The 143581-nt window shown below is 43.6% G+C and overlaps 2 protein-coding genes and 1 long non-coding RNA gene across 4 annotated transcripts; 1 reads left to right on the top strand and 2 right to left on the bottom strand.

Moving 5' to 3' along the window:
* The first annotated feature begins 59062 nt into the window (after positions 1-59062).
* med9 (mediator complex subunit 9) lies at positions 59063-62350 on the top strand. Its single transcript, XM_069906962.1, has 2 exons — positions 59063-59189; positions 62099-62350. The coding sequence occupies exons 1-2, from the start codon at positions 59110-59112 to the stop codon at positions 62313-62315; spliced, it is 297 nt and encodes a 98-aa protein (XP_069763063.1). The 5' UTR covers positions 59063-59109; the 3' UTR covers positions 62316-62350.
* Positions 62351-75413: 13063 nt separating this feature from the next.
* Positions 75414-77926, bottom strand: rasd1 (RAS, dexamethasone-induced 1). The gene is made up of 2 exons (XM_069906956.1): positions 77589-77926; positions 75414-76415 (listed from the first exon to the last, which is right to left on the bottom strand). The coding sequence occupies exons 1-2, from the start codon at positions 77857-77859 to the stop codon at positions 75889-75891; spliced, it is 798 nt and encodes a 265-aa protein (XP_069763057.1). The 5' UTR covers positions 77860-77926; the 3' UTR covers positions 75414-75888.
* Positions 77927-85853: 7927 nt separating this feature from the next.
* On the bottom strand, positions 85854-137909 carry LOC138746746 (uncharacterized). 2 transcript variants are annotated; one of them, XR_011347094.1, is made up of 6 exons: positions 137824-137909; positions 129361-129476; positions 108784-108854; positions 89043-89248; positions 88773-88946; positions 85854-86453 (listed from the first exon to the last, which is right to left on the bottom strand). It is a non-coding gene; the product is annotated as an uncharacterized lncRNA (long non-coding RNA). The 2 variants fall into 2 exon arrangements; XR_011347095.1 differs by lacking the exons at positions 85854-86453; positions 88773-88946; positions 89043-89248 and adding an exon at positions 91930-92419.
* Positions 137910-143581: the final 5672 nt, after the last annotated feature.

The raw sequence follows: 143581 nt of genomic DNA, 5'->3' as shown, positions 1-143581 counted from the left end.
GAGGAAAAACCCAACACCAAACCCCAACCAACCAATTTTCCCCTGCAACTGCTGCAACCGTGTCTGCCTGTCCCACATCGGACTTGTCAGCCACAAACGAGCCTGCAGCTGACGTGGACATTTACCCCCTCCATAAATTTTCCTCTGCGAAGCCAAGCCAAAGATTGTTAATGTAAAGAACCCAAGTTTCTTCATTACTTTAAAAAAATCACATGGTGGCAGGAATGTCTATCAGAAACATGGAGAGTGTGAAAAACCTGATGCTGTGAATTGGACTGGAGAAGTCGATCACAAGTGGTGGTTGTTCAAACAACGATTCTGGCTGTATCCAATGGTCTAGCTGAGGAGGGGCAATGTAGTCGCTCCCCTCCAATCCTGGCATTCTTGGGAGATTCTTGCCTTCTTGAGCTGTGTGCTTGTGGGACTCCTGTGGTGCTCTTGCTCTGGTGTGCCACCAGTGCATCTCAGGGAAAGTGTTGTTTCCCGGGGGGTATCTTCCTGCCATGGGACTCAAGCCACAGCGAAGCAGTCGGCAGCCCCAGCCCAGGACACTCGTCAAGATAACTAGACCAAGTTCGACAAGGTTATCACGATGTTTGATGAACACTGCTCACCAAAGTAAAATGAAACAATTGGGAGGTATGTGTTTCATGCGCGCACATGGCTGCAGACAGAGAGCTTTGAGACTCTCTTAACAGACTTCGGTCTTGAAACTAAAAGCAAGAACGTGCAATTTTGGATTCCTGCAAGTTTCAATGATCCACGACATATTGTGTTCAGAATTATTGATAAGAAAGTGAGAGAGATGTTGCTACAAGAGACATAGCTTACCTTAGCTGGAGCTATGAATTAGCTCTGCAGCATACAAGAAAGTTTGGTGAGAGTGCAAAAGCAATTGAAAATGAAGACATCACCGTAGCTGTGTATGGTGGCACATATAAACAGAGAATGAGATGTAAACAATGGGGCACTCAGCATGCAAATGGAGCATATATTCCTTTCGAGCTGGACACAGGGGCAAAGGCTAATTTGATCTGTGAGTATGACATGAGGACAATGAAGATAAAGCCATGCATCCATCCAAATTCTGTTCAGCTCAAGGCCTACAATGGAGAGCGCATTGACACAAAAGGTACATGTTGACTAAAGGTGAAGGTTAAAGGTAAAGAGCACCACCTCATGTTTGCAGTCCCAGATGGGCATGAATCACTGCTTGGTGATAAAGCATGTGAAAACTTAAGTCTAGTCAAGAGGGTGTATCGCCAATGCACAGAACAGCACTGTTGAGGAGAAAGAATTTCACTACTAACACCAAGGTAATGCTTCAGAAGAGTTAGATCTTAGTGCAAGATATCTCGGAGAGCAGTCCCTGTAACAGCCAGGGCTCAGCTCTGAACTACAAAATGGCACAGCTCGAGTAAACAACCTAGTTGTAAAGTCATCAGAATGGGTTCCAATGATAATAAGGAGTTGATCACATCCCGGGAAGTGAAGGTTGTTCAAAGAACATAGTGTGGTTAAAGTTTTTATTAGAAAACAAAGAAAGTTATCTAGAAATATTCTTTAGCAGACTTAAATGTTATCTGGAGTTATTCTTTTGCAAGCGGCACCTGGACCAGAGGACCTTGTGGTTTCCCCCTTGCTGACTCATTCCATTCTCTCAAACAACTTTTATATCATGCCATTAACCCCTTAAGAGTTACTTTGCCATCTACAGTATCCTTACATTTTGCAAATTTCTTCCACAAGCATAAAGAAAATACTGGATCAATTTCCAGATCTCTTCAAGGGGTTTGGTGTTCTACAATTCACCTGTAAGATGTAGTTAAAGGAGGATGAATTCCATCACCAAGCTCAAGCTTTATCTCAACTGAATGCTGTCATTAGGGGTCATAAAGAATGTGGGAGAGCCCACAGAATGGGCGAATTCAATGGTGTGTATAAAAAAAAAGAATGGTGACTTACACGTGTGCATGGACCCAAAAGACTTGAATGCCAATATAATGAGGGAACATTATCAGATTCCAACCAGGGATGAAATTACAAGCAAGATGGCAAGTGTAAAGTTTTTCACTAAATTGGATGCATCGCAGGGTTTCTGGCAATTAAAACTTCATGGTGAAAGTACAAAATACTGTGCATTCAACACACCGTTTGGACGAAACTCCTGTCTGAGGATGCCTTTTGGAATTTCCTCAGTTCTGGAAGTGTTCCACAGGACAGTGGTGTACATCATAAATTGGGTATGTGTGTACATGGATGACATGATCCTATGGGGATCCACAAAAGAACAACAGGACAAGAGGCTCATCAAAGTGCTACAATGCATCCAGAAGTATAAATTAAAGTTAAACAGAGCAAAATGTCTGGTGTGAAAGAAATCACCTTTCTGGGAGATAAGGTATGGAGCCAGACAAGAGCAAGGTGAAAGCAATTCTAGAAATGTCCAGACCCACTGACAAAAATGGCAGGGCATATTGAGAGTGCTGGGAATAATCAATTTTATTGGTAAATTCAGACCAAATCTGTCTTCCAAAGCAATGTACCTAATGAAGATGTTACAGGACAAATGTGAATTCAAGTGGGCGGCCAACCACGAGGAAGAATGGGGAGAACTGAAGACCATTCTAACTACTGAACCAGTACTTTTGAAGTTCTTTGACCCATCCAGAAGGACAAAAACAAACACTTTTATTAGGGTAGGGTTTAACTGTGGTCTTTAGAAGGGATCTGGGTTTAAGCGGGAAACCAGGGTTATATATGAGCAGATGGGGATGGAGCCAGGAGGCAGGGCCAGCCATCAGCACAACACACTACCAGTGAATTCATCCCTTCCTGAAGAACTTAGGGTCTGTGAATGAAGACAGAAGAACATGGGTTCAGAAAAGAGGTTGAAAAATATAGTTATTTACAAATTTACAGATTTAAGCGGTCTGGGGGTCTGGAGATCCTGGTGGACTCCTTGGGTCTCCTGGTCCCCTTGTGAGGGAGGAGGGGCGACCTGGGTCTCCAGTCAATGGTGAAGGGGGATGCACTTCTCCTGAACCAGATCCCCCAAAGCCCTGACTGGGGATTGTGAGAATGAGCTCCATGGCTCGCAGGGTACTTGAGGCAACAGACCCTCTGTTCCGGCAAATGCCAGGTCCCTGATGGAGACAGTGTTCTCCGTGCCATCCGAATACTCCACATAGGCATACATGGAATTGGCATGGAGCAATTTCACCCTTTCCACCACGGGGTTTGTCTTGCTTCTCCTCATGTGCTTCCTAAGGACTGGACCAAAAGTGGTGAGCCAGGTTGGGAGTGTAGTTCCCGATGCCGACCTTCTTTTGAAATTGAATAGGAGCTTGTGAGGAGCAGTGTTGGTCATGGTACATAGTAGCGACCGGATGGAATGGAGCGCAATAGGGAGGACTTCCTGTCAGCATGAGTCTGAAAGGCCTTTTGACTTCAGGGCCAGTTTGACAGCCTCCCAGACTGTGGCATTCTCCTCTTCAACCTGCCTGTTCCTTTGGGGATTGTAGCTAGTAGGCCTGCTGGATGCAATTCCCCTCTCCAGCAGGTACTGACGTAGCTCATCATTCATAAAGGATGAGCCCCGATCACTATGAGTATAGCCGGGATACCTGAACAGGGTTAAAATGGAATCTAAGGCCTTTATGACTGACAAAGTGGACGTGTCTGGACATGGAATGGCAAACGGGAAATGGGAGTACTTATCGATGATAGAGAGGAATGATTCCTTAAATTGACACTGAGCCATTTGAAGGGCCTGGATGACTTGATCAGGTGTGACTTTGCGGGGCGGTAGAAGAGTGGCTTGCACTCCATGCAGACCTGGTTATTTCCCTGATATCTTCCATGAAGTAGGGTAGATTGCACACCTTGACAAAATGAGCCATGCGGGTGACCCCTGGATGGCAGAGCTCATTATGCATAGATCACACTAGGCTGGTGTGTGCAGAGTCACAGCTTCCTCTGGATAAGGCATCTGGAGGGTCATTAAGAGTTCCTGGCCGATAGGTAATGGCATAATTGTAGGTGGAGAGCTCAATCCTCAACCTAGCAATCTTGTCATTTTTGATTTTTTTTCCCCTCTTGACATGATTAAACTTGAATGTGACTGAGCACTGGTCAGTGAGGAGCGTAAATTTCCTACTAGTGCTTCACGGCATTTACAATGGCTTGAGCCTCCTTTTCCACAGATGGGTTTCGGATCTCATGGCCTTGTAATGTCCGAAAGAAAATACAACCGGCCTGCATGCCTGGTTGAGGGCTACATCCGAAGCATCGCTTTCCACTTGGAAAGATACATTCTCATCCATTGCGTGCATAGTGGTGTTCGCCGAGTACTTCTGGAGGTAGTTAAAAGCCGTTTGGGCTTCTGCCGATAGGGGAAACACTGGCTTTTAAGAGAGGGTGAACCTTATCAGCATATTGAGGAATCCACTGGGCATAATATGAGAAAAACCCAGCCATCTCCTCAAAGCCTTTGTGGTCATGGGAATGGGGACCTATAACAGGGGCCACATCCTATTGGGATCAGGCCAATGATGTCATTCTCCACCACGGAGACAAGGATGGCCAGACGTTTAGTCCTGAACACACACTTGTCAGAGTTATAAGTGAGGTTCAGGCCTTTTGCCTCGTGGAGAAAACTCTGAAGGTTGGCATCATAGACTTCCAAGGTGTGGCCACAGATGGGGACATTATCGAGGAAGGGGAAGGTAGCCTTCAACCTATACTCATCCACTATTCTGTCCATCTGCCTCTGGATGATACTGAAAGGGACCCTCTGGAATTGATAAAGATGACCATTAGCCTCAAATTGACATAGGCTCTACTGAAAGCTTCATAGACTCACGGACTGTGCAAAAATACAACCTGAAGATGTATTCCAATTACCGCATATTTCTCATGTATCCTTCACATTCTATGTGTATCGACAGTTCTCGATACGGATTGGCAGCTGGTGATAAGCAGCTTTCAGGTTGATGGTCGAATAGACCTGATACTGTGCAATATCATTCACCATGACTGAAAATTTGAGGGAGGGGTTATGCGTCCAGGAGTGTGTACTGATTAATAGTTTGGCTATAGTCATTTATTAGCCTGGACTTGTTTTTCCTTTTTAACCACTACCACTTGCGCTCTCCATGGGTTGGTGCTAGGTTTGATGATACCTTGGTCGAGCAGACGTTGTGTCTCAGACTTTATAAAATCTCAGTCTGCTGTACTGTAACTCCTGCTCTTGGTAGTAATAGGTTTGCAGACGGAGGACAGATTCAGGAAGAGAGGAGGGGGAGTTGATATTCAGTGTGGAGAGGCTGCATGTGGGTTCTGATTTTAGAGGCCCTCCATTCTGAACCGTTATGGGGGGAGGGGACCAGAATACTCCAAGGTCACACAAGTCCAGACCTAACAACACCGGAGCACAAGTTATATACAAGCGAAATTTACAGAATTTGTCCTCTTCAAACGACAGATGTACTATAAAATGTTGTTGAACACACATAGAATGTGAATGAGATGTGAGAAATACGCAGTAAGTGGAAGAATACATCTTCAGGTTGTATTTTTCCACATTCCGTGAGTCTATGAAACTTTCAGTAGAGCCCGTGTTGATTAGGCATTTAGTGGAATGTCCATTAACCTTCACAGTCACTATGGAGTTGCTGAGCTGGTGAGGTCTGTCCTGATCTAGGACCATTGAGACTGGGTCCCTGGAGACTCCATACTCCTCACTCAAGTGGCCCCCACCATCCTGGGTTGCCCTGCATGGGTAAGATGGCGCCAACCTCGTGATTCAGCAAGAAGACCACCCTCTTTCTCCGCCGAGTGTGAATTTGGGTCATGACAAGATGACCACCAAGCCTTTTTGCACCATTTCCTCACTGCCATCCTCCATTGGCGTATCACATGGCAAGCGGGTTAGTGTGAATTCAGGGCAGATGGCTTGGGGCTGGAATTGGATCTGGGAGCAGTGCAGGCCAGGGACTTCCCCAGGCTTCCCCTCGCATGACAAACCCTCACCCAATGTCCTTTCTTGCCACAGCTGGAACACACTGAGTCTTTAGCCGGGCAACGAGATCAGGGATGCTGGCTCTTGCGGCAAATAAAGCCCTCCCTAGCACGGGAAGCGGCAGCCATTGGGGCAGTGGTAGCGGGAGCAACCAGTCCTTGGAAGGGCTCACCTCGGGTGGACGAGCTCGCTGGCTTCAAGATCATCATTCTTGAGCTTGGCCTGTTCCAGAGATTTGGCCAGCTCGACGTGGCTAGCGAGGTCCCTCTTTCCTGACTCAAGCAGTCACTGCCTCATATACCTCGAGTGGACCCCCACAACTTGAGTGTCCCGGATCTGTTCTTCCTCACTAATGCGGCCCTTAGCTGCTTCATACCAGCACTTCTTGGCAAGCGTCCACAGATCCAACAGGTAGTCATCGATGGTCTCTCCTGGCCGTTGGAGATGTAGAGCGAGTAGGTGCCTCGTTAGGACGATTCTGCGACTTCAGCTACCTAGCTTTCAATGCCTTGATAGGAGCATACCCTTTCGTTCCTACCCTCGAAATGAGCGAGGACTTCCTGAGTTCATCAGTGTGGAAGACATCTCTGGTTGCATTCTGGTAGGCCTGGAAGCAGTCCAGTCAGTATGTGAACTGCATCAGGGGACAGAGGGTCTATCAGTAGCATACCTGCCTTGAGTAGCACTTCCATCGTTAGGGAATAAGCTAATAAAATTGTAGTGTGAATAAAAGCTCTCATGACTCGAGGGAGAATAAACATTTTTATTAGCTTATAACTGAGGGTAGTGTCTCACAGTAGTCTTCAGAAGGGTTCTGGGTTTAGGTGGGAAACCAGGGTTATAAGTGAGCAGATGGGGGTGGAGCCGGGAGGCAGGACCAGCCATCAGCACAACACCCTACCAGTGAATCCCAGTTCACGGCATTGGTTAAGTGAATTTCAATGAATTTGGTGGTCTCCACTCTCCACAACAGAATTGTGTTGATGTGTAGTGGAGGGTGATCCTTTCTGGTCCTCCTGAAGTCCATGATCATCTCTTTCATCTTGTCCATGTTAAGACTCGGGTTGTAACTCTCAAACCATATCATGGGATTTTCCACCTCTTCTGTAGTGCGACTCATTGTTGCCGTCGGAGGCCAACTACTGTTGTATCATCGGCAAACTTGATGACACTCTTGGAGCTGAATCTGGTGTGGCAGTCGTGGGTCAGCAGCGTGAACAGTAGCGGGCTGATCACACAGCCCTGAGGTGCGCCAGTGCTCAGTGCGACAGTGCTCAAAGTTTTATTTAAGTTGAGTGTAGGAGAGATATCAAAGGTAAATATTTAGAGGAGATGTCAGAGGTAAATATTTTACAGAAAGAGTGATGGGTGCCTGGATGGCATTGAAGATGGTGATGATGGAAGCTGGTATAATAGGAACATTTTTACAAAAGACTCAAAAATGGACACATTAATGCAAGAACAATGGGGAGTTATAGGTGTGAAGGAAGGAAGGATTAGATTAATATGGAGTGGGTTTATATAGGTCAGTGGAACATCTTGGGCAGAAGGGCCTGTACTGTAATATTCTATGCTTTATATCTATGATTTTTATGTTTACCACTTATGAGAAGCTCCCATTTCATTTACTGTGAGAATCTCTTTAAGAGCTAGTGCAGGCTCCCACCCTTCGCAGCTATGGAGAGACTGGGTGGCAACAGCTACCCAAATTCGCTATTTTGGAGAGGAGAAAGAACATTTGCTGCTCCTTCCACGGATACAGGTGGTGAGAGAGTCAAGTGAGTGGAATACTGAAGGAAACTGCATTCATTATTGACCAGTATCCATCTCATTGAACACGAAGCAGGAATGATTCTGTGTGATAATGGACAATTCAGCTGATTCTCTCTGTCAGGGAAATTGTTGTGACCAAAGGAAAGGTCATTCGATTGACCTGTACCTGGGTTTCAGAAGCATCATGACCAATCACTCGTTTAATTTCCCCTGCACAAGGAAAAGGGGAGTTGTGTCAACTGTTCATACAAAAGGATTTTTTTCTCTGGAAGAAACTCAACAAGTATTCATGAGTTTTTGACAGTCTGGACACTCAATCTCTCCCATTTCCTTCATGATTACTTCTGTGCATCAGTTTAAAAGCCTGCGTTTCAACAATGGATATCTAAGACTGAACTTTGAACTGACTTTCCAAAATTGTGCCTTAGCTATAATAGATTGGGTATCTCGTGCACGCGCACACACACAAACACGCACACACACACATATATTTGCGATGGTTGGATTTGATTTAACTAATGTGTTATATTATTAGTAGTTATTATTAAAAATAATACTATTGTTGCTGGTCTGTGACATAACACAGTATTGATCGTATTTTAAACCTCCTGAGCTAGTTTTGGCAATTCCTTTCCTAAACTTCTCTAGCTTTTGATTTCTTTTAAAAAGTGTCCCTGAAACAAAACCCACCACCGCAGAGAGTGAGCTGGCACATCGCGCGGCACGTGCGGTAGTAAACTGCAGCATAACACACTGGAACATGTCCCTTCAGCAAGCGAACTGGCGCAGTTGAAAGTTGGAGCAGTGCAGCCCTAAAGTGGCACTGGCCAAGCAGCCCAGCTAACAGATCAATAACAGGCTGGGGAAGAAGGGTATTCACAGGCAAGAATGTTCCCGCCCGCTATTGTTATTCACGCATCTGATGTCAGCCAATCAAACAAATGGTGGGAACTCCAACTGTATAAAAGGAGCCCATCCAGCCTCAGTAAATCTCAGAGCTTCACCTCCCACACTGCGAGTGTGGGTGTTTCTTTATAGCAGTCAGCTACATTAATACATTTGTGGTCATAACATAATATCGCAAGATCCACAAACCCAGTTGTCCCGGTAGACCCATTGTTTCCACGTGTTCCTGCCCCACCAAACATAGAACAATACAACACAGCACAGGCCCTTCAGCCCTTGATGTTTTGCCGTCCTCTATATTCCTACCAAAAAAAATGCCAAACCCTTCCTACCTTGTGACCCTCTATTTTTCTTTCATCCATGTGCCCGTCTAAGTCTTTTAAATGTTTCTAATGTTTCAGCTGCGAACACCACCCCCGGAAAGGCTTTACAGACACCCACAATTCTTTATGTGTAAAAAGAAATCACCCCTGATATCGCCCCTAAACTTTCCTCCCTTCGCCTGGGTTTTGCTATTCCTGTCCTGGGAGAAAGGCGCGCTATCCACTTTATGCCTCTCAGAATCTTGTAGACCTCTATTAAGTCTCCTCTTGTTCTGCACTTCGAAGAGAAAAGTCACAGCTCTGCTAACCTTACCTCATAAGACTTATTTTACAATCCAGGCAACATCCTGGTAAATCGCCTTCACTCTGTCTGCTAAAATAACAGGGCTTCCCAGTGTCTAACCATTTTAATTCCACGCAACATACCCACACCTACATGTCTCTCCATGGCCTCTTGCACTGCCAAACTGAGGCTACCCGAAACTTGGAGGACTCTCCAGATAACATTAGCATTGACTGCTTCAGTTTCTGTTGAACCTCTTCCCAAAATCTCACTCATTGCCTAACTCCTTTCTTCCAGCTCCCCACCCTTTTCTCTTCCCTCTGCATTTAGAGAGCTCCCTCCTCCCCTATCACTTCTTAGCATTTTTCTCCTACCTTACCACCTGCATCCACCTGTGACATCTTATCTACTAGCTTGTACTCCTCCCGCTGCCCCTTCTTCCTGTGAAAGTTTGTATTTTGAGCTATCCAAAAATGACAGTCCTTAAGAAAAGGTATCACTGATTTTGTCTTTATTAAAAACACCAGTCCCTAGTTTCAAAACTGGGCATAAGCACATCCCAGACAGACAATTAAAACTAATCATCTCATTCTCCAAATTTGGCCATTTCCTGGGACAACAGGCTTACAGAATCTTTAATGCCTTTTCTTTTTAAAATATTTTTATTGAGTTAAACATATGAGCATACGTATTAAATGATGATTACATAATGATTCAATTGTATGCACGCAAATACACACAGAAGGGGAAAAATAATGAGTAAATAAGAAAATATACATAATTATATCAATACAGTAAAACCTCGTTAGAATGCGGTAGTTGGGGACCCAAGATTTCATACCGTGTTACAGCCGAGTCGCGGAACAGATGCATATACGTCATGAATCAGGAAGCAGGAAAACAGAATTCTGTGACTCAAACCCTATAATAAGACCTTTAAACTCCACATATGAACACACACCTCTTGTAAATGAGTCACAAGTGTCCATTTCTGAGTTTGTGGCTGTTAGCCTGGCCTCCTAAAATCAATGTTTGGGGTCCGCACTATAAGTGATTCCGTGGATTAGCAAATTATGTTTTAACGAGGTTTCACTGTAGTTAATTATAATAATTCAATCTAGTATTAAACATAATTTATGCAACCATGTCAGACCCATTTATTGGAATATTTTAATAAAATAATAAAGATAAAAAGGAAAAAAACACTGATGGACTAAACTAGTCTAATCTATCCCCTCCCTCTAATCAAGGTAACTTTATATGTTTGTAATGAATAATGCCTTTTAACACAGAAGCGCTGACTGACTTTGCTGGTCGAGTCAACGACCTGTCAACGAGCAACCCATTCATAAATGGCTTCTCGCACAATTACAGCTGATTGAACCTGTCAGTTACGACTTGAGTTATCAATGGCCATGGGGTGCACCCAGCAACACTGGTGTTGGCAGCTAAGCCTAGAAATTTCTCTCCCCATTGTAAACCCTGATAGTTTAAGATTATTATGTGATAATTAAAGACTAAAACTCAGGCATACAGAATACGGATGTTACTGTGTATTGGAAGCAATCTTTCCAGAGTTCTGCCAATTGCCTGTGCAAGAAATGATATCTTTTAATTATGACTTGTACATGTAAATAACTGATTGTAAAAGACTGATGGTCTTTAGCAAAATGTAAAACATAAGCTTGTAACAATGTTCAAAGAGATGCCTATCAGATTTGTATGCAAGAATATGCCTCAAATTTTGTACTGTTTCACTTGAACCTTTGAATGAAGTTCTGATATTAACTAGGGTAACATTGGGTCTACCTGATATTGATACTACTCACTCATTTCCGCTAGTGTAATTGTAATAAAGGTTTTGGTATTGCTCTATGGTTCTTGTGGTTGTCTTTCTATCTTGACAGCAGGGTAAGAAGGAGGCCCTTCCTCCTTCCCTCCTCCTCTCCTCCTTTGCCTTTCTAATTCAGCCGTCTACCTGCCTTACCTCATAGCTTGACAAAACAGCTCATGCCTGAACAATTGATTACTGTTTACTTCCCACAGATGCTCCATGAGTTTTTCCAGCACTTTGGGTACCCCTGACTGCAGCAATGAGAGGTTGAAAATATCCGTGAACACTCTGGCTAGTTGGTTGGCGCAGATTTTCAGTGCCCTGCCAGATACGCCATCAGGGCCTGATGCCTTGCGAGAGTTCACCCTTTTGAAGGATGTTCTAATGTCGGCCTCAGAGACAGATATCACAGGGTCATCAACCTTTGCATGGATTCTCATAGGCACCTTTGAATTCTCCTTCTCAAAGTGGTGCTCGCCTCACTTTGTGGGATGTAATGGCTTACACTCAGCAGTGGAGAGTGTGAATAACCTCAAATTCCTGGGAGTCAATATCTCTGAGGATCTGTCCTGGTGCCTCCATGTCGATGCAATCACAAAGAAGGCTCACCAGTGGCTAAACTTTGTGGGATGTTTGAGGAGATTCGGTACGTCACCAAAGACTCTAGAAAACCTCTAAGGTGTACCGTGGAGAGCACACTGTTCGGAATGGAGGTGCCAACATTCAGAACCAGAAAAAAACCACAGAGTGTTGTTAACTGGCCTGCAATGTTACAGGAACCGGACCACTCCATCGATGACATCTACAATAGGTTGCTTAAGAAAGCAACGTCTCATCTCAAGCACCCCCCCCCCTCCCACCACCCAGGCCATGCTCTCTTCACTCTACTACCACTGGGGAAAAAGGTACAGGAGCCCGAAGACAAGCACGCTTCGTCACAGGGACAGCTTCTTCCCCGCTGCCATCAGATCCCTAAGTTAATAATGAGCCACAAACACTGGCTTGCTTTGACATTTTCTTTTTCTTGCTCTATTTTTATTTATTTTGTAAGGTAGTTGATAATGACACTGCTGGAAAACCACGTGACGTGTCGTGACAATAAATTCTGATTCTATATCATTACTTGATGTATCCACAAGAGGTCACTGTAGGACCAGTATCAAAGGAAATTTGAAGAGTTGGGTACGACTGATACCTGCCAATAATGTGGGAATTTGGCACGAGTGGCTTGAGTGAGGATGTTCCAAATCATGTTAACAGAATCTTGGCTGGTAACCTGTGGGTGGATACTTCCACTGGATTCCGCATGCTGTAAAACACGCAAAGGTTTCTTGCACTTATGGATCCTGCATAATGTTAGACTTGGCATTGGGGCTGTGAATCTGCTCATTTCAAAGTAGATTTTACAACAGCAAGGTTGTTTGGGGAAAACTAGTCAAGTTACTTTTTTTAAAAAATGTTTTTAATTACACTGATAAAAGAAGATTTTGCTTCCTGAACACTTTTGGGTGTATTTTATGGATTTTGGGCTGCTGGTCTCAAAAATCACCTTAACATTTTCCTATCATGTTTCATTTTTTAGATATAACCTATTCTTTTTAATTTTCTGTCATATTTTTAAGTCTACTGGTATATTGCCCACAGTTCAAGCATGCCCAGTGCAGGTACTATGCAAAGGGTGTATTAGGGCTGGGGGTGCTTATTCAGGTTAGATCCAGACAGGCTATAAAAGCAGCTCACAGATACAGATGCTGGGCATTACATTGATATAGATTGAACGCAGGCTGATGCACATGTTCTTCAGGCAGTAGCAGAGTGAGCACACTTAACAATGGCCTTTATTGCCATCAGAAACATTCAATTCTGTACTGCTGATCTTGGGTACAGTCAGTGATGAACATGGTGAAAGGTTTCACCAGGACGTTGTGACCATGGAAAAGCAGTATCAGCGTAACTGGAATCCATCAATGCTGGCCGACTATTGTTGGGCACTGACACAAGAGGCATTAGATGCTGAGTCCAAATGAAAATCAGCGGCAAAACATTTTTAGATCAGTTGAACTAATGCAATGTGACTGCATCATTATGAGATTAAATTCAATAAAAGTTAATTTATTGTTTCTCCAACTTCCTACATGATGCAGAAAATCTGAAATTATTTTTGTGTTCAGCTTGGAGTTGTCTATCATAATCTCCAATTTTATTCTCAGGATGCAATCCTTTTGAAAAATAATTTGTGTGAAGAAGAGCAAATATATATTAATTCATTTTTAATGGTCTTTGAATGGGTCTAAATATTTGGGAAAGTTCCCAAATATAGTTGAAAAGATGATGTTCAGTTTTGCCATTTGTGAACTGTTTTCACAGCACATTTTTGGATGTGGCCTCTTCCGCCCTGATCTTGTGATCTGATTATATCACATGGGACTTTAGTGCCATTCGAAGCTTCACTGATTAGATTCAGGATGCTCTTGGCCAGCAAGTTTTCACTTACTAATCTGAACAAGGTAAGTGCAGGGCGATGAAGAGATAGGCAGTGATCCCACTCAGTTAAATCCGGCCAGTAAAATTTAACAGAATGGGCTTTATTTTGACTTCATGGGATGGAGGGGTCATCGTCAAAATCTTTTAAATTAAATTGCATTTACACCACATTTGTACTGTAGCAACAAATATATATATTATCTGGTACAAATCCTGCTTAGACTCTTCCGTAAAATTGAGGTATTCTTGTTGTTAAAGTTACCATGAATATTTATATTTAAGCATATTGCCCAACAATTCAAAACCCAAACCATTTCATGCCATTGTTGAACTGTAAAAGTATTGGCTTCAAAATAAATATTACCATTGTTCCACCTAAATTTCATTTTATACCAGGTTGTTTGTTATAGGGTGTATTACAAGCTCCCATTTTAGTAAAATGGGATTATCACTGTAAGGGATAGTATAGACAGGAGGGACTGAATGGACACCATTAATATTTAACATTTCACACAAGCACTATCACAAGCCATAGCTCAGCAACAATTTGATCCATTGGAAGAACTGAGGGAATGTTTGTTACTGTCTGTTCCAGATTCGAAATGTTTGCAAAGCCATTATGATTTTTCAAGGGAGAACCATTCTGGCTGCTAAAGAGAAAGCAGCTTGTTGAAGCAGCTCTTGTGACCAGCCATTTTTGTGTTCTGTGAATGGCTGGGCCTTTTCGGTGGATTGACCTGTACCAGGAGGGTCTTTTAAGAAGCAAAATGCTTCATTTTGAGTGTGACGAGCATTGAGGGTAACTTGGACATGAAGCCGGGGTCTTAGAAGCTTCATGGAGGCCACCCAGTTCAAGTTTTATCTACAAAAGGACCAGGAGTGTTATGATCACAGCTCGTGTGGATGGACATTTCTTCAAAGGCAATGCAAGGAGAATTCATGAATCTGTAGTGGCCGCAACTCCAGCCTTCCCATCAGTTCAACATTTATTCTGGGAATCAAATTTCAAAGGCCTGCATTCCAGCACTGAATTTGAAAGGCTAAACTTTGAAGTAACTTTCTAGATTTGGCCAGGTCTGTAAAGGTTAGGGTATATCTCACACGCACGCACACGCACACACGCACACATACACACACACACGCACAGACACACACACGCAGGCACGCGCACACACACACACACACACACACACACACACACACACACACACACACACGCAGGCACGCGCGCGCACACACACACACACACACACACACACACACACACACACACAGTTTGGGATAGGTTTAGTGTTAAGGATAGTTTAAAAGTTAAGACTATAGTTTAAGAGCTAGAAATTGAATATGTTTTAAAATTTAACACTGCCTATTGCAATTCACAATAGGTAAAACATAAATGTCTGCAGATGCTGTGATTGCAGTAAAAACATAAAAGTGCTGGAGAAACTCAGCAGGTCTCACATAGTCCATAGGAGGCAAAGACCTTTCAGGCCTGATCCTTTGTCAAGGTATGAGAAAAAGCAGTGAATAAAGACCTGGGGGGAGGAGGGAAGAAGGGGGCACAAGAGGAGCCAAGGCCAACAGTCAAGAGTCGGTGGACGCGGACAAGAGGACAAAAGAGAAAAACTGACAATTGATTGGGGAAGGGACACAGCTCTGTGAATGCAGAGATGGAAGAAAAGAGAGAGAGAGGGAGAGGTGATTTTTTTCAACAGCAATGTTGGAAAAATCTGTGAAACATTTAATATAAATTAACATAATTACTCACCTTGTGGTTGTTTACACTGCTCCCCTTAAATTCCTGTGCGCGTTTGTCCCAGTGCTCTTTCGTGGAGCAGCATGGCCCGAGTCATCAGCTGGGCGTTGAGTTCATGAGGTGAGTTTTGTGGTGCAATTTGACTGCAGGCTTCCTCCGAATAGTAGGGGTCCTGTAGGATAAATCGCGGTTCAAGAATTTACTAAAAATTCCTGCACTTTCCTTTTTTGGACAGCCCATGTAACAGCAAATTTTGTTGATTGTGCCATTACATGCCTGCAGTCTAAAAACGCTAAGAGAGACAAGTGGAGGGGAGCTGGAAGAAAGATGACATAGAGATACAGAATGAGATGGATGGGGGGGAGGTGGGCTAATGGAAACCGGAGAAGTTGATGTTAATGCCATCTGGTTGGAGGGAACCCAGACAGAATATGAGGTGAAAAGCATCAGTCTCCAGCTGCTGTGATCATAGTAAAATCACAAATAAATACTGGGGGAACTCAGCCAGTCTCGCAATGTCCAACGAGTATAAAGATATACAACCAATATTTCGAGCCTGAGCCTTCTTCAAGTTATAATCAAAAAGCAGGCAGGCATCTGAATTAAAGACTCACAGGAGTCCAAACCAACAGACAAAAGGTATTAATTAGATATGATTATGAGGTTCTGTTACTTTAATTTGCGGGTAGTCTCAGTCTGGCAGTTTATGAGACATGTCAGAATGGGAATGGGGCAGGAAATTGAAATGGGTGGCCACTGGGAGATCCCCACTATTACAGCAGCAGAGCCAAGGTGCTCAAAAAAGAGATCTTCCATTCTGGGAGGCCACAACGGGAGCATAACCCCTGCAGCTTCACCTGGGAGGACTGTTTGGTGGTGAGGGAGGAGGTGTGGGTGCAAGTGCAGTATTTTCTGTGGCCATGGGGGTAGGTACCAAGGGAACAATTGGTGGGAAAGGACAAGGGAGTTATGGAGGGAGCGGTCCCTACAGAAGGTAGAAAAGGGAGTAGAGTAGAAGATGGTGGGATCATGTTGGAGGAGGTGAAAATTGCTATGTTGGATGTGGAGGCTGCTAGGGTTGTGGGTGAGGACAAGGGAAATCCTGCCTTTGGGGGATAGTTTCACGGGGCTGCGTCGTTAGTCTAGTTCAGCATCAGTGTCCTGGGATCAAACCTGGTGCTTGACTGTAAGGAGTGAGTACATTCGCCCTGTGTCTTTGTGGGTTTCCTCCCATTGCTCCAGTTTCTGCCCATTCTTCAGAAATCACCGGGGATTGGAGGTTGACTTGATGTATTAGGGTGGCACAGGCTTGTGGACCGGAAGTTTCTGTTACCATGCTGTATGTCCAAGTTATTAAAAATGCATGGATACTCCCTGAATTCTAATTTCCTGAAATGAATTCCATATTGCTAATGTTCTGTATTGATTCAATCTATGCATTGTGGCTATATGCAAGATGTAATAAATTCTATGCCATCACATAGAAATACTCGGAATGAAAATAGAGCGGTACCACTGCTTTTGCTCATCAAGTCCTTTTCCTTTGGAGCAGTATTTGATCTAGTTGGTGCCTGATCCTGCCAAGCACCTTCCAACAACTGCAAGAATCTTTAAGCTATCTAAATGAAGAAAGCCTCATCTGGAAGAAACCGAGAGGACGACAAATATCCCCCCGATGGAGAATTGTGATCGATGTAAGGAGGCTTCAAGGGCATACACAGAAGTTGAGTAAGTGGACAGGAATGTGAAAATCTACTGTGGTGAACAGACAGAAAAGCAAATTATTTTCAAATGGTCAGAGTTTGCCAATAATACCCAATACCCTACGTCAACAACCCACTAAATGGCCAACACCCAGAGGCAACAAGTGGTTTGGTATCCAAATATTTCGGTATTGGAATATTTTTTTCTTTTAAATGAGACGTACGACACAATAACAGGCCCATGACCCTGTGTCGCCCAAATAAGGCAATCAACCTGCATATGTATTGAAGGGTGGGAGGAAACCGGTGCGCTCAGAAGAAACCCACTCAGACACGAGGAAAACATTCAAACTCCTTATAGCCAGCACTGGATTCGAACCCTGGTCGCTGGCACTGTAATATCTACTACACTAACTGTGCCACCCTACGTGAACTGTGCAGTGTCTTACTGAAATCATGTCCGTCCTTGTTGAGACCTCAACCAGCGTATTGGGGATATGGTTTTCATTTCCCAACATAGAAGGGGATATATTTGGCACAGAAAGAGGGCAGTGAAGATTTCTGAGAATGATTCTGCAGGATGGCAGATTTGTTGTATGAGGAAAGCTTAAAGAAGATCAGGCCCTGTATTCTCTGGGGTTTAAAAAAGTGAAAAGTGCTACCGATGAAAGTTGCAAAATTCTTTCAGGGCTTGAGGCCCAGAGGATATTTCGTAGAAATGTGTCAAGAATGACATAAGAAATTCAAATTTTTTATCATGTACAAAAATACACAAAATTTGTTGACTTTTCTTTGCTGTGAAAGCACACAGAGAGCTGCAGCTCATCTGGCATCCCTACCAATAAGAAAAAGAGAAGCAACAGAGAGACTCTGAGTGTCTGTGGATTTGCCTCTTGCCCTCCCATAGTCTCTGCAGCTCCACAGTGAACCCAAATTCCAAGTTCCAAACCTCGGATCTGATCAGGAAGCTGTTAGCACTTTGGGAGCCCCACTTACCATCAGGGCCCTCTCAAATCCCAGTCCTGTTACTTGATTCCCATCAGCTTGTTCTCACAGCCCACAGTCTGGTGTAAGTCCCTTCAGCATTTGTCCCCTTGCTGATCTGCTGATGTTGCCACCATCTCTATAGGTTCTTCTTCCAGGATACACCTTCTCGGCGGGGTAGTGTCTTGCTTAGGGATCCTGCAGCTCCTCCAGAACCCACACCACTCATGATATGGGCTGCCAAGAATGGGTGCCGCCATCTTGGGCATGGACCTCTGTGGGTACACTAATATTTAAATCAAAAACAAGGACCAGTTCAACCAGCAATTTAAACCAGGCAATAGGACCCTGAGGAGGAGCTCTGTGTCTCCCCTCCCAGCTCTCCCAGGTTCCCACCAGGGGCACTGCTGCCATTATTGCAGCTAGAAATGAATCACCATTTTTTTTAAAATCAAAGTAATTTGGTACAGGTTGGTTGTTGTCATAGCTAACAAAAATAGCCTCAGTGCAATGTGTTAAGCTGCCAATGTTTGCAGTGGAACCAAACCAGGAACAAATTTCAACCCTGCACTGGGCGTACCTAAAAATCAGAGAATGAAATGCACGATAAACAAGAGAATGGCCACTCGGTGGGCAAAGCTGAGCAATCCCACTTATCAAAGAATTAGATCAACATCTGAACTAACTCATGGTAGATATTTAGAATCCAAAAGGTAAAGAAAATATAATGTTTATAGGCTAAAAGTTCAAAATGATTCACCTTCTGATTTCCCAGCTTCAATATTCACTTCCTCCATCACTGGCGGCGCACTCTGTCGAGACTGAGCACTCAAATGACGCCTATCAGCAGCTTCCTATGATCCCTTCAACAGCATTTCTAAAGCTGTAATCTTTGCCATCCAAAAGGATAGAGCCAAGAGGTGAATGGGAACCCCATTGACTGCAGCTTCCCCTCCAAGCCACGTACCATACTAAGGGCTGCGCGGTTGGCATAGCAGTTAGCGCAACTCTGTTACGGAGTCAGCGATCGAGACCGGGGGCTCAAATCCCCTGCTCACTGTAAGGGGTTTGTACATTCTCCCCGTGCCTACATGGGTTTTCCTCAGGGGCTCCGGTTTCCTCCCACCACGTTCAAAATGTACCAGGGTTTGTAGGTCAATTGGGTGTAATTAGGTGGCACGGGCTCGTGGACTGAAAGGGCCTGTTACTGTGCTGTATGTCTAAATTTGAATTTGAATTTAATTTGGCAAAATTATCATTATTATTGCAGCATAGAACAATACATGGGCTCCTTGGCCAATAATGTCTGTGTCTTTTGTGATGCCAATTTAAACTAATACCTTCTGCCTGCATATCCCTTCATTCCCTGCCAGTTCCTGTCTGTTTTATTATTTGTTCAAAATCGACATTCTTGTCCTTCGAAACAATTGTTGGCACTTTGAATTAAACAGAAAATCAAGCATTGGATAATTCATTAGATGACTCATACATTCCTTTTGTTTTTGTCTCAATCATTTGTTTGGAGCTCAGATTGTTTATCAATCATTCCATAATTTCATTTGTTTGAGATTGTCAGAATGTTGAGTTCATATCTTGAAATCAATTAGCAAGGAATAAACGTTCAGTGACTATTGTAAAATAAATAATGTTCTTCTGGAGAATTTCAAATGCTGTGCCTAATTGACTCTGTTATTATCAAGTCCTCTCATACTTGATGGCAAGGTCTTAAAATAGGACTTGCTGGGAATTAACACACACCATCAAGGAGAAGGTTCTGATATGGCAGTACAATGTTCTGATCCAAAGTCTTTTGAAGTCTGAAAGGGATTGCCAATTTAGTGACAGCCTGTGAGTGGGTTCGTGCTGTTCACTCTGATCTATTAGGAATGTGTTATGAATGTCCTTTACCTATTTGCGTTTGGAAGAGTGAAACGAGCTTAATTTCATCATTCTAAATTTGATTCAAATCCAGTTGCAACGTTTAAGAAACCCTTTTGAAATCTGTCAGTTTTATTTTCAAAACCATTGGAATTGGAAAAGATATTCTCACACACAACAGGGGAATTTGGAGAAAGTAGAGATATTTTGTTCAAGCATTTTTATGTACATTTACTAACATAAATATACATATACATATTAGACATAGAAGGACTCTATTCAACATATTGTGTTCTGCAAGCTCTTGGAAGACCAATCGTATTGGAAAATCTCGAATAGGATGAGGTCAGGGTGACCTGAGAATATGATATTGGTGAAACCATTTGGCTGATAGGTTGTTAATAAAGGTAAAGGCCCAGTCCTTCTGTTAATTTTCTATCTGTAAAATTGTCTTTGTCTCTTGTCACTGTTCTCTCTGTTCCAGTCACTTTCATTCATTCATTCATACACTCCTCCCCAATTTGTGGCCTTGGGTCATAAATTAAGTTTCACGTAGATAGAATAGACTAAAGCAGGGGTGATCAAGTTTTTAATTTTTACTTTAGACCGTGGGCCGAAATGGCCTGTTTCTGTGCTGTGTCTAAATTAAAAATTAAAAGAGTGCCACTCCACCCCCCCCCCACCCCAGACTAAAGGGTCACATGATTGAGGACTTTATGCATGTGAAAATTTGTGGTGTGAAGCTACTTTCACTGGCAGAGGAGATAGGCATAATTAATTAAGTCACATACTGCTAATAGACTAAGTTATAGAGTCACAGAGTTACACAGCATGGAAACAGACCCTTCAGCCCATCTTGTTACTGCTGACCAAGTTGTCAATTTGAGCAGGCCCCATTTGCTTGCATTTTCTCTGTATTCTTGTCCTTATACAAGTCTAAATGCCATAATTGCACCTGCAGCTTCCTCTGGCAGATTGTTTCATATACACACCGCCACCATTCATGAAAAAAATTTGCTCTCAAGACCCCCTATTTTAGACTCCCTGAGAAAAAGACAGTGATCATTCACCCGATATATGCCCCTCTAAATTTTAGATACATCTGCAAGGTCATCCCTTAGCTTCCTCTGCACTGGGGGTAAAAATGGTTGTATAAGATTGAAATTGAAAAATGGAGGGAGAAGGTTTGTACGGAATATATATATAAAAGCCTTTTGAATTGAATGAACCTGCTAGTGTCAAAACAATATGAGCTATATTCTGCAACATGAAATTCTAGTAGATTTTCAATATTTTTGAGACTTGTACTGATTAATATGCATTCAACTAATTGCTGTATGATTTTAAATGTAAATTAAATGTAATTTTTAATTTAGAGATACAACATGGTAACATGACCTTCCAGCCCTCAAGCCCATGGTAACATGCCCTTCCAGCCCTCAAGCCCATGATAACATGCCCTTCCAGCCCTCAAGCCCATGATAACATGCCCTTCCAGCCCTCAAGCCCATGGTAACATGCCTTTCCAGCCCTCAAGCTCATGATAACATGCCCTTCCAGCCCTCAAGCCCATGGTAACATGCCTTTCCAGCCCTCAAGCCCATGATAACATGCCCTTCCAGCCCTCAAGCCCATGATAACATGCCCTTCCAGCCCTCAAGCCCATGGTAACATGCCCTTCCAGCCCTCAAGCCCATGATAACATGCCCTTCCAGCCCTCAAGCCCATGGTAACATGCCTTTCCAGCCCTCAAGCTCATGGTAACAGCCCCTTCCAGCCCACAAACCCGTGGCACCCAAATGCACCAATTAACTTAGTTACCCCATACGCCTTTCAAGGGTGGGAGGAAACTGGAGCACCCAAAGGAAATCTACGCAGTCATGGGGAGAACGTACACACTCCTTACACACAGCGCTGGATTTGAACCCAGGTCACTGGCATTGTAATAGTGTTGTGCTAACTGCTATGCCAGGGGTAACCAAATTTGCTTAATGTAAGAGCCACATACAATAAACTTCAGATGTTTGAGAGCCACAACAATCACGTGATCGCAAGCCACAGTCACTAAAACTATGATTGTAAGCAGCAGTCAGTACGATTCCTTTCTCAGCCAACATACTGAAAACGTCATTGACTCTATAAAGGACGAGGTAAGAATTTTAGACCCTTTGTATAGGACGACTGTTTAAAGGTGAAAATTTTAAGTTTTGACGATCTTCCTATTCAACAGCAATGCCGCAAGCTGCACATTATATGTGAAAGAGTTGCATGTGGCTTATGAGTCATGGTTTGGCCTTCGCTAACCATAAGAGTTTACCGAGTTCAGGACTCCTGCTCTAACCTATTGTCCCCCTGTGATTGTTGTAATCAACAACAACTAATTTCCAAGTATTCAACAAATGACTGCTATCTTATGAACAGGTCATAACATTAGATCTTATTTTAGGTATGCAGTTAAGTGATTTTCAGAATTGTGGTACAAGTATTATAGACTATCGGTAAGTCGAACTCGCCGTGGATTGATGTATTTGCACCATAGCTCTACCTTTGAAAATTAGGGTTAATTGTAATTTGTCCAAAAAAAATCCTTTGATGGGCAACATTTTTAAATGTTGGCAACCTTCTACAATTGCCTCACCACGTAAGAACTTAGTAACATGCAGGAACTTCAGATGCAAATTAGATTTCTGATGCCAACTGCATTCTTGCAAAGATTGGCAAGGAATGTCCATCCTGGCATGTGAATACTACTTCTCAGAACAGCAAACTTACTCTCTCTACTGTTACGGAGTCCAGAGGACCCCAAAACTAGCAGCAATGGATATGCACCACAACACAGGGTCACTTAAACAAAAGTGGTTTAGAATTATATTTGAACAAGAATACAGAACTGCAAAGTATGAATCCCACATTGTCTGTAAGGAGCTTGTACATTCTCTCTGTGTCTGCATGAGTTTTCCATGGGTGCTCTGGTTTCCTCCCACCATTCAAAACATACCAGGGTTGTAGGTTAATTTGGTATAATTGGACAGTATGGGCTTGTGGGCTGAAAGGGTCTGTTACCGTGCTGCATGTTTAAACTTTATTGACGTGCATTAAAATTGAAGAGAACAAAGTCTAAAGTTGGAAAGTTGACAGCTGTAGAAGGTGTTAAGTTGAAAGAGAGGGGAGGAAGGACAAAGTTTGGACTATGGATTTCATGCTGCCTACATTAGGTGGAAAAATCATTCTATTAGTCTTCATTAGTGCTAAAGGCCTGAAATATACTTTGAACAAAACGTAAGCCTCATAGCCTCTAGTGTAAACTAGAGAGATACATAAAGATCGGGATTTGGGAGTCTACGTTGACAGTAACAGGGCAGGTTGAGAAAGTTGTTAAGAAGAACTTTATTTGAAATGAAGAGAACAAAAGCAAAATGGTCCTATGTAAAAACAAACATTAAATCTGGTACACTGGATTATTCCATCCAGTTCCAGTTGTGTCTACAGGATAAATGGACACTTGTGCAGAAAAGATTTACAAAAAATGTTTCCAGACTTTGTAAAGTTTATTTCATTAGTGGACTGTAAATGGTAGGGTTGTTTTTAGAACTGAGGAATTAAGAGAAAATCCAATAAATTCCAAGTACAGTACATGTGGCATAGACAAGAAGCAACTGTTCCTGTTGGCAGAAATTACAAGAGCCAAGGGGCACATAATGAAGGGATGGGGCATGTGGAAAGACACCTTTATACAATGAAGGGTTATGGCCAAGGGCCATAGTGGAGGCAGATTCAATTGTGGAATCCAAAACAGGGTTGGATAAATTGATAAAAGGAAGGAATTACAGGGCTACCTATCAGAAGAGGATAGAGCAATGTGTATTAGCTGGATTGCTCATCCATAGAGCCAGTAGTTAAATTGTCTCCTTCGATGCCACAACCACTGGAGGATTCCACGTTCTAATGTACAAGAATTCACTCTTAATTAAAGAAATAGATTATATTTAAAGTAATGCTTTGTAGTGCTTTCTGTTTCATTATCAGTCAGCAACTATGAAGTAAGAAAATGGAATTACTAGTGCGGATAAATTAATTATTAATCTTGATGAAGGGTTTATCCAAAAACATCAACCGTTCTTTTTCTCCCACTGATGCAGCTCAACCTGCTGGGTTCATCTCACAGATTGTGTTTAGCAAATAATTTGTAAATGAGTCTAATGTGATTTCCTAACCTTAATTTTATCAGTGAACAAGATTTCTCCAAACCACAAAGGCAGGAAGCTCTGACATGGGCCAATTACAATTCATTTGTAGTGACTTGAATTTTATGGTATTATTTCTCCGCGCCCACTTTGAACTCCCCGCCATCACATGAGCCTCCTTTACTGTTCTCGTGAAACCCGGTGAAAGCTTGTGGAACACCTTATTTTCACGAGGTGCCTTGGAGGCCTTTCACTCAACTGCAGACCAAATCTTCCAAAGCATCAATCAACAGCTACACTGACCATTACTCAATCCATTACCATCCTCTTTTGCTTTCCTCTTTTGTTTTCACCTGCCAAATTTCCACTATAAATTTAAGCATTACACCTGTAGATTGCACACATTTACAGGTAACCCCTTGCTTTGCATAGTGCAAGTTAAAGTACATAAGTACATGGCAAATCACAAATCATTATTCCTACTCATTTGGCCGCTCCTATGCTTAGAAATACATGTTAAAATGTCTCCAAAGTCATCTTCAATGCACAACTTCCATTGCATTGTTAACTGCCTGCTTATTTTACTGACAAGATATTTATGCATGGAAATTTTTTTTAGCAATAAACAGAATTTTGCCATATTGATCCACACAGCATAACGTATTAATCAAGCCCTACTCCCACCCCATGATCTTGGCTGAGATTGATAAAGAATATCAAGAAAAAAATGTGCTCCAACCAGGATTCCCACCCTCCCCCCCATATCTGTTCTGGTAAAAGGTGATTGACATAAACATTCATCTCACAAATTCTGTTGAATTCATTCAGTACAGATATCAATCGTTGGATGGTGCGAGGAAACAGCATTAAAGAAGAAGATCAGCTTCAATTTAATTAATTGAGCTGTACGTGAATGTTAACTCCTGTGAAGTACTTTGATTTATTTTTACATTAAAACATTACATGAATATGTTGTTGAATGATTAAAACAAAATTGTGGATGAGGTTTTCATGAAACACAACTACCATTTTCGTCCTTTGAGCCATGATGCTAATAAGCTTTTTTTTATTTCGTTTGCAGACACAAAAGTACACATTACTTCATTTTATAATCAGACATAAAAACGCTTAACAGCTTTTCCAAAGAAATATATTCCAATCAAGTTGTGGAATTACAAGGTAGTAACACTTCAGAGCGCTATTATGCATTTCTTTTATCAGCCATTCTGTAACAAAACCAACATAGCAATTGGTCTTGTATAAACAAAGTATCAAAGGTAAATAGTTTGTTTCAAATTAATGATAATAGGGAACACACTAAGAAACTTCCTCAAATAGAATAATCAATAGGTGAGCACATGTATTCAAATATACTGTATCTACAATTCAGATGACATTATGCTTCGATTATCCTTTAAGCTTCTTTGCGAATGTTCAGATTTTTTTTCCCCCTCTCTACCTGTACCATTATTTCAACTTCTAAATGAGCTCCATTGAGAGCATCCTGACTGGCTACATCACAGTGTGGTACGGTTGCTGCTACAGAGAAATGGATCGGAGGTCAATCTGCAGGACCATAAGAGTGGCAGAGATGTTCACTAGAGTCTCCCTCGTCCCGCCCCCCCCCCACCCCCCACCTTCAACATGATCTACCGGGATTGTTGTCTAAAGTGGGCGTGCAAAATCTTTCAGCTGTTTCAGTCAGGAAAGAGATACAAGAGGATCAGAGCCTGCCCCACCAGGCTGAGGAACAGCTTCTTCTCATGGGCAGTGAGAATGCTGAACGGCCAAAGGAGCTGCTCCCACAGACCCTCATACTCATGAAATATAATTTACTTATTTATTTGTCGAGATGAAATACTTGTCCTGCCATAATATGTTTTATTGTTTGTATGTATATGTGTTTTATCAGGTTGTGTGTCAGCATGTTTTCCAATGAGGACGGGAGAACGCTGTTTTGTTGGCTTGTACTTGTACAATCAGATTTACAATAAAATTGACTTGAGACTTGAACTGTAAAGGGTAAAATTCATCAACCATTTTAGTTGTGGTACCAAGGTATTAGAAATAGAACCAAAGAAAATTCTTGAAATACCGGGAAAGTGTCAGCCAGCATCTGTGGAGATGCAAATAAAGATTATGCCATGATGGTTGAAGAATTCCAATCAGAATATATGCCGTCATTTAAGTTACTTTAAGAAAAAGCTCATAAATTCTACTGGATGTGAATCAAGTTTTATTTTAGCTCAGGAAATTGTAAATTTAGAAATAGGTTGATTTGGAGAATATGAAAAGTTTGGAAGACATGGATTAGGTTGAAAACTCTCTTCAGGCATTCTGTGGCATTATCTAGAGGCAAAAGGCTAAAGCCTTGAATTCCTAATATCGAACTCCAAGCTTTATACATATATATATGTACTACTGCATATACACTTGACATCATCATTTTTTATGAACAACACTGAAAATCCATTATGTCTAAAACTTCTTTGGCTTGGCTTCGCGGACGAAGATTTATGGAGAGGGTAAATGTCCACGTCAGCTGCAGGCTCGTTTGTGGCTGACAAGTCCGATGCGGGACAGGCAGACACGGTTGCAGCGATTGCAGGGGAAAATTGGTGGGTTGGGGTTGGGTGTTGGGTTTTTCCTCCTTTGTCTTTTGTCAGTGAGGTGGGCTCTGCGGTCTTCTTCAAAGGAGGTTGCTGCCCGGCGAACTGTGAGGCGCCAAGATGTACGGTTTGAGGCGATATCAGCCCACTGGTGGTGGTCAATGTGGCAGGCACCAAGAGATTTCTTTAGGCAGTCCTTGTACCTCTTCTTTGGTGCACCTCTGACACAATGGCCAGAGGAGAGCTCGCCATATAACACGATCTTGGGAAGGCGATGGTCCTCCATTCTGGAGACGTGACCTACCCAGCACAGTTGGATCTTCAACAGCGTGGATTCGATGCTGTCGGCCTCTGCCATCTCGAGTACTTCGATGTTAGGGATGAAGTCGCTCCAATGAATGTTGAGGATGGAGCGGAGACAACGCTGGTGGAAGCGTTCTAGGAGCCGTTTGAGAAAATACTGCATTCCTGATCATTCACTTTGCTATAATTGCAAGTTTTTTAAAAAAAGTGTTTCTCTATTACAAACTCAAACTACATAGTGAATTTCCCTCAAAGAAATTCCCTAATTAAATAATGTACTAACCTTCAAGTCAAAAGTGCTTTTTGCATTTTACTAGTCATGGAGCACATCAAGGCTCAGCTGCCCCCCCCCCACCCCGCCCCACACCATTGGACCCCCTGCAGTTTGCGTACCATCCCAACCGATCTACAGATGATGTCATTGCCACCACACTCCACCTAGCCCTCACCCACCTGGGAATTAAAGACTTGTATGTTCGAATGCTGTTCATAGACTTCAGCTCAGCATTCAACACAATCATACCACAGCACCTGATTAGGAAGCTGAACCTGTTGGGCCTAAACACCTTCCTCTGTAACTGGCTTCTCGACTTCCTGACTAGAAGACCTCAGTCAGTCTGGATCGGAGACAGTATGTCCAACACCATCATTCTGAGCATAGGGGACCCCAGGGCTGCGTGCTCAGCCCACTGCTGTTTACCCTGCTGACCCATGACTGTGCAGCGAGATACAGTTCTAATCACATCATCATATTCGCTGATGACACGACCTGTGGTAGGGCTCACAGGGAGGAGGGGCAATCACTAATGGACTGGTCCAGAGACAACAACCTAGACCTGAACATCAGAAAATCAAAGGAGATGGTGGTCGTCTTCAGGAGAGCCCAGGGGTGGGGGGGTGGAGCGGGCAGGAGGGGAGGGAATCACTCTCCACTGACCATCGATGGCTCCACCATCGAGGTAGTCAAGAGCACCAAATTCCTTGGTGTGCACCTGGCGGAGGATCTCTCCTGGTCCACCAACACCAGATCCATTGCCAAGAAGGCCCAACAACACCAGATCCATTGCCAAAAAGGCCCAACAACACCTTTACATTCTGCAGAGGTTCAGGAAAGTTCAGATTCCACCCTCCACCTTCACTACATTCTACAGGGAGAGCATCCTATGTGACTGCATCACCGCCTGGTTCAGGAACTGTACCATCTCAAGTCCCTGCAGCTGATAGGACTGTTGAGGGGATTATTGGGGTCTCTCTCCCTGCCATGATGGGCATTTATAACAGCCATTGTTTACAAAAAGCCATAAACATTGTGAAGGACATCTCTCCCATAATCTGTTCTTTCTCTTGCCATCCGGGCAGAGGTACCAAAGTGTTCAGACACTCATGACTAGATTACGAAACCGCTTTTTCCCCCAAACTCTGAGGCTTCTGAACTCCGGAGGTTTACAGGGCAAGCTATACGATATTTATAAGTGATAAGTTATTTATTAAAATGTTTCTGATGTAATTTATCTATTTACATAACCAGCTCCACAGTCTGGAGAAACATTGTTTTGTTTTCACTATACACTACAAGGTTTTTGGTATGAATGTCAAATAAATGTGACTTGGTTTGACTTGACTATTAGAACAATTCAAGGTGCATTGCAAAATGTAACACACACTAATCAATGCATTTCTACTTCCTGTGAGTAATATAATAGGAGATTTGCTAACACAGTCCCACTGTTTATCGAGAGTATATTGAGGTATAGTCTGTTTCCGTTTTACCCCATGAATTGAAGACCATAAAGATAGGTAATCAACATATTTTTCAGAACAGGAAATCTCACATAGCAACTGTCTCTACTAGCTGAGTCTAGAATCTCTTTGTCAATCTCTACTACCTTCAATTTAACAAATTCATAAGTGTTTGAATGAATGTATGATTAGCAAATGTAAAAACATAAATTTCTGGAAATACTTAGGTCAAGCTGCCATCTGTAGAGAGGAAAACTCAGTGTTTCTGATCAAATCTTTCCATCAGATGAAGTTACCAGTAGATCTATGAAGGTTTTTTAATAAGGGCAAATGGACAGACAGGAAAATGGAGGAGAGAATAAAGTTCAATTCACAAAAATGCTGGAGAAACTCAGCAGGTCGTGCGGCATCCATTGGAAGTAAAATGGAGGCGACATTTTGGGCTGGACACTCCTGAGGAAGGGCTCAGGCCCCGAAATGGCGACTGCTTTTTCTTTCCTGTGGATGCTGCACACTGTCCTTTTATGTCCTGCAGTAGACCCCAGTGCAGTATCTGCAAACTTACTTTATTCTAAGAATAAAGATCTGTCAGAGCAGAGGTTAAGTGGCAAAGGAGGCATGCTGTGAAGCAAAGTGGTTAGTAATTGGACACATAAAGAAACTACAGGAAGTGGAAAAGAGACCAAGAGAATTGTTCAAGTTATAATATGTCTCGTCTAGTCTATAATGAAGCAAGATAAAGACTAAAAAATGTTTTAGGCAGTGTCGTTGAGAATTTCAACCTTGATTTCCTCGCACCTTTTTAGGTAGTTACCATTGTTTTGGAACAAGGATAATGATGTGAACAGATTAATGCCAGGAGATACTGCAAACACTCAGCAGACGAGGCTCCAGATGTGGAGTAATTCCAGTATTTCAGTTTTTATTTTAGACTTTTATTAACTGCAGTATTTTTATTTTTCACGTTAGCAATAACAAGCATGTTGGTTACTGATCAGTCCAACAGACAGTCACCGAGTGATCTCAGTGTCTCTGTAGACACAGTTATGCGATAACATAATCTAACAAGTGCCAGTAACTGGAAGAGGAGTGCTACCATGAAGTTGTCTCTCTCTCTGGTAACACAATGCTGGTTTGATGAGATCGATCGTTAGACATTTGATCAAGAAGAGGTGCCCGTGAGAATGTTCTATGGTGGGTTTCTAAGTAAAGGTTGTGCATCACTGATCTGAGGAAACGGAGGGTGTCATATGTAGCTGATTTGAGTCAGAAGGGCCAGTATTCAAGGGTTCAACAACCAAGTACATTACCACTGTCCAGCAAGTGCTTAGAAAACTGCATGCCAAAGAGACCATCACATGTTCCCCAACCAGAATCCGTGACTGAACAGCGAGGTCCACTGTAGGCCAGGAATGCCGCATTCAAGTGAGGTCACCCAGACTGTTGGTGCAAGCGGCAGTCCTGAACCAGGCTCGACTCCCTAAACCCTGAGCCCTTCTGAAGACCACTCTAAGACCCTACCCTCAGTTATAAGCTAATAGAAGCATATGTTCTCCTTCCAGTCATGAGAGCTTTTATTCACACGTCAGTGAGCCAGCAGCGTGTGGAGGCATATCAAGGTTTTCTGATTAATAAAGCCTTTGACTTCTTGCTTCATGTCTGCGGGTGGTCACTGATTGTACCACATTATCTCTAATTTTTAAAAAAAATTTAGACATACAGTAACAGGCCCTTTTGACCCATGAGCCCATGCCAACCAATTATTGACTTTCAACCCCAAGTATGTTTTGAAAGATGGGAGGAAACCGGAGAATTCAGAGGAAACTCACACAGACAAGGAAAGAATCCTTCGATACATCGCTGGATTCGAACCCAGTTCGCTGGCTCTGCATTGTGCTAACCATCAAGCTAACTGAGCCACCCCTATGTAAACTGTCCCCACCCCCTATGCTTCCCATGCCATCCCATGGTTATTATGAAATAATGTTTTCATGCTTTGGTACCAGGTCCCTCTCTCCCTATTTTCCATTGAGTTAATGCCTTAAGTTACCTCATTTCATTTTGCCCAGTGGATTCCCTCTCTAATTTTTGGGGCTCCACTGTGGCTAGAATTTTCAAACTCCATCAATATCTGGAGTCTTCAATTATTGGCCGTAGTTTTAGCTTTCCTAGTGTAGATTTTCCAGACCTTTTCAGAAGGGAAAAGAACATAAAAGGTGCCTTTGACAGCTTTTAGCATGTACAGGTGGGCTGCTATCATTTACCAAGTTAACAATCTCCAGCTCACTTTTTAAAAATATAAAATGAGCCACAGAAATCAAAACCCATGTTGTGAGCAGTCAAGTAACATTTAGCTCCAATAACAATACATTAGTTAAATTCCTAATTGCACCTCAGGGAATTATTATCCTTTTACAAGTTAATTAGCTTACATTTCTGTTGGCATGGAAATTAGAATGGCTCAGAAAATCCAAAGCTTAACATCGTCTAGTTCAAATAAGGGGGCAAATGTAAAAGTATGGAGAGAATATATCATCTTTTAATAAGCCATTCAAAACTGTCCAGTACTGTCTGCATGTTCCCCCAGTGTCTGTGTGGGTTACCTCCGGATGCTCCACCTTCCAGAAATGTACGAGGTCTGTAGGTTGATTGGTGTATTTGGGCGGCACAGGCCCGTGGGCCGGAAGAGGCTGCTACCATGCTTTATTTCTAAAATAAAACTAAGAGTCGCAAAAATTAAGGGTGTAAAGATACAAGTCACATTGCAATTTTTGTCTAGTCAGGAAAATACGTGGGGGATGGAGGAGGGTGGAGGTGAAATGTGAGACACCCTGGGAGGTAAAGGCAAGAGGAGAAAGAAACACAATGAAGCAGACATTAAGAAGAATTAAGAAGCCATCTTCAGCGCAAACTCCGGGAGATCCAAAATGAGTGGTGGACTAGCCTCGCCAAGCGAACCCATCTCAGCACGGACATTGGCGACTTCAGGGGTTTCTATGAGGCTCTAAAGGCTGTGTACAGCCCCTCACCCCAAGTCCAAAGCCCGCTGCGCAGCTCAGACGGCAAAGTCCTCCTCAGCGACAAGATCTCCATCCTCAACCGATGGTCAGAACACTTCCAATCTCTTTTCAGTGCCAACCGCTCAGTCCAAGATTCCGCCCTGCTCCAGCTCCCTCAACAGCCCCTAAGGCTAGAGCTGGATGAGGTCCTCACCCAGGATGAGACATATAAGGCAATCGAACAACTGAAAAGTGGCAAAGCAGCAGGTATGGATGGAATCCCCCCAGAGGTCTGGAAGGCTGGCGGCAAAACTCTGCATGTCAAACTGCATGAGTTTTTCAAGCATTGTTGGGACCAAGGAAAACTGCCTCAGGACCTTCGTGATGCCACCATCATCACCCTGTACAAAAACAAAGGCGAGAAATCAGACTGCTCAAACTACAGGGGAATCACGCTGCTCTCAGTTGCAGGCAAAATCTTCGCTAGGATTCTCCTAAATAGAATAATACCTAGTGTCGCCGAGAATATTCTCCCAGAATCACAGTGCGGCTTTCGCGCAAACAGAGGAACTACTGACATGGTCTTTGCCCTCAGACAGCTCCAAGAAAAGTGCAGAGAACAAAACAAAGGACTCTACATCACCTTTGTTGACCTCACCAAAGCCTTCGACACCGTGAGCAGGAAAGGGCTTTGGCAAATACTAGAGCGCATCGGATGCCCCTCAAAGTTCCTCAACATGGTAATCCAACTGCACAAAAACCAACAAGGTCGGGTCAGATACAGCAATGAGCTCTCTGAACCCTTCTCCATTAACAATGACGTGAAGCAAGGCTGTGTTCTTGCACCAACCCTCTTTTCAATCTTCTTCAGCATGATGCTGAACCAAGCCATGAAAGACCTCAACAATGAAGACGCTGTTTACATCCGGTACCGCACGGATGGCAGTCTCTTCAATCTGAGGCGCCTGCAAGCTCACACCAAGACACAAGAGAAACTTGTCCGTGAACTACTCTTTGCAGACGATGCCGCTTTAGTTGCCCATTCAGAGCCAGCTCTTCAGCGCTTGACGTCCTGTTTTGCGGAAACTGCCAAAATGTTTGGCCTGGAAGTCAGCCTGAAGAAAACGGAGGTCCTCCATCAGCCAGCTCCCCACCATGACTACCAGCCCCCCCACATCTCCATCGGGCACACAAAACTCATAACGGTCAACCAGTTTACCTATCTCGGCTGCACCATTTCATCAGATGCAAGGATCGAAAACAAGATAGACAACAGACTCGCCAAGGCAAATAGCGCCTTTGGAAGACTACACAAAAGAGTCTGGAAAAACAACCAACTGAAAAACCTCACAAAGATAAGCGTATACAAAGCCGTTGTCATACCCACACTCCTGTTCGGCTCCGAATCATGGGTCCTCTATCGGCATCACCTACGGATCCAAGAACGCTTCCACCAGCGTTGTCTCCGCTCCATCCTCAACATCCATTGGAGCGCTTTCATCCCTAACGTCGAAGTACTCGAGATGGCAGAGGTCGACAGCATCAAGTCCACGCTGCTGAAGATCCAGCTGCGCTGGGTGGGTCACGTCTCCAGAATGGAGGACCATCGCCTTCCCAAGATCGTGTTATATGGCGAGCTCTCCACTGGCCACCGTGACAGAGGTGCACCAAAGAAAAGGTGCAAGGACTGCCTAAAGAAATCTCTTGGTGCCTGCCACATTGACCACCGCCAGTGGGCTGATATCGCCTCAAACCGTGCATCTTGGCACCTCACAGTTCGGCGGGCAGCAACCTCCTTTGAAGAAGACCGCAGAGCCCACCTCACTGACAAAAGGCAAAGGAGGAAAAACCCAACACCCAACCCCAACCCACCAATTTTCCCCTGCAACCGCTGCAACCGTGTCTGCCTGTCCCGCATCGGACTTGTCAGCCACAAACGAGCCTGCAGCTGACGTGGACATTTACCCCCTCCATAAATCTTCGTCCGCGAAACCAAGCCAAAGAAACCTCAAGATCAACAAGTAACAAATGCATGAAGAATGAATGCAGTGCTTTAATTTTACAGTTTTATAAGAAAGCAGCAGCTTGCCTTTTCTACCCTTTTAACAGCTAGATTCCATGCTCTCTGTGCCTTGAAAAATAATTCCCTGTATGGAACTAATCCTGTCCAAGAAAGCATTATGATCCAGTTCTGTTCTGAGGGGGGTGGGGGGCAGCACGGTTGGTGTAGCGGATAGCACAACGCCTTTAAAGCGCCAGCGATCGGGACGGGGGTTCAAATCTGCTCTGTCTGTAAGGAGTCTGAACCTTCTCCCCATGCCTGCGTGAGTTTTCCCCGGGGGCTCCAGTTTTCTCCCAGCATTTGAAACATGCCGGGGCATAGGTTAATTGGGTGTAATTGGGCGGCACGGACTCGTGAGCCGAAATGGCCTGTAACCGTGCTGTATGATTAAATTTAAATTTAAAAAAAAGTAAAAGCCTAATGTTCATATTGTTTGCTGAACAAGCTAATAAGAAATTATAAGTCACTTGAAAAAGAGTTCTTACATTTCTGATTGGTTTGTAAACCAGAAATGAATCATGTTCTTGTTTCAATTGGGTAGGTTGATAGTACAGATTCTATCACCAATGTGTCTATGTACAGATGGTCGTGTAGGATGACTGTGATTGGCTGAGAGTGTAGCTCCCCCTACTGGCAGGTCTTAAAGGATTGCCCCTAGCCAGACCAGGTCATTCTGGACTGGTCGACCTACTTGTGATATACTCCAGTCTTTTAGTTAATAAAAGCCTTGGCTTGGATCAACAAGTCTTTGGTTCTTTCGACGCGCTCTACAATTTTATTAACTAAACGACTGGAGCCTATCACAGGGTCAATGCAGGCTAACCCAAAATATGGTGGAGATGCAGTAAACCTGGTCATTTAGCACCTACTGGCCTGGAACCACATCCAGAAAACTGCAAAGCAGGAAGACTTGCTGATACAAAGCTTATGAGGAAAAGATGTACTGTACCTTGTGTGAGGAGAAAAGGCACCTTCACGGTCTGGTGCATGTGCAAGTATTCCTTTCCAACTAGGGTTGGTGTCACCCAAAGCGGTAACTCATGGTGACACCTGCGCACACAGCACCCCCCACCCCCCACCACCTCCGCCATGGACTTCCTCCCGCACCAGACCTTAATAATGTCTTTAGTACTAATGTTATTCGTAAATCATAATTCCCGTAACATCACTGGATGTAACGGCAAGAGTAGTGAGATGAACAACTAGCAAAATTCAAATCACACCCCGAAATTACAATATCAGACGCACAGCAGCAACGAAAACAACAGCGCGTGGTCGTAGCGCGTGCAGACGAAACCACATGGTTCGAAGCGTCGTTGTAAGTGGGTAATAATGGCACCTCTGACCTGAGTACATTAGGTTCAAAAAGTAAATTAGCATAGAGTTTTAGCCTTGTAGCTATATTGACACATGTAAAATGGGCTTATGAAATATGTTTTTGTTGTTAGAACTAATTGCAGGGATATTTTTATAAAATAATAATAAATTTCTGCTGAAACGCTGCACAAAAATGTTATAGACAGTCATTTTGGAGTCTCCCCCTCTGATGGTGTCACCTGGTGTGTTCCATACACCCCTCCCCCCACCCCGGACCCCACTAGTGACACCTTTCGCTAGGTAGAAACAATAAGAGAGACAGCTGGCCACAGGTTCCTCATGGAAGAATGGCCTACACCCACCAAGAAGCCCAGCTCCACGAATCCAGGGAGGTGGGGATCCTGCACCTGCTGGATCCCAACTCCGAGAATCTGAAGAGAATCCTGCACCAGATGGATCCCAATCTAGGAATCTGTGGTTGTGGGGGGGAGGGGAGGAGGAGGGGTGAGGTGGGGGGGGGGCTCCACCTGACACATCCCAACTCCGGGAATCTCAAAGCGGCAGACAAGAAGAACAAAAATAGATTGATCTAAACCAATCTTCTCTCAGCAATGGTTCCAGATTTACTGCATTAGGAACTCATTTCCCCCACCTCACCCCCCCCCAACCCCACATCCCAACACTTCACACACACCATGAGCATAATGGGGCAGAGTGATTTTGGACCTTAATAAAAAGCAACTGGGTCTAAATGGGTGACCTTGAGATACCTTGAAAAGATCAAGTCTGATCTGTTTTTGCAGGAACACAGTTTATCACTCCTCAGCAACTCTCAGTAGTGACCTGCTGGACGTGTACAGCCTGCCACTTCTAGTTGGAAACATGCCAAAGAACATGAGGAAGGACATCATCGTTCTCATCTGCAACTAAAATGGACTGAGCTTTATACATGGATTACGATGTACTGTCAAAGGCCATGCACCAATCGAGTCAAATCTGCTCTACGAGAGCTGACCTGTACTCAGCTTAAAGATCTCTGACAGCCTTGCACTCTTCACAGATATGGGACAGGTATCAGGTTGGATACCTGCCTGGTTAGTTTAGATGAGGGAAGGACATGGACAGAATTTCACACACGAACCGGATAGAAATGTTCTCCAAAATGGACTACGGGGAAACAATCTGGGATCAGATGTAATGCATATAATACATACATCATGTTAATGGCTGAGAAATGGAAAGCTTCCCAATCAACATCTGGATGCTGCCCTGACTCTGGTCTTCTCTCCTCTCCATAGGTGTCTTAAGCTGGGGAGTGGTTGCTTTGTGTTGTATTGAGCTTTTCACTGAATCCATCAGAAAGGGCATGGATAAAAAGGTTCGATAATTTCAGGCATCAGAATCCCTCAAGTCAAAGCCTCACTTTACGTGGAAGACATTGCCATCCTCTGTTCAACCCAGTCTCAGCCCACAGATTGATCAGCATCTGCAAGCAGATTGAATAGGTGTTAATGCCAAAGCCAATCGCAGCAAAATCAAGGACAATATTCTTCAGCATTTTTCAGTCTCTACGGAGACTGTCTGGAGAAAGTTCCCAGAATAGGGTCCTCAGGTCAATGGGTAGTGAGGGGATGGGCTCTGTGTAAAACCCAGTCACACAGTTTGCTGATAGAATATTTTGAAATGAACTAAACAAAGCCAGCACAGTGATGACTTAATGTAAATATGAAAAGTGGATGTAATAAAAAGCTGGGTACAATGCAAGGATGCATTTGGTGTAACAGTATCAAAACTAAAAAGAAACAATGTTACCTTTGGGCTGTCTATCATTTGTGCACTCTGGGGACAGACTTCTAAACAGTGCTGGGTATTACAGTAGATAAGTAAATTACAGTGTGGGTTTGCTGGACAACTAATAAGTGTTGGATTAATAATTACAATGTAGGACTGTTGGATGAGTAATTACAGTGCGGGAGTGTTGGATAAGTAAATTACCAATCTTCTACTTCAGGCTGCTCCCTCCAAGCCTGTACTGAACATTCTCCTGCAATAACCCATGATCACCAGCTCACTCTGCTGTCTTCTATCTCCATAAACACTTCCATGGCTCTAAGACCTGAATCCTCCCCTCCGCGATATCCCATGTATCCTGACACTTCAATTTCTCCCTCCGTCTGCTTTTGTCACTCGCCCTCCTAACAGCAAGTGCTAGCCCCTTTTACACAGCCACTTTGATCTGGAAATAGTACGCCTTTATTGCAACAAGGCCAAATCGAGGTCTGTGTGAAAGGGGCAGCCTGGCATCAGGACGGGAAAGGAAATGCCTCTTTTGCTCCCAGAATGCCAGCTTGCTGTGTGAAATGGCACACTGGTCTGGCATTGTGCCAGCTTTCTTTGGTGCAGTGTAAATAAGCAAAACTGGCTTAATGGTGGATCTTCTTTACAGTAATCTTGCAGGATTTCTGTGTAAAAAAGGCTACTGATTGTTTTTAATTCCGAATTTATCATGACCTTAAATACTGATGTTCTCCATGTTGCACCCGTTCCTTTCTCAAAAACTGGCCCCAAAACACCCATGTATCAGTCTCTCCATCTCCAATCCCTGACACCAAGTGCTGGTTTCTGCTATCCAATCTACCCCCATCCTCATGTTAGCCCCCTTCCCCACTAACCCTGTGCCAAAGCAGAGCCTTGTGAAGGTTTGGGGAAATACAAAAATGTGAGAAAGGTTGACTTAAACCTGCATGGAGGGTCGAGGAGCCTAGAGGTCCACAAATGGGATGAAATATCATGGAAGGACTCTAGGATTAAATGTCACTATGACGAGAGCCTTTCAAACTCCTGGACACAGATCAGTTAAAGTGCAACATACCTCCAACTAAGGACATAAGTTTGCTTTTGGCTTTAAAACATACATTGTACTCAAGGCCTGATTCTAGTCATTCACCAATGGGAAAAGGCTAATTGACTGTGCTATAACACCATTCTGGTGCAAGCCTGCTGGGGCATCAGCATTTCTGTCCCCTTGTTCTTTTATTCATTGTGCTCTAAATCATTAAGTGAACTAGCATCTACTGGTCTTTTTTGTGTGAGATGGTTACTACACGTATCACCTTTCGGAAGAGCACGTACTTCCTAAAAACAATGCTGGAGGAACTCACCAGGTCAAACAGTGTACTTTATAGAGCAAAGATAAAGATGCATACCAACGTTTCGAGCTTGAATCCTTCATCAATGTATGAGAAAAAGGTTGAATAAAATGATGGATGCGGGGGAAAAGCACAGGCTCAAGGGAGGGGTGATAAGGGAGGGAGGAAACAACACTAACCAGGGAGGGGTGAATAGCTTCCTAAACTTGTCCCAAATGGTCCGCTTCTTGTTTTAAATATAGTTATATTCATAACCATATTGTAGAGTTGTTGTGAATTGGTTTTTGCAATACACTGCATTCTTTTTAATGCAATGTTCTGCCTGCTTTAATCATTCCATTCAATTTCTGTCAGCTTTCCTTTTAAAATTCAATCTGGAAGGAGAGAGAACTTCCACGGATCCAAGAAGATGATCACTAACACTGAGGCAAAAGCAATGGCTTTGGACATTGCTTTGAGTATATCCATTGGGAAAAAGATTATGCTTTGCACCAAGAAAAAAACCCAAGTTGCTCACAACTATCACTGAACAAAATTATAAAACTAATACACCAAAAATAATATCAAAGTGGTTTCAACATCTTTGTAGTCTTGTCAATTTGTGTACTGAATTTCCAATCAGTGTTATATTGCTGTAATATAATGATTAAGATTTAAAGTATGTTCTTCTTCTTTGGCTTGGCTTCGCGGACGAAGATTTATGGGGGGGTAATGTCCACGTACGTCAGCTGCAGGCTCGTTTGTGGCTGACAAGTCCGATGCGGGACAGGCAGACACGGTTGCAGCGGTTGCAGGGGAAAATTGGTGGGTTGGGGTTGGGTGTTGGGTTTTTTCTCCTTTGTCTTTTGTCAGTGAGGTGGGCTCTGTGGTCTTCTTCAAAGGAGGTTGCTGCCGCCGAACTGTGAGGCACCAAGATGCATGGTTTGAGGCGATATCAGCCCACTGGCGGTGGTCAATATGGCAGGCACCAAGAGATTTCTTTAGGCAGTCCTTGTACCTCTTCTTTGGTGCACCTCTGTCACACTGGCCAGTGGAGAGCTCGCCATATAACATGATCTTGGGAAGGTGATGGTCCTCCATTCTGGAGATGTGACCTACCCAGCGCAGTTGGATCTTCAGCAGCGTGGATTCGATGCTGTCGGCCTCTGCCATCTCGAGTACTTCGATGTTAGGGATGAAGTCGCTCCAATGAAAGTTGAGGATGGAGTGGAGAAAACGCTGGTGGAAGCGTTCTAGGAGCCGTAGGTGATGCCGGTAGAGGACCCATGATTCGGAGCCGAACAGGAGTGTGGGTATGACAACGGCTCTGTATACGCTAATCTTTGTGAGGTTTTTCAGTTGGTTGTTTTTCCAGACTCTTTTGTGTAGTCTTCCAAAGGCACTATTTGCCTTGGCGAGTTTGTTGTCTATCTCGTTGTCGATCCTTGCATCCGATGAAATGGTGCAGCTGAGATAGGTAAACTGGTTGACCGTTTTGAGTTTTGTGTGCCCAATGGAGATGTGGGGGGAGCTGGTAGTCATGGTGGGGAGCTGGCTGATGGAGGCCCTCATTTTTCTTCAGGCTGACTTCCAGGCCAATAGTTCCAGATTAATAATGAAATCTTCTATTCATTTCATTATGCCAAAAAATAATGAACACTCATTAGAATACTTATTCTTGAAGTAATTGCTTTCTTCATAGCACAGTTCAGTGACATTCTCCCTTAAGGTATTGCAGGGAAGCAGCCAGTTTTGAATTACATAACTTATGTGAAATCTAATTGACATAAAGCTTAGATGTGTCAGAGTATCCTTCTTCACAAATCAGTTTGAATAGAGCATGAATTTATATGTAATGGGATGAAAATTTTTGCATACAAAATAACATAATATTCTGCCAGTTTAATGGAATTTTGAAAAGCTTTTCCTTTTTTTTAACCACTCTACTTTGAAGGAAACTGACCTTGGGAAATATATTGACCCTTCTCTTCTGGACCACACATGAGGAGACCATGCAGATGTTGTCACAAACCTTAAAAAGCATTTGTGAAGCATTCAAGAAAAATATAATATACCAAATATTTCTAGGTTGTTTTTAAAGAACAGTCAAAAATAAATGAGCAATTATTTAACAATTTTAACAAGCAGATGCTGAGTCACTGAATTGAATTCTGTTCATAAAGAAAAATGTGCTGCATCTTTTTCCTGCGAAAAATGCTTTCAAAGTCCCTGATGAAAGATACCGTGTATACCTGTGTAATCGTCAATACCATGTAATAGTCAACCCACCACCCCACCCGCCTTTTTTTTTGTATGACAAGTAAAAGTCAACCCTCCTATTTTTGGCCCCAGCTGGTTGCCCACCGGAGCACCTGGCACTCTGGCCGATTATCCTCACCCCAGACACACGCAGCTGCCAATGCTTCAACAGCACACCCTTCCTGATGTTTTGGCCACCCACCTATCTGAGCTTCCATGCCTAGGCTCCCAACTACGGATCCTCGCCCCAGCCGCCTGCCCATTTGAACTCCCCGTCACCCCAGTTACCCACCCATCCAAGTTCCCAACCGCGGACCCTCACCATGGCCACTCACTCATCCAAACTCCCCATGGCCCAGCCACCCACCCATCTAAACTCCTGATGTCCTGGATATCCGCCCATCGAATAACCGACGTCCCAACCATAGACTTAGCAGCTGTAGTGATAGATTGTGTTTCAGTCATTATCAGCAGAGATATGAAGAGTGTAAAGACTCCTAATGCTGTAAATTGGACTGGAAATGTTGACCACGAGTAGAGGTTGTTTAAACTAAGATTCATGCTGTAATTGCAAGCTGTTGGACTCGATAGCAAACCTGATGCATGGAAGATTGTTCTGCTACTGACCGTGGCGAAACGTCAAGCACTAGAAGTTTTTAATACATTTACTTTTGCAGAGCCAGTTGACCAGAGCAAGTTCGACAAGGTAATCGAGATGTTTGATGAACACTGCTCACCAAAGAAAAAATGAAACCATTGAGTGGTACGTGTTTTGCTCACACTGCAGGGAGAGAACTTTGATACTTTTTTTAATAGACTTGATATTAAAAGCAAGAACTTGCAATTTTGGATCACTGCAAGATTCAATGATCTGTGATTAAATAGTGTTCGGGATTATTGATAAGAAAGTGAGAGAGAGGTTGCTGAGAGGTTCAGAGCTTACCTTAGCTGAAGCTGTGAAGATATGCCACATCAGTGAATTAGCTCTGTGGCACATGAAAAAGTTCAGTGACAGTGGAAAAGCCGGTGAAAATGAAGGCTGGACACACACATACAAACAAAAAATCAGACATAGGAAACATCAAAAAGGAGAGACATTCATTTGTAAATGAAGTGATGCTCAACATGCACCAAAACAATGCCCAGTCATGAGTGCAAAGGGCAGAATCACGATGCAAAGCAATGTTTTTCCAAAAGGAAACAAAACAGAAGTGAAAATGTACACACTATAGAAGAAACTACTCTCAGTGATGCACTCTTCATTGGCATGATGGTTCAGAAAGACTATATACCAACAGACACTGGACAGCCAAGTATGAACAGAGTTGAGCAGGATAAGTGGACATACAAATGGAACAAATATTCCTTTCAAGCTGGAAACAGGGACAAAGGTCATTTTGATCTGTGAGTGTAACATCAGGGCAATGAAGATAAAGCCACACATCCATGCAAATCCTGTACAGCTCAATGCCAACAATGGACAGAGCATCAACATGAAAACTCAAGGTGAAGGTAAAAGTTAAAGAGCACCACCTCAGGTTCACAATAATCCCAGATGGACATGAATCACTGCTGGCTGACAAAGCATGTGATAACTTAAGCCTAGTCAAGAGGGTGTACACACCAGGGAAACCTATCATGTTAGTTGATGCGCTATCCAGGGCAATGATGCAGAGTGAAGAACACAATGAGATTTCCTCAGAGATAAATGTGAATCTCCATATGTAGCTGGTCCCTGAATTGCTTCCCGTACCTGACATGAAAATATGTCACAGCTGAAACAGAAAAGGACACAGTTCTACAGAAGGTCATCAAGAATCTGAATGATGAATGGCCTAGAAGTGAATGTCAGCCATACTGCAACATCAGAGCTGAGCTGAGTGTTGTCAATGGGCTTCCACTCAGTCAGAGCAGAATGGTCATTCCTCAATCACAGTGACATGATGAAAAGGGTGCACGAGGGATGCCTTGGGATGGAAAACTGCAAGAGGAAGGAGGGCCAGAACTGCTGTTTATTGGCCAGGGATAAATGCTGACATTGACAGGGTGGCTTAAAGCTGTGAGACCTGTTTGAAACATCATGGAAAGAAGGCAAAGGAACCCATGATCATAAATGACATAGCAGCAGAACCATGACTGAAAGTTGGGGCTGCTCTGTTCTACATGGATGGAAATAATTACTTGCTAGTTATTGATTATTTATCGAACTATCTGGAGATTATGCTACTTCCTAACATATGCCTTCTGCTTGTGTGATCAAATATATGAAATTGATCTTTGCAAGACATGCAATTCCTCAAATTGTCTTCAGTGACAATTGACCATGATAAAGTTGTAGAGAATTCCAGCTTTGCAGAAGAATATGGTTTTCAAAATGTGACTTCAAGTTCTCTCCATCCGCAGTCAAATGGTAAAGCAGAGAAAGGAGTCCACATTATTAAACAGTTGCTCAAGAAAGCACTGGACAGTGGCTCTGACCAATATCTAGCTCTATAGAGTTACAGAGCCAAAAGAATTAATACTGTTTAAGTGTTGTTAGATTAAACATCTTAAGGGAAGGGGATGTAGTGATAGAGTGCTCGTGATCCCCCTGACTACTAGAGAGAGTCAGAGACTTGTTTGTTGGAGCTCTGGTTGGATTCAAGGTGGATTCCTCCACACAGTCTATGGCTAATAAAGTATAGTTGTTTTAAAAGACCCCAAGTTTCTTTATTACAATAAAAAGAAAAATCACACCAGCCACCTGATCTCCCATGGCCTTGAATGATGCTTATACTTAATGAGGTCAAAAGTTTGACCCATATAAAAGTTAACCCATCCCCCTTTTTTTTGGCCTGAAAATGTGGTCCAAAAAGTTCGACAATTACACGAGTACTCAGGGTAATCATTGTGCTAATCTCAAATGAGTCTCAGTGGTGGAGTAGGAATTGTTTTTGGGTAGCTGGATGAATCAAAGTATGTCCATGTTTTTTCATAATTTTGTGATTTAAAAGACAAAGATATTTGTATCTACAGTTTCCCTACGTTAAAGTACATTCCTTACTAGGTAAATTGATTTCTTCCCCCCCCCCCCAAGTATTTGGCCAAAGATGTCTCATTCTGTCATTACCGAGAATGCCAATCCCTCGAAATGTCTTGCTGCTCAATTTTAAGGCCCTTACAAGTGCATAGGTTTACCTAATGCAGTTTAACTATTGCACCCTGCAACCAGAAAGGTATAGAACAAAATGGTTTTATTAAAGAAATTGAAACATAAAACCATGCGAAGTCAAGCAAAAGATGTATTGAAATATATTATTGCATCATTTGGTGTTAATCAAATATGATGTGCATCATCAGACAGGTGGGAGATATGTACATCCTGTTGATCTTATTGAGCTGTACTGTTAACTTTAGATAGCTTGAAATTATTATGTTTCTTGTGTTGTTCTGCAAACAATAACATGATTCTTCCAGTTGCATAGGCACCTTTGACAACCTCTATTGCTGTCAAGGTAATAGAGATTGGAAGTATGAAGATAAGACTTCCAAGAGCAGGGACTGTCAGTGACAAGAAGGCAATGTGATGTTCTTAATAAATACAACTGAATAAACACTGAGAAAATTGCGTTTATTTGATTGCAGTATCAGGAATGATGCCAAAAAGTCTTTTTGAGTATTGGGTCTCAAGACAAAACATTTGGAAATGCAGATAAAGATACTAGAGGCAATTCCTGTAATTGGATCATTTCTTTTTATACTGGAATAAATAATTAACATTGACAATCAAAAATTGTTGTCACTGTGTTAAAAAAAACATGGTTGAGTATACTTAAATGTACCACCTAGGACTGAGGAACCCTTCCAAGTGGCATGGGCACTTAATCAATACCATGCATCTAAACAATTATTGACTTTAGTTGGAAAGAGAATAAATAACAATGAGGATGGTTACATGGCAATAATGACATCTGTTTTGCTTTGAGGCTGCTATTGTGGTCAGTGACCAGTGATCAGGCCATTGGTCCATTTTGGAATTGACTATCAAATGTTACAGTTATTTATTAATGGGCATTGCCAGTAAATTGGTGCCAAATACATTTTTCTGTCATTTTTTTAGTGTATTTCAATCGTTGGATCTCAAAGGCACCCTTCCTGACTCAATCACCAAAGGTTTACGTTTACGCATATAATGGAGCCTAAATGACTGTATTCTCCATTATAGAAGATTTGAAAGACTGGCAGTGTGCAATTTTTTCTTTTCTGTTTCTTCAGTTGTTTGGTTTTCTTTTGATGTTTGTGGGAAGTGGGGGGGGGGGGGTGAGGGACAGAGGGAGGGGAATTTCAAGTAAATTGATATTGTATTTCAACCTCAGAAATGAAGTAGGCTGAAAGAATGCGTAAATATGTTAAAAATGACTTGTTCTCAAATGCGACACTTTGATTGTTTTGGAAAATGAAATGTTCAAAAAGGAAAAGAATGAATTGATGGTAGCAATGCCTTGTATTTGAATAATACATTTCACAAAGAAGAAGTTCCTGCTATGTTCAAACCATTATTGGTACTTCAATGCAAAACTCAATTCCTGAAATCAGTTTCACAAAGAGATGTCATTACGATAGTGAATAACTCCCAAGCATTTATATAAATCAAAACAAAGATGTGGATCAGCCTTGAATTTTAGTATTGGTGATAAGAACTGGTCCGATTTATGTCAGGACTGCATGACCAGTACAATTAATGTAAGATCTAGACTGGTGCAGAAGTTGCATAAATTAACCACTTACACTAGGATCGGGTGGCTATGGACAAATTATTGCACAGAATAAATGTTGGGTGCTACCTCGATGACATCACTATTACAGGTCAGGAAACATAGAGCGCCTATTGAACTTGGAAAAGGTCCTAACCCGGCTACAACAAGCAAATGTCTGTTTACGCCAAGAATAATGTGTATTTATGGTAGCCTCAGTAACATATTTGGGCTTTAAAATCAATAATGAAGGGGTCCGAATAGTTAGAGCTGATACCGAAGTCATCCGCAGAGCACCCTACCCATCAAACAGTGCAGAATTGCAATAATTCTTGGATTTGGTTGACCATTATTGGGAGCACGTTCGGAACGTCTCAACGCTGCACAACCCGCTGAATAAATTGTTAAGAAAAGATCAGAAATGGTGCTGGAATAAAGAAGCAAATTTGAAAAGAACTGCTGACTTCAACCGATAATGTTCTCACCTACTCTGACCAGGAGAAAGGTATGACTCTAGTGGTGGATGCTTCGCCAGCAGGTAAAGGTGCGGTGTTATCACAGGTCACAGAAAATGTGACCTGTGGCTTACCCCTCCCATTCATTGACGGCTTGTGAACATAATTATACACAACTGGAAAAAAAAGGACACCATAATATTTAGTCTCAAGCAATTTCACCAATACTTGTATGGTAGTATGTTCACCTTACAAGCCATTGAGTTTAATTTTAGGACCTGAAAAGGACTAGCTGTGGCAAGATTTCAGAGGTGGGCCATGAAGCTCGCTGCATATGATTATGACTTAAAACATATACCGGCAAAACAAAACGGATGTGGCGATGCCTTATCACGTTTACCTCTGCCCGAAACTGAACAGAAAAAAGGAGCAATTAAATGGACGGAGGAAGCTGCGGCTATTAATCAAGAACAACTTCATTACTTACCGATTACAGCAAAGACTATCATCAAGGAAGTATGGAAAGAAGCTATACTATTGAAGGTCCTATATTTTACATTGAATGGGAGGTCAATATTATTTCGCCTGAACTGAAACCTTATTACACATAACACTTTGAAAAAATTGGCACGTATGCATGTCTGGGGGCCATCAATTCACATCAATATTGAACAGAGAGTGAGAAGATGTTACATTTGTCAAAAGACGCAGCCCAAAGCACCTCAAGCCGAAACTAACCCTTGGAAGTTGCACAGGATTCACGTGGATTTTGTTGGTCCCTTTATGGGTGAAAATTTCCTTATTGTTATTGATGCACACTCCAAATGGCCAATAGCATCACACATGTGAACAACAGACCATACAACTGAGAGACTATGAATAACCTATGGAACTCATCGCTGATAATGGATCACAATTTGTGTCAGAGGCTTTCAAAGTGTTCCTAAGTAATAACAATATACGACACATCTTGTCGGCTCCCTACGACCCAAACACAAATGGGGAAGCTGAACGTTTTGAATGAACATTTAAAAAAGCCATAAAAACAAATAAATCTCCAAAAGGGAAAATCACAGATTTTTTATTGGCGTATAGGAACACGCTGCAGTCCACAACAAAACAGATACCAATGGAATTGAAGTTTGGCCGTGACTTATGGACCAGGCTCTCTAAAGTGCACCCAAACATCGGCCTTCATATCGAGCAATCCATGTCCCCAAGTAAACCAACCAGATCCCTGGAAGTAGGGCAGCGAATGCTGGTACGGGATTACCAGGAAAATAACAGGCCTGATTCTTAAAAAGCTGAGTCCTTGTTCATGTTCTATACTGGTGGGAAGTAAAATATGGAAGTGGCACATCAACCAGCTGAGAATGGTAGATGATCCAATGTCTGTGTCCACTGTGGACGATCTCCAAGACTGTCCATTTTAAGCACATTCCAATGACGATATTCCAGACGTAACGTCAAAGGAGGTGACGCCGTCGGTGTCGAGGGTCAGGAAAGCAGTGCGGATCAAATCCCAAATGTTGCTCACCAAAGTCAGGGCTCATCATCACAGGACTCACTGTCCCTGGAACCGGTTGAGGAGGAGGTATTTCCTGAAAAGGCTGTAATTTTGCAAAGTCTTCCCTCGCCAAGATCAAAAAAAGGGAAAGACAATCTCCAGAACGTCTGAAGGACGATGTACAGTGACTACGGGCATGTTAATATTACATTGATGTGCGAGTCCATAGTTAACTCAATTAGTATGTGTACTCTTTAGTTACTGTAGTTTAGCATGCTTCCAGCTATGTGCCAGTTAAATGACATTTATTTTGTGGGGGAAAGTGTGTCGATATATGCAGGTGCTTGCATATGATGTCATAACATATATACAATATATATATTGTGTGCTGCAGAGAACGAATTTTAGATTTACAATGAAGAGTGAATGATGCACCTTATCTCTGTGTGCAAGTGTCTCTCAAATCCTCCAATATACAATGGTGCATCAGCTTCACCTGTGGGCAGATCTAACCATTGATTGGCACCTGGAGGACTAATCACACGTCAGCTGCCAGGGCCAATCACGTATCAGCCTCAGGGGTCGGCAGATCTAAACCCTTAATTGGGAGGTGAGGTGACTTCCGACTAGCATCCAGCCAGAAAGGTCACACGAGCCTCTGCAATCCATATGCCCACCATCTTCCAGACAGGGGCCACATTCTCCTCTGCAATCTGCACTACAATGGATTGTTGCTGCCCAGAGGACTGGGAGTTTTGTGCCCAGACTGAGGTTAATTTTATTCAAATATCATTTTCTTCAATAGACCAAAAGCTGAGCTGTCAGTGTTCAGATGTGGCTCTGGAGATATGAGAGGTGATATGTGTTTTCTAGGGTCTCCTACTGAACACTAATTGCTGGATAGCAATGTGGTGTAACAGTAGATTAGTAGAGAATCTTGCTCTCATCAATACATCCTCTCATATACTTTAATGAATAAGCCATTGCTGTCTTGGAGTTTGTATTCTGGACAAGCACAATGTATCATCTGCCTTCTACAATTCACCTCCTTAGGTTTGGGTAACATTGATCTGGACTGCATCTGCTACAGCTTAAACAGGTGCCATTAGCTTTGAAGATAACACGAGAGTATAAAAACATAAGAAATAGAAGGAGCAGGCCATTTGGCCCATTCAACATGCTCTGATATTTAATGAGACCCTGGTAATCTGGCTGTGGATTCAGCTTCACTTTTCTCCATGTAAAAACCTATTTAATTGTGCCTGAAATAATATTGAATACAGCAGCATCTATTGCTTCCTTGGGCAGAAAAGTCCACAGATTCACTAATCTCTGGGAAAAGCATCTACTCTCCCAAATCTTGAGGCTATGTCCCCTAATTCTAGACTCCATTCCCACAGAGAAAATTAATCGAGATGACGTGCTACATTATGGCAAGAGCAACTGAAAATTAATCAGGTCGGTGACGCAGCCTCGTCATTTTTGCAATTGGTTCCGCTGAGGGTTCACAAACTGGATGGCGTTTTCCAGCAAATGTAATGTGGAGAATTTGAGGCAGACGCTCCAAAGGCCCTCCTGATTGATGGAATCAAAAATTCTAGTGAAATCAAGAAGACCTTGCATAAGAAACAGGAGCGGGAGTCGGCCATCCGGCACATCGAACCTGCTCCATCATTCAATGAGATCATGGCTGATCTGATGATTGGCTCATCTACACCTACCTCCCCTTTCCCCCTATCCCTTAATTCCAAAACTATGTAAAAATCTACCCAACCTTGTCTTAAGTATATTTACCCAAGTAGTTTCTCCTGCTTCAATGGGCAATGAAATTCATAGATTCACCACCCTCTGGGAAAGGCAGTTCCACCTCATCTCTGTCCTAAGCAGGCTGGAATTTTTCATTGCACTTCACTTGGAGATGTGTGATGTTAGTCATCTCTACAGTGCTTTTAGATGGATGGAATCCACATATGAATGTGTTGGCATAATATTATTAAAGTCAAAAGTCTCACATAAATAAGTTTGTTCCTACAAACAGAACAACTAGTTTCCTCTCTCTCTCTCTCTTTCTCTCTTCACTTCTAGTAATTGCTCTTTCTTACCTGTCTTTGTTACCACATTGTGAAGGTATGGTTACCATATCAACCTTGACACTGGTGTGGAACGGGGAGAGTAGGGGGGGGGTGGGGGGAAGCAGAGACACAGTGCTCCTCTGCAGGGTCCAACCACCCGGTTCAATTACAGACAGCTCCATACAGACTTTAAATGGCCTGTTAAAGGAGCCTGTGCTGGCAGTGGCCTTGAAGGGTTGCAGACTCTGGGGCAGCAGTGGAAGGACACCAGAAATGGGGAGAACCTTCCAAGCCCCCTCCCCCGCTTATTGAATTGGAGAAACATCTGATATGACCCTACAGATAGGGTGACCATGGCAGTGGACCACCGAGGGGCCTCGGCTGAAGGACCCACATAGGGCGTGGGCTGTTGGCGACTTGCAATTGGACTCACACAGGCCTCTGACGTCAAGCGGTCGAAGGACCCTCATAGACTGTGGGCAGCTGGAGACTGCCTCTTGGGAATCGGGTATCGGAACTGGGAGTCGTGAGAATCCTCAGGTCACGAAGGGTTCCCAAAGAGCACCAGGAGCTGAAGGCTCCCTAATCGTATTAGAGGTTTGGACGAGAAGTTCAGGTTGCCACCAGATAGAACAGGGGTCTGTGCGGCTGAGGGAACACTGGAGGCGAATCAACAGACACTCAGTGTCTCTGCAGGGACACTCTTTCTTTTTCTGTAAAGGGTGCCAGGCAATACTTACCTTTGTCCACCTTACAGCAGACTAAAAGAAATGTTGTATGACATTACATTTTCTGTTTTATTACATAGCAATAAAAGAATCTTGAATCTTGAGTGATTTTTGGACATATTTCAACAAACAGACAACATCAACTTATAGCCTTCTGTAGAACCAGAACCCGTTCTCACCCAGAGATGGCCTATAAGACCAGAGCAAGGATTAATGTCCCTTTGTTTTATTGTATCCATGCAGTCCTTTGGCCCTGTAAATTCACTTTAAGTGGCATTCCTTCTCTTCTGTAGACGATACACTACCAATATTCATGATTTCGGGTGGAGTGGGAGTATGAACCACAGTTCGTTATGAAGCCTGGATGTTCGACAACAAACTTGGAATAATCTCCTGGGAAGCTGAATTGTAAAGACAGGCCAAAGTTATTCCTGGTACAGGTGAATGTTGGTCTTTGAACTCTCAGGGAAACCAAAAGGAAGTGAAAATATAAATAAATTGCCTTACTGCTTTCTAAAGATAATAGATTGAAGTTAGAGATCCAGCTATTATGCTAGAAATGGATGTGTTGAATAATTGGTGTATGGTTGAAATAATTGTCATACGATGACTTCTATCCCTGGTCACTGAACAGGTACAGTGGCTGTGGTTGGTCATAATACAGGTTGGGGTCTATTAACTGAAATCCTTGCAAATTTTTAGACACCTCTGCTTTAAGTTCCTGAGTATCATTAACATCAGGGCTAGAGCATTGTTCATAGACTCTTTAAAGGAGCCCAGAATATCCCCATAATCTGGAATTCAAGCAAATGGCAAAAAAATGAATAAATAAATAAAAATAAAACAAATATAAGTTTAAAATTGCAAAAATAATTTTTCTCAAAGCAACACACAACCCCCTTGGTGAAGATGGGAGCAAACATGGAGGGGCTTGATCATGCCCTGCCCTCAGCAGCTGTTTGAATAAAGTTGTGTTTGAATAAAGTGGCAGTGCCCAGGATGAAGAGCCGGTCGATGCCACTCACCGCTGGGACGACTATCCCAAAGTGTCTCCCTATCACTGCCTAGTAAGTCTTTATCTTCAACATATTATTAAATATATTAGTAAGGTTTATCTGTAAACTTGGTGGGGTGGTAAGGGGTTAATTATGATGGTGGCACTTTTAGCACAACGCTGTTACATTGCCAGTGACTGTAAATTATGGGAATTACTAGATTAAAGTTCATTTTAAATAATTAAAGATTACAATAATGATTTTTTTTTTCAAATTACATTACATTTTGCACTTTCCTTTGTCTTTTAAACTGTTTATTCTTAATGCTAGTGTATTAGGTACTGTAAAAGTGAGTCTCATGCAACTGGAAAATTTGCATATCCGGCATCTACCAATCCCTATAAATGCCAGATATTAGGGTTTTACTATAATTAACATCTGCTTTATTGATATCCTTCTCCTTTTAAACTACCATACTTACTGTATGTCCAGCCTTTAGTGTGGTCCCCTTCCAGTCAAAAAATAGAACCTTCCTGCCACAAATGGCTTTTCATGTGAAAAACAATATAGTCAATGTTGCATAACACTTCTGCAGGAAGATCCCGATTTATATTCCAAACCAACTCACAAGTACAACATATAATTTTGTTCAAGCAATTCAGCAAAATACATTAAAGTTGTGTGTTAGTCACAAAACTGATGGTTTTGTTCTTTGTTCTCTCTCTTTGCCAGCTTGGGACCACCCTGCTTCACTCCAGGCCTAGAAATGTGGAAGGGTGCTGGAGAAACCGTTGGTAAGATGTGTACTGTTAAAAGGGTTGGGAGCGTTTAATTAGTGTTCCTTGTAGCATCGAGCTGTGCCTGCACTGAGTCAAGGGGTGGTGGGGCGTCATTGTGATACATTGATACATTGTATATACCAGTTTGTTGCGTTTGTGTATGTGTGTATGCATGCATGCGTGCATGTGAATGTGTGTGTATACGTGTGGTATGTGTGTGTGTCCATGCACGTGTGTGTGCATGTGTGTGTGTTTGTGTGTATATGCGTGATATGTGCATGTGTCCATGCACGTGTGTGTGCATCTGTGTTTGTGTGTGTGGGACCGCATGTGTGTGTGCGTGAGCGTGTGTGTGTGTATGTGTGGGGTGTGTGTGAATGTGTGGGGTGTGTGTGAATGTGTGGGGTGTGTGCGTGCGTGTGTGCATGTGTAGTTTGTTCCCATGCTATTTTTCACACGTTCGTTATTAATTATACACGTTTCAGTGATGCTATTACTTTCCCATGGCTACTGTAAACTGTGAGTGTGTGTGTGTGTGTGTGTGTGTGTGTGTGTGCGCTGCATCTGTTACCATTTTCCACATTTGCCTTATGTAAATAAAATTCTTCACTACAAAACTGTGTCCAGAGTCCTTGCCTTTGAGACCTACTGGACCTGTTTGGACCTACTGGACCTGTTTGCTCACTCGCAATAATTGATTATGACAATAAATTTGGATTCAGGTTCTGATTAGGCCTATGGGATGACTCTCGAGCTACACGGCAATAAATTTCTTTACTGTGGTTGGTGTAAAAATGTTGTACACCAAAGTGCGTTACCTTCCCCAAGAACAGATGAGGCAACGGTCAGTTTCAAGCTGCATGGGAAAATGTTCCATTCCACATCATTGGAGCCTTTGGTCCTGATTTGCACACTAGTATGAGAAAATAGTCAATAGAATATACTTTTTTTTTCCTCTGTACTGTGCCCTGTCAATTATTATCAGCCATCGAAGTTTTCTTGACTGCCATGATGTTCCAAGGTCTGAATAACAAAGAACACATTGTTCAATCAGGCTTCAGTATGTGGTGAAGGTACAAGCTATAAAAAATGGAATTAACACAATGATTGTTAGATGAAGTGAAGTGGACCAATGACGTCCTTGGGTTCAAGCTAAACGATCTAATATGTAATGAAGCATAAAACACACAATAGCGCTAAAGGTGGAGACAGTCTTTCAGAGGATTAAAGTTGTCAGGCAGTTTTTGTGTTTTGTTTAATAAAATGTGAGACAAGTACAAATCCTAGAGCTGTTGAACCTTTCGAATCAGCTGGGGACATTCTCTTCAAGATCCAGAATATGGTAATGATTTATCTTGAAGTGGGGGGGAGGGGGGGGAAGCAACAAGGAGCAAAATGTTGACAAGAAATAGGAAAAGGTGACCGAGGAAAGACATATATGAAAAAAACACTCTCTAAGGCAGATGTTATTACTTGGTCGCTTGAGCGGATCGGATATATAATTAGATCTTGACTATTATCTTAACTCCATTTCTTGACATGCTCCTACATCATTTGATAATATGGATGGTATCACAATAGTTGCCTTAATGGATGAGTAAACTGGAGGGTAAGACCATTTTCTGGTGATCGAAATTTATTTAAATCCTGCCTTGGAAATAAGTGAAACTGAATTTTGTTAATTAAATAAATATGGAAAGAAACATGAGTATCTAAACTTCACCATCAAATCCATAAACAAGAGAGGAACAAGTTGTGGCCTGAACTTGCTGAGGATAGACACTTCCTTCATATCTAGCCCTAGCCCAAGACCCAACCAACCAATATCAGGATATCATTTCCCAGGCCATCGCAGACCTCGTGACGTCGACCTCCATCATATCTACCCCTAGCCCAAGACCCAACCAACCATTATCAGGGTATCATTTCCAAGGACATCAAAGACCTCATGACGTCAAGGGGTCTCCCCACCTCCGCCTCCAACCTGATAGTTCCCCAGTGCTGCAATTCCCACTTCTGTTTCCAACCAAACTTCACATAGAACCACCCTGGACACCCATTGTTTCTAGCTGCTCTTGCCACACTGAACTCATCTTCTCATAACTTATCACTGTTTTTCCCCTCCTCTTATCCAATCCCTTTTACTCTGGACACCACTCTCCAGCGATCTCCACCTCTATGACGAATGGCCCCTCTACCCCATCTTCACCATGGAGGTGTACATTTGTACACATCCATTCCTTGTCAGGAAAGCCTTCGGGTCCTCTGCTACATGCTTAAATGCAGAGCCACTCAGTCCCCATCAGCTGACATTCTGCTTGGCTAAACCTAATCTTCTCCCCAACAACTTTGACTCCTATTTCTTCCAGAACCAGGGTGTAGCCATGGGCACATATATGGGCCCCAGCTACACCTAACATTTTGTTGGGTATGTGCAACAGTCCCTGTTCCAATCATACTCAGGTACCATTCTCCAATTCTTTCTCTGCTACATCGACAACTCCATTGGTGCTATGACCTGCACCCAGACTGACCTCAATAACTTAATGAACTTCACTGACAACTTGCACTTTAAATTTTTAACAGTTCCTTCCTTGACCTATCTGTCTCCATCGCAGGGGTAAAACTATCCACAAATACCTATTAAAAACCCACCAGCTCTCAGAGCCATCTGGGTTATACCTGTCCCCCTCCTGTCTCGAGCAAGAACACCATCCTTTTCTTACATTTCCTCAGTCGCATCTGTTTCTAGGATGTCTTTCCACTCCCAGACGTCTGAAATGTCCTCTTTCTTTATAAAGGTGGATTCCTCCGTGCTGTTATCGATAAAGTCCACATCTCATCTATTTCTCATACTTCTGCCTTTACCCCATCTCCTGCACCCCCCCCCCCACCTCAGGCAGAACGAAGACTCACTGGTCCTCACTTCCCACCCTACCACCTTCCTCATCCGACACACAATCCTCCAACTCTTCCGTCATTTTCAGCATGATCCCACGTTGAGCCACTCTCTTTTTAATTTTTTTATTGTTTAATTAAAAAGTACACACATATAAATCCTATATATAAGCTGAAATATAAGAAAAGGCAGATAATTTGTACATTTCAAATAAAACCTTGATCATACATGGTAAAAATTGTGTGCACCATTCCCAATCAAACCTATTATATCAAAATACTAAAAAAGAAAAAAGAGCGCCCTCCCCATTATTCGAACCCATCCCTCTAAACAAGCAAACTTGCATATCTAATATACATACGAAATGAAAGATGACATTTGGAGACCAGACAACACCGTTCAGAGGAGCATCCAAACACCCTCATTCTTTAAATTATGGTGATGTTGCATGAATGGGCTTGTAAAAATCCACCTTTACATCTTTGATTTTTTTCTAAACGTAGGAAGGTCATGACCTCCTGTGACTATTGAATATGTATAGGTGGAGTACTGTCGTTCCATTTCATCAAAATTGCCCCTCGATTCCACTCTCCACCCCATCCCTTTTTCACAAGGATAAATCTTCTCCGAGATTCCCTAGTCCACTCTTCCCTCACCTCTCACCTTCCAGCCCCCGAGGCACTTCCCACTGTAGCTGCAGAAAGTTCAAAACTTGCCCCTGCATTTGCCCCCTTGCCACCATCCAGGGCCACAAAGAGATCTCCAGCTAAGTCGCATCTTTCCCTGTACTTGGCCAACTTAATCTACTGCAATTCAGTGCTTGGCGTGGACTCCTCCACCAAATGCAGCCATGCTCTGTTTACGGGTCTGAACTTGAGCTTCCTGTCACCAACCGTTTTAACTCCTCCAACCCTTCCTACAGAGGCATGTCTGCTTTTGGTCTCATCCATTGTCAGGGTGAGGGCAAATGGAAACTTGAGGAACAACACATTATGTTTCTCCTGGACAGCCTTAATCCTAATGGCATGAACATTGATTTTCTTATTTTAGGTACCCCCACCCCAATCTGATTCCACTGTTTTCATCTTTACCCACTACTGCACTTATATTTTTCTTTTCCTCTTTCTATCTTTGCACCACAGCCTCTTCCTAATGGTTTTTGTCCACTTCTTGTCCCACTGCTTGCATAACCATGGCCGAGGTTAGGAGAACCCTATCCAAGGTGAACTCACACAAGGCAGTGGGACCAGAAAACATACCTAATCAGGTACTGAAGGACTGCACAGACCAATTAATGGAGGTCTTCATGGACATCTTCAACATGTCACTGTAGCAATCCATTGTCTCTGCAGGTTTTAAGACAGCCACCATCATCCTGGTTACAAGGAGGATGACAGTAAAAGGCCTCAATGACTACCACCCCGTGGCACTGATCTCCACCATTATGAATCACTTCGAGCGTCTGGTGATGGAACATGTCAAAGCACACCTCCCAGAGACACTGGACCCATTTCAAGTCACCTAAAGATGAAATGATCCACTGATAATGCTATAGCCTTGTCCCTCCACTCCATTGTGACCCACCTGGAGAACAATACCTCGTACGCGAGACTGCAGTTCATTGACTCAGCATTTAATACGATGATTCGCCAGAGGCTGGTGGAGAAGCTGTCCTTGCTGAGACTGAACATCGCTCTCTCAATAACTAGATTCTGGACTTACCAACAGAAATACCACAGTCTGTCCAGGTCAGCAGCGGAACGTCAAGCACTGTCATGCTGAACACCGGCGCACCTCGGGGCTGTGTGCTCAGGGTGCTCCTGTTCACATTGCTGACCCAATACTGCTATGCCAGGTCCAGCTCGAACAGAGTCATCCAGTTTGAGGATGAGGCGGGTACGACAACTGGCCAGCATCAGGTCAACATTCTACAAGAGCTCTATCAAGAGTATCCTGGCCAGCTGCATCACAGTGTGGTACGATTGCTGTAAGGTCACTGGGCTCACCCAGAAGAGGAGCATAGAGGATCACTGGAATCTCCCTTCCCCAGGTTAGATCTAAAAAATGGTACACGATAGGACAATTTTAAGCTATATCCATAAAATACATCCAAAATTTCCAGCGTAACTTTCCCTTCATCATAGATCAGAACTGGGGAGTTTCAGTGACGATTCTGAAATGTTCAGTTCTGACTACAATTTCTGAAATAATGAAGCAGTCCAAGCCTATATGAATAAAGATGTGCACATCAAAGGAGATGATTGTGGACTTCAGGTGCTAGTCAGAAGAACACAATCCAGACCTCATCGAGGGGCTCAGTAGAGGATCAAGAACTTCCAATTCCTGGGTGACAACGTCTCCGGGATTTGCCCAGGAGCCTCCACGTCAATGCAATCATGAAGAAGGGTCACCAGCGGCTATATTTATGAGGTATCTGAGAAGATTTGGTATGTCACCGAAGACTACAGGAGAACACTCTGGCTAGTTGCATCACTGTCTGGTTCGGAGGTGTCAATGCTAAGGACAAGAAAAAACTCTAGAGGGTTGTTAATTCAGCCTGTGACATCAAAGGCATCAGACCACTCCATCAAAGACATGCACATGAGGCAGCCTCTATCCTCAAAGACCCCCACCACCCAGGCCATGCCCTCTTCACTCTGCTACCATTGGGAAAAAGATACAAGAGCCAAAAGATGAGCACTCAGCGGCAGAAGGATGGCTTCTTCCCTGCTGCCATCACATTCCTAAAGACACTGCCTTTTCGTGCACTATTTTTATTTTTTGTGTTGATTTATATGAATGTTTGCCATGTGATGTTGCTGCAAAACAATGAATTTCGGGACTTGTTCATGGCAATAAATTCTGATTCTAAATCTGATCAAACCTAGAATGATAAGTAGTATAGAGATTTGGACACCAAATGCACCAGGTAATGATCAACTGCAACAAAGTAAAGTCCAACCACGTCACTTAGACGTTCAATCCCATGACATCAAAAATCTGGGATCACCATTGATCAGAGGAGAACTGTGTAAATACCATGGGCAAATTTGGTGCTCCCATTGTGGCCTTCTCTACATTAGATAGTCTGGGTACAGAATGGACGATCGTTTTCTGCAGAGCACATTCACTCTTGTCACTGCAATAACAGGGACCTTCCAGTGGCCAACCATTTTAATTCCACACACCATTCCCACACCGACATGTCGATCGATGACCTCTTGCATTGTAAAACTGAAGCTACCCACAAAATGAAGGAAAAACACTTCACATTCCATCGGGAGCTCTACAACCAAAGGCATTAACATCAAGTTGAATGGGAAATTCTGCAGACTTTGTGATTGTAGTTGCAATGCACAAAAGTGCTGGAAAACTCAACAGATCATACAACATTGATACGAAGTGAAGGGCCATCAATGTTTTGAGCCTAAGCCCTTTGTCAAGGTTTGAGCAAAAATCAGGCAAATGTCCGAATAAAAAGGCCAAGTCATGGGGAGAACGCACACCCTCTTCCAGACATTAGTGTCGGATTCCAGCCCAGTCACTGATGCTGGAATAGCACTAACTGTGCCGACCTGTTCTCACTCCTCGTTAGTTCACCACTTATTTTGTGATTGTGAAACTTGGCGACAAGCTTCTTAGCAGAGAAAATGGCCTCCCTGCATCCAATCTGTTAAGAGCAGTAAGAATTTTGCAAGGTTCAATGAGATCACCTCTCATTTTCCTAAACAAAAGAACACAATCTGAGTCTACTCATCTCCCCACTACTAGCAAACTCACCATTACTGGAACTTGCAAAATAACAGCATTTACTGATTTTTTTTGTTGCTGTGACAAGTTTGTAGTTCTTTTCGTAAAGCTCCTTTATTGTCACTACACTTGGAATTCTCAGTCTAACAGCCCTTTTAGAATATAAGTTCAAAAACACAGCTCACCATCAACTGTTTAAGGGAATTAGAAATGGACAATTAAGCCGAAGAACGTAAGTGGGAATAGGCCATCTAACCCCTCAAACCTGCTGTTGTGTTCAATAAGATCATGTCCAATCGAAATTTCCTCTGATTCTCCAACTGCTCAAAAATCTCTCTCTCTCTCAAGGGTTCAACAACCACATGGTTCTGGGGTAAGGAATTCCAGACTCACAGCTTTCTCAGGAGAATATTCAGTCTTAAACAGTCACCCCCACATTGCTATAGAGAAACGAGCACATCTTTTAATATTTCTAATAGAGGTTTTGATTTCTCTAAATTACAGGCAAAATAAAAATTCACCCCCCCTTCATCTCCATCCCGGCGCGCACAAAAAAAGGAAGTGACGTCACATGACGGGCCGTGAATACGGTGTATGACTTTGGCAGGGTCCACTGCTGATGACGTCAGGAGGGAGGTGCAGCGATGGCGGCGGGGGAGACGAAGGGAGCATTCAATCTGGAGGATTGTTCTTTCCTGCCGATCGTCCACGACATTATTAAATGGTAGAGTCGCCAGGCCGGGGGGTCGTGGGCTCCCGGGAACAGGGGGACGGGGAGAGGGGGTCGGGGAGGGGAAGGGGGTGGGGGACGGGGAGAGGGGGTCGGGGAGGGGAAGGGGGTAGGGGACGGGGAGGGGGAGAGGGGGGGAAGGGGGGAAGGGGGAAGGGGGAGGGGGAAGGGGGGGGAAGGGGGAGGGGGAAGGGGGGGGAAGGGGGAGGGGGAAGGGGGGGGAAGGGGGAGGGGGAAGGGGGGGAAGGGGGAGGGGGAAGGGGGGGGAAGGGGGAGGGGGAAGGGGGGGGAAGGGGAAGGGGGGGGAAGGGGAAGGGGGGGGAAGGGGGAGGGGGAAGGGGGGGGAAGGGGGGGGAAGGGGGAGGGGGAAGGGGGGGGAAGGGGGAGGGGGAAGGGGGGGGAAGGGGGAGGGGGAAGGGGGGGAAGGGGGAGGGGGAAGGGGGGGGGAAGGGGGAGGGGGAAGGGGGGGGGAAGGGGGAGGGGGAAGGGGGGGACGGGGAGGGGGGGGGATGGGGAGTGATGTTCAAGGGGGAGAGGGTGTCGGGGAGTGATGTGCGAGGGGTTGACGGGGAGAGGGGGGACGGGAAGTGATGTTCGAGGGGGGGGTCGGGTAGTGATGTGCGGGGGATGGGGAGAGGGGGACGGGGAGAGGGGGACGGGGAGAGGGGGACGGGGAGAGGGGGACGGGGAGAGGGGGACGGGGAGAGGGGGACGGGGAGAGGGGGACGGGGAGAGGGGGACGGGGAGAGGGGGACGGGGAGAGGGGGACGGGGAGAGGGGGACGGGGAGAGGGGGACGGGGAGAGGGGGACGGGGAGAGGGGGACGGGGAGAGGGGGACGGGGAGAGGGGGACGGGGAGAGGGGGACGGGGAGAGGGGGACGGGGAGAGGGGGACGGGGAGAGGGGGACGGGAGAGGGGGACGGGGAGAGGGGGACGGGAGAGGGGGACGGGGAGAGGGGGACGGGGAGAGGGGGACGGGGAGAGGGGGACGGGGAGAGGGGGACGGGGAGAGGGGGACGGGGAGAGGGGGACGGGGAGAGGGGGACGGGGAGAGGGGGACGGGGAGAGGGGGACGGGGAGAGGGGGACGGGGAGAGGGGGACGGGGAGAGGGGGACGGGGAGAGGGGGACGGGGAGAGGGGGACGGGGAGAGGGGGACGGGGAGAGGGGGACGGGGAGAGGGGGGACGGGGAGAGGGGGACGGGGAGAGGGGGACGGGGAGAGGGGGACGGGGAGAGGGGGACGGGGAGAGGGGGACGGGGAGAGGGGGACGGGAGAGGGGGACGGGGAGAGGGGGACGGGGAGAGGGGGACGGGGAGAGGGGGACGGGGAGAGGGGGACGGGGAGAGGGGGACGGGGAGAGGGGGACGGGGAGAGGGGGACGGGGAGAGGGGGACGGGGAGAGGGGGACGGGGAGAGGGGGACGGGGAGAGGGGGACGGGGAGAGGGGGACGGGGAGAGGGGGACGGGGAGAGGGGGACGGGGAGAGGGGGACGGGGAGAGGGGGACGGGGAGAGGGGGACGGGGAGAGGGGGACGGGGGTGATGTGCGAGGGGGTGATGCTGGGACGGGGGTGATGTGCGAGGGGGTGATGCTGGGACGGGGGTGATGTGCGAGGGGGTGATGCTGGGACGGGGGTGATGTGCGAGGGGGTGATGCTGGGACGGGGGTGATGTGCGAGGGGGTGATGCTGGGACGGGGACGGGGAGTGATGTATGTGGGGGGTGATGGGGAGATGGAGATGGGGATGGGGATGGGGAGACGGGGACGTGGAGTAATGTATGTGTGGGTGATGGGGAGACGGGGACGTGGAGTAATGTATGTGTGGGTGATGGGGAGACGGGGACGTGGAGTAATGTATGTGTGGGTGATGGGGAGACGGGGACGTGGAGTAATGTATGTGTGGGTGATGGGGAGACGGGGACGTGGAGTAATGTATGTGTGGGTGATGGGGAGACGGGGACGTGGAGTAATGTATGTGTGGGTGATGGGGAGACGGGGTCGGGGAGTGATGTGCGAGGGGGTGATGCTGGGACGGGGACGGGGAGTGATGTATGTGGGGGGTGATGGGGAGATGGGGAGACGGGGACGGGGAGTAATGTATGTGTGGGTAATGGGGAGACGGGGAGTAATGTATGTGTGGGTGATGGGGAGACGGGGAGTAATGTATGTGTGGGTGATGGGGAGACGGGGAGTAATGTATGTGTGGGTGATGGGGAGAGGGGGTCGGGGAGTAATGTAAATGAGGCGAATGGGGAGAAAGGGATGATTTAGTTTTATACATGAGAGTTAATTTCACTGGACAACATGAGAACAGGGTCTTCAGACCTTGTCTGAGCACCTTGTTCACAGACTGTCTCTTGGTCATAATACTTGTCCCTATATTCCTTTGAAGAATATCCAGTGCTGGGAATATTCGCCATTTCATCCTTTGCATATATTGATTTTGCTTTCTGCCTTTTTCTGTGGCCAATCACTGTAGTCAAGAGTGAGAAATGGTCTACTTTCTCTATTTGGTTCAGCATTCCCATCTAATAGGCTGGGGATTCATCCTTAGTTATTCCTGATTTTCGTTATTATTTCAGCACTGGTTCACACTGCATCATCAAGCTGCATTATCTCAAATACACCCTGCCCCCAACATTGCATTATTTGTGTTAAATTATGGATAGGAATTGCTTGCATCAGAGCTTGTGTTTTTGTGTATGTATTTGCACTAAGGTCTCAAAATCTCTAACCAAATTCGATGATGTTTGCTGAGGTGCTTTTAAAAAATGTATTTGTTCATTTTATGTTCTACTATCATTGCTCTGTGGTCAGAGATTAAAATTTTAAGTATGTTGTCATGAATATTTGAAAGTCTAAGCAATGATTTTTTTTTGGACTGGTGGTGGTGTGTGCAGCATGGACAAAGACAGCCAAGAGGTGCATCAAGAGCTCAATAAACTCAAGACCAAGCTGCAGGACACCAGAGACATGGTTTCATCAATGCCTGGTATTGATGTCAGTCCCGAACAACAACAACAACAGCTTCAAAACCTGCGAGATCAGGTTCGCACCAAGAATGAACTTTTGCAAAAGTATAAGAGCCTTTGCATGTTTGACATTCCCAAATCGTAGGAAATGGTTGTGTGGCAGTAAAAGGGAAAACTTTCCTTCTGGGTGCATTTCATTTAACTGTTGGAGCAATGTTGTGCTTTATTATGTTTTGCCGAGTATTTTGAGTTGCAAGCAAGTTGCGAAATTGAGCTTCTGTTCTTCTTGATTTAAGTTAATATTCAGGACTGGTTCACATTGTATCATTACCCTGTAATATTGCACCAAGTGAATTGGTATTTGTAAAAATATATATATTTATTTCAAATGTAAAAGACCATCGGTATATGTCTACATTATTTAATTGCACACAATTGCATTGTGTAATCTTCATGGACCCTCTTTGTAGGTGGAGGTACATGATTCATTAGTGAATTGATGTAGTTTGGATCAGCAGGAAATATTGAGATATTTCATTTAAATGCTGAGATATGGCACAAGGCCATTGCTCTAGACCCATTCATCCTATCATTGCTCTAGTAATTGAAGCATATAGATTTATTAAAATCTGAATTCTTTCAGATTTTTTTGCATGAGGAAATAACACAGTCCAACTTCCATGCTACAAGCAACAAGTGATGCATTTCTAGATAATGGTCCACGTTGCGATTTTCTTTAACACAAACCCATATCATCTGCCTTTGCATCAGGCGCAAGTTTAAAAAAAAAACTTTCCATCTATTTATTTACTTTTGTTTCCCATTAAAGTAAGCTTCAAATTTTTTGGATGTGGATGGTTTTCCATTATCTGTTTGGCCATAATGCAAGAGTTACCTGTGTAAAAATATTTGGCCAAAACAAAGTTTGATTCTGTAAATATGTTGACTAAATTTATGCTAGGTATTGCTGTTTTATAAAGCCTTGTCATCTGACGTCCACCAAATAACACTGTTGGCAGTTGTATTGATGTGATTTAATAGTTGCAAATGCTATCTCTTACTCAATAAAAACAAGCAAATCAGAAACGGTAATACTTGTAATGCTATATTTCATCGTTAAAACCCTTCCAGACGTCTTCATTTGACTTGTGGGTGTGGTTCAACATGATGGACTATTTGTGCTTGTTTCAAGGCACTTCATAGGTGTCATGTTACTATCCCAACCAATAAGTTATATGATCAGTTAATGGTCTCTTAAAAATTAACAGAAAACTATAAAACTTGTTATAATTAGTTCTTGATTTGTAACTTTATTATAAAATTCGGCCTTTTTGCAACTTTCAAAGTTATCATCAATAGATACCGATTAACTGTATCTACGTTTGGCCGCTGTTTCCGTATGCACTTCATATTTCTGTGCTGGCTGTAACCTCAAATTTCACTTGCCTGCCAGAACATCCAATTGACATCAACTTCATCAAAGATCTACCATTCATTTAATGTCAAATGTGCTTTGATTAAAGCAGTGGTTCTCCATCTTTTCCTTTCCACTCACATACCACTTTAAGTGTTCCCTAATTCATAAGTGCTCTGTGATTAGTAAGGGATTGCTTAAGGTGATGTGTGGTGGAAAGAAAAAGTTTGAAAACCACATTTTTAATTATACTTAATTGACTCGTTATGTGCATGCTTTCCGAACTCCAAAGGAAATGGGCCAATGACAATTTTTCTCAAGCAATGTATTTTAGTAACAATTGGATCTAGAGTAGTGATTCTCAACCTTCATGTACCACCTTAAGCAATCCCTTACTAAGAGCACTGATGGCATAGGGATTAGTTAAAGAGGTATGTGAGAGGAAAGAAAAAGGTTTAGAACCACTGATGTAGATAAATCTTCAGCCTGGTTTAAAATAGAATTGGGTAAAATAGGAGAAAACAATATGCAGGAATTTATTTACAAATGGAATTCAAAATTGTTAATAGGAAGTAGTGATACGCCTATTTTAAAACATTTGATTGAACTATGGAATAAAATAGATTGTGAAATAGGTGGAAAAGGTTCGATTCCTTTGAAAAATGGTCATATTAAAATAGACCCTTTTTCAATGGATAATCAATTTTCAAGGATTTGGGGTTGAATAAGGATTAAGAAAATTGAAGCTGGTAAATGTATTACTTTTCAACGAATGAAAGAAAAATTCAGTGTCCCAAATAATATTTTTTTTTGTTTATACCATCTTAAAGCTTTCTTGGTTGATAAGTTAGGTCCTAATTTGGTACTACCTAGACAGAATGAATTAGAATTATTGTTATGTAAGGGTGGCATGAATAAGTTTATTTCAGTGATATATAAACTTCCTCGAAAAGAAGCTCCTAAATTAGGAATTCATAAATCAAGATTAAGATGGGAGGCTATGTTCATTATTTTCTAATCCAACAGTTTGACAGCTGGGTGCCAAGGGCATCTGTGTTAAACTACTGTTCATAGACTACAGCTCTGCCTTCAATACCATGACCCTTAGCAAACTTGTGGCCAAATTTTGAGAATCCAGACCTCATTGCTCTCTGAATGCTACTGAATTCAATCAATGAAGATAGGTAACAACATGACTGCATTCAGCACCAGTGCTCATCACAGATGTGTACTCTGTTCAGTACTGCACACTCATGACTACAGCCAAATACCATTCCAACTCAACTCAACAAATTCCTCAATGGCACCATAAGAGTAGGCCAGATATCAAATAACAAAGAGACAAAATACAAGAAAGAGATTGAAAGTTTAGTGGTATGGAGACATATTAATCTTTTGATGCCTAGAAGACAAAGGAGATGATCATTGACCAGGAAATTGGAAAGAGACAACAGCTCTGCCCACATCAATGGTGCTGAAGTGGAAAGAGTAGATAGCTTTAACCTGAACAGTTACAAGCATGTTGATGCAGCAGTCAGGAAAAGAACATCACCACTTCTTTCTTAGAAGATAAGAAAGTTCAACATATCCCCCTTTGTTCCTCAACAACTTCTGCAAATGCACCACCAAAAGCATTCTTGCTTGGTGCATCCTGTATGGGAGCTGCTCTTCAAGATCAGAAGAAGCTTCAAAAAGTAGTGAATGCTGCTCAGAAACTAACTTCTACGTTTCATGCTGCATCGGAAAGGAAGGACCCATCACTCTCCAAGTACACACACTCTTCTTCCTTCTCCTATTGGAGCGGAAGCTTGAGTATGAAAGCACACACCAAAAGACTTGAAGACAGTTTGTTTCCATATCGCCATTAGGCTTCTAAATGAATCACACAACAGTGGTGTTATGCTGCCCTTGCACTGGAGTAAATGATCTTATTTTTCATTGAAACTCTACTCAAAATTGTGCTCATTACATAGCTGCTAAACATTTAGAAATAAATAGATAGCTGGCAGAAGAATCCTTCTCACTGCACGTGGTATAATTTGACAAATTAATATTTTGTAAATAGCTCTTATTACCTTCTACAACTTGGGTGGCTTTGAGGATGGTCACAACCTCAGTTACTGCAGTGCAACTCCAGTCGTTCATTAAAATGCCAGCAACTTCTGGGGACTTCCCATTGGTAATAATAGAACCAGAGAAACAAGGACCATGGCAGAGACCTCGCGTGAAATCCTAAATGTGTGAAGATCTAGGCAACTTTCATCTCATTGCTCCTAGCTAGTTTTGAAGCAATGCTTAACAATTTGAAAACGTGAAAGATAAAATGCATAGTTTTATTTTGGTGACACAATAAATGGACTAGGCCAACACAACAGTTGTACATTGAAACATTATAGAGATTGAGAGGTCATGTGCTTTAAGTATCGATGTTCTAGATGTGGTGCAGTTGCCATTAACCAGCTACTGCATTTTTCATTCAGTCAGGCCTTTATCAATAAAATTTATTGCATTTACACTATGGGATCAACTATATGATGGAGATGAGTAGCACCAAACTGTCATCTCTTCATGATAAAGGTCTTGACGAGACACATGTATTGTACCAGATGAATTGATCTGTGACAAATGTTAAAGGGGATTATTTATTTAATGAAAGGTGTCTTATGTTCAAAAATTAAAATCTTGAAAGAAATGAAAGCTGAAACCATGTGATATGAAATTTTTAAAAATCAAAGCTTGCCCCTTGTGATCAGACCTTGTGAAATTGTACAAAGGAGCATGGATGACTGTTGGGTAAAATGACTCTGCACCAAAAGCAAATGTTAAATTGTTTTATTTTCCATATTTGGGAACATTATGTTTTTGTTTGCCTTCTATGGGATGTTGGGAGCATATTGGACCTGCCAATAAGCCCCAGACAGTTGATAACTGTCACTTGATAACAGTAAAGAATCTGTTACAAATAGAGAATGCTGACCTGTTTGTGGGCCACATGAAGTGTAATGGATAACAGAAATGATCAAGCCCCATTTCATAGGAAATATCTTTCCAATACAAGAAAAATGTTCTGGCAAAGTGCAAGATTGAAGAACTAACAGTGCAAACAGTGATTATAGCAAGTCTGGAATTCACTTGACAGATGCACGAGTGCCATCCGTCCGATGCACCTGATGACTGAACAGAGCCTGTCTGATTTAAAGAAAGACAGAAAACAAACAGCTATAATGAATGTGAGTCGCCTGTTTTAGTCTTTAATGGGAAATGAATTCTGTTGCTGTGGATTGTTTTAGAAGCAAATGGCCTCAGAATTGGGCTGCATAAAATCCAATGATATTTTTAATGTTTAATGTGTAAAAAGCAATTTTGCCTATGCTTTGATCCATTTGCTGTGAAGCCCCACCCACTGAAGAAAACAAAAGAAAACAGACATGTTTTATTAGATTTTTAGTCATTGGTTTGTTAATCTGGTCTCGATCTTTAGATACTTAAGCCATATAAGTTTTTTACAAACAGAAGCACATTATACCCATTCATGTGACAATTCACCCTAATGCAAATGTAAATCCCACACATATTTCTTTCATGGCCTGATGCTGTCAATTAGCAGCAATAATTGAATCCAAAGGTCATAATTTACAACCTTCATAATTACCCCACAGTTCAAGAAGGAGTTCAGTCTGCTGGCAGTGAAAAATCGTGTGTGATTAACGGGTACTTTGCCAGGCCATTGTTTTTGCATTTGCGGACTAGAAGGGCCTAATGGCCTGTTTCCGTGCTGTAATTGTTATGTTATGTTATATTGCATAAATCCCCCACCACTCCATCTGTGGGTTTTGTTATCTTACAAATGTCTACCATCTACAGCTAGAAATGTGATCATGGTACCTGGCCCTTTTCCAGCCTGATTTTTGTCCCCAGCCCACCTTTGTCGGTTGCCGTCTCAACTCCTCCATGCCAGTCATCCTCCACCTGCTGTTGCCACACCAATCCCTTCACCTATCACATAAGCTCACGGTGCCCGCGTGCCATTAAAACACGTCTGCGACTGCTTGCCCTCCTCTGTTACCTGCCTCCCCTCTATCCCACCAGCCTGGGTAGATGTGAGTAGGATGTTTCTGCTTTGATTGGAGGAAGATAAATAAAAGAGGTCATAGTTTTAGGGTGAAAGGGGAGAGGTATAAGGGGAACATTAGGGGAAAGTTTTTCACTCAGAGAGTGGTAGGAGTATGGAATGAGTTGCCATCTGATGTAGTGAATGAAGATTCAATCTTGAGTTTTAAAAATAAATTGGATAAATGCATGAATAGGAGAAGTCTGGAGGGTTATGGAATGAGAGCAGGTCAGCTGGTTTTATTAATCGGCACAGACCAGAAGTCTCAAATGTGGCCTGTTTTTCTGTGCTCTAAAAGGAATAAGACATGTAAACGATTTCATAAACCAGCAGCACCTAATATTGTAAATACTCAGATGGCTGCAAAGCAAGCAAACCTATTCTCCTTATTCGTGCTGATTTGTCGTACAGGTAGCTAGCCCTAAGCCATCTTATAACATGACCAAGGCAGGCCCTTGAATCTTGCTATCAAGTTCTAAGATAGTTGAAATGCTCACACCCTCGGAGTAAATGCCATCAACATGGGATATATGATAAAGGATAGGGTAAGCAAGCTAGATATTAAATTTTCTTCCAGAATCCCCATCGCCACTTTGCCTACTGAATTTGCTGAAGAACACATTTGTAACTTCTGAAATGTTAACACAGTGCATTGGCAATATTGTATAACATGATTTAGTTAGAGATGAAACAACTTTAGACTTACAAGCAACTCACTACACTCCTGTGAGATTAGCACCTTAAATATTCCAAATTCACACTGAAATTCTTCCACTCATCACTGCCAACTTTCAAAACTAACAGCACATGATTCACCAATTATTGAGTGCACAGATTTTGAGTTAGCTTTTTAGATTTTTTTTGTTCTTCAAAAGCACGTATATTTGTTATACAATTCATTGGGTTAGGGCCAACATTGCCCATGGTCTTAGTGTGATGTCAGCAATTTATGTCTTTATGGAGTTAATAATCAAATGAATCAGAGTTATTGCTAGAAATGGATTATAATCTTGCATCAAGTTTGCTCTGTAAGAAGAACAAATTTTCCTTTGAATAAAAGTCACATTTGATGGACCTCTTACAGACTTTTTCAACACAAATATAAAGAGTGATGAAACTGAGAAAATTTGATCGGAAAGTGAGTTAAATTATTTGAAGTCGTATTCCATTTATGACACTGAGTCACCAGCTATTACAGGTTTAGTCTGAAGAACTTGTGGCAGAAATGAGTATGTTTACACAAACACTTGAGAATCTGGGATGACATCTGGAACCAGAGCACAAAGATTGCGTTTGCATTATTTTTTAAAAGATGTAATTTCTCAAATCTATCCACGCTCTTTATGCATGTCATTGTGTAAGTTTTAAAGTTATTCTTAGGAGTGGTATAATTGAATTTTTAACTTAGTTAGAAATTAGTTTTGCTGAAAGGGTGTCGATTTTCTTTCAATTTTTATTTGCCTTTCACAAAGTGCCTCTAAAGTTTTGATTCTAAACGAAATGACATCAAACTGTTTAACTGCGAAGCTGTGAAGTTTTTAACATTAATGTGCTACAGCTTTTGTACAGAATGTACAACAGCCTTTGATGAGAAGCATAATGCCATTTTACACGTAGGCATCTGAAAGTGTCATTTTTACAAATATATTATTAAACTCCTTGATGTAGTTTTATGCTATAGGAGATTTTGGCTTGGGGCAGCAAAGCTGAATTAACCATTGAAGCTTCTTAGATGATTAGATGATTAACCTTATTACTGAATGTAAAATGCATGATAACATCAGATGAAAATATTGCTCTTTCCTGTATAAAAATAGCCTGTGATATTCTTTGCTGTGTTTCTATGCTTCACTGTTCAAATTGAAAAAAATTCCCTGAAGGAAAGTGAGAAAGTGGAAAAGTTTTGGGAAGATCTAAATTAGATATTAAATAAAATCACAAAAAATAATATACCAAAAGATCCAGAGATCTTTCTTCTAAGTAATATAAGAACTTGGCCCCGATTTGGATGAAGCACAAAAAAGATTTATTATGATAGCCTTAGCTGTAGCAAAAAATATGTATAATGTCAACCTGGAAATCAGAAGAGAGCCTGAGAATGCAGCAATGGTACATAGAAATAAATAAATGTATTCCATTGGAAAAAATAACATACAATTTAAGAAATAACATCACAGTATTCGAACAAATTTGGGAACCGTACATGGAACACAACAGGGAGGACCTCCACCACCTAAAATGACAGAAGGAGAAGAAGACGAAATGAACTGACCCAGTATGTAAAAGTAGAAGACTCAAATTTCTTGTTTATTTTCATTGTGTGATGACATTGTTTAATGGGTTTAATGTATCGTATATGTTGAACGTTGAGTGGGTGGGGAGGAGAGAGGGAAGGGAGGGGGAAAAGGGGAGAAAATGACACTGTGTATATTCAAGAGGGAAATGTTTGTGTATTTTTGTCAATATGGTTCATAGTGTGAAAAATAAAAAAAAATTATAAATGTTATAATATTCTTTGTATTTATATATTGCAATATATTGAAGTTTCTGTTTTTACTATTTAATTCTGTATTCTATTCCCCTCGTGTATTGTTTACTAAAATATGTTTAATAAAAATATCGAAAAAAGGAAAGTACCTTTGCAAGCCTTGAAAGTAACAAGGTAAAAAATTTTGCACACATGACAGACAGCAAAGACATTTATTTATAGAATGTCAGCCGTGTCCCTGTTACTTTTTTCAAAATAAGAAAAAGGAAATGAAAAACCATTATTTTAAAAGAGGACTCTGAGTGAGTTTAATTAAACATGGATCCACAGATAAAGCTGGTGGGAGTGTAACTGAAAACACAGATCATGTTTGGAATGATATGAGTCGAAGGACAGAATTGGAGAATCTTATGAGAGAGTATCTTACAAACCCAACCCAGTGGGTTGGAGGTTGAGATGGGAAGGTGCAAACTGATTTCCAGAGAAATTTTAAAACTGGTAAAAAGGAAGAGGGGATGGATAACAAGCACTTAATTTGGAGCAATATTTGGGCAATTTAATATTGGGAGGTTTGAAATGCAGGTGATGGAGAAGGGAACAATAGGAAGGAGAACTTTAAAAAGTTCAGTTGCAAAAATAATTGTAAGGAATTTTAACTTCATAGGGATAGCCACATCACCTTCCCTTTTTATGTGGCTTTCCTTCATTACCTGTGTAGGGCATGGGATTTGAAATTTGGATCTACATTAAAAAGGGCCCCAAGCAGGTAGCAAGGAAAGTTAATGAGTGCAGTCCATTTGATTCTACCCACATTGCGAACGAGTCAAAAAAAAGTGGATCCAAGGGTCAGTGATGAATTGAATCCATAACTGACTCAGTTAGAGGATGGAGAGCATAATGTTTGATGGGTGTTTTTAATGACTGGTAGGTAGATCACAAGGCTCAATGCTCATTCTCTTATGTAATGAATATCAGTGATTTAGATGAAAGCATTAAATGATAAAGTTTGTAAATGATACAAACATTCACTGAGTGATTAGTAGTGTGAAGATCAGCTCTAGACTGCAGGAAGATGTGAGCAGTCTGGCTAAATGTATGAAGATTCCGCACTGTTTGTAAAGAGTTTGTATGTTCTCCTCACATCTGCTTGAGATTCCTCCAGGTGCTCTGGTTTCCTCCCACCATTCAAAAACATAGGTCAGTTGGGTGTAAGTGGTTGCACGGGCTCGTGGGCCGAAAGTGTCTGTATGACTAAATTTGAAAATGTAAATTTTAAATTGATAAATGAGTTTAATCCAGACAAATGTTGGGGAGATGCAATGGGGCAAGTATTGAATAATTGAGAGGATATTAATTGGTGAATTGACAGATCCTTAATGGTTGCAGATCATTAAAATGTAATTAAAAGGCATCTGGGATCCTTTCTTTCATTACCTGGCACATAGAATTTAGGATCAGATGACAGCTTGAGTTCTGCTTTGTATTTCTGATCATCACACCACAGAAAAGATAAGACAGTAAAGGAGAAATTTGCAGCGATGTTTCCAGGAAGACTGTAGCTATGAGGAAAAATTAGATAACCGAGAAGAAAGCTGATTGGAATCTTAACTGTTATGCGCAACATTGTAAGTGGCCAAGAGAATGGGAAAGGAAACAACCTATTTTCCACAGTTACAAAGTCAAAGCTGAAATGTTTTAAATTTTTTAATTTTATTTACAGCACAGAAAAAACCGATACCAGCAATTTAAACCCACGCCACCCAATTACACCCAAATTAATCTTCAAATCCATACGTTTTGGAGGGTGGGAGGAAACCAGAGCATCTAGGGAAAACTCATGCAGACGTGGGGACACGTAAAAACTCCTTACAGACAGTGCTGAATTTGAACCTGGGTCTCTGGTGCCTAATAGTGTCCATTGGTAGAAGGATTGGTTGGGAGATTTGCAAAAGATTTTTATTCATCCAGGGGGTAGTGGAAGTCTGGAATTCTATCTGAAAGGATGATGAATGCAGAAATGTTCATTGCACTGTGGATTGAGTGTATGTATATATGTATATATATATATATATGTATATTCAGAGACCTAGACAATTAGAGACACATTTTAATTCCATGGCGACAGCTGTGCAACAGCAAACTCACTCAGTTGTCATCACCTTCTCAGTGGGGCAATTAGGGATGGGAAAACTGCTAATTAGACATAGAAGTAAGCCATTTTATCCTTTGAGGCTGCTCCATCATTCATTATAATCATGGCAGATCCTCTCAATGCATATTCATATTCTCTCCCTTCATCCTTTGACTCCGATTGTGCCTGGAACTCTAAATATATCCAGTAACCTAGCCTCCACTGCCTTCTGTGATGGAGAATTCCACAGGTTTACCAGATATTATTTCTCTATTTCAATCCTGAATAGTTTACCCTGTATCCAGAAACTGTGTACCTGGTTAGTGACCTCCCAATGAAGAGAATCATCCTCCTTACATCAAATCATCTAGCACTTTTAGAATTTTCTGCTTTTCAATGAGATCCCCTTTAATTCTCAACTCCAATGTATAGAGAGTTGGCTGAACCCATCCCTCCTCACACAAAAGTCTTGGCATCCTGTCAATCAGTCTGGTGCTTGTTTGCTGCACAATCTTAATGACAACCATATTCATTCTCCTGGTGTAAAAGATCCAGGTAACTTTCTTTCTCCTGGAGTAAAAGGTTCAGGTAACTTTCTTTCTCCATCTTGGTGCATAGCAATGTCTGCAGGTCAAACTCCATGTGTTATTGAATTATTATTCATTAATGTGTAGAGAAAGATTGTGATGGTGTATTCCTTATGCAATCACACCGGACTGATGTTAAAGTATCTGGAATTTCACATGGCATTGATATTTTATTCATTTTATAGTTATATTTCATTTGCCATTAATACCATAAGGTAGAATTTGGTTTAAAATTTGCAATGCAATTGGACATTATCAGTATTCACTAATGATGAATTTCGTTTCAATGGAAGTTAATTGACTGAGTTCAGCACACAGTCTTGATGCAGACCAGTGTCTTTAATGCTTGTTGCTGTGAACAATTCTCTTCCTGGTAGTGTATTTCAATAGCATATCAAAGAGACACTGAATTCTTAGATGAGGATGCAGGAAGTTGTCCTTCACTCCTTTTCAATTAAATAATGGTTAATATGTAGGTGGAGGAATTCTTGGTTCTGTTTGTACAATTGCTCTGGCAACCTTGGAGGTTTTTACAGCCTATCAATTCCCCCCCCCCCCCCCCCCACTTCCAATTCCTACATCAACCTGCCCACCGCTGGCCTTCTTCACAGTCATATTGAGACCTCAATGTGAACTAGATGGCTGGCACCTCCCATTCCACCTGGATAGTCTACATCCCAGTGGCTTGAACACTGAATTTTCCAGGTTCAGGTAATCCTTACCTCTTGTGTTTATTTTTTCTCTCTCTTCCCCCACCCCCCCTTTCTATCTACCTCTGGTTTTCCTGTTTTTGCATACCCACCTTGTGGCCCATTTATAATTTCCATCCACTTCCTGATTCCATTATTGCCCCCACTGGATCCCTTCCTCTATTGGGTTTCTGTTGAAGAGGTTTTGGCCCGAAACGTTGACTGTCCATTGCTTTTCATGGATGCTGTGTGACCCATTGGTTCCTCTCATACTTTGTGTGTTGCTCCTCCCTCCTTTACTCCCTCCCATTATCATCTTCCTCACTTTTCAGATTCCCGTGCATTAAAGAAACACAAAAACTGCAGATGCTGGAACCTTTTATGTTCTTAGATAGAATGTCTGACATCTCAACATTGGTCATTCATACGTGAACGACCAAAACTCCAAATCTCTGTTTCTTTACATGAGTTTATACTGGAAGTGCAGTAATTAAAGAGGCAGGACCAGCGACGCCACTGAGGTGACATCCTATTCATTAGTCCATTGTTCACGGACTCCTTGCAGTTCAATTTAGTCTGCAGGCATCCCAGGAAGTAAAATGTCTAGGAAGTAAAATTTCGGAGCGGGATCGGCACCTTCATTCCCATTCCGAGCTTTTTACACAGCATGCGTTCTGGAAAATGGGGATATTTTCCTGGAAGCCAGTGGCTGTGTAAAAAAAAACATATTTAACATACAATGCTGCATGACCTGCTGAGTACCTCCAGTTGGTCATTATTTGTTCAAGATAAAAGCAGGTGTTACCTTCATGTCCCCGCTCATCATTCTCCCCTCCCTGGCTTTATCTGCCTTCTTTTAATACTCAGAAGTACTGGAAAAACTCTGCAGGCCATGCATCATCCAAAGGAAGCTATTGAAATACACTACCAGGAAGAGAATTGTTCACAGCAACAATAACGTTTCAGACCCGAGTCCCTTAATGATATGATACATTGACAAAGGGCTCAGAGCTGAATTTCTCCAGCACTTCAGAGTATTGTACTACAATCACAGCATCTCGCAGTCTGGTCTCTTTCATCTGCCTTTGTTTTCCTTGTCTGCTTTAACTGGGCATCTAAGAGAGTGATTGGCACCTAGAAGGTGAGCCCAGGATTCACTGCTGAACACTTTGGAAGTGTAGTGGGTCTATCAGGGAAACACTGAACAGGGTGGGGGAACTTGATAACCTAGAAGATGCCACCACTCACTTGGCTACCCCGCAGAGTCTAGGCAGCAAGCCTCAGGAGTGCAATAAGGGATATTAACATCTAGTCCTACCTAACATACCAATCACCCATCTGCCCCTGTCTCAACCCTCCCCTTCTGCTCTTGACATCAGATTTCTTCCCTCTCCACTCTTAGTCCAGACACAAGCAAAAAATTGACCCCCCCTTCCCCCCCCCATCAGTTTTCCTTTGCTCTGGATTCCACCAACTGTAGTGTCTTTTGAGTCTAAATATTTTAAGTCCTGAGCCCACTATTTAGGCAGGGTGAGGAGGCAGTCAAAGCCAATGCCACAAACAACAGGATGACCAATTAATCTGATCCATTCAAAGCAAAGTTAAAATGCAGGTTCTCTTCCCCAATTTTGTTTGGGCAAAATGCCTGGTCATTTCATCACATACCCAGTCACTTCCAAGCCAGTCGACCTCTTTAAAAAAAAAGACATACAGCACAGGCTATTTCTGCCCATGAGCCCAAGTAGAGATCTTCCCCATCTCTAATATGTCTTAATAATTAAAAGTTCATTTTCAGCCTTAAATAAAATCATACGGAACACAAATTAATTTGAAAACATTTATTTAAAAAATTATAAGACTTTGTTCATTTTTTTACAAATTCAACAGAAGTGCTTTGATGCAACAATTTGCTGCTGGTTGTAAACATTCGTTCTAACTGCAAGAGAGTTTGTACAATTTAAGACAATGTTTTGCATTTAAATTAAAAGCCTCAAGTACAAATACTTCACAGTCAATACGACACAATGAATACTCCTCGGGGAGAGGGGTGGCTGGGGTGGGGTGGTGGGGGGGGGGGGGGCGGGTGGAAGATCTCCCTTGCTCTTTTGGTATCCCCCATTCCGCCCCCCCTGTTGGTTCTTTCGCCCACCTCCACTGCGGGGAAAGTCACTCAGCTCTTGCTCTCGGCAACGCCCGTCTCTGGAAACCTCCCGGCGTTTCTTCTTCACTTGGTGAAGACCGGGCAGGAGGAGGACCTAACCCCCAAAACCGCATCTTTTCGGATCCATTCCAGTCCGTTTAACTGATCACACAGCGGTCCTTGTCCCTGGCGTGGCCGCCGCCGATCGCCTTCTCCTTAATGTACATCAGGTCGCTGTGCACGCTCGGTCGCCGGGCGAATGGAGCGACGATTCCGTACGCATCCTCGTCTTTAATTTTGCGGCTGCGGAAGGTCTTCCGATGCAGGATGTCGCAGTACTGCACCGACACCTTTCTGTGTAGGTCCGGGCTCATTTCGCTCGGCAGCTTGGCCATGGTGAACAGCGCCTGGAACATCTCGTCCACATTGGTGTTCCTCTTGGCCGAGATTTCGAAATAAGCGCACTTGGTGTCACCGTCGATCAGCTGCTCGATCTTCTCCCTCGGCACCTCTCGGTAAAAGTCCCGGTCGCTTTTATTGCCGCAAATAACGATGGGCACGTCAATGTTTTCCTTGGTCTTGTTCTTCAGGCACGACTTGGTCTCTGTGATCTGCTGCTTGAGGCGCTGCACCTCCTCGAAGGAGTCGCGATTGTCCAGGCTGAAAACCAGGATGAACACATCGCCTGCAGCCGGGAACAGACAGACAGGGCGGGGGGCAAAGTTAGTGAGGGAGCTCACTCAGAACCGCGCCGCAGCTCAGCTCAGCCCTGCCCCCAGCCCGCTATCGGGGTCCCCGACCTCTTCCCCAGCCCGCTATCGGGATCCCCTGACCTCTTCCCCAGCCCGCTATCGGGGTCCCCGACCTCTCCAGCCCGCTATCGGGGTCCCCTGACCTCTTCCCCAGCCCGCTATCGGGGTCCCCGACCTCTCCAGCCCGCTATCGGGGTCCCCTGACCTCTTCCCCAAGCTGCTATCGGGGTCCTCTGACCTCTTCCCCAACCCGCTATCGGGGTCCTCTGACCTCTTCCCCAGCCCGCTATCGGGGTCCCCGACCTCTCCAGCCCGCTATCGGGGTCCCCTGACCTCTTCCCCAGCCCGCTATCGGGGTCCCCTGACCTCTTCCCCAGCCCGCTATCGGGGTCCCCTGACCTCTTCCCCAGCCCGCTATCGGGGACCCCGACCTCTCCAGCCCGCTATCGGGGTCCCCTGACCTCTTCCCCAAGCTGCTATCGAGGTCCCCTGACCTCTTCCCCAGTCCGCTATCGGGGTCCTCTGACCTCTTCCCCAACCCGCTATCGGGGTCCCCTGACCTCTTCCCCAGCCCGCTATCGGGGTCCTCTCACCTCTTCCCCAACCCGCTATCGGGGTCCCCTGACCTCTTCCCCAGCCCGCTATCGAGGTCCTCTGACCTCTTCCCCAGTCCGCTATCGGGGTCCCCGACCTCTCCAGCCCGCTATCGGGGTCCTCTGACCTCTTCCCCAGCCCGCTATCGGGGTCCCCGAGCTCTCCAGCCCGCTATCGGGGTCCCCTGACCTCTACACCAGCCCGCTATCAGGGTCCCCTTACCCCTACTCCAGTCCGCTACTCTGCAATGACTGTTAGGAAGTTACTGTTCCTGCACCCCAACCCACCAAACCCCAATAACTGAGCTCGGGGGGGGGGGGGGGGGGGTCCTTGCCCTCCACCCCAGCCCGCCAGTCTGCAATGGCTGTTAGGGCGGTGCTGCCCTGCACCCCACCCCATCGATCCCCAATGGCTGAGCACAGGATAGCGATGTTCTACACTCTCGCCCTCCGCTGTCCGGGCGAGCGCCCGTCGACAGGGGTTAACGTGATGCCGAACCGTGCTCTCCTTACCTGTCAGGATGGAAAGGCGTCTCATGGCCGGGAAGGGGTGGTTTCCCGACGTGTCCAAGATGTCCAGTTGATAGATGTCGCCCCGGATGCTGTAAAACTTGCGGTGAAAGTCCTCGATCGTCGGCGTGTACTGGTCGTCGAACTTGCTGTTGAGAAAACGCGACACGATGGCGCTTTTGCCCACTTTGGAGGAGCCGAGGATGACCATCCGGTAACAGTTCTTGGTGGGAACGTTCACCTCGGTCTCGCAAGGCGACATCTTCTTAATCATTTACCCGAGCGGCGAGGAAGGGTGAAGAAGCCGCGTTGGGGTGGGGGGTGGGGGGGCTGCTTCCAGCGGGCAGCTCCCAAAATGTGTCAAGGCGAGGAGGAGCTCGACACTGCTCAGCGCACCGGCTCCACCTTTTATAGAGGCTGAATTGTGTCATGACGAGGCGGCCACGTGTTGAAAGTAAACACCAGGACACGGTGTGTCTGAGAGACGCGCGAACGTCAGCAATGGTCGGCTGGACCCTTTAGCTTTGTTTGGCGCTGGAGGAGGACCGTGTCGAAAGCTCGCCCACTTATCCAGGCCGCCGCTTCAAAGTCCAGGAGGTTAATCCATGCAATACTTAACATCCCTCGACCCCCCCTCCCACCCCCAGCCTTTGCATTCGGGAGTGTGATTTCTGAAAGGTGTAAACAGATGATGTGGTGAGAAATGTACAAACTTTGAACAGGGGGCGAGGGAGGAAGCAATTAGTTTATAATGGAGTATCTTTTTATATCAATTAGAAGCCGGTCGTTTATTTCTCCGAGCGGGTTGTTTTTAAGGCTTCAGTGCCTTTGGCATTGAACTGCTGTCCTATATTTTCTCCTCTAATAATTCTAACAAGCTTCATGCCACCGATGATCCTGGATATCTCCGTCCACTTCTTCGCGGGTGGACACAGACCTGGTCTGACAGGGGGGGTGGGGGGGGGGGGCTATTGGACCGTGGAGCACTCCATGCCGCCCTCTCCACCCTAAAGCTAAGAGCCTTATTTGGTCTCTATTTGGCGCGACCGAGGAGACGTTAACCGAATCAACTCAACTGAAGCGCCACTTTCAGGAACGGAAATATCCGGCGATGCCCTCGATCCCGCGGTTGAATGTCAGCCCCTCGATGAATCTTTGCTGGTGTTGGTCCTCCGCTATACTCATAACTCGCCCTGAAAACCCTTAAAGCCAATTAGGGGATTTCACATCTGATCAATGATTATAGTCCATGGGTTCACATAACACTAACACACCGAACCAAGAGGGGAATCCGGCCCAAATGTAAAAGCTACAGTTATTAATGAAAACAATGCTGGAAATACTCAGTGTCTGGTGGGGGGGTGGGGGGAGGAGCCAATGTTCTTCCATCAAAACTCTCATGTTGGAAGCGTTAAGCAGATTTTTTTAAAATTTCTGATAAGTTATAGATTTAATAGGTATTTAAAATTGAACTCAGCATTTTCACCAACCCCTGCTCTCGCTCAATCTTACCCAATCATTCATCCCGCAATGTTTGCACTGAAAACTGAGCGCTTGGCTCACGACCCGATTCCCCTCTTGTAATCTATGCATGTCAAGGACTGGTGGCGCCTTACATACATAATATTCACTCCCATTATTCAAAACTGCCATAAAGCGCTCAAACGTGAATTGATTGACAATTTGCAGTCAGCAATCGATGTAAACAGCAAAAGGGAATCCGCAGCTGCTATTATATGGCTTTAAATGCGAATCAACTGCACAGTGTTTAATAAATCATTGATTAATGATGAGGGTTTTTTTTTGCATTAGCAATGCTGGTGACTTTTTAGCCAACTTTGATGAGGGTTTTTAAATTAAAGGTTGCAAAGCATCTTGCAGTGTAGTAGCTTGGCGCTGTTTACAGAAGAGCGACAGGTCCATTTACTGAGTCGGACTTTGGCCGATGTGTGAGGTGGGAACTCCCAAGACGTGTTGCTCTCTCCTCGAAGTGATGCCAATCTGATGGCGATATCTCCCCCCCCCACCCCCCCCCCCCCCCCGCCACCATCCCCACCTCTTCTTCACCCGTCCGTCTTCTCCTGCGAATAATGATTCTTTTTAATATAAACATCAACCTCAGACAAATGGCAAGCTTTTCTTTGGCGGATGATTCATGGTCCTTCGTCTTCGGGCATGGTTGCAAATAAAACTTTAGCCAGTATTACTAACACGTTCAACCCATCGAGAAATAATCCCTGTAAGAGCTACAAAAAAATGGAGAATTTTTCAGGACAGGTCACAATTACTATGGTTCTTTCTTTGAAAACAATGTTATTTGGAAAGGACGTGAATAGGAAACATTAAGTTTCTTTTTACCTAATGTTGAGTGGCCGCTCGAACGTTTAAGATGTTTGGGAGTAAGGGCAGGAGGGGTGTAAGAGGGCATGGAAGGCGCTGCCGGCGACGGGGGTGGAAGGAGATACGGGAGGATATTTTACATCGAGCCACAGAAACAGACCCTTCGGCCCTTCATGGCTGTGCCGAAAAATTATCCTGCCTAGTCCCTCTGCCCTGCACCCGGACCATATCCCTCCCTTCCTTGTATCTGTCCACTTCGTACCACATTTCCACTACTTTCTGCGTAAAGAGATTCCCCCTTCATGTCCCCTTTGAACTGTTCTCCTTTCACCCTCGACCCATGTCCTCTGCTTTGTATCTCACCTCACCTCCGTGGGAGAGAAAAGTCGACTTGCATTTAATCTGACATAATTTTGAAGGCCTCGATCAAATCTCCCCTCGTTCGTCTGCGCACCAGGGAATGAAGTCCTGTCATGTTTAACCTACTCACGGTACATGAAATGGAGAAAAAAAATGGAGTTGGCCGAAGGGTCCGCAGTGTGTTGTAGATTTCTATGTTCCTGTTTCTGTTCGGGAAGGGGGACAATTCAGGCCAGCACCGCCTCTTTCAGTGTAAACTAAACTCACCACGTCTGCGCTAACCCAATTGCCGAAAATCAAGTGCATTTCTTCTCCCCCCCCACCCAATTTACAGACAATAACAAATCGCAACCTCCCCCCCCACCCCCCCCCCCCCCCCCCATTTGAAGCTGATTTCCTTCTTGGTTTGGTGGCTGGAATTTTGTCCCAATTGTGCATTTGAGTAGAGAAGCAAAAGTACACAAAAAAAACGACCTTCATCCCGTTCGACTTTAGCACCATTTTGGTGACAAGGCCAGGACTGATATAAAAGGAAATCCACTGGTTTTATTTAAACAGAGCGTTTAGAAACGTTCTTTAGTGTTGAGGGAGGTCGCGGAGACGCCGTTTCCTGCCCCGCGGCATTAATTCACCTGATGCTGCAAAGTTCAGCATCGTGTCCAGTAAGTGAGACCGGGTTGACAAAACCCGAGAGAGAGGGAGGTTTGTGGACATTAAGGAAATCACCGGGTTAGTGCAGGAGAGTGGTGGTGAGGTGGAAGCTATTTCCTGGGATGGCCAATTTGTGCTTCGGTCGGCGGCAAAGCTGTGGTCCGACAGGCCGAGGGGGTTCAATGAAACATTTAAAACTCGAAAAGAGTTTGGTAGGGTGGATGCGCTGTCGACGAAGCCCCTTGCTGGAGGCTTTAGCACCAGGGGCAACAGTCACATAATTAGGGGGTCAGACTGTGTGTGTGTGTGTGTGTGTGTGTGTGTGTGTGTGTGTGTGTGTGTGTGTGTGAGAGAGAGAGAGAGAGAGAAAGTGAGTGTCTGAGTGAGTGTGTGCGGGAGTGAATATGGAACTTTCTGCTGTACGAGTTTACAGAATATGGGTGGAAATCGATAGATCCTCATTTAAGCGAGGGAAAGGATAGGGTTAGTGGAGGGAGTTTGCACTAGGTAAACAATCGGCTGTCATTGAACGAATTTATGCCATTATAATATGGCAAATACGAGGTTCCTGCTTCATCTCCCTCCTGTAATATAGAGAAAAATCGAAACCCATAAAGACGTTTCCATTAAAATAGCGGAACAAGTACATCCTGTTACTGGCACTTGTTATAAAGGCAGCGAGTCCGCCTTCAGTCGCCAGGTGGCAACAAAGAATGAACATTGACCGAATGGTCGGACCCATGGCTTCAAGCCCCATCCCTGTCTTACATCCACGACAATAACATTAAACTGCTGGTAGAACTCGGCGGGTCCAGCACCATGTGTATTGGTCGGCATTTAACGACGAGTCCTTGTATCAGGACTGGGCGGGGTGGGGATGGGGGGAGGGCTGGTCTGCAGATGCAACTAGTGGGTGATAGCTGGACACATAAGACACATGCAGATGGGGAAGGGTTAAGGGTAGAGACAGAGGCTGGTAAATGATAAAGGAACTAGATAAAGGAGCGGCGATGGGCAGATGGGATCAGAGGGAGTATGTGTAACAATAAAACTGGGTAGGTAAGTATGTGAGTGAGAGTTAGATAGAATGAGGTGAAGGTGGGGTGGAACAGGTCAGGGGGAACCTTGGTGAATTGGTGGGAGTGAGAAGGAACACTTTGGGGAGGGATACTGAAATTGGAAAATTGGGCTTTAGGCTGTGGGGTGCCCAAGGTGAGCTTAAGGTGGCAGTGAGAAAGCTGAGGCCATGGTGAGCATGGGAACCAGAAGCTCAGGGTGGCTGTGGCGGACAGAGCATCGGCGCTCTGCAAAACGGGAGCGTCATCTCAGTATAGTCTGGCTAACGCAGAGGAGGCCACAGGTTCAAAAGCGACCAGACCTGGTGGGAGGAGGAAAGCACAATTCTAGCCTCGCCAAGAATGCCCCTGGATGATGGCGAGGTCGGAATTGGAGGGACCGACCCAGTGGTGCCCCTTGTCGGGGAACCGCCACAGGGAGTTCGAAGGGACGGGTCGACCCGGGAGTCACGGGGAAGAGCGCAGAAAGCAGCGAGGGCGGGGAAGATGCGGCTGGGGTTCCTGCTGGAGCTGGAAGAAGCGGTGAAGGATGATGTGGAGGCCAGTGGGAGGGAAGGAGGAGATGGCGAATTCGATGCGAGCGGCGAAAGCAGACGTGCAGACATTGGGGCTCTCCATTCCCCATACGTCTGCTCTCAACCTTCATTTTCTCAATCCGGATGCGGGGTCTCGACACAAAATGTTGACCTTTCCCCTTGCCCCCACCAAATGTTTCTGGGCCCGTTGAGTCCTACCAGTTTTATGCCAGGTACTGATCCACCTGGCGATTTATTTCCCATTTTTGTTCTAGATCCTGGCATCTGCATTCTCGTGTCACCTTGAGAAGTTTGTATTGCACTCTATGTAACAATACAGAATATTGATGAGAGAGAGAGAAAAGAAACAGTTTACATTACAGGGACAGTGTTTGCACTAACAATGACGAGTAAGTGCCAGAAAAAAAAGATCAATCTAGTGGCAGGATCGAATAACACGAACCGATCTATTTCAATGACATTTCGTTGAGAGGCGAAACAGTGGGCGAAGTTGCCTTATGTAGGCTCGATCTGAGCCATATGTGTTATTTCATTCCCCTCCCACACTCTTCTCCATCTCCTCACTTCTTTTCCCAGGACATAACAGATCTTGTTGGTGCTCTCCGAGGGTTTGGAATGAACTCGAGATGATTGAAATGCGGCTCAGTGTCCCACGTCTGGTGTACACTGTCTGGCCACAGCATCAGATTGAAGGTTGTGGATCTGGGCATCATTTTGACGGGAGTGTGGGGATCTGCGACGGGGAGCAGTTCCATATCCATTGTAACCCGACCCACTCATATTGACTAAATGGCAATCCCTTGACGGGAGCCCTTCGTTTCACGCACAATTTGGAGCAAGGAGGCTTAAAACAAAACACATTGAAAACTAACAATAAATCACTACCTCGAAGGATTCAAGTTTTGACATTTGTCTTTCTGATCTGATCAGATTAATGAGCGTTGCCTTAGCAATTATCAAACAATCCAAAAGTTTCTCAACACTTTTAATGACATACCCCAACCTTTCTGCTGTTAGCTCACTACGAATTTAATTTGCAAAAGCTGCGAATTTTTAGAAATAAGAAAAATGCAACACCATTTGTACCATCTGAATCTATCAGCAGGTTGTGACGCATTTCTTCATTCCCTGGCGCTACTGGCTCAATTTGTATATTAATTAACAGAGCATTAAGTTTCCAGGAAGATGTAATCCATTGAGTATGAAGTCCTGCTTTTTCTAGTTTTACTTCAGCTCTAATACCACTCCCCCAGTTCCTTCCCTTTGGATCACAGCCATACCTGCCAACTCACCTGGTAACACCCAGGCTTGGAAACGTAATCTTCTCTTGCCATTTTTCTGATGGCCTCAGTAAGCGATTTGTGGCTTCCTCCTTCTGAAATCATCACCCAAACGATTCGGTTGCCCTTTGGTTGCCATCCTCACAACACTTTTATGAAGGATGAATCTTTTACCCAGCCCACCCTTCACTCCATCTCAGATCTTGCCAGGTGATAAACAATGATTGCTCTGTCCACATTTCCTCATAGAACGTCCATTCGCTGGTCATCTCTTGTCTCCCATTAATGGGATATTAGGATTCCATCTGATAGTTTATTTTATGCATTTGTTTATTGGCTCTCATCAATGCATGCCAATTTTATTCCTCTGGCATCCCACATACCTTTGTGTTCTCCACTATGAAGCACCTTGGGGTTCTTGCTGAGCCAATCTTTGCACCAAGAGATGGTTAATCCTCGCTGCTCTCTATCTCAGATCACAATGTTTTTTCTAAGTTCTTTTCCTAAACCCTTTCCTCCATAGAAGCTCTAAGCCACAGTCACAATGACCACCTTGGCAACTGACATGGCCTGTTGAATTTTTGTCTTGGTCATAAACAAGACAACCTTCATGCCATCCATAATCTACTCCCTACCAGCAATCCCATTTCTTTTGCTTGTGAACCTGCAGAAAAAAATACCTGCCCAACCTTCTAATGTCAACATTCAAATGTCCTCAAGAATCCAATGAGTGAGATTTTTAACACATGGCTGTTTGCCCAAAGATATCAATTTTAAGAAAAAAGAGAGAGACAATAGCAACTTTTCCACTGGCACCTTGTCCAAGGAATTGACGGCCAATTTACTGGTTAAGGGTCCAGTGGAAAAGGGAAACAATCAACGTGCTGGGTCAAATGATGTAAAATCACATTGGGGATTGACAGCCTCGACCCCTACTCACATATCTGGCATAAGCTGATACTGGCATGCCAATTAAACTAGTGGAAAAAGGACAGCAGAAAGTCGCCCATTTCCAGTTGAAGGTAGACTCTCCTATCCCCAGGGATGACATGTTCAGTGGAAAAGAAGTTTGTGTCTCAGTTAGAAGTGTCCCAGTGGAAACAGCACAACAGCTTCCTACCCTGGGACACTGCATGGCTAATTAACTGGGAAAAGGGCTGGAGAGTGGAATGGCTTGGGATCTGAAGTCCAGAGTGAAAAGCAAAAGCATCAATGGAAGAATGATTAAAATGGGGTATCGGCCAGAATTGGAGGATCAGTTCAACCTTCCCATAGCCACAATTGATTTGCTCAATGACTTCTTCAATTTCACTCATATTGCTCTTGTACCGAACAAAGCCTCCCCTCACTCCCATCCAGATTGACCCTAAGATAGCCCAATTTTGCATTGTCAAAGTTGTCTGTATCTGTGTTATGTCTAGTTGTGCATTTATGTGTTTTGCCCTAAGGTCCAGAGAACATAGTTTTGTCAGGTTGTACTTGTGCAATCAGATGACAATAAAATTGACTTAACAATTCCCAGAAATAGGCATTTATTTGTATCCAGTGTGCAACCAGCACTGGACCACAAAGATTTTTCTTCCTGAAGACTTTTGGGTGTATTTTATAGAGTTGCAGTTGCTGATCATGTAAAATCACCTTAAAATATTCCTATCATGTATCATTATTTTAGATATACTGCAACCTATTTTGTTATTTCCTGTCATATTTTAAGTCTACCAGTATATTGCCCACAAAGCAAGCTGTTTTGGTCAGTCCAAGCATGACTGAGCATGCAGTCAATGTAGGTGCTATGCAAATATTGTCTTAGGTCTGGGCATGCTTAGTCAGGGAAGATGCAGGAAGGCTATAAAAGCTGCTCACATATATAGATGCTGTGTATTACATTGATTATAGATTGAATACATATTAATGCACATGTTCTTCAGGCAAAAGCATAGTGAGTGTACTTAACAATAGTATTTATTGTCTTCTGGAAGTTTCAATACAGCAGAAATGTCAATAATACAACAGCTATGATACGCTCTGTTGCATTTGTTGTGAGTATTCGCTTAATACCATATTCAATAAAAGTTCATCTAACGTTTTTCCAACTTTTTACATGATAGAGCAAATCTGAAATGATCTTCAAAGTTAATTTAAATTTTGACATACAGCATGGTAACAGGGCATTTTGGCCCACAAGTCCCTGTGGCCCAACCTCCGGTTGTGTACAGCAATTTTTTTCAAGAAGCAATCCTTTTGAAAAAAAATTGTTGTCCAGCCCAATCCACCAATGTCACATCACAAACCGATATACCTCACTCTTTTCATGCACTGCCAAAAATTTCCATCAGACGCACAGCACAGTAACAGCCCCTTCTGGCCCAGATTGTGTGACCAATTCCTGCTTCTATCTCTCACATTATGCCTTTGTATCTTTTCCAGGTGCCCCCCCCTTCTCATCTACCACATTCTGTAACATTCACCCCACCCCATTCACAGGGACTTACATTTCCTTTTGCCTTCCTTCTTGGTCTTCACTGGCTCACAGTCCTCCGAAGCTCATGTTCTCATGTTTCAGCACCTTCCCCACTCCATCTTTGTGACTAGTTCCACAGGCCTTGCCAGGTCATATCATTAAAGCTGGAAAGGATTCAGAAAAGATTGAAAAGAATGTTACAGGGTCTGGCAGGCTTCAATTTTAAGAAGAGACTGAGTAGGCTGCAACTTTTCCCCCTGGAGTGTAGAAGGCTGAGGAGAAATTTTATAGAGGTTTATAATATTATGAGGGGTAAAGATTAACATGTGAATTGTCACAGTCTTTTTCCAGGATAGGGGAATCTAAAATTAGACATACATATTTAAGATGAGAGGGGAGAGATCTAAAAAGGACCTGAGGGACACCTTCTTCATACAGTGGGTTGTGATTATACGGAATGAACTACCAGAGGAGGCTTTAGAGGTGGGTACAACTGTAATGTGGAGAAGACAATTAGACAGGTATGTGCAAGATTTAGAACAATAGTTCTCAACTTTTTTTTCCCCACTTACATACCATCTTAAGAAATCCCTTACTCATCTCAGAGCACCAATGAGGCATGGGTGGGCAACCATTTTTTTTTAAACTCACATTCTACCTTAAGTATTCCCTATGCCATAAGTACTCTGTGATTGGTAAGGGTTTGTTTAAGGTGGTGTGTGAGTGGGAAGGGAAGGTTGAAGATCATTGCTCTAGGCTCAATTATTATTGAAATATTTTGCTTGAGAAAAATTGTCATGGCCCATTTCCTTTGGAGTTATGAAACCGTGCACATAATGAGTCAATGAGGTATGATTAAAACAGTAGTTTTCAAACTTTTTTCTTTCCATTCACTTACCACCTTATGCAATCCCTTACTAATCACAGAACATCTATGGCATAGGGATTACTTAAGGTGGAATGTGAATTTTTAAAAAAATGTTTGCCCACCCCTGAGTCCAGTAGCATAGGGATTACTTAAAGTGGTATATGAGTGCAAAAAAAGTTTGAAAACCATTGATTTAGAGGGATTAGGGCTGAATGCAGGAAAAGGGTAGACAGGTTGATTTGTATGGACAAGTTGGGCCAAAGAATGTGTTCCAATGCTGCAAAACTTGTGACTCTACGAGAATCCTTCTCTAATATTCAAGGAACCTTCTTTTGTCCACCATTCTCTATTTTTCTTGGGACCTGCACTGACACCCACAACTTGCGTCCAGCACTGCCACAACCCCCCACGTCCAGCACCGCCGCAAACCCCCACATCCCGTCCAGGGACCCTTCTAGTCAGAGTGTGTCAGCACAATTACTTCTCAAACCACCATTACTATTATTTTATTATCCAAAAAATTCCAAACTCCATAAAGTGTCTGGTCCCAAGGGTTTCGGATAAAAGATTCCGTACCTGTATTACAATAGGATTACATAAACAACATACCTGTAAACTAGTATGTTGGAGATTATGTCACTGTATTTATGCAAACAAGTTACAAGATTGAGAGACTAAGAATATAACACTATTGATACTGAAGACGTTGCCAATACTAAACAAGCCAAGCAGACTTGTCGATTGAGAACCAGAGATTACAACCCACTTTGAGACCCACATTTTTTAAATCAGCTTGCAGCATTGTGCTGTCCTGTAATTATACTTCTGCCTGCTATTAATTTACTGCAGCAGATCCTGTTTCTGAAATTTTTAAGGTTTTGTAACCACTCAGTTGATCTACTCTCATGCCTTATTCTAGGTTGTGCAAAATTAACCTGAACTCATCCAACATTGTTTGCATCATCTCCTTATTCATCATTTCTGAGTGTGCATTAATTTTTAGTTTAGTCTATGTTTTCAACCCAGTCCTCAAACCCCTTCATGGTTTTACAACTTTCAGTTTTTGTAACTTCCTAACAACCTAGTAATCCTCCAAGATTTTTGCACTCCTCCAACTCTTGCCCCTGACTTAATCACTCTTTTCTATTGAGCTGTCTGGGCTCCAGTTTCTGACTGTGGTGACACACCACTAGCCTACTGCAGGGGGCAACCTGTGTACCTGCAGGAAGAGCACTGGAGGGTAAGGCAACACCTGGCCGGCTGTCAATCACCCGACCTGAATGGACCAAGCCTCATCTGGTCGGTGGCCAATCACCCTCCGGGATACAAGCTAGATCTGGCCCCTCGGGGTCAGTCTCAGAGCCAGCACAGTTACTCTCACAGCCAGCTCTGTGGAAGTTTGTGTGAAATAAAGCCTGTTGAACACACTTTATGCTTTGTGTCTGCTTTTCTGCTCAATAACGCATCACACTGTCATTAAAACTTTCTGAATTCCTAATTCTTGCTCCACTCCTTTAAGTTGTTCCTTCTAACCTACCTTTCTAATGGCATTTTGATTTCCTGTGAATTGGTTTAGCATATTTTAGGATGTCAAAAGAAATTTATATTCAGCAACCTGGATCCAGATTCCACACGGTCTGTAAGGAAGTTGCGTGTTCTCCCTGCACCCGCCTGGGTTTTGGGTGCTCCAGTTTCCTCCCACCTGCCAAAATGTACGGGGTTTGTAGGTACTTGGTGTATTTGGGTAGCATGGGTTCAAGGGCTGGAATGGCCTGCTTCTGTGCTGTTTCTAAAATAAAAGTAAAAATTAAAATTAAAAAATAAATTAAATGCACAACATGATTGTGAATGATGTAAAAACTAGTGATAAGTAGAGGTCACTGACCAGCAATATTAACTCTCTTTCACACCACAAAGAAGCCGACTTATATTTACTTCACATTGGACAACCATCGTCTTCTCCATTCCCCATCCCAATGTTGGATTAAAGCGGTAGTTGGTGGTCAATATGAACTTGATGGGCCGAAGGATTTGTTTCCAGGCTGTATTTCTCCATGGCATTTTGTGTCTTCTGGTCTGTCTTCACTGCAACTGTCATGTACATAAAGGTTATTGGCTGCTGATGCTCCGATTCTGTCAGCTTTTCAAATTTCAATTTAAATTAAATTACATAATTTAAATTTAAACAGTAACAGGCCATTTTGGCCCATGAGCCCGTGCCGTTCAATTATATCCAATTAACCTGTACCCCCGGTACATTTTGAACAGTGGGAGGAAACCAGACCCCTCAGTGAAAACCCACACAGACACGGGGAGAATGTACAAACAGAAGGGGATTCATACCATGGTTCCAATCACTGGCGCTGTAAAGCTGTTGTGCTAACTGCTACACCAATTGTGCCACCCCAAAGGCATTACAGTGGCAACCTGCAAGAGTTAAGCTGTGCTTGTCTATATGTGGGATACATGGAACAATCTGGGTTTCACTTCTCTCAGTCCTGACACCTACTTCTTTTCCTGGCCCAGGCCCAGTCTGGCCTCTGGAGGAAGCCTCATGATCCACTTCAGCCAATGGATCTGGGCTGGCTTTGGATGGGGAGAACATAAGAGGGGAAGTTGAGCTGAGCTCTCCAGCTGCTCCCATCACACCAACCTACCCTGATTACTGGACATTGGGCTTCTTTTTTCAAAGTACTAGAATAAAAAATCCCTTCCCTCGAGGGCTGCAATTTATACGAGTGCGGGCTGGCCAAGTAGCTCCTGCTGTTCATATGTTGTGCATTGAGGCTTTAAAGGAATCTCACCCTTTTTTGTGTGATCACTAGTGCGATATTCAGTGCTCTTTCTCAGGCAGAAAGCCAAGCCACTTGTCACTTATGCTTGCTCTACTCAAAGCTGGAAGACACTTCAAAGAAGCTAATGTTTCACTCTCTTCCAGTGTCTCGTAAGCTGATGTCCTTGTTAAAGTTGTATTTGATTGTTGTAACTATTTTCAAAAACATCTTCAATATGGGTAGCTCTTGTATCATGGGTGAATACTGCATTTCCCACAGATGTTTAGCAAAGATTCAATTGAAAGTCAGCATTTGTGGGACAAAATAAAGAGATGTGTGATCAAAGAAGATTAAAAATATATGAGGACAAAAGTCTCCTCTGTTGTACATGATAAATGTGCAAAGCAACAATGTGTGCAGTTCCATGCAATCTCGCTCCAGTAGTAAAAAAAGTCCAGAATTTGAGAAGTGGGGACATTTTGTGCAGTGAGAACAGGAGTGTTGTTTTCATGCTTTAACAAAGGAGAGACCGAGTGGGAGATGAGAGCTCAAGAGTTCAGACAGAGAGAGTCTGGGTGACTGAAACACAAACAAAAAAGAGCATGCAAGTAATTCAGGAGACTACTGTCATTTGTGGATTGCCGAGGGTCACGTGACCTCCATCTCTGAAACTTTTTCATAAATCAGAAGACTTGTCAATCAAGGTTGGACTCCGGCCACCCATTAGTGTACACCTTACCATTGGCTCATTTAAATGACTCAGTGTCATCATCGAGCAGACATTCAGAACAGTTTAAAACATCGATACAGGACGCATTTCCTCCTCTCTACCTCTTGGTCCAACTCCCGGACATTGGTCCATGCCAGGTTGCTACTGTGATCATCGCTGGAGGAGTCATGGGTAAGGTGTGCATTACACTGTGTTAAGATATAGTATTGCAATAGATCAGTGCTTGCAAAGAGCCGCACCCCTGTTGGTTACAGGGAATTGGGTGTGTGTTTGAAAGTCCCTGTCTGTGAAGTGTGTAGACATGCGGGAGAGTGTGGTAGGGTAAGCAGCTACTGGTATCAGAGTCCCTTGTGCCCGTCATGCCTGCAATAGTTTTTGTCTCGTACTGGTCACTGGTGTTGGAGTCCAACCTGCGTCCAATGTGAATGTCTACATAGTTATTTAGTAGTAGAGTAATGAAGTATCACTTGATGTCTTCCCCTGTTTATCTCCCATGTGTTCAATAAAGTTACCTTTGATTGTAACACCTGTGTTCAGACTTATCTCTCTGTGAACCCACCGAACCTGATACTTTCCAAACACAACTACTGATAGCATCTTGCTCTCCAATCTGTGTTGGTTCCGAATACTGATAGTCTTTCGAACACAGCTCCAGCAGTACAGGGAAAGAGAAAAATAGCTACAGGGATCCCATAGTTAGGGGAACAGATGGACATTTCTACGATTGCAGACACGATTCTAAGATGGTATGTCATCCCCGGTGCAAGGATCGTGGATATCACCAAGGATTTGGTGAGCGTTCTTAAAGGAAGAGTAGACATCCAAAGGTCATGGACATTGGCAAAAAATGAATTGAGGTTCTGTCAGGAGATTTAAATAATTAGGAAATATGCTAAGAAGGGAGATCGAGATGTTAATAACCTCCAAATAATCCCAGAGTTTTGTGCTTGTCAGAAAGAAACAAGAGCGATGTTGCAGGATTTAGATTGCTGGGGCATTTGGAGCAGTTCAGAGGAAGGTGAGACCTATAAATAAACATTTCTTGTATGCTTACAAATTGAGCACATTAAATAAAACCACAAATTTCTGATAATTCATTATTGCAATGTTGCAACATGTAAATGAAGTAAATTTATTTTAAAAATCACCGCGAAGCGACAAACAAATAAGATTAATGGTTTCTGGTTCTAAATGCAGAGGTTGGCAGAAACGGGAAATTATATTAGTTTTAATCATTGAGGCCAACCAGCTGACAATTTCTGACTTTATTCCACAAAAGAGCTTGCCTGACCAAACCCAACTGTTCCCAACTTTCCCAGTCGGAATGTCTGCCTGAAGTGAATCTGGACGTCCTTTAACCAATGCCCCCATCCATAGGACGTTAAGAGTCACTGCTCCCCAACACGCCCCTTTGCTCAGAAAATACATCCAGTCGAGTAGACAGAACAATTGGCCATTCAGGCAAAAGGTGAAGAATCCCTCTTGCTTCTCCTTTGTTTCCCTGCTGGCTAATTCCCCTCATTCCTCTGACACTCTAAGTCACTTAAATTTGTTTTTGATTATCCCAGAGTTGTACTTTCACCTACTGCAGGTGCAAGGACAGTTGTTCTGGTCATTGGACAACAAGTAGAAGTTCCTGATTCAATTTAGCAATGATTTGAGGCTAATTAGGAAGGTCTTATTAAATGCAATTTGACCTGTGGGAGATCAGATCTGTACTATCCGAAAGAAGAGTCTTCTTATGAAACCTTTGGTAAGCTGAAATAGCGTAAAGCGAAGAAGCAATTACTATTGATTTCTATAGGAAAAATTTATGAACAATCCCAGACCCAAAAAACTTCACTAAAGTATACCAAATAACAAATAAAACCTCGAATAACACTAACATATAGTAAAAGCAGGAATAATATGATAAATACAGTCTATATAAAGTAGAAATAATGTATGTACAGTGTAGTTTCACTTACCAGAATCGGGAGGACAGCAGACTGGAAGGCTGAGGGGTGGTGGGTGGGGATGATGGCTTGTGAGGCTGAGTCACCGGAGGTTGGGGTGGTAGGAGGTACTGGAGACTGGGGTGTAGGAGAGAGAGAGAGAGAGAGAGAGAGAGAGAGAGAGAGAGAGAGAGAGAGAGAGAGAGAGAGAGAGAGAGAGGAAGAGGAAGAGGGTCATTTACTGTTCAAAGCTATAGCAGTTTGATGCTGAGTGTAGTTCCCGGGGAAGGAGCTTGGCGGCACCACTCTCGCTGCTCTCTTTGTAAAAGTGCAATACCTCTTCGGATTTCTTTTGGTTAGCGAAAACAAGCACTAATGTAGGTCTTTTGTAAAAGCCAAGTGGCGCAAAGTGAACTTTTGAAAAGCAGGGGATACCTGAAGTTCTTTTTAACATATATAACTTTAATGAAGGGAGCATGAGGTCCACCCTGGCTTCAAGGGAAGTAAATCATTATCCTATTCCTTATTTCACTTTGTCCCTACTACCTACTTATTTTTCTCTCATGTACCCCCAACAACATCCCTTTGATTCCCAATGCCATGAACCTGCACTAGGAGGTAACCTGCACTAGGAGGTAGTCAATTAACCTATCAACATATCTGAGGGATGTGATTGGGTGTGATGATACGCTGCGGTACATCACTCGGCCAACAGGTGGCCTAGAGACATGGCACCCAGCCTAATGACATCAGACCACTAGGTGGGCCCAAAGGGCCCATGGTTTAAAGCCAAGGCCCCAACTGTGTGCTCTCTCTCTCTCTCTCTCTCTCTCTCTTTCTCTCTCTCTCTCTCCCCCCTGGGACCACTGTAAGCACAGCTAGCAGCTAACTAGATCTTTATGTGAGTGGAATAAAGCTGTGTTACCCCAAACAGTATGGTGTCTGTGTTTTCCTTTGGCACAGCCTGCCTCAGTTGGAAACCTGAGTACCAACAGAAAAAAAACCTACATAGTTGTAGGAAGAACGTGCAAACTCCGTACTGGCATCACCTGAGGTCAGGATCACTCGCAGGTCAGTGAAGATGTGGGGACCAGCTATAACTACCATGTCATAATGACACCCAAGAGAAAGATGTTTATTGGGTTCCTTATCAATCTAGAAGAAGGGGTCTTGTTTGCCAGAATGTATCAGAAAAACTGATCCAGAATTTGTGATCAGTGATCAGCTCCCAAACTCAGTGCAATCCTTCAGTAAAGAATCTCGTTACTTTCTCTCCATTCCCCTATTGAGAAGTTTCTGCAAAATTGCAGATCCAAGTTCAGTGGTGAGGCCTCACACAATGGAAGAATATTCCATTCATAATGGCAATACGTGAAACAGCTGAAAAAAATCCTTAACAGCTACAGAAACCAGGACTCCCCTTGAAGCATCATGAACAATTATGAATATTCCTACTATCACAAAACTATTAAAAGTTAGCCAATCGGTTTAAAGTGTGAAAACTTATCAAGCAATTTAAAACCACTGAAAAACATATCTATGAACACGATAGAAAATCCCAAATGGTTAAGTCTTACGATTGTCTTCCTGCATTGATTTCACTGAAGGAAAACGCCCTACACCAGGTCGAACTCAAGGCAAGGGATCTCCTTCGTGCAACTACTGGGAAATTGTTTGAATCTCCCCCTCACCCATCAGGAGTCCAGTTCTGGAGAACACTTAAAAGGTCCTTTCAAGCAAGGAAAATGCCCAACTGTAAAGTTGAAGGTTCTCCACCCTCACGCCTAGAAACTTACCTTTCTGAATGCACTGTGGATGGCTCTGAGGCACCGAATCTAAGCCTTTGTGGGGAAGGATCATCGGCCGAGCGCTGCGCTCCACCACCTGGCCTGAATGTATAGCTGCTGCAAGCAGCTGGTTAGGGATGGGCTGATGACCATCTCCCCACTCACCCCTCTCCCTCCATGATCCCCTTAAGGCCGGGGTGGTGGGTGGGAGCTGTCCAGCAGTGGGGCAGTGGGGGCCAGTGGGAGCCGTCAGGGCAGCAGGGGCTGGCGTGAGTTGTCAGGGCAGCGGGAGCCAGTGGGAGCCATCAGGGGGCAGTGGTGCGAGCTGTGACAGTCTCACTGGACCGTTTCAGCCTTTGGGGCCACTCTCTGTGGCTCAAAATGTGGCAGAGCAATGGCTGTCTTCCCTACCCATGATTCCCCCATGCAGCTGGATCTGTTCTGGGAAACACAGAGCGGTTCCAGCTGCGTGGGGGATTATGGGTAGGGAAGACGGCCATTGCATTGCCACATATTTATGAGGGGTGACACTGCTGCACCAGTTGTCCCGCCTCCATTGGATCTGGAGGGCGCTACGAGGTGCCTCTCGATATAAATGCAACACAGGAGCAGTCTTTTAGGGCTGCTCTATGAAAGGTACGTTTTAAGTTTTCAGTCCGCACTTGTAGCCAGCCTCCAGGCAGAGGCCTGGCATGAAATGGCCTGATGACAACTGTCAAACAGACCAGGACTTCCAGATTCATGCACCATCTGTCATTTAAGAGGAAGGATGGATGTGTGCATGGAGGTGAGGGCGTTGGAAGGTTATGGGTGGAGAGCAGGAGGGGGGAGCTAGTGGAGTTGTTCAAGTGAACCGGCGTGGCCACGAAGGGCCAACATAGCCTGTTTCCGCGCTATAAACGGTTATATGAATCAAAGAAATGGTTTAGCATTTCTGGCATTGTATATCTTTCAGATCTGTCTTCCTTGGTGATTTATAATAATCTCTCCACCCTTGTGATCCATCCATATTTGAATAAACCTTTTATTTAAATAATCTTCATGATAACCTTGCAATATCCAAATAATTTCTGTGCATGTTTGATAAACAAATGTATATAATGTTTTTCATTAGAATATCTATTGCATATACACATTAAAGTCTTCTGATTCAGTTTGCATTGAATTTTAATTTGTTTGCATGACGACAGGCCCCCCCCACCATTCACTTGCCTCTAGGGTTTACTGTCATGGCAGATTTAGCACTGTTAACAGAAATAGCTGTTCCATATCACTCAGGTTAATATGAAAGACCCTGAGCAGAACCTTGCAGATGGACTTTAGTCAGATCTTCAGTCAGCACATTCCCTTTCCATCCATTTATCATTATCAGTTTTCCACTCTTAAGTAAGTTTCCCTGTTCTCTAATTAATTTTCGCTGGACTCAGTGTAGAACTTTCTTTTGTAACTTTTACACAAATTAATAACTTTGAGTCTTTTAATTATACAGATAAATTGTTTGACACACAAATATAATTGGATGTCCTGGGTGCTAAATCAGCATTTGAGTACCCAGCATGGCAAGGAGGAGGGACTACAATCTCACGATGGTGCAGATGTGTGTAACTCACTATTTAGATGCTTTCTCAGTCACCAAAGCCCCCAACCCAAGTTTCAGCCGACATGATGGAGTAGTGGCCGGTAGGGGAATACCTGCCCTCTCCAGAAAAGAAGAAATAAAGTGAAGAAAATGCAAAGTTCAAGAAATACAAAACATAACAAATAAAAAGATAAAGTTGTAGAGAAAAGAAAGAAAATGGCACCCAAGAAGGAAAAAGTAAAAACAACGGGAGAAAAAGAAGAAAAGACGCTGGAAAAGAAAGGAGAAGGCCTTACCTGCATGAAGAAACAGGGAGCCGTCATGGAAAAGAGAGCCCGTTCTCCAAGGTTGGTGACGACCTCGCAGAGTCGCGACCCCCCGACTGCTGGACTGCAAAAATGGGTCTCTGAGCCAAATAAAAGTGCGCTTACTAAGGAGAAGGAGAACACCAATGAGTGGGGAGCTCAGCCGAGGGGCAGGCAAACACAACGCGACAAGCTGAAGGATGCCCGATACCAGGGGTCTCAGCTGGAAGAAGAGGAAAGTGACAGGAAAGGGAGTGAAAGGAAAGAAGACTAGCGGTAGGAGGCCCAACAGATGAGTAGTCCAGAAGAAGAGGACCAACAGCAAGAAGCCAAGCAAGAAGAAGCCCAGCAAAATGAGATGAGCAACTCATCAGGAAAGTCAGAACAGACACAGATACAAGGAAGAGAAGAAGAAGACACAAACACAGGTGCAGACACAGAAGAAGAGGAAGAAGATCAAGATCTGCACAGAGAAATAGAAGGTAAAACAGATGGACAGAATATAGATAAAGTTTTTTTTCAAGAACAAATGAGAGCATAAAAGAATGGATGTCATTAGAATTTAGTGAAATGAAAAGAAAAATGAAAAGTACAGAAGAAAAAGTGAATAGAATAGAGCTGGTCATGACAGAAATAGGGAAAAGATTAGAAAATGTGGAAGTACGAGAAACGGCTGTAGAAATGGAAGTGAATGACTTAAGAAGAAAATTGGAAGAAAGTGACAAAAAAGTTAAAGAGCCACAAGAGTTGTTAGCTCAGAAAATTGATATGTTGGAATATTATAGTAGGTGAAACAACATAAAAATAGTGGGCCTAAAGGAAGATGAAGAAGGCATAGATATGAAGGAATTTATAAAAGAATGGATCCCAAAGGTCCTGGGAATGACAGAAATGCAGGAAGGAATGGAAATAGAAAGGGCACACAGAACACTAGCTCCGAAACCACAGTCACAACAAAAACCAAGATCCGTTTTAGTAAAATTTTTGAGCTATACGACAAGAGAAAATATACTGGAGCAGGCAAGGAATAAAATTAGAGAAGACAAAAAACCATTGGAATACAAGGATCAAAAAATATTTTTTTACCCAGACATAAGTTTCGAACTCTTAAAGAAGAGTAAGGAGTTTAATACAGCAAATCGATCCTATGGAAAAAAGTTATAAATTTATGTTAAGACATCCAGCTGTGCTTAAAATATTTATCCCTGGGGAGCAAAACAGATTGTTCTCGGATCCTGAGGAAGCACGAAAATTTGCAGAACGCCTGCAAGACAAAAGGAGAGATGAAGAGATGTAACAAGAATGAAGAATGGTGATAAAATACATATAAAGATGTAAAAACAATGTATATGTAAGAACTAAAGAAGGGAAAGAGAAGGGAAGAAAGGAAGTAAGGGGAAAAAAAAGGGTGAGCTTTGTTATATGTGTTAAAAAAGTCTTTTCTGGGGGGGTTGGGTGGGAGAGAATAACCGTCAATGTGAAATCAATTGACGCTTCCGAGCAGGTTAGCAATCCAAATAGAGAAGGGAGTTGTGATTGCCCAGCAAGGGATAAGGGGCAACTCAGAGGGGGGGGGGGGGGAAACATTTGGGGCTAAGGGGATATTGGATGTGGGAGTTGTTGGAGTATTTTATGTTTTAAATGTGTTGTCATACATTGAGTTTATAAAGGGAAAACTGAGAGATGAAAATGGGGAAAGGGGGGATGGTGGTGGTGAGGAAGCAGAAATGAGGTGTAAACAGGATATGAGATGGCCATGTTGAACTATATGACTATAAACATTAATGGAATACATAACCAAATTAAACAGAAGAGACTATTAAATTTACTGAAAAAAGAAAAAATAGACATAGCATTTGTGCAGGAAATGCATTTAACTGAAGTGGAACATAATAAATTAAAGAGAGACTGGGTAGGGCAAGTAGCGGCAGCGTCATATAATTCAAAAGCTAGAGGTGTTGACGAAGCATTACAAATGTATAAGGTGGAGAACATAATGAAAATAAAGGAAAAGTATTATGAACTAGGAGAAAAAACACAGAAAATATTAGCCTGGCAACTTAAAACAGAACAAGCTAAAAGAACTGTATTGGCATCAAGGTAAAAGGGACAAACAAATTACATATAATCCAATGGAGATTAATGAAAACTTTAAGGAATTTTATGAACAATTATATCCAACTGGGAACGAGGGGAAAGATGATAAAATAGAGGAAATTATAGCTAAAATTGAACTGCAAGAAGAGGAACAAAACAAAGTGATAAAACCATTTGAAATAGAGGAAATATAAGATATATTAAAAATATTGCCAAACAATAAAACGTCTGGAGAGGATGGATTCCCAAAAGAATTCTATAAAACATTTAAAGAGTTATTAGTTTCTCCTCTCCTGGAAGTAATGAACCAGATAGAAGAAACACAAAACTTGCCAGATTCATGTAAGACAGCAATAATTATAGTAATACCAAAGATGGGGAAGGATCCACTAACACCAGCATCATATAGACCAATATCTCTACTTAATTCAGATTATAAGATAATAGCAAAATTATTAGCAAACAGATTGGCCGACTGAGTACCAAAAATAGTAAAACAAGATCAAACTGGATTTATTAAGAAAAGACGAACAGTGGATAATGTCTGTAAATTTATTAATCTAATTCATGCAGTTCAAAGAAATAAGAAGCCAACAGTGGCTGTTGCTTTAGACGCATAAAAAGCTTTTGACAGGGTAGAATGGAATTATTTGTTCAAAGTATTATGGAGATTCAATCTACTAGAAAAATATATTAATTGGATTAAAACATTAAATAATGGACCATTGGTGAAGGTAACAGTAAATGGATATGTATCGAACCAATTTAAGTTAAGTAGGTCAACTAGTCAGGGATGTCCATTATCTCCCTCACTGTTCACTTTAGCAATAGAACCATTGGCAGAACTGATAAGAACAGAAAATAAAATAAAAGGGATAAAAATAAAGGAGGAGTATAAAATCAGTTTATTTGCAGATGACATCATAGTATACTTAACAGAACGAGAAATATCAATAAAAGAACTACATAAGAAATTGAAGGAATATGGAGAAATATCGGGGTACAAGATCAACGCAAATAAAAGTGAAGTGATGCCAATGAGTAATGCAGATTATACAGAATTTTAAAAAAAGAATCACCATTTAAATGGCAAACACAAGCAATCCGTACCTAGGTATTAGGTTAGATAATAATTTAAGCCGCTTGTACAAATTAAATTATCAACCATTAATAAAGAAATTGCAGGAAGACTTAGAACATTGGAAACAATTACCGCTAACATTGATAGGGAGGGTAAATTGCATTAAAATGAATGTCTTCCCAAGGATACAATACATATTTCAATTGATACCAATTCCCTCAACAGAGAAATTCTTTAATGAACTAAAGAGAATAATAAGGAAATTTTTATGGAAAGGGGGGAAACCGAGGATAGCGTTAGATAAATTAAAAGAGAGGTACAACCAAGGTGGTTTGCAGTTACCAAACTTTAAAAATTATTATAGAGCAGCACAATACAGATATTTATCTGATTTTTTTATCAGACAAGGGAAAAAACAGATTGGACTAAGATAGAGCTAGATAAAATAGGGGAGAAGGTACCAGAAATATACTTTCTAAGTTGGATGAAAAGCTGGTACGTTATAAAAGCTCACCAGTATTGCATCATTTACTCAATATATGGAAGAAGATTCACTTATAAAGGAAAAAAACAAATTACCAAATACCAAAATTATTATTGACGCAAAATCAACTAATCCCTTTTACAATAGATAACCTTTCCTTTAGAGAATGGGAGAGAAAAGGAATCAAAAGAATAGAAAACTGGTTTTTGGGGAAATAATTTATTAACCTCTGAACAGTTGAAGTACAAATATGGAATAACTCATGGTACAATATTTGCATACCATCAACTGAAAGCCCACTTAAAAGACAAATTGGGAAACAGACTGAGATTACCAGAAGGAAGCAGCTTTGAATATGTGATTACAGACACAATGATAATTAAAAGATTTACAACAAACATGTACATTAAGCTGCAAGAGAAGGAAAATGATGAAATAAGCTATAAACACAATCAAAAGTGGAAAAGGATTTCAACATAAAGATAAAAAATGAAACATGGGAAAAATTATGCTCTGGGACTATGAAGAATATAGTAAACACAAGGTTACGCATGATACAGTATAATTGATTACACAGGTTATATATCACACCTCAAAAGTTAAATAAATAGGATCCAACATTATCAGATAGATGTTTTCGCTGTAAGAAGGAAACGGGAACAACAGTACATGCAATTTGGACATGTGAGAAAGTGGAAATGTTTTGGGAAGATCTAAATCAGATATTAAATAAAATCACAAAAAGCAACATACCAAAAAATCCAGAGATCTTTCTTCGAAGTAATATAAGAAGTAAAGAATTAGGCCTCAAACTGGATGAAGGGCAAAAAAGATTTATTATGAATGCCTTAGCGGTTGCAAAAAAATCTATAATGTCAACTTGGAAATCAGAAGAGAGCCTGAGAGTACAGCAATGGTACATGGAACTGAATAAATGTATTCCATTGGAAAAAATAACATATAATAAAAAAAAATAAAGTCACATTATTTGATCAAATTTGGGAACCGTACATGGAACATAACAGAGAGGGCTTGCCTCGGAGCTCCACCCCCTAAAATGATAAAAAAGGCAAAATGACTTGACCCAGTGTGTAAAAGTAGATGACACATTTTTCTTGTTTATTTTCATTGTGTGATGACATTGTTTAATGGTTTTATTGTATTGTACATGTTGAATGTTTATTGGTTTTGGAGGGGATGGGAAGGGGGAGGGAAGGTAGGGGGGAAAAAAGGGGAGAAAATGCCACTGTGTATATTTAAGAGGGAAATGTTTGTATGTATTTTGGTTGATATGGTCCACAGTGTGAAAAATAAAAAAATATTAAAAAAAAAATCCAAGCTTCAGCCCATGGGTGACAAGCTCTGGGTAACAGGCATTGGGCTGTGGATTCATGAGGGTACCGAAGGATGCTTGCAGCTTCCAACCACTGTAGAGGCCGGGATGTAAGGTAAAACATCATGAGATGGGAATGTGTAAGGAGTTACCCTGTGCAGGGCTGTAACAAGATGTGAATGCATCCTTGTACTTACAAGATAAGAGAGACATTGATGGATTGAGAGGCAGGAAGCTAGCAGGGAAAGGATAGCAACAGTTTTAGTCATTGGACAAGTAATGATATGATGATGATCTAAGCACGTATCCAAGGGTATAAAAAATCACCATTTTGCTGATAACGGCAAAATGCATTCTCCGACTAACATCGTTAGTTGCAAGTGTTACAATCCGGCAATAAAGAACAAAGAACCCTGATTTCGACTCAGTCTGGTGTTTGTCTCACTCATTCATGAACAAAGCAGACCTAACAGGGACCAGGTGCGACTTGGATGGCTCAACTTAGCTGTCCGGCTAAGGGGGTAAGGGGGGGGGTGTGAAGGGCAGGAAACACCAGCATTGGAGAAGGCAATAGGATTCATGGCCTCTGAAGGGATGCTTCTGCTTCGCTTTTTTGTCTTGACAGTTTCTAGAGTTTGGGTGCTATACCCAATGTACAGTCAATTATAGCCAATTTTGAATTTGCTGCCAGAACTGGAATATACCAGTTGGTGCCTCAAGAAGGCGGCCAACGTCAGAAATAACACTGATCACAACCTCTTTCACTGTTACCTTCAGGAAGAAGGTACAGAAGCCTGAAAAACAGCACCTCTAGATTCAAGAACAGTTTCTTTCCAAGAGTTATCAGGCTCATAATACACTCGATACCTCCCCTTCGTACACTAATCATGGACTGTGTGCACTATTGCACGAGGATTACTGGGAATATTTATTATCGGTCTTATGTATGTATTGTCTCTGAATTCAATTTAAGTGGCTTCGTATTATAATTTTTCTTCATAGTACCTAATGCGCCTGCAGCAAGTATGAATTTCAGGCATATGAATGTTGTACAATGTGTGTGATTATAAACTCATGATCAAATATTCTTTGGTATTTTACAGAATGACAGTGAACATGAGATTTTCCACCATTTGCGCAGCATCTATCCTGTTCATGTTTCGAAGGGAATTGCAGCAGATACTAAGACAAGCACAACTTTTATTTATAGAAAACAAGAGCAACTTCAACAATATAATGTCCACATGAGTTGCTAAATTCTACCAGCAGTTTATTTGTCGCTCCAGAATGGAGATTTGAACTTTAAGACAGAGCACAAGGATTCTTAGCAGTGCAGGATCTTGGGGGTCAAATCTATAGATCCCTCAATGTTGTTGTGCAAGTTGATAGGATGGTTAAGAAGGCAGATGGTATGCGGGCCTCTATTAGTCGAGGGATTGAGTTTAAGAGTCACGAGTTAATGTTGCAGCTTTGTGAAACTTTGGTTGGACCAATCATTCTCAACGGGGCCCTATGACCTCCCTGGGGGGGGGCACACCATATTTAAGTAAAAGCCTTGTTTTCTTTTCACCTCACATAAAATAAATATTTTCTTTTTTTTTAGATAGTTGGTAGGAGGAAAGTATGGAAGAAACCAAAACATGACTGCTTCACAGGGAAGGGGACCAATAAACTTTGAGCAGAGACCTATGGGGGTGGGGGGGGGGGGGGGCGACATAGCCAAAAGCATAGCCAAAAGAAAATACTGAGTATTGTATTCAGTTCTGGTTGTCTCAATATAGGAAGAATGTGAAAGCTTCAGAGAGGGTGCAGAGAAGATATACCAGGATGCACCCTGGACTGGATAGCATAAAGGGTAAAGGGATCATGTAATACTATATTTAGAATGTAACATACATGAAATTCTTTGACTTTTGTCTACTGTAAGGCAGATAGAGATTCTCCATTCTGTCCAGCGCCCCTCACAGAAACCTACAGCACCTGGAGATCCTAGGCGGTCTCCCCTCCAAGTATTGACCAGGCCTGAGCCTGCTTAGCTTCCAAGATCAGACAATCTCAGGTGTAATCAGGCTATTAGGCTTCTGCCTAAGACATCAGGAAAGGCCGAGTGAGCTACGGCTTTTCTCTTCAGAGAGCGTGAGAGGTGACTTAATAAAGGTTTGTGATATTATGAGAAGCATAAGATAGAGTGGGCAGCTGCCACATTTCCTGGGGCAGCAATGGCCAATACCAAAAGGTGAGTGGAAAAAGTTTAGGGGAGATGAAAGAGGTACGTATTTTATTTTGCATAGGGAGTGGCAAGTGGTTGGAATATACTTCTGGGCATGGTGTTGGAGGTTCGTTCGATTGGGTCATTTAAAAGATTCTTAGATATGCATATAGATGTAAGAGAATTCGAGAATGACGAAGGTAAGGATTAGATTGATGACCTCAGGGGAAAGAGTCTGTTTATGTCTAGTCTATCTATTCTTTTCATAATTTTAAATACCTCAATCAAGTCCCCTCTCAGTCATCTACGTTCCAATGAAACATGTCGAAACCTCTTATTAACAGAGACAGTACAGCACAGTTTGGGCCCTTTGGCCCTCAACATTGAGCTAACCGATATCAATCTACTCTAAGATGTTTCGACATGTTTCATTGGAACGTAGATGATTGAGAGGGGACTTGATTGAGGTATTTAAAATTATGAAAGGAATAGATTCTTTCTTTGGCTTGGCTTCGCGGACGAAGATTTATGGAGGGGGTAAAAAGTCCACGTCAGCTGCAGGCTCGTTTGTGGCTGACAAGTCCGATGCGGGACAGGCAGACACGATTGCAGCGGTTGCAGGGGAAAATTGGTTGGTTGGGGTTGGGTGTTGGGTTTTTCCTCCTTTGCCTTTTGTCAGTGAGGTGGGCTCTGCGGTCTTCTTCAAAGGAGGATGCTGCCCGCCAAACTGTGAGGCGCCAAGATGCACGGTTTGAGGCGTTATCAGCCCACTGGCGGTGGTCAATGTGGCAGGCACCAAGAGATTTCTTTAGGCAGTCCTTGTACCTTTTCTTTGGTGCACCTCTGTCACGGTGGCCAGTGGAGAGCTCGCCATATAACACGATCTTGGGAAGGCGATGGTCCTCCATTCTGGAGACGTGACCCATCCAGCGCAGCTGGATCTTCAGCAGCGTGGACTCGATGCTGTCGACCTCTGCCATCTCGAGTACTTCGACGTTAGGGGTGTAAGCGCTCCAATGGATGTTGAGGATGGAGCGGAGACAACGCTGGTGGAAGCGTTCTAGGAGCCGTAGGTGGTGCCGGTAGAGGACCCATGATTCGGAGCCGAACAGGAGTGTGGGTATGACAACGGCTCTGTATACGCTTATCTTTGTGAGGTTTTTCAGTTGGTTGTTTTTCCAGACTCTTTTGTGTAGTCTTCCAAAGGCGCTATTTGCCTTGGCGAGTCTGTTGTCTATCTCATTGTCGATCCTTGCATCTGATGAAATGGTGCAGCCGAGATAGGTAAACTGGTTGACCGTTTTGAGTTTAGTGTGCCCGATGGAGATGTGGGGGGGCTGGTAGTCATGGTGGGGAGCTGGCTGATGGAGGACCTCAGTTTTCTTCAGGCTGACTTCCAGGCCAAACATTTTGGCAGTTTCCGCAAAGCAGGACGTCAAGCGCTGAAGAGCTGGCTCTGAAGGGGCAACTAAAGCGGCATCGTCTGCAAAGAGTAGTTCACGGACAAGTTTCTCTTGTGTCTTGCTGTGAGCTTGCAGGCGCCTCAGATTGAAGAGACTGCCATCCGTGCGGTACCGGATGTAAACAGCGTCTTCATTGTTGGGGTCTTTCATGGCTTGGATCAGCATCATGCTGAAGAAGATTGAAAAGAGGGTTGGTGCGAGAACACAGCCTTGCTTCACGCCATTGTTAATGGAGAAGGGTTCAGAGAGCTCATTGCTGTATCTGACCCGACCTTGTTGGTTTTCGTGCAGTTGGATAATCATGTTGAGGAACTTTGGGGGACATCTGATGCGCTCTAGTATTTGCCAAAGCCCTTTCCTGCTCACGGTGTCGAAGGCTTTGGTGAGGTCAACAAAGGTGATGTAGAGTCCTTTGTTTTGTTCTCTGCACTTTTCTTGGAGCTGTCTGAGGGCAAAGACCATGTCAATAGTTCCCCTGTTTGCGCGAAAGCCGCACTGTGATTCTGGGAGAATATTCTCGGCGACACTAGGTATTATTCTATTTAGTAGAATCCTAGCGAAGATTTTGCCTGCAATGGAGAGCAACGTGATTCCCCTGTAGTTTGAGCAGTCTGATTTCTGCCTTTGTTTTTGTACAGGGTGATGATGGTAGCATCACGAAGATCCTGTGGCAGTTTACCTTGGTCCCAACAAAGCTTTAAAAACTCATGCAGTTTGGCATGCAGAGTTTTGCCGCCAGCCTTCCAGACTTCTGGGGGGATTCCATCCATACCTGCTGCTTTGCCACTTTTCAGTTGTTCGATTGACTTATATGTCTCATCCAGGGTGGGAACCTCATCCAGCTCTAGCCTTAGGGGCTGTTGAGGGAGCTGGAGCAGAGCGGAATCTTGGACTGAGCGGTTGGCACTGAAAAGAGATTGGAAGTGTTCTGACCATCGGTTGAGGATGGAGATCTTGTCGCTGAGGAGGACTTTGCCGTCTGAGCTGCGCAGCGGGCTTTGGACTTGGGGTGAGGGGCCGTACACAGCCTTTAGAGCCTCGTAGAAACCCCTGAAGTCGCCAATGTCTGCGCTGAGCTGGGTTCGTTTGGCGAGGCTAGTCCACCACTCATTTTGGATCTCCCGGAGTTTGCGCTGAAGATGGCTGCATGCGCGATGAAAGGCTTGTTTCTTCTCTGGACAGGACAGCTTTGTAAGGTGAGCCTGGTGGGCAGCTCGCTTCTTTGCCAGCAGACTAGACATAAACAGACTCTTTCCCCTGAGGACAGGGGAGGTTGGAACAAGAGGCCATGAGTTAAGGGTAAGCGGGCAACACTTTAGGAGAAATATTAGAAGTGGCTTTTTCACTCAGCGAGTGGTGGCAGAATGGAATGATCTTCTGAATGAGATAGTTGTGGCAGGGTCCTTTCTGTCATTTAAGAGAAGGTTGGATGTGTAGATGGAGGTGAGGGGGTGGGAGGGTTATTGGCGGTGAGCGGGAGGTTTGAGCTTGTGGAGTTGTTCTAGTGAACTGGTGCGGACTCGAAAGGCTGACATGGCCTGTTTCCACTCCGTAAGTGGTTATATGAGGGATATCATGCAAATTTTGATACAAAGCCACACCTGTATACTTAAGAAAAGGATATAAGCTTGCCATCTAAGAGAAGAATTGGGAGCAGGAGTAGGCCATCTGACCCTTAAAAAATACTCTGCCATTTATCAAAATTATGGACAATTTTGACATTACACCAATTTTGTGTACTGTCTCCATTTGTCCTGATTCCTTTAAAATCCAGAAATCTATTGATTTGAATGAACTCACTGAGCCTGCACATTTCTCTGAGATGGAGAATTCTAAAGATTAATTTCTCTCTGCTTAAAAAAAATTCTTCTTATCTCGGTTCTAAATCGCCAACCTCTTTTTCTAAGCCTATTTGCCAGCTCTGATCAATTCCATTCGCCTAGTTATTTCCCAGTGGCACCATCTCTAACACTTGCCCACGAATATGACCCTCCCGCCTCCGCCACCCAATCTCCCTCCAGCCAGCTACAGCAGGGGCAGGATCTACGGTAGCTGATCAACGTCCCAACCAGCGTATCTTTGGGATGTGGGAGAAAATAAGCCCACATGATCAAACTCACTGCTCAGAATCAAATCTGGAACTGGGGCTGTGAGACATCAGCTCTATCTGCAGAGCCACAGAGCTGCCTGTTTCAAATGAACAATGACAGCTATTTTAAGAACAAGGAGATATCACACAATGTACCAGCATTAGACAAAATATGAAGAGCAGCCAAATAAAAGTTTACTTCATTCAAGTGCCTAATAAACTGTTCATCGTGATTCAATATAACAAGATGTGCCTGTGCTATATTAAAAAAAACTATTCACACTTGCTTTCATTAATTCGTTACAAGTTCGCAGTGTGTGGGGTGTTAATTTCGGTCACTAAGTACCAGAGACACCTGTTCCTAGATTGTTTGATTAACCCAATCAACATCGGATTGATTTCAAATCCCTGATTAGCCATTAAAGATGACGCTATAGAGGCAAAGTGAAATGACAGGACAACTGGCCCATCCACGTTTGCACCAACCACCAGTTAACCATTTCCAACACCTCCAGATTCTACTGTCTTTCTACACTAGGCGTGAGGGAGTGTTCAACGAACCTATCAACCTTCTTGTAGGGCCTTGGGTGTGGAAGGCATCCTGATCGTGTTAGAGGTTTAGATCGGAGCTTAGTTTGCAGATGAATCGACAGGAATCTGCGGGGGCTGAATAGGCTGTGGGAGTGCTGGAGGTGAATCCAAGTACTGGTGTCACTAGGGGTTTGCGGGGGTAGGAGTTTGGGCTACACCGAGTGACACCATCAGAGGAGGTGACACCAAAATGACTGTCTATAACATTTTTGTGCAGTGTTTCAGCAGAAATTTCTCTTTTTTTAGATAAAAGTATATCTGTCATTAGTTATAACAACAAACACATCTTTCATAAGCTCAGCTTACATGTATCAATATACCTAAAAGGCTAAAACTCTATCCTAATTAACTTTTTAATGTGCCCCCCCTCCTCGCTCAGCGCTGCCGCTGCCCTGGACATCCAAGGAACTCACACTTGTTTCTTCTATGCTCGGTCCACTCATACACTTGGTTCAGGTGTGGGGAGGGGGTGTGACACCTTGAGTTACTGCACTGGGTGACTCCACCCCTAGAGATGCCACTAAATCCAAGGACATGAGAAGGGATTCTCTTTTGCTTCTCATTTTCTCGTACTGTAAGGGGCACCAGTCAGCTCTTTGCTTTATGGCAGACGGAGGGCAATTTTGTGCAATATTACTTGTTCTGTGCTATTACACGAGAGGAGAAAAAGGAATCTTGAATTTGTTGTTGGGATGTGGGAGAAACCTGCAAATGCTCGTGGTCACAGTGAGAACATGGGAATTCCGCACAGCTCCTGAGATCAGGGTCGAACCCATTCTCAGGAACTGTGAGGTTTGCAGCTGTTCTTGCTGCACCACACTTTAAAAATTCACTTCATAGAAAACCATGGCATCTAGTAATTTAATACAAAAAACCAAATAGTCAATATATTTGCTGAAATTAAATAACAGAGCAGTGTAAAACAAGAGTGTTGACTATAATTCCAGTGTAAAATTTATTCAGCGGTGTTCATTCAGGAACGTTTCCACAGGGGAATTTTTCGGATGTACCAAAATCAAAATAACTTAATTCATGGACCATTCATCTTATTTTAGTTTGTGGACAGTTTGCTGTGGAACAAGAGTGCTGAGGCTTATTCATTTTTATGTTCAGCCGAAAATTACTTAATTGTTGGAATTAGCAGTGGATATTTTGTCCTTTCATACTCACTTTTCTTGCTGCAAATTGGTCGGACGTTGATCTGACAGGAACGGCACAAGATTAGGGTCACAGGTGGGTCCCTGGAAATCAAATAAGAAGGAAAGAAACATTAAAATGATAGTGTTGGAAGGAAGATGACTTAAACACAGTATGAAGGCAGCTTGATAAAATGATATATGGAGAAGTAGGTAGGTCAGAAAAGTTCATTGAAAAATATGAAAGAAACAGGTGGAGAGAAACAGTGCAACTGGTTGTATTTAGTAATTGCAGGATTTGTCCCTGAATTAGTAAACATCAGAGGAGTTGTACAAAATGATCCATGAGGACTAGATTTGTAGACAATGTGTCAGAATCACACATACAGAAAAGATGAACTTCTCCGCGTCTCCTTGCTCTTAACTTTTTTCACCATCATGCCTTTTTTGTGAAATAAAAAAAGTTACTTTACAACAGGATGAGAGACTTTCAAAATAATTCCCCCTGAATTTTTGACCCCTTTATGAGCATAAAAGCCTCATAAAGCTGTTAATTATTGACTATTTTACAGTTGGGGGGTGGGGGAAAAGTCCAATGATTTAAATTTCCAGTGAATTTTGATTTGTGATTCCAAATCTATTTCATTGTTTTTTTTTAGTTTGTGTTTCCCTTGGTAATTACGATAAAGAAACTTGGGTTCTTTTTAAACAACCAGATTTATTAACTAAAGCAAACAGCGCTAAGAACAGACCACACACAGACAAGACCTCATGTGGAGGCATCCATCTTGAATCTACCCAAGATGCAACATTTCACGAACTCATCTCCGACTCCTCCTAATGGTAGCACTCTATCACTATATCCCCTTTCCTTGAGATGCTTAATCTAACATGACACATAAATACAATATTCTTTCAATTTAAAGTTCAACACAAGCATCAGCCGCACAAGATTTTTCTTTTAAAGATTCAGTGATGAGATTCACCAGAAGATTCACATCTGTCTCTGTGGAACTCTCATTGCGTCGTTGGCCTGGATACCACATCAGCTAACACAATAAGTTTGCCTGGTGTGTACACAAATTCAAAATCATAACACTATAGCTTCATCATCAGTCTTTGGATTTGCGGTGACACTTCACTGAGATTTTGCTTGATTATTGCTATAAAGGACGTGGTCTGTCTCTGCCATGTGTAGACCATACACATAACTGTAGAATTTCTAGAGTCCATAGACCAGACCTAGACAGTCTTTCTTAATCTATGCATATCGACATTCAGATGTTGTCATCGTCCTTGATGCATATCAATTGGCCTCCAACTTTCTCCTATAGCCTGAAGTAGTACGGTACCTATTCCATCTTTTGAAATGTCGTTAGATATTTTCTGGATGCATCAAAGAACTTCAAAACCACTGGTTCAATAGCTAGAATGGTCTTCAGTCATTCCCATTCTTCCTTGTGGTTGTCTGTCCACTTGTAACAACTTCCTTAGGCACATTGTTTTGGAAGACAGGTTTGGAAAGAATCTACCAATGAAACTGATCATTCCCAGCCCTCTAAATATGGCCTTTTTTGTCAGTGGGTCTGGGCATCTCTAAAATTGTTTTCACCTTGCTTTTGTCTGGCTCTTCCTCCGACGGTTTATCTCCCAGAGAGGTGATTTCCTTCACACCAGACATTTTGCTCTGTTTAACTTTAATCTATACATCTGGATGAGTTGTAGCACTTTGATGAGCTTCTCATTGTGTTGTTCTTGTGTGGATCATGTACACATGTACCCCATTTATGCCTTCTATGATGTGCTCCATTTTTCTGTGGAACACTTCCAGAAGTGAGATAATTCCAAAAGGCATCCTCACACAGGATTATTGGCCAAACGGTGTATTAAATAAACAGTATTTTGTGCTATCTTTATGCAGTTTTATTTGCCTGAAGCACTGGCATGCATCCAATTTAATGAAACACTTTGCACCGTCCATCTCATTTGTAATTTTATCCCTTGTTGGAATCTGATAATGTTCCCTCTTTATATTGGCATTCAAGGCTTTGGAGTCCATGCACACACAAAGGTCACTGTTCTTTTTGACACACACCATTGAATTCACCCATCTGTGGGCTTCTCCACTTTCATTATGACCCCTCGTGCCATCATTCGGTTGAATCCCTGCTTGAGCTTTCCTTTCAGTGGCGCCGTAACCCAACTCAGAGCCTGCACTACTGGCTGTGCATCCTCCTTTAACTGTACCTTGTAGGTGAATGGTAGAACTCCAAAGCCATTGAAGATGTTGGGAAATTGATCTACTATTTCCTCTAGACTGTTACGTGCATTATCACTATTAATGTGGTACACCCTCTTGACTAGGATTAAGTTTTCACATGCTATGTCACCAAGCAATAATTCTTGTCCATCTGGGACTACTGTGAACCTGAGGTGGTGCTCTTTATCTTTAACTTTCACCTTAAGTTTACATGTACCTTTTGTGTCGATTCTCTGTCTATTGTGTGCTTTGAACAGAACAGGATTTGCATGGATGTATAGCTTTATCTTCATTGCCCTGAGGTCATACTCACAGATCAAATTGACCTTTCCCCCTGTGTCCAGCTTGAAAGGAATATTTGTTCCATTTTTATGTAATGACAGTCCACTTACCTTGTTTAACACTGTTCACTTCCTGCACCACCATGCTCATGAAATGTGAGCAGTTTCTTCTGTAGTGTGTGCATTTTTACTTCTGTCTTGTTTCTCTTTGGAAAAACATTGTTCTGCATAGAGGTTCTGCCCTTTGCATTTATTGCAGGTTTTCCCATAAGCTGGGCATTGCTTTGGCACATGTTTAGTGCCACATAATTTATAATTGAATTTGTCTCCATCTTTTTGTTGTTTCCTGTGTTTCATAATTTGTTTGAATGTGTCCAAATACTGTGGCTATGACTATGCCTCCTTCATTTCCACTGGCTTTTACACTATCACCAAACTTTTTCAGGTGCTGCAGAACTAATTTGTATCTTCACAGTTCAAATTAAGGTAAGTTCTGTCTCTCGCAGCAACCTCTTTCTCGCGTTTTTATCATTAATTCGAACATAATTTGATTACAGATCATTGAATCTTACAGCGGTCCAAAATTGCATGTACTTGCTTTTAATTTTAAGTCTGTTAAAAAGTATTAAATCTCTCTCCTTGCATCTGCGTGTGTGAGTGAAACATGCACCTCTTGAAGGTTTTATTTTTCTTTGATGAACAGTATTCATCAAACATCTCTATAACCTTGTTGAATTTGCTCTGGTTTTCTACCTCGGCAAAAACAAATGTGTTGAAAACCTCTAGTGCTTCGGGTCCCGCCATGATAAATAGCACTGCAATTATCCATGTATCCAATTTGCTATTGATTCCAATGGCTTGCAGGTACAGCACAAAGCTTTGTATAAACAGCCTCCACTCATGGTCAATATTTCCAGTCCATTTTACAGGATCAGGGGTTTTTAATCACTCCATATTTTCTCTGCTGATGTCGACTGTTGTTCACTATGCACACTGGTGTTTCTTCCACTCCTGGCCATTTTATCCATGCCTGCTACCATATGATGTTTATTTTATTACAATAAAGAAACTTGGGTTCTTTTTAAACAACTAGATTTATTATCTAAAGCAACCAGCACTAAGAACAGAGCACACACTGACAGGACCTCAATGTGCAGGCATCCATCTTGAATCACCCAAGGTGCAGCAATTCACAAACTCATCTCTGACTCCTCCTAGTGGTAGCACTCTATTACTGCAGTCAGAAATCAAAAGGCCAGTGTGTGCTGGCCAAGTCACCCCAACGGAAGTTGCTACTTAGATTTCCCACCAGTACAAGCGCCTGACTAGAGCAAAATTGGGTAGTGTGGTCAGAGTGGCAGTAGAACATAACCCAACCCTTCGTCCACATCATGACAACCAGAGGTGGCTCTCCTCTGAAACTGTCCTGGAAATGTTTCCAAAGTTAGAAATAGCTCAGATTTATTTTCCAATAGATTAACAATGTTCTGATTAAGGGGACCGTGAATGAAACACTGGCTATCAACATTCAAGATTCGAGATTCCTTTATTGTCATATAAAGACTGCAAAATATTACATGGAATTTGCTTTTGTCTGTTGTCAGGCAGATTCACTATCGACCAAAAATGCCTGAAAGCGCCTCCTACTGGCAGAGAAAGAGTAGCAAAAGGGAGTCACTTCAATGTCCCCGAGTGTCCGTGGATTTGCCTCCAGCACCGCCACAGCCCCCAGAGCTACTCAGAGTCCAGTCCAAACCTTCAGCAGCCCAAGCTCCAGATCCAAACCTCTGACACAATCAGGAACCAAATGTGCCCTTGCCACCCTCCTGCATCCTGGTTCCAACACTTCAGCCAGTCTCGAGCCGGTCTCCACCTGTCTGTCACCTGGTGTGTGTCCGCAGTCACCAGTAGCCAGCAGCCTGCATGGGTTCTTCACCTTGATTCACCAACAGCCTACCACCGACTGTGTGCTCTTCAACTGCTCCATCCTGCACTGGTCCGCCGCGGGGTCACCATCCTGTGCTTCTTCTTCTCCAATGAGGGGGGGGTTCTCCCTGTTTTCTGGTGCCCGGCACCAGTTTGCTGTCTCCCCGGAGTCTCGCGGCTGGGTTGATTATAGGCGCCGCCATCTTGGGTGCAGACCACGTGGTTGGAGACTTTTTAAATTAAAAACACCATCGGTCCCATTAACAGGCTGTTTAAACTCTGTACAGAGCTGAGGTCAGTCGGACTGGGCGGTTGGACCCCGCTGGAGCACCTTGTTTCCACTCTCTGCTCTCCGTGGGTCTGCACCAGCGGCAGTGCTGCCGTTACAACAGCTCCTGCAGCGCTGCCATTTTCTTTTTTTTATCCAAGCCCAAGGTTATGTGGAGACCCTTCAGCTCCTCTTTCTTAGCTCCATGTATTTTCTTATGCTAGTGAGGGAGGCCATTCAGACCAGTTAGTGAATGCCAGCCTGCAGAGGAGTCCCACTCTCCCACTCGGTTTTACCCCGTAATCCATCTTCCCAGCAACTCCCTCCACGTGCCTGGGTGGCACGTTTAGTGTAGCGGTTAGCGCAATGCTATGACACCACCAGAGACCTGGGTTCAAACCCAGCACTGTCTGTAAGGAGTGTGTGATTGGGGTTGTAGGTAGATCAGGGATATGATTGGGCAGCACAGCTCTCAATGGCTGGAACTATTTTACATTTTACATATTTCAGGCCATTTGACTCGTTAACCTTCATGTTTTTTAGGGTGAGGGAAGAAGGTACAATTCCACACAAATAGCACCATACATCAGGATTGAACGCTGGCCACTGGGTCCTTGAGGTAGCAGCTCTACTGTCTGCACTGCAGTGCTGCCCTGATCTATTCTGCAATAATGACATTTAGATGCAGGCTCTCCAGACAATGAAAATGCCTTCTAGGCATCCATCTTCTGCAGCCACGGAAGAAGTTCAGATGCTTCAGTGAGATTACTTCCCATTCATCTAAACTTCAGAAACCTGCAAAAATGCGTAACAGACACATGAACCAATCTGATGTGATCAGGGCTGGATTAAGGCCAAATGATGCCCTAAGCACAGCCCATTGTTGGTTCCCCCTTGACCCCGCTATTGTCTAATTGACAGGGCATTAAGACTCAATAAGTGCTGAATGTGAAATAATAGATTAAAATTTTTTTTCCAGGCCAGACCCCACATCTATATTAAATATAACCTATATGTTTTTTTTTTCATTTATTCTGGGGGCATCCTTTTTGTGGCGCTCTAGATCAGTTACACCATGGTAAATCTGGCACTCAAAAAAACTTTGTGGTGCCCCCTTCCCTTGGTGCCCTAAGCACATGCTTATTTTGCTTAATGGTTAATCCAGGCCTGGATATGATTGTAAACCCTCTGTTCTTAAAATATTCCATTGTCTCAAATCTAGAAAAAAAATTTACATTCAAAGATTACATCAGTGAGCACGTGATAAATGAAACACTAACATTCATTCAGCTCATGGTTTCCATGCAGATACTTAGTCAATGAGCACCAAAAGTAAACAGTTATTTTTATACAGGTATTCCTCAACACGTCCGTGTTGTACTCTGGCCGACCGGTCATATCTCAGAATGGATGTATGTTGGAATTGCACTGTATCCACGTTATCGTTCGTCATATTCAACATGGACGTCTCAAAAGTCAGCTCTCGCGAGAGGTTGGCCACCAGCCAGGTCTTGCGACAGGCTTTATTTTCCATAAATAGGACCGACTGTGCATCATTTTTAAAACTTGGTCATATGTATGGATGGCCGTAAGCTGCATAGATGGTAAGTCAAGGAATACCTGTATAACCTAAGTTAAATTACTGTAAGGAAAGGAAAACCTCTTCTGCCAATAAGAGCACGTGTGGCCCTGGGGTTTCTTCAGTTTAAGAGCTGAACACGTCAATATTTTGGGCCAACTTTGCAGAGTAAGGGCCTCTCGTTCACATGAACAATAAGAATAAGGAACAAGGGTTGGTCCTTCGGCTTCTTGGACAAACTCCACCATTCAACAACATCATGGTTGACTTTGCTACCATATCCCTATAGCCCTGGATTATTCTGATATCTACAAATCTACTGATATTGAATGTAGCCGATGGCTGGGTCGCCACGAGCTTCCAGGCTGCAAATTCTAAATGGCACATCTTTTAATCTGAGGCTATGACCTGCAGTAATAGACTTCTTAGAACTATAGAACACTACTGCCCAGACATAGGCCCCTTCAGCCCTTCTAGTCTGTGCAGAACACGTTTTTTGTCTTGTCCCACTGGCCTGCACCCAGTCTATAGCCATCCACACCACTCCCATCCAAATTCTTCTTAAATGTTAAAATTGAGCTCACATTCACCACCTCAGGTGGCAGCTCATTCAACACTCTCACCTCTCTCTGGGTGAAAATGTTTCCCCCTCATGTACTCCCTAAACTTTTCTGTTTTCGCTCTTAACCTATGCCCTCTGGTTTGTATCTAATCTACCCTCAGTGGAAAAAGCCTATCCACATTTACTCTGTACATCCCCCTCATAATTTTAAATATCAAATCTCCCCTCATTCTTCTAAGCTTCAGGGAATAAAGTCCTAACCTGTTTAACCTTTCCCTGCAACTCAGTTCCTGAAGTCTGGGCAACATTCTCGTAAATCTTCTCTGCACTCTTTCAATCTTATTGATATCCTTCCTGTAGTTAGGTGACCAAACCTGCACACAATGCTCCAAATTTGGCCTCACCAATGTCTTGTACAACTTTTCCATAACATCTTAACTCCTGTACAGTACACAATAGTCTGATTTATGAAGGTCAATATGCCAAAAACTCTCTTTACAACCCTATCTACCGGTGATGTCACATTTTGGAATTATGTATCTGTATTCCCAGGTCCCTTTGTTCTACCCATTGTCCTACCATTTACCGTGCACGTCCTTTCTTGGTTTGTCCTTCCAAAATGTAACAACTCACGCTTGTCTGCATTAAATCTCATCTGTCATTTTTCAGCCTATTTTTCAAGTTGGTCTAGATCTCTCTGCAAGCTTTGAAAACCACTTTCGCTGTCCACAATGCCTCCTATATTTGTGTCATCTGGTGAAACTTGCCGATCCAATTTACCTCAATATCATCCAGATCATTGATATAGATGACGAATAACATTGGTCCCAGCATCCACACCACTAGTCACAGACCTCCAGACTGAGAAGCAATCATCCACCAATACTCTCTGGTTTCTCCCATCCAGTCATTGTCGAATCCAGTTCACTACTTCACCATGAATATTAAGCGTCTGAACCTTCCTGACTAACCTCCCATGTGGGACCTTGTCAATGCCTTACTAAAGTCCATTAAGGCAACATCCTCAGCCTTTCCTTAATCAACTCTCCTGGTAACTTCCTCAAAAAACTCTACAAGATTGGTTAAACACGATGCCATCCACCTTGCTCCCATTCAGGAAATGCTGGGGCCAGCCATCACAACATTCGGCTGCCAAGACAGCCTTCTTTAGCTATGGGACCGGCACTCAGGGCAACGTTTCTTTATGGACACAGGGGTGAAGATCAGCATTTTGACCCCTCGAACCGAGACACATGTGCCAAGAAGTCAGGACCGTCCCTCACCGCCACCAACAATAGCAACACATATGGGGTGCAGACCATTCTGCTTGAGTTCAGCTCCTGCCATTTTACCTGGAACTTCACTTTGGCTGATGTGTCTCAGCCCCTATTGGGTGCAGACTTCCTTTGTGTCCACTGCCTCCTGGTGGAAATGAAAGAGTCAATTCCATGCCCTTTCAGACCATCACCCTTTGAGAAGCCAAGTTCCTGGCTCCCCACCTTAACTTGGTAACCTTATCGGGCAATGAATTTGCCAGAATCCTGGCAGGATTCCCAGCCATTATAACGCCACAGTTCTCCACCGCGGTCCTGAAACATGGCATCCAGGACCACATCACCATTCAGGTATTGCTGCTACACTCCTGGGCATGCAAGCTTACTCCCGACAAGCTGCCACTCACTAAGGAAGAATTCAGGAAGATGGAGGAGATGGGAATCATTCGGTGCATGGACAGCCCATGTGCCTCTCCTCTACACATGATCCCAAAGTCTTTTGGGGGATGGAGACCTTTGTGGGGACAACCACTGGCTCAAAGACGCCATGATAGCCGACCAGTACCTGGTTCCCCACATTAGGATCTTCACGGCAAATCTACATAGAGCGAGGATCTTCTCAAAAATCAATCTGGTCCGGGGGTATCACCAGATCCCAGAGCACCCCAGTGACGTTTCCAAGACTACCCTCATCACTCTGTTCGGCCTTTTCAGGTTCCTCTGCATGCCATTCAGCCTCAAAAATGCAGAGCAGACTTTCCAGAAACCAGTGGGGTGTGGCCTGGATTTCTTGTTTTCTACCTAGAGGGCATCCTCATCACCAATTATTCGCAACAGGAGCACCTAGCACACCTGAATCTGCTCTGCCAGTGACTGAGCAACTACGGCCTAGCCATCAACCCAACAAAATGTCAGTTCGGCCTGATGGCCATCGATTTCCTGGGTAACCACGTGGATCAACATGGGGTTGGCTGGCCCACCCATCCATCCGGGTGACATCTGAACTGATCACAGATAGATTCGTGTGGCATGGCCTGCGTAAACAGGTCGGCCACTGGGCCAGAACTTGCCTGCACTGTCAGACATCCAAGGTGCAGAGGCACATGAAAGCCCCTCTTCAGTCCTTCCTGCTGCCACACAGATGATTTGACCACATCCACATGGATATCATCGGGCTGCTGCGGGTTTCCAGAGGGGCCACATACCTATTCATGATGGTGGGCAGGTTCACTAGATGGCCAGAAGTTGTCTCGCTCTCGAACACCTCCATGACATCCTGTACCAGGGCCCTCATCGCCAAATGGGTAGCCCGTTTCGGCCTTGCTTCCAATATCACCTCGGATGGGTGGGAACAGTTCACGACCCGCCTATGGGCAGTGCTGGCACAGCTCCTAGGGACCCAGTTACATCACACCATGGCCTACCACCCACAGTCTAACGGCCTGGTGGAAAGGTTCCATCGACATTTAAAGAAGGTTCTCAAGGCGCGGCTTCGAGGCCCGGATTTGGTGGATGAGCTGCCTCGGGTGCTCCTTGGTATCCGCACAGCACTGAAGGACGAGCTGGCCACATCCTCCACTGAGCTTGTCTATGGTGCCCCACTGACTGTCCTGGGAGAGTTTGTGCCAGCAGCTTGCAGCCAGGAGGAAACACCTAAGGTGCTACTAACACACACAGTTCAACTCCATTCTACGCCCCGAAGGATCTCCAAGACTGCAAATACATCTTCATAAGGAAAGGCGCCCCTTCAGCGCCCATACGAGGGTCCATACAAGGTGTTATACCACAACTGAACTACGTGTCTTTTGGATATTGGTGGTAGGCAGGAATCGTTCATGGTCGACAGCCTCAAGCCGGCCCACCTTGACCTCAACCAACCAGTAACTGTTCCAGCCCCACAGCAGAGAGGTCGGCCTCCCAATGTATGAACTGTTTACCATAGGGCCCAGTTTATTCAATCTCTCCATAGAGAAGCACTGTCCAGGGAACCAGAATGATGAATCTTTGCTGTTCTCCTTATAGGTGACACTTTCCTTATTCTAATATATCCTAATTTCAAAACATCATCTTCCAAAAGCATGAGTTAAAATATTCTGAATTTTGAATTCTTTAATCCAATAAATCAAACTCTGTGACTGCTGCTTTATGTAGCTTTAATTTGATGATAAAAAAAAAATATTTTGCATAACTTCACATTAAGACTTTCATAATGGTGAATAACTACGCATTTACTGTGTGACAGAGATAGAAAATGTATATAAAGAAGCTCAAACTTTAAAGAGATGCAAAAAAGTATTTAAAGAGGCAAAAAACATTCAAAGAAAAATTTCCCATGCTCACCCTTCCTCCAAATGTTGTCGAATAATGATCAAGTCGTTAGTCTGGGTGGATATTACGTCATAGTCTCTATGGTAACACTACAAACAGTAGTTCTCTTAAAGAGATAGGCACAAAATTAACAGAGTCAAAACACAAGGTTTTAACCTTTACCCTCTTTGTGTAGCAATTACATATTTGCTAAGTTAATTTTAAAATTTAATTTGATTTAATTTAGAGGTACAGCACTGTAACAGGCCCTTCTGTGCCATCCAAATACACCCATGTGATCAACTTACCTTCCATAATTCTTTACGTCTTTTGAATATGGAAGAAAACTGGTGCCCCAGGGGAAACCGACACAGCCATGGGGAAAATCTACAAACACCTTAGGACAGTGCCAGATTCGAACCCAATTCGTTGGTGCTGCAATGGCATTGTGCAAGTCGCTACACTAACCATTGTACACAATAATCTAAGTATGTGTACTTTGCCAGTGCCCTGTATAATTATGGTAAGATCCCCTTTCTCTTGGAGGGTTATTACAGATATAAAATGGGGTGAGATGATCGAGGGAGGTGAAACTAAGGATGGGAATTTTAAACAAGACTTTGTTCAGCTGGAAGCAATGTACAAGATGAATACAATGTCAACGGCTGAATGTGACTGGGATGTGTTAAAGAAAAGAAAGATCAAGAAAGATCAAGATCAAGAAAGGGTATAGGTATATTGTTCCCTGAAAGTGGTGGCACAGGTGAGAGGATGGTGAAAAAGACCTTTGGCACACTTTCCCTCATCGATCGAGGCATTGAGTACAGGAGGCGGGACATCATATTAAAGCCACATTTGAAATACCATAAGTAGTTCTGGACTCCTTGATGTGGGTAGGATGCTGTTAAACTAGAAAGGGTGCAAAAAAAATATTCACAGGTATGTTACCAGGATCAAAGAGCTTGAGTTTTTAGGATAAACTGGATAGGCTTGGATTTTTTTCCGGTGCATAGTAAACGGAGTAGTGACCTCGGTATAGAAAATCATGAGGAGCATAGATAAGATGAATAGTCTCAGTTGTTTCCATAAGAATGTCTAGATTTAAAGTGAGGGGGCAAGATTTAAATGGACCTGAGGGGTGTTTTTTTAATCACAGAGGATGCTGTATGTATATGGAATGATCTTCCAGATAAGGTGGTAGCAATGGGTACAACTTCAACTTTAAAATACATTTGGATGGGTATGTAGAAAGGAAGGGGTGAGAGGGCAAGCTCAGATAGGTAACTTTTCTTCATGGGTAAACTGGGTATGTGGTATAGGTCTATGGTCCTATGACTTCAACTTGGCACGGACATGTAGGCTGATATTCATAGTAGTTCGTAGAAGCTGCCAACACTTGGTTCAATTTAATTATCAGGGAGAGAGATGGGGCTAGCAGCCATAGAATTAAGTTAGTGATAAGTTCACTGACTATAGTTTTGTTCATTGTTAAGACAAAGAAGATTTCTGTGTGGACGCAAAAATGGACAACTCAGAGGATTCAAGAGAGGCAGTGGTGAGTTAGATTAGGGAGCTTCACACAGATGGAAACTGTTGATGTGCCTTCAGATCATGTTGGAAAGGGGCAGCATGTAGATGAGAACCTGAAAGGATCCAATGATGGATGTTTGAGGACATGGTGGTCAGACATAATGATAGTGAGAACAGAGGCAATTTTAGGTGTGCTCAGTCTACTATTGGGTAGATCAGAATTGGTAGCCATCCTTTCCACTGAGCTGAATGAGATTGGAATGGTGTTGGTGCAAGATGCTGCGGTTAATTGTACCAGAGGCCAAGGAGACAGAAAGGAATTGTCCTGGAGTGATACTTCATTGGTATCAGAAGCAGAACTGAACCCGGAGGTATTCCCACATGGGAAGGGCATTGGGAAAATACATGCTCTGTGAGTCCGTTGTGCAGAGGGACATTAGAGATAGAGCAGTGGTTACCAAAGTTTCTGTCATATTTCCTTTCAATGTAGAATATAAGCTATTGCTATACCAAGGAACATAACTGGAGTTCTTTGAACAGTTCTGAGAATGGCACAAGCAATAGTCTCAGTAGAAAGGCCTCCAAGATTAAATTATGAGGGGTGGTTACATAAATCGGCTCGTTTCCTTCGACAAATTGAGTTGATTTAGACTTTCGTGGATTTGGACAGGAATTGGAAGATTGACACTGGTGGCAGATTCAAGGATGAAGGGAAAGAACATTAAAATAAGAGTGAAATCAGGAAACAGGTCTTCAAAAGGGTCTAGGATAGTTTGGTGCCTGTATTTTGGCGCTGGACAATTTGGCACTAACAGTTGGGAGATGTCACCGTGGGGAGAGGGGAGTGCGTTCACAGTGTTGCTGTCAAGATCTATGTTGCCCATCAAGACCTACAGTCTTCCAAATCTCAGGGAGAGGGCAGTGCGGAGATGTCATGATGGGTGATGGGAATGTGGAGATACTCTTCCATGATATTGAATTAAAATGATAATAAATTACTAATTTTATATTTGTTATATTTAATTACATATATAATAAATTAAATACTGTGTCCATCGCCAAATGCAAGCGCCAAAATGTCCGATTCTGTTCAAACCATAGGATAAAGTATAACCCTTGCCCACACATTGAGCAGTTATTTAAATGTGAAACTTTAAGCAGTGATGTTAAGGTCCATGGAACTAATATGGATGGATGTAGTTAGGATAAAATTTGGTCTTGATTTAGTGGGTACACTGGTTCAAAGGTCCAAATGTTTCTGATTCTTGATCCTGATGCACCGAAACCCACATGTCTCACTTTGAGTTCCACTGTACAGTCTCCAGACTCCCTTAGCGGTTTAATTAGGTGCCAGATTTGAACTTTTCTTTAGAGTAATCAGGCAGGAGTCCTACTGCCTTCCACTTCCCACTGGCAGAGCTGAGAACAGGCTTTGCCCCGGAAACTCATTCAGTGAGACTCAGGGGAAATTAAACATCCTGATGGTAGTGAAATCAGATAGAGTTGTTGCATTTAAGAGGCATTTAGCAAGGCTCTTAAATAGGCAAGAAGAATGCAGACCTAATTCAGTGAATGGGATTGTGTTGGGAGAATGATTGGCATAGGCTCATTTGTGTTTTGCTCATTCTGACGGTCAACTATTTACATCTAAAATTTGCCATCACGCAAATACAATATAAAAAGAATACCCATGGGTAAGGATTGAAATTCCCTTGATTTATTACATTTGTTGAATCTACAGCACTTACACTTTCCTTATTCTTATACAGTGTATTTATCGCTCTGTACATCAGCGGATTGATGGGAGTAATGAAAGTATTGGGCAGCAGAGCTAAAAGGAGAGAGCACATGATCGGATTTCCATTCCATTGAAGACATAAAAAGCAAATTGATTTCTATCATCTTTTTTACACTTCTATCCAAGTCTAATTTTACTGCCAAGCACTCTGCCAAAGCTGTTGCCAGTGAATTATCTATTTGCACATTCACTAGATCTGAACGTCACTGCCCTGGCTGACATTTATTGCCCATCCCTTATTGCCCTTGTACTTCAGTGTTGGTTCAGAGGGCAGCACATTTTTGTCAGATGTCCTTCCCTAGAAAATGTTAATGAACCTTTAAGGCAGGTGCAATTGTTTATTTTTTAAGAGACTTAGATAGGTACAAAGATCTGAGAAAAATGGAGAGTTATGCAGAAGGGAAATTCTAGGCAGTTGTTAGAGTCGGTTATTACGCCAGCTCAAATCTGCAGACCAAAGGGCTTGTACTGTGCTGTGTTTCATGTTCTTTGATTTTAGGATAATAGTTTAATTGTCACCATAATTGGGTCCAGCTATTTAATTCACCAATTATATTTTTAAGCATGTTCCATAAGTAACTGAAAGTAAAATAAAATAATTTGGATTTTTCAGTAATAATGATACACTATGGGCATTATCATTCCTTCAAAGAAGAAGGCTAATCAGTCCATTGAATTCATGTCAGCTCTCCGAGCAATTCCATCAATCCCACTCCCTCACTTGTGATTTCATCCATTTCCTCCACCTACAGACCCTTGGGATAATTTCCAATAGGCAATTAACTAGAACATTCGTGGGAGAAAATCCAGAGCAATGAGGCGAAACCCAACCAGCCCCAGGGGTCTGTGTAAACTCCAGACAGACAGTAACAGAGGACAGGTCTGAACCCAGATGCTGGAGCTGTGGAACAGTTGCACTTATACCCGCTGCATCACCTTGTGTTGACTCTGAGAAAATGACACGGCAAGTTTTATTTGGAACTAGTCCCTTTCAATTCTTATGTCATCTTATGTAAAGTTTATACGAAGTCTTAATCGTAATTGATGATCAGTGCTTAAACAACTATCTGGTCCTAAAAATAAATAATATCATGTATGATTTTGCAATGAACACATACAAATCACAAAACATAATGAGCCAGAAATGCTTTTAAAAAACTACTTATTTTTATCCTCATCAATCCTGCACACGACTTAAGAAATTAATTTAAAATATTTCCTGGTTTCTGGTTTATGAAGATTCTTCAGAAGTCAACATGGCATCATTGAGGAGGAGAGTCTATTTTAACTGATTTCTGACAGATGGGAGTTTGAAGGATGTTTCAGGAGAACTCATTTCCAGATCAGGGGGAGATGGTCCCCAAAGCAAAATGTTGCAGGTCTGGAAATCTGAACGAAAGAACAGAAATCTCTGGACTTATCCTTAACTTAGCAAGTTAGGCAGCTGTGGTAATGAGGAAAACAGATTTAATATTGATAACCTTTCATCAGAAAGTGGGAGGGGGGAAGTTAGGAGATTTTTAAAAATTGTAGGGAAAGGAGTGGAGGGAACCAAAGGCAAGACTTTTGCTCCCATCTCAGATGAAAAATATGCAAATGTTGGAAGGATGTCAAATTCACTTTCCCAATACCTTTATTATGCAGAAACCATGATCAATTACTTTTTTTGTTTCCTGTCACAAAATAAAATGCACACATTAAAGTTATTGGGTCAGATTGTTTCTTATCGTCAATGGAGTATTCAGTTTGCTAATATGCAAATCAGGGGTTAGAAAAATGCAAAATATATTTTGAATTTTTGAACTTTCTGTTGAATTGCTCCAATTATTCCATTGTTTGCTTTGGACAATATAAATCACCGCTCACTCTTCACAATGGTTTTAGAAATGTAATTTTGCTTATTAAATTAAATTAAAAACTTGAATATTGATGTTAACTCAGCCTGCGACATCACAGGCACCAGACTTCACTCCACCGAGGACATCTAGATGAGACGGTGTATTAAGAAAGCAGCCCCTATCCTCAAGGACCCCCACCACCCAGGCCATGCCCTCTTCACTCTGCTACCCTCGGGAAAAAAGGTACAGGAGCCTAAAGACGAGCACTCAGCGGCACAAGGACAGCTTCTTCCCCACTGCCACATCAGATTCCTAGATGATAAATGGCCTGATTTTTCATGCACTATTATTTTAATTTTTTTATTTGAACATTGTAGGAAGGCTATATTATAAATGTTTGCTCTATGACGCTGCCGCAAATCAATGAAATTCGTGATTTGCTCATGACAATAAATTCTGATTCTAAATCTGGTGATAAAGAGATTATCAATCACCCCCTCTGGACTAGAAGGGAAACAGTTAAAGTGGACTACATTTGCATTCTCTTATTAAGATTTAAAAAAAACTATTTTTGTCATCTTCCTAGTTTTCCTTTCTGCCGCTTTTATTTCTCTTTCACAGGCCAGTTCTTTGCTCCCTCACGTTTTGCTAAATGATTCCGGGTGCAAATTGTTCTGGAAGAGTAGGGATTTAGTTCGGTGGATGGTGGAATTTTTTTAGATGTAGATAACAACGTTTTACTGCCTTGAAATGTCCTACTGGTGACAGTGTTAATCTCATCATTTTAATTATTGCAATTGGAAGAGTCCTTGGAATTGATATAATAGTGGGAAAGAATCCAAATCTTCTTTGGCTTGGCTTCGCGGACGAAGATTTACGGAGGGGGTAAATGTCCACGTCAGCTGCAGGCTCGTTTGTGGCTGACAAGTCCGATGCGGGACAGGCAGACACGGTTGCAGCGGTTGCAGGGGAAAATTGGTTGGTTGGGGTTGGGTGTTGGGTTTTTCCTCCTTTGCCTTTTGTCAGTGAGGTGGGCTCTGCGGTCTTCTTTAAAGGAGGTTGCTGCCCGCCAAACTGTGAGGCGCCAAGATGCACGGTTTGAGGCGATATCAGCCTCAATGTGGCAGGCACCAAGAGATTTCTTTAGGCAGTCCTTGTACCTTTTCTTTGGTGCACCTCTGTCACGGTGGCCAGTGGAGAGCTTGCCATATAACACGATCTTGGGAAGGCGATGGTCCTCCATTCTGGAGACGTGACCCACCCAGCGCAGCTGGATCTTTAGCAGCGTGGACTCGATGCTGTCGACCTCTGCCATCTTGAGTACTTCGACGTTAGGGATGAAAGCGCTCCAATGGATGTTGAGGATGGAGTGGAGACAACGCTGGTGGAAGCGTTCTAGGAGCCGTAGGTGATGCCGGTAGAGGACCCATGATTCGGAGCCGAACAGGAGTGTGGGTATGACAACGGCTCTGTATACGCTTATCTTTGTGAGGTTTTTCAGTTGGTTGTTTTTCCAGACTCTTTTGTGTAGTCTTCCAAAGGCGCTATTTGCCTTGGCGAGTCTGTTGTCTATCTCGTTGTCGATCCTTGCATCCGATGAAATGGTGCTGCCGAGATAGGTAAACTGGTTGACCGTTTTGAGTTTTGTGTGCCCTATGGAGATGTGGGGGGGCTGGTAGTCATGGTGGGGAGCTGGCTGATGGAGGACCTCCGTTTTCTTCAGGCTGACTTCCAGGCCAAACATTTTGGCAGTTTCCGCAAAACAGGACGTCAAGCGCTGAAGAGCTGGCTCTGAATGGGCAACTAAAGCGGCATCGTCTGCAAAGAGTAGTTCACGGACAAGTTTCTCTTGTGTCTTGGTGTGAGCTTGCAGGCGCCTCAGACTGAAGAGACTGCCATCCGTGCGGTACCGGATGTAAACAGCGTCTTCATTGTTGAGGTCTTTCATGGCTTGGTTCAGCATCAAATAATTTCATGGTTAATAACAATAGAGAGTGATGTTAGATTTCCATATAGAACTGAGGGTGAAAACAATCTCCACTGCTGTTTATGATCAGCAGAGTTTCTGAAATAGTTTATCACCGAATCTTTGTTGACCATTTTCACTCATTTACGTGCGTCAGTGACCAGGTCAGGATTTGTTGATAGTATGCATCTGAAAATGTAGACGGAATGGTTAAGCCATATTTAAGTTTAAATTTTGATTATGATCAGTTTAAAAAAAACCAAAATTCTGGAATTTTGCTAAAGGACTAATGAGCCATTGCTTTCATGTTTAATACCAACTTGCGGCGCATGATCTAAAATGACAAAATCCTGAGGTGGAGAATGGAGCTCTCCACCTACAACTACGACATCCTATACCAAACAGTCAAGCTCAATGACCCCCAGATGCCCTATCCCAGGGGACATACGCCAGCGCCCGTCTCTACTGCTTCCAGTCCCTTCACGATGATCTTTGCCTTCCTGGAATCACGAGATTGTTCCACTTCATGAAAACACAGAATTTTCCCTACTCCATTGAGGATGCCAGGTCATTGACCGGACCCAGTCAGGTCTGTGCGGAGTGCAAACCACAGTTCTTCCAGCCTGACAAGTCACACGTCATAAAGGCCACTCACCCCTTTGAATGACTCAGCATCGACTTCAAGGCGACCCTGCCCTTGTTCAACAAGAACATATATTTCTTGGACGCATTGATGAGTACTCCAGGTTCCCTTTTGCCATCCCCTGTCATGACATCATCATAAAGGTGTTCCACAGCACATTTACCCTCTTCGGGTACCCGAATTACATCCACAGTGATCGGGGGTCCTCTTTTATGAGTGTCAAACTGCGGCAGTACTTGTTGGCTAGAGGCATTGCCATTACTAAGACGACAAGCTACAACCCCTGGGGGAATGGCCAGGTAGAGAGAGAAAACGCCACAGTTTGGAAAGCTGTCCTCCTGGCTCTTAAATCAAAAGGTCTGACAATGTCCCATTGGCAGGAAGTCCTGCCAGAAGCACTCCATGATATCTGATCCCTGCTATGCCAAGGCAACCCCACATGAATGCATGTTTTCCTTCTCCAGGAAGTCGGTGACTGGAACCACACTGCCACCCTTGCTCTCATCCCTGGGTCCCCTCCTACTGTGGAAACAAGCGAGGGATCATGTCCGACCCATTGGTGAAAAAGCTGCAACTCCTACATGTCAACCCTCAGTATACCTTCGTGGTGTAATGGGACGGCCATGAGGATATGGTCCCCATCCGGGACCTGGTGTGTGCCGGAGACCCCTACCAACCCCACCCCATTCAACCCAGGTCCTACCTACACCCATACTGCCCCTGTCAAGGACTCAGTACAGGTCAGCGACCCACCCCCACCCACCAAGCCATACACCTCAGTCCCTGCTCTAACTGCTTTGACCACCATGACTGCCTCCATATACAACCAAGCTCCACCTCCAACGGAGGCAACCCTCCCTCCACAGCCTCAGGACACACGACTGGCAAAGGAGCTGACCATTGTATCATCAGCGGAACTGCTCCGGTCATAGAGGCAAAGGAGACCATCCAAGCGGCTGAGCCGCTAGGACTTTTAACCCGGCAGAGTTTTGTTTTAAAAGAGGGGATGAATGTGGTGATACAAATATGTGTATATGTGACTGTCAATAGGCAGGCTGGCCCATCCCCCACTGATGGCTCATTCTCTGGTAACTCCTCCCCTTGTGACCCTGGAATAGAGGTCGACCTCCCTCTCACTGTCCTCAGTCAAGCACTTGGAATCGGGCCAGCTACAAGTGTAATAAAGCCAAGTGTTCCTCACTCTACGGTTTTGGAGTAATTGATAGAGCCTATCCTGGGTTTACATGGGTCGGCACCACATCGTGAGCTGAAGGGCCTGCACTGAGCTGTAATGTTCTGTGTTTTGTGTAGAAAGAGGGGCAAGTCTTGGGGGTGGGGAAAGCGTGAATATATTGGCTAATTTGTGAGAATTAGCTGACAAAGAGTTAAAAGTACAAATAAAAGAGTACAGTGATGGTCAGTAAAAAGATGATCCGTTAGGAGGAAATGTGAATAGGAGGAGAACCTCGAAATTAAAGCAAAGGGCCATAGTCTGAAATTATCGAGTCCAGAACCATTTAAGATGACAGGAAGTCAAGCATTATCAAAGTTTTTAGGCAAACTATTGTTAAGCTCATTTGTTTCAAAATATGACATTACAAAGTCAAGTGGTGTGGCTCCGTCAAGTCTGAACTGAATCATGTACACTAGAAATGATTTATGGCTTCCTTTCAGCTGCCTGTGAAAAACAAACAGAACTACAAGATTTAATTCTATCTACCACCACCCCCCCACCCCCCCCCCCCCCCGCACTCATCTTTTCTTTTCTTCTGCTCTATCTCTTCCTCGTGACATGTTTAACAATGAACAGATTTATTAACGTCGGACCTTGAAGAGTGTGCTGTCTGGCCTGATGACATTACTGAATCCTATCGCAGAAGTTCCTTCTGTCTCTCCGCTCCACCCACGCCCCTTTATGTTACTGGTCACATGCTGCTTTCTCTATTTTCCAGATCTGAGTTTCAAATAATCAGTAGTTTTCTTCTCTGTGTCTATCTGGCTGGATATTTGAGGTCCAGTGTGCCCTTATGATCCTGTAATCTTCCACCTCAAAATGCCAGTAGTTAAATTTAAAAAAAATTTTTAAATTTAGACTTACAGCACAGTAACAGGCCATTTTGGCCCACGAGCCCGTACCAACCAATTTAACCTATAGCCACAGTACACTTCGAAAAGTGGGAGGAAACCAGATCCCTCAGGGAAAACCCATGCAAACACAGGAGAATGAATGTACAAGCACCTTGCAGACAGTAGTTTTCGAACCCTGCACTGATCGCTGGTGTTGTAGCAGCATGGCGCTAAATGCTATGCCAACCGTAGCAATGGCTAATTTAACTCTGTTCTGGATTTTCTCCACTTATTTTCCTTTTTGTAACTTACAATTGGCTTGGTTTTCTTTATCTTTTTCAATTCGTTTGCAAGATGAAACATTCAATCTGTTTCTCTCCTCACCAATGCTGCTTGACCCGTTGAGTGTCTCCAACAATTTCCAGCATCTGCAGTTAGGAAAGCATTGTCTGATAGTTTTCTGAGAAAATAACATAACTGTAGCAATTTCCAAGAGGGGATTGAATAAATAATTGAAGGACAAAATATACACAAAGATGGGAAAGAGTGGGAGAACGTGACTAACTGGTTTGCTGTTCAAAGACCTGGATCAGAAATGATGGGCCAAGTGGCCTCCTGCCTGCCATGATGTACTAATTCACATTTTTTTGGTTCATCCTCATATATTCATTCACCTTAAACAAGGACCATTCAGCCTATTGAATCTATACCAGCTGTCGATGTACAATACGTGCATTTCATTTATCTATTAACTATTCCCTCCCACCCTTTCCCCAACACCCTGTTTCTCCCGACAATCAACTACACTGGAGCAATTTCCAATAGCTAATTAACCTAACAAACATCTGGTCTTTGTGATGTGTTTGATCACAGGAATAGCATGGAAATACCATATAGACAGTATCTGTGATCATATTCAAACGTGGATTACTGGAATGGTGAAGCAGCAGAACTACTTGCCAAACCACTATGACCACTCTCTTCCAAATTTTAAGATTGCAGTTCCTTATTCTAGAAAGACACGCGGGTATCATTAAAGTGTTGATTCTTCATTCTCTGGAGCAAGATAACTTTTTCATACTGAGACCGATTGTACCGTATCCTCACTGAGACAGACTGTACCCCATCCTCACTGAGAAGGACTGTACCGTATCCTCACTAAAACAGACTGTTACCCATCCTCACTGAGACAGACTGTACTGTATTCTCACTGAGCCAGACTGCACCCTATCCTCACTGAGCCAGACTGTACCATATCCTCACTGAGCCTGACTGTACCATATCCTCTCTGAGACGGACTGTACTGTATCCTCACTGAGCCAGACTGCACTGTATCTGCTCTGAGACAGACTGTACTGTATCCTCACCAAGCCGGACTGAACCATATCCTCTCTGAGACAGACTGTACCGTATCCTCCCTGAGATGGACTGTACCCTATCCTCACTGATACAGACTATTACCCATCCTCACTGAGGCAGACTGTTACCGTATCCTCACTGAGACGGACTGTTACCCATTCTCATGGAGATTTCAAATTTCAGATATATATTCAGAGTACATACATGACCTCGCTTATACCCCTTAGATTATTTTTCCTGTGGGCCAGGCAGGATTACCACTGTGTTTTATTTCCATGGCGTCAGACTGTGCCCTATCCTTACTTACCCTTAGCCCAGCAGCATGAGTATTCCCTTCCTTTTTACCCTAATACCTCTCATTCCTTCATCCTCCCCTACCCAAACCCAGGATTTATGCGTGGTCCTTCCTCTGCATTCAACTCAATGCTGTGGCTTCACTGCGCGTTCCCTGCACATGGCATTAGCTTCCACATTGTACTGACAATCTCAGTTCTACCTTTTCTACCAATTCATTCCACAATAGTAAAGTTTTTGCTGCCCCTCAAACATATAAATTGGGTGAGGTGCTATTTCCTCTGGTCAGATGTTTTAGGTAAAGTGTAGCCATTATCTTTAGCCTGTACCACTAACTGTCAGAGTTCGAGCTGGCAGCTCGAAACACACTCCCACCACTCTCTGTGTGAAGAAGTTCCCCCTCCTATTCCCCCTAAACTTTTCTCTCTTCACTCTTAACTCATGTCCTCAGGTTTGTATCTCACCTACCCTCAGTGGAAAAAGCCTATCTTCAGTTACTCTGTCTTTCCTCCCATAATTTTAAATACGTCTATCAAATCTCCCCTCATTCTTCTCTGCTCCAGGCAATAAAGTCCTAACCTGTTTAACCTTTCTCTGTAATTCAGTTCCTGAAGACCGGATAACATCCTAGTAAATCTGCTCTGCACTCTTTCTATCTTATTGATATCTTTCTGTAGTGAGTTACTGTTATGTCAGTGCTCTGCCCTCAGTGGAGATGTTAGTTCTTTCGAACCCTTTCCACTCTTAATTTTTCTGGAGTTCTGATGACTATGTTGCTTTTTTCCAGAGAATTCTCTACAAAGAGGGGACAAGGAAATTTGATTTAACCCCCAAAATAAAAAGTCTGCAAATGTTGAAACTGGAACAAAAATCAAAGTTCTGGAGGAACCCGGCAGGTCAGGCAACATCCATGGAGAGTGATAGATTGTTGATTTCTTTCAATGGATGTTGCCTGACCTGCTGGGTTCCTCCAGAACTTTGTGTGTTGTTTGATTTTCTTTTCTAGTGATAAAGATATAGATCCTCGAATTCAACACAGAAGTCTCACTGCAGTTAATTAAATGTGGCTACTGTTGCAATGTAAGTAACATGGCCGCCAATGTGTGCAGAGTAAGAGCCCATTGTGATATGGACGATATGGTTGACATAATGGTTAGCACAATGCCATTACAGCACCAATGATCAAGACTTGGGTTTGAATCCCGTGCTGTCTGTAAGGAGTTTGTATGTTCTCCCCGTGTCTGCGCGGGATTTCTTTGAGGGCTCTGGTTTCCTCCCACCATTCGAAACATACCGGGGGTTGAAAGTTAATTTGGTGTAATTGGACGGCATGGGCTCGTGGGCCGAGATGTCCTGTTACCATGCTTTATATCTGAATTTAATGTTGGCACTTACACTATGGTTGACCGATAAAATTTACTACAGAGAGACCTTATGCTCTTTGAAGAACTGGGAAAAAGCCACCTGAGGGAGCTTTTCAGCTTGCTTTAAAGGCTTAAGAAAATTAATCAGCATCTAAACAATATAGGACTTTGTCAGCGCTGCCCAGGATTACCTTCCTAGATTTTGCAGTTAGGACTCTTGAATGAGTATTGAACTCCTGGCCTTCTGCCTCAGAGATGAGGGCAGCTGCCAATGTAACTACAATTCAATTGATAGATTGGTATGGGTTAAGAACTTGGAAAGTGGCCAAACTAAAGTTCTGATGATATTTGTCAATGTCCAGCCAAATGATCTTTTCAGCCTTTCACACTTCCCAAGACGTCACGTAATGGAGTCCCTCGTGAGAACCCTGGCTGTTACTTCATTCTTCCAGGATCGAGCCTCCCACCCACAGCTCAAAATGAAAATAGTAAAAGCACAGAAATGCTGACGGAACTCAGCAGGTCTCGCAGTGTGCATAGGAGGTAAAGATATTTAACCAATATTTCAGCCCCAAGCCCTTCTTCAAGGTATGAGTAAAGAGTAGGCAGATGCCTGCTGACTGAAAGGGCTGGGGGAAGAGGGATGGGGAGGAGCATATAGCCCATGAGAGCACTTCAATGTATGATTTCTCGGGTGAACCAGACAGTATTTCTACTATGAACATCAAGGACATCAACCTTTTCTTTTTGCAGTCATGAAGGATGTGTCAGAGGAACTCCAGCAAATGAAGAGCCAATAAGTTTTGCCCTTTACCTCAGGATGCTCCAAGATGATTTTCCTATTCAAAGTCTGTTCCATGTGCTGCTTCTTCCAAATGGTTCACCATCTGAGTTCTATGATCCACAGCCTTTGGCTCAGTGTCATCCTCACAGAAGATCCACAAATGCTCATCTGTATGACTGGAAATTCTCAGATAGGACACCTTCTTGATACTTTCTATCCTCTATCACAGAGGTCTTAAATGACAGCAAATGAGGGAGTGTGGGACTTCCATTGACCCTGCAGATCTGACAGACACCATTTGTAACCTGTGGATGAATAACACTCCTGGAAGCAAAGCCATTGTGGCCAAGATGTACTCAGTTCTGTGGGAGTGGAAGGGCCTGGACCTCCTGGAAGTGTACTGCACTATGCTTCTGGTTGGCTGAATGTCAGAATCTATGAGGATGATTATCGACACCCTCATCTGTAAGAAGCAGCAAAAGGGTGGATGTCAAGATTGATGACTGTTGAATGTGGATTACAAGATCTTGTACAAAGTCATTGCCCATTGGATCACATCTGTTCAGGGACAGGTGATCCATCTGATCCAAACTTGTGTCGTACCTGGCAAGAAAATACTGACAGATTTGCACTGATCAGGGATACCATTACCCTCATATGAAACTTGAGGATTGACACTTACCTGTTCATCTTGGTCCAGACTAAGACCCTTGATAGGCTGTTGCATACATACATGACGATTGTGCTTTCCAAAATGGTCTTTGAGAAGGGAATCAGCAATTGGATCTAACTGCCTGACACAAACTTGAAAAGTGCAGATCAAATCAATAGAAGCAAAACATTGAACTTCCCCATCAAGTCTGGAGTCAGGTGATGTTGCACACACTCCCCTGTCTTGTTAGTGTGCTGCATAGGATGCTTTGCTGAATCCATCAAGAAGAATGTTGGCATAAGATGGGTAACAATGATACTTTTCAATCCGTCATTCAGTTCAAACTTGCCCTGTACATGCATGATGTCTCTGTCTTATAGAGCTGCAGTTCGTCTGGGGATTAATTAGCATCTGGAGACTTCTTTGAGCTGGCCCTCAGGGGTCAGAGTCAGGGGTGCAGTGCTAATACTTTAGGTGCTGGAGCTCACCAAAAGCAGCACCAAGGAAGTCTCACGAGACCTGGCCTTGGGGGCCGCCATGAGAGCTGTATAATTTAATAATAGGATTAAGTATTGGATGGTTCCACTCACTAGTTATCATAAAATGTAATTATCAACAAGAAAAAGATGCCAATCGTGTATTTAAAACTAATTACCTACTTACCAAATGCCACCAATGAGAAGTTCCACCATCTTTTCCACAAAGGGTCAAGCGCAGTATGCTTTCGGGAACATCTGCCGATCTGTGGGGCTGCAGTTACGATGTAGCAGACGGCTCAGGATTCCACTGAACGAGAGGAGGTCCATGTAGTTTAACAAATAGAAGTGCTGATAAATGATTTATGAGAATTCTTGAATGTGTGGTTGTTATTATCAGGTTCACGTGACTGAATCCCCTCTCACATCCAGCGGTATTAAGAGGAATAACTTGTGAACAGCTCAGTAATGGGCATAAATCTTGGGGGATGCGGTGTCCACGATCCTCCACATAATCTCTGAAGGCATTTATTACAGAGGAGGAAGAAAGCTTCAACCTCTTAGTGCAGCTTCTCCATGATTAGGTGGTATTTCAGCAGACCAGTCGCCTTTATCAAGGACACACGTTTCATTTAGCAGGGATTTAGACCTAATTTGAGGTTCAGAAGTTTGAGAACCTTTCAAGGATGTTGTCCCGAACATACGTTGCTGCAAATTGTTTATAAGACTATTAAGAAACTATAGATAATTAATGGAGACAATTTTGTTGATGCTTGCCTAGGTAATTTCTCCAAACTTCCCCTATTCCCCTATTGAGCTTCTAGAGTATTTGTACCAGGTTGCTCTTTCAGCCCATGCAGTGATCTTATGCTCCGTTGAATCAATTTGTCTGCATAAACAATCTTAGTAGTGCATTCCTGCAAACACTCTGTCGGTAAAACTGTCGGCAACGTGTCATGCATTAAAGCTGAGCCCAATTGAAAATGTTCTGAAGAGAGTCTCTTCATAGGTTTTTCTGTCTCCCAGATCTTGTTTCATCCTTCATTGCTTTTTCAAGATGAAAACCCAGTGCTTCATAAACTGTTCAGATTGAGCTAGCTACCCACCTAGGGCCCAGAACACGGACTATTTTGCAAATTTGCTGTTCTGGTTGAGAGGCACGTTCAGACAATTCCTTTTGATTCAGAGATGATCTACTGTCAACAGAGTACAATTTGACCATAAATGAATGAAAATGATGAACTCTATGAACTTGCCTCACCGAATCACCTACTGCAAGTTCTAATCTGCGATTAAGACAGTGCCAAATGATCACATCAGGGTAATGTTCCCTGAGAATTGTAGCAACACCAGATTTGACCCCAAGCATCACGCTCACCCCATCGCTCGCAAATGCTACAAGGTTCTGTTTGAAGTAAGAATCATCAAACCCGTGGTTATTGAGACAGTTCAAGTTCAGTTAGCAATAGCTGCAACTTTCTGATCAGGCAGCTAAATTAGATCTAAAAACATAAAACTAAAAACACATTTGAAATAAACTATTAGAGGGCGGGTCTTAATACTCAGGCTCATTGATTACGGTACAGACATTTTGCCATTTATCTGCTTGATACGTTGGCAATTTTTCTTTTTCATATTAATGGCTATGTGATTAATTATCTCTGTAGCACTCGAGCAGGAATGCAGTCCCATTCCAATGTCAATATCATTTTTGTTTCAAAGTTCCAGTAAGCCAAAGTGATCAGAGTGTGGTCTGTCATTCTGAGCTAAATAACATGCAGAACGAAACACTGAACAAGTTGCCTTTTGATACGAAGCATTCATGGTGTGACATACTTTTCCAAGAGCATCTTCACTAGCTCGATTTTCAACACATTGAGCTGCAGCATGAGCTTTTCACAGTTTGTGGTCAACAATCTTTTTTCTCTCTGAGAGACTTCAAGCCCCGGCTCCTTAATAGGATCCTTGGTTCAGCTGCCATTCATTCGACAGCATCAAACCCTTAGAGGTGAAAAGTGTCAGATTGCTTATGTTTGCACATACTTTACACCCATGCTTATCATTCTTGAAATGTAACCAGGGATAAGTTTCCTTCTTTTTCTTTCACATTTCTTCAGTGAACGGGAACACAGGCCTGGCTTCAAAGCACCATTACTTTCAGAACTGCATTTGGGCCCGGTTAGAAAATTTGAACTCGAGGCAAGCGAAACACAGCTTTTGTCACTTTCACTGTTAATACTATCAGTCTCTTGTATGTTATTCTTGATACACTCCTCAGCTTGTTTACAAAAGAAAGAAGTTAATGACTCTCTCTTCATCTCACCCTTGGTCTCTGTGGGGATGCACCACTGTTACTAGGTTATTGGCACTGTGTATATGTATGGCTGGCCCACCTTCCCTCGGTGACTCCACCCCCGGATCCCCTAACAAAGGTGATTACGCCAAGTCTCTCCCTCAGTAAAAGTCCTGGGATCGGGCCAGAAATGGAGCATGGTCCAACTCTTATGGCATTAGAAGCCTGTGTTCCTGAAATTCCAGCCTTTTGCTATTATTGATAGTGTATCAATTTTAATCCCATACATTTTATTTTTGCATTGGACAAGCTGCTAAAGCCGGACAAACTAGATACGGATCCGAAAACACCTGACGCCCCAGACCAATTCGAGCTCTGGCTTATCTGCTTCAATGACATCTTGTACGCCAGGGCTCAAGTGTTGAATACCGACGACGACAAACTATGCTTGCTGCAAGCAGGGGTCGGCCACCGGGCTTACGCCTTCATCAGAGGCTGCTCGAGGTTCAACGAGGCCATGAGTAAACTCCAAAGCAGGTACAGCCCCAAGGCTAACAGGCTCTATGCCAGGCACCTTCTAGTTATGCGCAAGCAATGGCCCGGTGAGTCCCTTGAAGAATACATTCGGGCCCTGCGCGAACTCAGGAGCGTATGCAGTTGTAAAGTTGTGAACTCTACTCAGATGAGCTCATCCAGGATGCCTGCATAGTGGGCATCCACTCAGACTACATCCGCCAATGGCTACTAACCTTGGAGAAGGCCATCAAGGTTTCCAAAACACTGGACGTAGCCCTCCGTAACTCTGACTCATTCGCATCTGACCACATGGCCACCTCATGGGGAACACAGGTGCCGCCATCTTGGGTTCCTACTCCACCACAGCACAGATGCATCTTGATTTCACTGCTGTCACTATTGAGCATCCTAAGTGCTACTACTGTGGTCAACCGAAGCGCCCCCAGAAATGGTGCCTGGCATTGTGTTCAGGGTGTGGGAAGAAAGGGCGCTATGCTAAAGTATGCCACCGTCAATTGTGCCTCCGAACAACAGCTCCATGTGCATGTCATGGAAGCAGCCATCTTACCGGTCCATTACCGATAGCAACTCTGACTAGGACTGGGTACTGGCTTCCATCACTCTTGATCAGCACAGCCCTCACCAACTCACTCGTTCGATGATGGAGGTTGAAGTAAATGGACATCCCACTAACGACCTGTTTGATAGCAGCAGCACCGAGAGTTCTGTGCACCCCGACGTGGTGCGGGACTGTTCACTCATGGTGAGTCCATCCAGTTGCAAAATAACCCTGGTATCCTGATTGCAGTCGGCTGAGACTCTGGGCTACTGCACAGTATCACTAACTGTATGGGGCACTAGTTATGACAATTTTAAACTGTTGGTCATGCCCCAGCTCTGCACGCTGGTAATCCTGGGGCGGGACTTCCAGAGCGTTACTTTGGAACTTGACGGGCCCCATCCTCCCCTAACTGTCCGCAACCACCAATTTTTAAATTATCTGCCCTCCCCTCCACACATGACCAATCGCAACCCACCTTCAACGCTCGACCTGAGGGCTATCCACCCTCAGGTACTGTCCCTTTCCCTGTTCACTAACCTCACCCCCGACTGCAAGCTGATTACCATCAAAAGCAGGAGATACAGAACAGGGGTTGTGACAGGATACTATCAACAATGTATATTTCCATATATTTGCTTATAGTAGTAATGATTGGCTGAGAGCCATAGCCACGCCCACTGGCAGGTCATAAAGGGATGCTCCTAACCAGACCCAGGTCAGTCTGGACTGGTCGACCTCGATGTACTACGCTCCAGTCTTTTGTTGATTGAATCCTTGGTTTGAGCTAACAAGTCTTTGGTTCATTCGACGCGGTGCAGGGGGAAGAGCGCATTTATCAAGTCAGAGGTGCAATGGCTTCTGGCTGAGGGGATCATAGAACTAAGCCTCTGGAGGGTCCAAGTCATGGTGGTCAAAAACAGTGAATAACTCCGCATGGTTGTTGATTACAGTTAAACAGTTGGATGTGTACCCCCTCCCCCGCATTGCTAACATGGTGAACCACATTGCCCAATACTGGGCGTTCTCTACCATTGATTTAAAATTGGCATATCACCAGCTCGCCATCCACCCGGAGGACCATTAGTGTACCGCATTTGAGGCAGATGGTCACCTCTACCACTTCCTAAGGGTCTTTTTCGGGGTGGGGTCCAATGGGAAATGGACGGGATGGTAGACCAGCACGGGGTCAAGGCCACATTTCCATACCTGGGTAATGTGACCATTTGTGGCCACGATACAAACCTGGAGAAATTCCTCCAGGCGACCAGGGCACTCAACTTCACTTATAACAGACCAAAGTGCGTGTTCCGCACATCATACCTGGTCATTCTCAGTTGCGTTGTGGAACCCAATGTTATTGGGTCAGACCCTCATAGCCTCAAGGCTCTGAAGAGGTGCCTTGGGTTTTTAAAAAATTATGCACAGTGGGTTCCCATTTATGCCAACAAGGCCCGATCCCTGGTAAAAGCTACATCCTTCCCACTCTCAGCAAAAGCTCTGAAGGCCTTCACCTGCATCAAAGGGGACATTGCCAAACATATGATGCACGCCGTGGATGAGTCCACCCCTTTCCAGGTGGAGAGCGATGCCTCCAATTTCACCCTTACAGCCACCCTCAACCAAGCGGGAAGACCCATAGCATTCTTCTATGGCCCTGAGGTCTGACACTCCTCCATTGAGAAGGAGGCCCAGGCAATCTTTGAGGTGGTGCACCACTGGAGGCACTACCCGGCCTGTAAGCTGACTGACCAACGTGCAGTCGCATTCACGTTCCACAACAAAGAGCGGGGTAAAATTAAAAACAACAAAATCCTGAAGTGGAGGATAGAACTCTCCACTATAACGACAACACCCTGTACTGGCCTGGGAAGCTCAATGAGCCATCAGATGCCCTGTCCCGGGGACGTGCGCCAGCTCGCAGTCTGACCAGCTCTAATTTCTCGACGACGGCCGCTGCCATCCAGGTGTTGCTAGGCTCTTTCATTTTGTCAAGGCCAAATACCTCCCCTATTCCATTGACAACATCCGGACCCTGACTAGAAACTGCTGGGTTTGCGACGAATGCACACCACGTTACTACAGGCCCGACAAGTCACATCTGATCAAGACAACTCGACCCTTCGAGTGCCTGAGCATGGATTTCAAGGGCCCCCTGCCCTCGTCCATTCAGAACCTGTACTTCCTCAACATTGTTGATGAGTAATCCCATTTCCCCTTTGCCCAGATATGAATATGGCCTCCGTTACAAAGGCATCGTTACACTATTCGGGTGCCCAAGTTACTAACATAGCAATTGGGGGTTCGCTTTTATGAGCAATGAGCTGCACAGTACTTTTTGACGCAGGGCATCAGCAGGACCACGAGCTATAGCCCCCGGGGGGATGGCCAGGAGGAGGGGGAGAATGCCACAGTATGGAAGGGAGTCCAGCTAGGTTAGAAGTCAAGGGGCCTACCCATCTCCCAGTGGCAGGAAGACATCACTGATGTCCTCCACACAATTATATCCCTCCTGTGTACCGTCACCAATGCTACGCCTCTTTCCCTAGGATATCAGCATCAGGGACATCTGGCTGATGTCCCCGGGACCAATCCTACTCAGGAGGCATGTACGGGACCCACTGGCCAAGGAGGTCCACCTCCTGTATGCCAACCCCCAGTACGCCTATGTGGCGTACCCGGACGGACGTGAGGACAGTTTCTGGCCAGGGCCTGGCCTATGCAGGAGACTCTGAGACCACTACTGACCCAGTACCAACTCCCACATCCACTGACACCCCCCCCCACCCCCCGCACCCTATCCCATCCAAGGCACCAGCTGCTACGACAACCACGACCACCCCATCTAACTCCCACACCATCCACCCCGCCCCCGGGTACACCAACTGCCGACATACTCCCAGCGGACTGGGGACCAGCAACAATATGCCACAGGCAGCACCACGATGATCCACAAGGAACAGAAGACCATTGGACTGGCTAAACTTGTGATGGACGTTGAACTTTTGTGCCCAGGGACTTTCTTTTAAGAGAGGGGTTGAATGTGGTGATACATCACTGCATACTATAACTTGGTTTCTGGCACTGTGTACGGCTTTCCCGCCTTCCCTCGGTGACTCCACCCCCTGGAATCCCCTAATAAAGGCGGTTACGCCAAGTCCCTCCCTCTTTCCTCGGATCAGGTCAGAACAGGAACATGGTCCAAGTCTTATGGTATTAAAAGCCGTTGTCCTGCAACTCCAGCCTTTTGCTATTACTGTTAATGTATCAGTCTCCTTTCCTTCAGTCCATTATGCCCTTCCCTTTCCGATCAGAGAGCCATCCTTGGCCCTTTCCCATCACTATCAGCCTCTTTCTCTTTTACTCTCCCACCTGCATCCACCTCTTGCCTGTGCTCCTCCTCCTTCCTCTCACCTCCCCCTCCTTTTTTAGCCAACCTGTTTTCCAAGATGCCTGAAACTTTGGCTGCGTGACCTACTCCACTCAACCCCAGCATTTGCAGATTTTATTGATTTCCTGTTGTCTTACCAGATCTGACTCGGGAGAACAACCATGTGGGTAACTTTTACAGTTCCTCCAAAATTGACCAAATGGTCACTTCCTTGGACCATAAACACCAGATTGGAATAGAAAAAGAAAATATAAAATACAGGGGGGGGGGGCACCCATCGCTAGCATAGAATCTGTATTCCAACAGCACCAAGCCCTTTCCAGCCTAAATGACCTGATAAAGTCTTCCTCGTGGGTAAACACATCAAGACTGGTGCTCGAATCGGAACAATCCCACAGAAACTCCAGCGAAACCCTGACAGTCTCATTCACAGAACCATAGTTGACAGACAAAAATCGTAGACTCTTGTAATACAATGTGTCAGAGTATGTCCCATTACTCAGGCAGGGCAATCCCAGAGGGGTGGTACAGTGGTATGATAATCAGAGAGATTATCCACGTCCCACCTTCCCCACCTCATCCTCGAACCAAATTCCATAAATTAAAAGCAAGATGTTTTATTTCCCGTTTGACTATTAAGAATTATTTTCCCCTTGAGATAGATTTCATAAGAATTTACCAGCAGTGTAAGGAGGACTGTGTGTTGGCCCGGCCTGCAGCACCCACCACTGGATCCAGGGAGCCACTTTCCTCACCATCTTCTTCTTCAGCTTTTTCCGATCCACCCTGTAGTCGAACTTCTTCCTCCTGGTTTTACCTTTTGCTCTCGGCATCTTACACCTGAGAACAGGGATGCTGCCAGCCTCACTCCTTCCACAGCCCTCACCACTCCTCTTTCAACGCTGACCAATGTGGGGTGGATCCTATTGGGACACGGTGAATAATTCCAGCACAAATCTGATTTATGCCACCGATATTACAACATAAAGTGAACAATCCTCCTAATTGTTTTTTTTCTCTCTCTCTCTGTTACCTCATAGTAGCATAAATAAGGTGAACCCCACCTTGATATGTTTGTCTGCGCGGGCACCCAATTAGAGACCTGCTCTCCCCTCAGCCCGCAGCCTCCTCCCAGTGGGGAAGGCTCATCACAGCGATGCTGGCTGTTATGGCGGCTTCAGCACTCGACGTGACAAAGCTTACAGCTATTGAGGGCTTCACTCCAGTGCCCAAGCCCAATGAGGTGGCATGGCAGGACAAATTTATCAGGAAAACATGCCCTTTTCTTTACAGAGGCACCACTGCGGTGCTCCAGTCAACACTGCACTCCTACCCAGGAAGAGAGAGTCCATGTTTTTTGATAACTACCCCAACTAATTTTCTGTTGTCTTCACCACCTTCGTACCTGAAGGTGCCAGGGATTTGGTATGGGGTGACTGGGGTATGCAGATAAAGCTGGTTGGAGCAGGGAGGCCCAATAAAAATTGGGAATCTTGGAGCACTGCTTGGTCATTGGCCAGAACTGGCTAATCAGGTGTAAGGTGCTCTAGGTGTTGCTGTATGTGGTGCAAGTGTGGCCCATATCCCATTCCTGTACATTTGCAATCACCTCAGTCCGCTTCTGTTCCATCTGGAGATCCAAGACAGTGTCTGTGCATTGGGTCATGATGCAGGTTTCCAAAGAATGAGGGAACATGTGGATCCAACAATGTCCTTTTCCAGATGCCACCTTTGTGTGTGGCTGCAAAAAACGGATCTAGAATCACTGAGTCACAATGAGCTGTACCTGGTGTTGCCTTGGATGGGCCTGGCCTTACTCTCACTCAACAGTTCATTCAGCTGGGTTTTTCCACCTTACTGTCCTTCATTAAAAAGTTCCTTCAGAGAAACACCTTTGACTACTGCTTGATTTATGTTATCAAAGGTGTGTTTATGAAGGAAGTTTTCTGAGGGAAGGTCCTCAGGCTATGCAGGTGAAAGACATGATGGAGGCTGTTGGATGCCTTCCTGAGACTGTCAGCCTTATTGCTAAAATAAGCACCAAGCACTCGCTTGCCTAACAGTGAGAAGGCACCCTCATTGGCAGATCCTGCCTTCAACATGGCTGCAATGAGGGCGAGACAATTAGCCACCTCTATGTTCTGTGCCTTTAAATGTAAGGTCTGGAATATATTTGTCCCAGGGACAAATCTTTAATGTTCTAAGTTCTATGTCTGGTCTGTGGGATGCTTAAAAAGGCAGTGGAATGTTGGGGTTTTGGGATGACGTGCTCGTCACATATAAAATACTCCTCTCTCTGCAAAGGTGAGGATGTTTTCCCATGCTGCATGTGTGGGGGAAACTTTACTAGTCAAGTACTTACTTCGGTATTCACAATATGAGATCATTGGATGTCGGTGTAGCAGTTAGTGCAATGCCTTTACAGCGCCAGCGATCAGGACTGGAGCAGGGTCGAATCACGCGCTGTCTGTAAGAAGTTTGTAGGCTTTCCCCGTGTCTGCGTGAGTTTTCTCTGGGGGCTCCAGTTTCCTCCCATCCTTCAAAAACATACCAGGGTGTAGGTTAATGGGGTGAAAATCGGGGGCATAGACTCATAAGGCTGAATTGGCCTGTTACTGTGTTGTATGTCTAAATAAAAATTATTTTTAAAAAAATGATAAGCATCGTTTTAAGTCAAGCCAAATCAAGTTTATTGTATTCTGATTGTACAAGTACAACCCGACGAAACAGCGTTCTTTGGTACTTGATGCAAAACACACGGACACACAACCAGATATAACACACAAACAAACGGTACCTAAGCAGGACAAGTATTTCATCTAATCAATATGGTTTTGCACATGAG

This window comes from Narcine bancroftii, chromosome 12 (assembly GCF_036971445.1).
Source record: "Narcine bancroftii isolate sNarBan1 chromosome 12, sNarBan1.hap1, whole genome shotgun sequence".
NCBI classification, from domain to species: Eukaryota; Metazoa; Chordata; class Chondrichthyes; order Torpediniformes; family Narcinidae; genus Narcine; species Narcine bancroftii.
Note: the sequence above shows the minus strand (reverse complement) of the source record. Positions and strands in the feature narration are given on the sequence as shown.

Excerpts from the sequence above, each read along its gene's own strand:
- rasd1 (XM_069906956.1), bottom strand. The coding sequence starts at position 77,859 with ATGATTAAGAAGATGTCGCCTTGCGAGACCGAGGTGAACGTTCCCACC. Across the intron at positions 76,416-77,588 it reads ACGCCTTTCCATCCTGACAG|GCGATGTGTTCATCCTGGTT; the intron begins GTAAGGAGAGCA and ends TCCCGGCTGCAG.
- med9 (XM_069906962.1), top strand. The coding sequence starts at position 59,110 with ATGGCGGCGGGGGAGACGAAGGGAGCATTCAATCTGGAGGATTGTTCT. Across the intron at positions 59,190-62,098 it reads GTCCACGACATTATTAAATG|CATGGACAAAGACAGCCAAG; the intron begins GTAGAGTCGCCA and ends TGGTGTGTGCAG.